Raw genomic sequence first — 141495 nt, 5'->3', positions numbered from 1 at the left:
CAAGCCAAGGCCTTAGCTAGAAGTGTCCCTTTCGTTTGGAGAAGGTGGTTCCCTCTAAGAGAATGGGGGGAGCTTAATGGAAACATGCCAGGAAGGGCCAGCACTCTGTGCTTGGATGGGTGGGTCAGGTAGGCATGGAACTGCCAGACTGCAGCCCTCCAGCAGGGCCCTGCTCCTGGAGAGAAAGGACCCCTCACTGGCTCTTCATTATTTGCATAGTCTGAAGAATCTCCCTGCTTTGCTGCCCAGGAGGGACTGGTTGGCGGAGTTCCAGACCTCCCTGCTTAGCTTCACTCCTTTGGGATAAGCCACGTTTCTTTCCCTGGACTCTGTGTCCCCAGTAACCCTTTCTCTCTCCTTTCCTGGACCCTTCACCTTCGCTCTCTAGGCATTTGCTGCTGAGCAGGCACTTTCCCATCTCAGAGGGTAGGAACACACCAAGGTTAGCCCTGGCTCCTACAGCGGCATGTGCTTATGAGTAATCACTCCCGCACCTGCGCGTAGGTTCCCAACGCGATGTAGAGGTGTGATCAGTCTACTTCTAGCTGACCCCAAGCCACGCGTGCACACACACACACACACACACACACACACACACACATACACACACTGTGGCTCTCAGGTGGCCAGAGGTCCAGGATCACTTAAGGGCTGGTGGCCAGGCCTGGTGGAACTAGCCTGCGGCACAGCAGCAGGAGAAAGGGGGAAGATGTGGGTGCATTTCAGCCTAACCTACTGCCTGCAGGAAGCATCTACTCCTGATGTTCCCAAGGCCCTGTCAGCTGAGGAGGTGGGCTTGGGAGGCAGTCTGAAGTTTGGCTTTGAACTGAAGAAGGTCGCAAAGCTACCTGACAGCCAGCAGGACCCTGATAAGTCAGGAGACTCTGCCATGGAAGACGTTGTCCCAAGGGACCACGGTGATACACACCCTGGATATACTGAATCCCCCTATTGAGACAGGGTCTCTCTACATAGCCCTGGCTGTCCTCAAACTCACAATGTAGACCAGGCTGGCTTTAAACTCAGAGATCGGCCTGCCTCTGCCCTCCCAAATGATGGGACTAAAGGTGTGTGCCACCATACCAAGCTGATCCTTCTTCTTTTTTTTTTTTTTTTTTAAAAAAAAAAAAAAAAAAAGGTATGTGTGTTTAGGCCAGAGACTGATGTCAGGTGTCTGCCCCACTTTTTTTTTTTTATCTTTTCATTTCTTGAGCCAGAGTCTCTTGCTGAGCCTGGAGTCTTAGGCTGACTGGCCAGCCACCTGTCCTGTTTCTGCTGCCTGATAATGGGGTTATAAGCCTACACTGCCGTGTCTGGCTTCTCCATAGATGCTGGAGATTTGAACTCATGTCCTCCCTCTCCCCGCCATCGGCTGAAGTGGCAAGAATGGCCCAGAAGAGGCGATTGACTTGTTCATTCACTGTTTACATGTGCATGTCTTCTGCTGGCCGCTGGTGCGGGCTGAGGCTTGGTATAAAATCCACCCCTGCCGCTCAATGTCTGGTTGCCTTTGGGCAAGGAGTCTGCTCCCTGCAGGCTTCAGCCCCCTGATTCCCAGTGCTTGGTGTGGTTGGGAGGATCACAGTGACGTCATGTCTTGCGTGTGCCTCACCTTCTTGCCTTACCTGATGTCATCACGGAGGGGTGATGGTGCATGGAGTTTCTGGGCCTGCACCTGAGTCTTTCCCGCTAGGGACACAAGGCTCAGTCCCCAAAGTAGGAAGAGAATTCTCTGACAGGATTCCGTCCCTCGCTTTGAACACCTGCTCTATCTTGTTAACACAGGAAGTCCTGAGAACGCTCCGGGGATTTCTGCCTACACACTTCACATCACTCCCTCTTCTGTCTGGGGAGTCCCTTCAGGAACCAAGTCTTCTTTCCCCTGGTACCAGCCACCCAGAAAAGGAGATTCTTGCAGGTGAATAGACCTAGGGCACTTAGCTACCCTTACTATGTACTGGTGGGATGCTCTGCCTGGAAGGGGGTGTGTGGTGGAGGGCAGGGTCCCCAGACTAGGTCCAGCCAGCCAGGGGGTCACAGAGCCTCTCCCTGATCTAACTGCTGCATTTAAGCTGGGTGCCACGTTCTGAGCCGATTCTCTCATAAAGCTTCACCGCCAAGCAAGGCAGACAGAGGGGGCTGCTGGCTTCCTTGACAATGGTACCCAGTAGCTGTGGGGAGCAGAAAGGACATTGAAATCTATGTCACAAGCTGACTTCTGGTCTCAGCTCTGCTCTGTCACTCTGAAGAGCCTTGGACAAATAACTGTCTTGTTTGAGACATAGAAGCACAGGCCAGGGATTTCTACACCCCATCAAGCCCCCATCTTTTGTCAGTGAGCTGTGTTGTGAGGTCCCAGGAGGGTCTCAGCCTTGCGACCCTCCAAACTTCACAGCCCAGAAACTTCTCTCCACTGAAGTCTGGGTACCCAGTCCTTGCCATGGCTCAGAGGGGCAAGGAAACTCGAGGAGGCCTCACCCTCCAGTCAGGTAGGAGGAGAAAAGTATTACCAAGAAGTAGATGCAGGATTCAAATGCTGCGTAGATGCTGGGTAGTCCAGGGCAGGGCTGTGAGCTACGGCCCCTTTCAAATCTCGCCTGCTTTTGAATGCTATGAACTAAGAATAGTTTTGTTTTATTTGTTTATCTTTTGAGTTGGGGTCTTATGTATGCCCTTGCTATCCTGGAACTCACTAAATAGCTGGGGGCAACTTGAAATTCCAGTCCTCCTTTGTCTTGGCCTATGCTACCATTTATAGTTTATGTAGTACAGGGATTGAACCCAGGGCCTCATGCATATTAGGCAATAACTTTGCCCACTGAACTATATCTGTAGGCCCCGTTTTGACTTTTCAAGACAGTGTCTTGCTATGAAGCCCTGGCTGACCTGGAACTTGCTGTGTAGACCAGGTTGGCCTTGAACTTGTGGCAATCCTCCTGTCTCTCATTCATGAGGCATGCACTACCACTCCAGGCCGAAGAGTAGCTTTTATATTTTTTTAAGTGGTTGGGAAAAACTCAAAAGAAGAGAATAATATTTTATGGCATTTAAATCTGTAAAATTGAGATCTTAGTGTCTTTAAGTAAAAGTTTCCTAAAACACAAGACGCTCATCCTTCACAAGGCTGGCATTACAGGGCTGCAGCAGAGAGTGTAAGCCACAAGCCTGTGAATAGTGACTGGCTGACTTTTTACAGGAAAACCTTGCTGACCCTTGCTCAAAGTAATCATACTGTTCTCTTGGCCTTGCACTAAATCATTCTGGAATCTCACGCTAAAAATACTTCTTATTTACAAAGAGGTATTGCTGTTTTCTTACTAGGTAAGCGTTAAGTGTTCAGTATGGAGATGTTAGAAGATGCAGATGAGGAGAAATGAAAACCACCCACAGCTCTAGAACCCAGGTGACCACTGATGGCATTTAGACCAATTGCCTGCTTTACATCTGCTGCGATGGTGTTTATATGTACATGGCGGGGCGGGGGCGGGGGTTGGGGGAGGCGCATCACACAGCTGCCCTATTTACTTGAAAATGCCTCTCAACCTGGACTCATGGGAGACATTCAGCCAGAGGTTCCTGGTAGATAGCCCGCCCTTGCGTGCTGAGGCCCAGGGCTTGGGGGTTCTGGAGCTGTGGGTCTGAGAGTCACCAGCACGGGGGTTGTGGTTTCCACCCCAGGAGAGGATGAGATCACCCAGGAAATCTATTGTAGAGAGGAAGAAGAGCAAAGAGCCAAAGAGGGAACTTGGAGTGTGCTGCCATTCAGGGACAGGTGAGGAAGTGAGTTCACTAGACATGGGGGGAGGGGAGAAGGGAAGAAATGGAGGAGGCCCAGGAGTTGAGGGCATGGGAGAGGGCCTGGAGCCGACCATGTGCTTGTGAGCCCAGGAAGTGGAAGGGAGCCCTTGAGGGGCATGTGCCCTGGATGGTGAGTGATACTGACAGGGATATTTAGAGAACAGTGGAACAGCCAGGGCCACCCAGAGGCTCTCTAGAGGAGGCGTGGAGGAGTGGGAAATGGGGCCCGGGTCAGGGTGGTCACCTGGGCCAGTCCCAGGGGGAGGCTGTGTGGAGTTCAAGAAGGAGAGAGGGTTGGTGTAATTACCCAAAGCCTGGGCTAGGCAGTAGAGCCCAGTGATGTTTGTGGGAGTGTGACACACTGTTGTTTGAGAGCAGCCACTTGATGGGAACAAGGGAGGTTAGAAGACAGGGACCCGTCAGAAGGTGGGTAGGGGTTAGCGTGGGCCAGGCTGGTGGGTGGGGGGCAGAGACTAAATAGAACTGTGGTTGAAAGAAGCCAGGAAGTTCCCATCTACACACACTCCCTGCTCGTGGGACTACGAGGTCCCCCGAGACACGAGTGTTTAAAGGCCCCTGCAGTACACTGTGCTAAAGTTAGGCATGGAGACAAAACGTGAGATGTGATAGGCCACCGAGGAAAACCAAAGGGGCCTGAACTTGACATCCTACGTTTCTGCTGTTTGTTGTGATGATGGTGGTGGTAGTGTCTGCAGATGTGGAAGGAAGGGAAACAGATGCTCCTTTAGGATTTAAAGAAAACCCCAGATAAGGTTGCAGAATCTGGATTTGAAAAAAAAAAAATACACAGATTTATTTTTAGTTGTCTAATAAGAATTACTCATAGTCTGAGGACAGGGTGATGTTTTGTTACATGTATCCGTTGCGTAGTGATCAAATCTGGGTATTATCGTCACTTTGCGGTATGAAGGCTCCTCAGTCTTTTCTAGCTAGTTCTAGCCTCCATCCTGTGCACGACAGCAGATTTACTTACCCTGCTCCAGCCCTGTCCTGCTGGCTCTCCCTTTTCCTACCATCTGTCTGCCCCAGCCCCTGGTCCCCATCGTTCTACTGTCCACTTCTACACGAGCAGCTTGCTGTTTGTGTCTGTGTCTTGTCTTATTGCACTGAAAAAGATCATACCCACTTGGTTCGTCATGGCATAAACAGCAAGGTTTCCTTCTTAACAGTTTCAGAGCAGTCCCGATTTTAAAATCCACGCATGTACCCCGGACTTTCTTGGCTGTCGTATTTCGTGGGCACCGAGAGCAATGTGTCAGTGAAGAGGTTCTTCAGGCAGAGTTCCCTTCCTGTGGGTACATACCCTAACAGCAGGATTGCTGGGTCACAGATTTGGGGAGGCGTCTGGGTGATGACCTTTAGGGTGGGGGGCCAAGAGGAGCAGAAGAGGAGAAAGGGGGTTCTGAGTGGGAGCAGAGGACATAGGAGATGGAGGCCGGGCCTGCCCTGCCCCTGCTCCAGGCTGTGGTGTGGTCATGTACCGGCTGCTTCTCAGGGAAGTGGCACGTTAGTTGAGTTTGGGAGTGGTTTTGCCAAGGGGAAGATTGAGGAAGGCCCTGTCAGCCCAGAGAGATGGTTTGTTCTGCCGAGCAGGCCCAGAGTTGAGAGAGGGAAGGAGGCAGTTTATCCTAACTCATCACCGGGAAACCCAGAACCTCCTGGAAAATGACAGGTGGACCTTAACCAAGTACCCGGCCCATCCCTCTCGCACAAGGAAAAGCTATTAGATCCCGTATGTGCAGAGGTCCCTGAGCTCCAGGAAGCCAAGAGGTACAGAGGGTAGATATCAGGAGGGCTGATACACGGTGTCCACAAGGAGGGCTAGCTAGGGGTGGGGTTGTAGCCAGGCCTGTGCCTCGTGGAGCACCTGCCCTGTGAGCCTCTGGTATACTCTGCCTGTGAGTGATGGGAGTCTAAAAAGAGGCCCAGAACAGCACCAGCCCATAGCACAGCTCTGGAAGCAGCCAGATGCATTTGGTTCTTTTCACTGTCCGCCCACACTGGAACGCCTCCAACTTCGACGCTGTGTGACTTCCTGTGAGACTGTCTACTGGCCAGGAAACTGTCCCTTCTGCCCCATCTTCCCATCCCCACTGCCACAGATGCAGACGAGGAGGGCTAGGGCGTAACGGGAGCCTCGAGCCCAGCCTTTGCATGTTCACCGATGGCTCTGGGCAGACCATGATCATGGGTGGTGTGATGAGGTAGCCCCAGCCCTTGTCTATGCACGGGCAAGCAAGGGAAGTGAGCGGGTTCAGGTGTCCTGCCAGGTGTGCTAAAATGATATGGCTGGGGACCCCCAAGTCCCAGGCTGGAGGAGATGTCAGAGGCACTGTGGGGAGAGGTCATACTTGACGTGCGTCTGGAGGGTGAGTAGCTGGCTCTCCCCTGGTCCCTGGCCCACCCATCACTACAATCCAGTTCCCTCTGAAGCCAAAGAGAGCCAAGGGAGAGAATTCAGTGTTGGGGGGGGGGCTGTATAGCTTGTTCTAGGGTACCCAAGGAGAGAGCAGAGCCAGATGTGCCCTCCTTTGGCCCTACCAAGGGGAAGATAACCCTAGCCACAGGTCTCTGGCTGCCTGAAAGAGGTAGGAAGGACGTCAGTCCCTGACTACACGTGGCAGTGGGTCCTGGAGCTCACAGTTGACCAAGGTGTCATCTTTGTCCTTGAGGAGTCTAGTGCTTGTGTCTATCTAAGAAGAAAGAAGCCTGAAGCTGCTGTGACCTGGGGGCCCAGCGGCCTCCTTAGTCACTTGTTTATTCCTTCTGAGGAGCGGCTGAGTCGAGGCACCGCTGTGGGTAAGGCAATAGGGCCACACAGTGAGTAAGGAGGGCCCTCTCCTTGTCCGGAAGGACATCAAGCCCGGTTCTGAGCACATGCAGGCCGTGCAGATGGCGGCAGGAGAAAGCCTCTCATTTCACCTGGAGGCAGGATTTGCTTGTGTACAGCTTCCCCAGGTGGCAGCACCAAGGCGGGAAATGAGGAAGAACATTCCAGAAGGGTGCTGTGTGCAGAGCAGTGGGGTGTGAGGATGGCGGGGAGTGGTCAACCGAATGGGACCCTCCTGGAAGGGCTAAGAGCAGACCCTCAAGAAGACAAGATGTGGGCGGCGCACACCTTTGATCCCAGCACTCGGGAGGCAGAGGCAGGTGGATCTCTGTGAGTTCGAGGCCAGCCTGGTCTACAGAGTGAGATCCAGGACTACATAGAGAGACCCTGTCTCAAAAACACCACCAAAAGGAAAAGAAGAGGAGGAGAAGGAGGAGGAGGAAGAGGAGGAGGAGAAGGAGGAGGAGAAGGAGGAGGAGGAGGAGGAGGCGGCGGCAAGGGATCCAGACACCAGAGTCCTGTGTGCTGGACCCTGGAGTTTGGGCTTCCTATGAAGGCTGTGCTCACTTGAGGGATTTTCAGCATGTCAGGGCGTCATGTTGGAAGGAAGCATATGGAGGTGGATCATAGGTGTCCGTCACAGTTGGATTAGAGGCTAGGCATTACTTCTGCCAATAGGCAAGACTACGACATGGGGTACCTTCCAGCTCACACTGCCAGGATGTGTACGTTCTCTGACACAGATGAGGAACTTTGGTGAGTGGGGCTCACGGCATGGCTGTCACCATGGGATCTTTCTGATCAGAGTGAGACATTGTGCACATCTGACCGCTGAGCTACATCCCAGCACCGAAGCCGGACAAAAGATGCTGCAGGGCCCAGAGCCCGACACTTGGCCTCCTGACCTGGCTTCCTCTAGGTTTTGCCCAGCTTGGTCACAGAAGGCCTTCTCCTGCTTCCTGCATACCAGAATCTGCAGGAATGTTCTCTGAGTTCAGTCGCTGTCCACAGCATCTGTTCCTTGGCGCAGTGACCGCAGGCCTGTCTGTCCTCCTCAGCTCTGGCCACCCTGAAGGACCCAGGCCCACAGCTCATCCAGCTGGGTTAGGGTGGCAGGGAGGCAAGTTCCGGCTGCTGCCGTTGCCCCCCAGGCAGCCAGGGCAGCCAGCTTCCCTGTGCCTCATCCTCCAGCAGGGTCAGGTGGCGGGCAGAGGATGATGGGATCTGCCAGCTCCCTGAAGTACAGCTCTCCCTGAAGGTGACTGTGTGTTGAGACCCTGCTTATGACGTCTGCAAAGTTGGTCAGCTGTTGCCTGCAGTTCTCGTTCAGTGGCTAGGTGCCTGAGATATGGACAGGGCAGGGGAAGCAGAGTGTTGGGGCGTCCCCAGATGTTGGTCTGCCTTGGGGACTGAGGGTCAGAGCCTCTGGGGCTTCAGAAAGTGGGCAGCCCCTAATTATATCTTTCAGCCTCTGGCTGCAGGCCCAGAGATGGACGCCAACACAAAGCCTCACCCCCAAACGCCGCACACGGAGTAGGTGTCCACACGTGGCTGCTGTCTGGTGCCAGAAAAGCACAGGAACCACAGTGCCCTGGTGTGGGAACAAGTCAGGCCCCACTGGAGGCAGGGCACCCAGCTGTCCTGGGTTGGGGTTGACAAAACTGAAGACCCAAAGCACATGTGTAAAGCCTGCTGGAGGCAGAGCCCTGTGGAGCAGGACTCGTGAGGCGGGAAGCCAGTCAGGAAGGCCCAGATCCCGACAGTGCTTGGTGCAGGCTGGGTAACTGCAGTCCTGTCTAGGGGGAGGCCCCGGAGTGCCTGGAAGGTGTTCACTGAGCGGATTCTCGGGGCTGGCCTCTGAAGTTAAGAAGAGATGCTCACCCCACCCTTGGCTCCTTCCCAGTGCCCTGTGTTCTGTCAACCTCCTCATCCTCCATGTCCTCCTGGCTAGAGTCCCAAGCTCAGGACAGGGGTAGGAGGTATCTGAGGTTGTCCTGGGCCGGGGGACAACAGGCTAAGTGTACCCTCCATCTGGACCATGAGCCTCTACAGCTGGTCTGAGCTACTGCGTGGTGCTTGCTTCCTCTTAAGAGGGGTGTAAGACCCTGTCCTCTGCTTGGCACGGCCCTGTGTGACCTGCAGAGTGGTCTGAGGAGGGGGCCTGCCTCCTCAAACATCCACTCCTCAGTGTACCCGAACTGCTTGTCCCTAGGGCCTGCCCTCTTCCCTGCTGGCGTCTGGGCCAGTGGGGAGACAGTGGGGCTGCGCTGATGTTGCCCAAGTGATGCCCGCTCACCCAGCCTCTCCACTCAGAGGACATCCGATATCAGAAACTTACCTGCTCCATCCAGCTCCTGGTCTTTCCACATAAACCCAAGTTCCCAGGACTCCCACCGCCCCAGGGACTCCTCCCTGCTCTAACTGCTCAGCCACATGTCCTTGACTGCTTTCTTGCCCCACATAAAATCTACCCCCCACCCCCCGTTCCCCCAGCCACTACTTCCCTCCTCCACTGCTGCCGTGCTGGGTCCAGGCCACTGTCTCTCACCTGGGTTTCTGCTGGAGCCGCCTGACAGGACTGCACAGTCTGTTATTAGCATAGCAGCCAGAGGGAGTCCATTCAGACATCAGTGGGATCTTGCCACTCACGCTGAGATTCTCAACACAGTAGCTGCTCTGCACCCCCCCACCCCACCACTCCCTAGTACAGTTGAAAAGGCTAACACTCAGGTCCACCTCAGGACCTTGGCACCTGCCGCGCCCCCTCCCCATTTGCTCCCCTTACATTCTACTCCGAACTACTTCTGAGGCTTCACCTTCTTATGAAGCCCTTCATTTTAATAATTTATTATTCTTATTTTCTGTGCCCTGGTGTTTTGCCTGCATGTGTGTCTATGTGAGGGTGTCGGATCCCCTGGAACTGGAGTTACAGACAGTTGTGGGCTGCCGTGTTGTGAGGTGCTGGGAATCGAACCTGGGACCTCCGGAAGAGCAGCCAGTGTGCTTAACCACCTGAGCCATCTCTCCAGCCCCAGGGAGCCCTTTCTGATCACCCTGTTTAAACTCACGCCTCTTCCGCTACCTCTCCTTCCCACTTGATTTTCCTCGGTTCACTTGTTGCCCGCTACAGCTCTGCCCATTTTCCTGGCTGTTTATCTCTTCACCCCATCAGAAGGCACGAGGCCAGGCTGGAGTGTGGCTAGGCGGTAGGGTGCTTGCCTGACTGTTGACTGGGCTGGGAAGGAACAACCTAGGTCTCAGGGAGGGGACAGGACTGCGGGGGAGACACGACACCTCAGCTAGAGGGGAGGAGTGATGCGGTCACTGTCATGCGCTTGACAACCAGGAAATCACTGCCTCCCTTCCAGCAGGGCAGTCCCTTCTTGCAGTCTGTGGATGCCGACTGAAGCTCTCCCTAAGCACCTGCCCCTTCCTTGCTGGCTCCCGGCTGGCCTGGGGAGTCTGGCCTTTCTCGCGATATGCCGTGGCCCCTAGCAAAGTCTTCCTTTCCTCCAGGCCCGGCTCCTCTTCCCTTCCCCTGCGACACCCTTGTCTCTGGCACCAACAGGAAGTGCTGGCAGCTGGTGTGTGCCTAGGAGACAGAGGCTTACCTGGGCAGGAGGTGGGAGGCGGACTGGCCAGGGTCTGCCTACCCAGCCCACAGCTCCAGAGGGGCCTCTGCTGCGACCTCCCCCATGCCACCCTGCTGGGTGGCACCCCTACACCACACTTCTCTTCCCCTGGCACCAGTTGCACGGGACAGACCCAGATGGCTCTTTGGCCTGGGGACAAAGGCCACACTGTGCCTGGCCCTGGGCGGGCCTGAGGCTGGGTCACACTGGGCCTTTCTGTCCCTAGTTGGGGACGAGGAGCAGACAGCACCAAGGTGACAGGCCCTTTTCCTGTCTCCCTTCCCCCTCGGCCCCCAAACACGAGGAGCTGATTCTCCCAAGGCAAGAGTGACAGAGCGTCTTATGTCTTGAGTCGGGGAACAACAAACCGTTCACTGCCCCGACTGTCCTGTCACACCCAAGACCCTATTGGCTTCAATGCCCCAATTGTCCCTAGCAGAGAGAAGTAGCCACTCTCTGCTGTGGTCACCATTCCTGCTGCCTGCTCCATGTCACCATCAGGAAGTCCATCCTCGCGTCTGACCTCGATTCCTCATGCTGCAGCGACAGCCATTTCCTCTTGGCCTCTTCTCCGGCAGAGAGAACAGCTGGTTGCTGTTGCTATGCAGTAGTCTGACAACACTGCTCAGGTCAAGCCTGGAGCCTAGAGCCTCGGTTCCATTCTGCATTTCCAGCCCTTCCTCCCTCTTCTGCCCTCCACTCCATCTAGGCCAGCTATTGGCTCTTTACTCCCCACTGAACCTAGAAAGAGCAGATGGGATTTCGGCTTGATCCTTGTCTTGAAGAAATTATCTGCCCTGAACAAAAACCAGGGTGTAAGATCCCGAGCCAGCATCCCACCACACCATCCCATAAGCCCACACTGTAGGATGGCCTTATGGGAGAGTTGTTTTTGGACAGGGCTAGTCCATCTTGGTAGAGCTGAAATCATGAATAGCCAAGTGTATGTGTCCCCTGAATCCCTTGAGAGCCTTGGCCATATCCCCTCAGGAAGCTATGGTGGTGCGCGTGCGCACACACACCATTCCCCTTGGCTTGCTCCTGGAGCTTAGGAAGTCTCTATGTGTGGTCCCCAGGCATAGCAGCTCCCCTGTGGGGCTCCTGAAGCTGTGTCTGTCTCCCTCCTGAGTCCTCTGCAGCTCCAGCTCCAAGGGTTCCCCTCCTAGCCCAGATGGTGGATTGGAAGGGTGGGGTGACAGTCAGCCCTCACCTGAACCCGGCATACGGCCAAACTTGTCTTCCCATGCTGATTATTGGAGACCCTGTTTTAAATACATATCTTCTCTGCCTGTCTTGGAAAGACAGGCCTGTAATCCTAGCCCTTGAGAGACTGAGGCAGGAAGATTGGAAATCCAAATCTAGCCAGGGCTGCATCGAAATACCCATGGCCAAAGAAGAACGGGCTGGGACGATGGCTCAGTGGTTAAGAGGGCTTGCTGCTCTTCCAGAGGACCTGAGTTCAGTTCCTAGAGCGCATTTCAGGCAGCTCACAGATGTCTGAAATTTCAACTCCAGAGGACCCAACTCACTCTTCTGCCTTCCCTAGAGGCACGTGCATACATGTGGCATATACATACAACACACACACACACACACACACACACACACACACACACACACACACACACACATTTTTAAAAATCCTGAAGGCTTGCCTACCACTTGCAAGGCCCTGGGTTCAATCCCAAGCACTTTCCCAGGCCCTAGTTCCAGAAGCTGGTAGTTAGAATGTGTCCGATGTCCCTGGTCACCCTAGCATTCAGCTGGACAGCAATGGACGTGTACACAGAGTGATCGCTGCCCTCTAGCCTTGCTGGGAACGAGTTACCAGGCAGGGCGTGTGGCGTGTCTGACCCTTTTTGCCTCTGGAGCCCATCTGTCCTGTCACCATCACAGAGCCTCTGTTGGGTCCCTTCAGCTGGACGCCACACACAAGGGCGTGTAGCAGGGTGGCTATCCTCTGGGAGCTTTCAGAGTTCTGCAGAAGGCAGGCCTGTGACGTCATACAGGCTGAGGCCATGTGGGAATCCAGGGTGGACCCAGGTGGGCAAGGCCATCCTGAACTAACACGGTCTGCAAGCTTCTCAGCAGAGGAGGTCTCAACTGGCAGTGGAGGCCAGAGCCTTCTGTTTGGAAAGGCACAGGCCTGGGTCAGAGAGCCCGAGGGCCCAGCTCCGTAGTGGTAGGGGCAGCCAGGAGCATGGAGTGCCAGGGAGAGGACCTTTTCCAGGCTCACAGAGGAGATGATCGTTAAGCAAAGCAAACATGTTACTGACCCATAATCCTTTAAACCAGGAGGATTCAGGAGGGGCCTGGTTGCCTTGGCAACTAGGTGCTGGCCTGCCACAGGCCTGAGCATCCTCCAGAAGTGGGTTATAAGTAGGCCTAGGGAAGAGTGCAGATGGCCCCTCCCAAACAGGGTTGGTCCTTCTGATGCCTTCCTGGCTAGGGTGGGGAGCTAAGGGGGTTGTGTGGCCTCTGGTGCCTGCAGCCCATTGTAGCTGAAGGCAGTATGGGGCCTAAGAGGATGGCCATGTGGCTGTGCACGGGTGCTTTTGAAGCCTGCGGAGGGTGGGGCCTTCGGGCAAAGCATGGTGGCCCACGCCTTTAATCCCAGCACTCAGGAGGCTGAGGCAGATGGATCTCTGTGAGCTTGAGGTCCGCCTGGTCTATATAACAAGTTCCAGGCCAGGCAGAAATACACAGTGAGACTCTGTCTCAAAATAGAGATAAAGGAGAGAGGGAGGGAAGGAGGGAGGGAAAGAGGGAGGAGGGAGAGAGGGAAAGAGAGAACGGAGCATCCGTCTGTGGGAAGCAGCAGTAACATTCGTGGTGCCATCCGGAGGTCAGAACTTAGAGGGCAATAGAACAGGGCGGCTCCCGCTCCACTGTGTCCTCAGCCCAGGGCACCCAGGCCTGCTCAGAGGACTGAGGCAAGGGAGGGGCCAGCACCTCCGGCTTCCCTTTTCCTGGGCTGCCTGAGTTTCCCACGCTGCTCCTGACTGGCATACTGAAGCCGGAGCCGAAGTTAGGCTGGGACCTGCTCTCCCTTGATCTCCTTCCTGAGGATCCAGGATGAGAGAGGGGGACGTTCTGGGATCCGTATCAGGTGTCATGGAATTTGAAACCTATTGACAAGTGGGCACCAACCAGTTAGGCTCTTTCAGAAAGAGCCAATGGCCTGAGGGCCATCCAGTTCCGGTGTCCTGTCTCAGCGATCTCCAGACACCCCAGCGGAAGGCTGAATGTCTGGAGTGGCGTCTTACAAACCTGTAGCTAGACCCTTGAGGCTGTGATGGCCGGAGAGGAGTATGGACGGAAGAGACACTGGAGGAAGGAACAGGGTTAGATCCTGCCATCATAGAGCTCTGGTCAGGGCGACCGAAAGTGTGCCTGGCTCCCGTGGGTCTAGAGTGGCCACATTGCCTCGTTCTCGCCTCTCTGTCCTAGGACTCACAACGGGCCCCTGCTGACCATGAACAAGGTGAAGAACTTCAAGAGAAGGCTTTCCCTGTCCGTGCCCCGCCCAGAGACCATTGAGGAGTCCCTGGCTGAGTTCACCGAGCAGTTCAACCAGCTCCACACCCAGAGGAATGAGGGTGAGGGTCAGGCCGCCTCGCTCTTTCCCACCCAGACTCCCCGTGAACCCTGCTGACTGGCTGCCCAGTACATGACGGGGTGGTGGGGTGGGGTGCCCTGGGCTGTGGACAGACCGCGGAGTGGGAGGGAAGGGCCGACACCTGTCCTACTCAGACATGCTGCTCAGTCCTGTGGGCTGAAACCAAGCATGCTCTCCCCCACAGATGGCGGGGGACGAGCCCGGGCACCTGTCCCCTGGCATGCAGTATCAACAACGACAGAGTCAGCGCCGCTTCTCCATGGAGGTGAGGGTGCCCCTCAGGTTCCAAGGTCAGGCGCATCCTCAGCGGCAGACATAGCAGGGTGGTTCCTGTAGAGTCAGTCACCAAGGGCTCAAATTGGAGTAGGTTATTGTGGGGATTCCGTGAGAATATACGCCAAGTGCTAGAACATTCCTGGCTAGACATTGACTGTTCTGATGACCCAGTTACCTATGCCAAGTGTAGGAGAAATATGCCTACAGAATTACGTTGTGAGGGTGTGAGACTTATGTTCTACAGTCAGTGCTACTGTGGCCCAGAGAGGGGAAGGAACTTCCTAAAGGTCACACAGTAATCCTTGTAGGTTCACATATGTATACCCTTCAGGTAGCTGTGAGTCTGAGGCCACACAGCCTGTGGCTTGGCCCTGCTCTACAGGGACAGATAAATCCAGGGTGAGAGGCAAGGGCCTCCTGGGACCAACATGGGTGTTCCCCTCCTATCTGCCACCTCAGGACCTCAACAAGAGGCTCTCCCTGCCCATGGATATCCGCCTGCCCCAGGAATTCCTGCAGAAGCTACAGCTGGAGAACCCAGGGCTGCCCAAGCCACTCACCCGAATGTCCCGTCGTGCCTCCCTGGTGAGTCCAAGGAGGGTCAGCGCTGGCTGAGCGGAAAACACCAGTGTGGGTAGCGCACTACCGGCCTTGTTCATCCCAGCTGAGGCCGAGAGTGATTTCCAGAAAGATTCCTGTGGCTTTGGCGCCACCTGCTGGCCGCTGCGGATTCCAGTAAACCGTCTCCTTGAGTCAGTGGTGCTAAGTAGACCCCAGGGTCTCCCAGGTTAAGACCAGGAAACCATTGCTGGGATTCATGTCTGTACTCCCAGCATTCCTTGGGAGGCTGATGCAGAAGGAGTTCCAAGAATTCAAGGCCAGCCTGGGCTACACAGTAAAACCGTGTCTCAAAAAAAACCAAAACCCGGAGGAACCAGATAGGGTTCAGGTTGTGTTTCACTGTGCAGAGACGTGGCTGGCCTCACTGTTGTGGGCATGTGTTTCGTCATCCCCGTGTACACCCCCAAGTTCACTAATGCACTAATGGGAACCAAGACTAGAGAGTTTCCACTTGCACACCAGTGGTCTTTGGTGGAAAGAGATGGGCACGTCTCTGGAGTCAGTCACTACTGTGTGTTCAGGGGCTTGGAGAACATCGATAAGGGAAGCCTTTTCCTGGCTGATGAGAAAAACAAAAAGCTCAGCCATGGTCATCTATTCCTGCTGGAAGGCCCTGCATTCTTTATATAGCACACATATGTTACGGAATGCTTAATAAGAATGAAAGACCTCCCCAATAAAAAAGACCGACCCATCAGATCACCCATCATCACATGCTGTCAGGTTCCAGCTTCCTGTGAGGCGCTCCTGGGAGCCTCTCTGGTGAGTGGGTCTTGGAACTCTGACTTTTTAAGACACGTCCTGTCCTGAGCCAGAAGAGATGAACTGAGGAGAGATGAACCGGGGTGGGGTCTGCAGCTAACTCCACACAGGGGAGGATGACAGGCGCACCCCGGAGGAGTCAGTAACCTATTGAGCAAGAGAAGCCAGGCAGGCGGTGAGGTGGGCCCTGGGAAGGCAGTACGGCTCAGTGTGTCCATCTGTGACTCATGGAGGAAGGAGCCGCCATTGAAGGGGTCCCTCACCTCTCATGAGGAGGAGGGAGAGGAGAAAAAGAAGGCTCTGAAGTTGTCCCTCCTTGGGTCCTCTCTGTACGGTGGATGTGTCACTTCCTCCCTCCTGAGGACGGGGAGGAAACGTGGGCTAGAAAGATCTGCTGGGGCTTTGAGTCTCACGGTCTCCCTCTCTCCTTCCCAGTCAGATATCGGCTTTGGGAAACTGGAAACATACGTGAAACTGGACAAACTGGGGGAGGTAAGGCCGGGGTGGTTCCGTCTGGGCAGCAGATAGGATGGTTTTGACTCTCCTATGCCCCTCACGGCTCCGGACAGAGTCACACTGTCTTGTCCAGGCAGCCTGGCCTTCAGCAGCTGTTGAAAGTGACCCTGATCTTGACGGAGGCCTGGAGGACAGAGCTCTCTGGATAGGACTAGTCTTCTTTCCTCTTTCAAGTAGCTATGGCCTGGATTCGAACCCCAATTCCACCATTTTCTAGCTCCATGACCGTGGCATGTCCCAGGACCTCTCTTTTTGCCTCAGTTTCATTCTCTGTCAAAGGATGAAAGTAATTCTTTTACTGTTGGGGGGATTGTCGAGTCCCAGAGGAAGCTTGTACACACGTTCCTGGTGCCTGGCACACAGCAAGCGCCCTGTGGCTAAATGGCTTATGCATCGCCATGTCAGGCTTCGTGGCCTGGAGTGGGTATAGGTTTGCGAAGAGGAAGAAGGCCCTGTCTTTCAAGAGCCATATGACCATGACCTAAGAGCAAGGCTGAGCTATAACAACAGAGGGGCAGCCGGCATGGGAACAGAGGAATGGGTGGTCCGTTCCAGCCAGGGAGTTGATAGGGAGATGTTAAGGAGAAGCAGACTTTGGGGCCAACAGAATTTGGACAGAGGGAGTAGGGCTTGAATCCTAACTCACGCAGAAACGTAAGGGGTGGAGCTGGGAAGAGAGCAGGAGCCGGCTACTGCTGGGGCTGACGAGGGATGCTCCCTGTCCCAGGGTACCTATGCCACCGTCTTCAAGGGGCGCAGCAAGCTGACGGAGAACCTCGTGGCCCTGAAGGAGATCCGGCTGGAGCATGAGGAAGGGGCACCCTGTACTGCCATTCGAGAGGGTACAATGTCCGGGTCTGCACCCCGGGCCTCTGGGAGGAGGGGCTCAACAACCCACACCTGGTGGGAGCCTGGGTGGAGGGCCATTGCTGGCCCCAGGAAGGGATAGTGGGAGGTATTGGTGGGCCTGGGGACCCAGGTGGGCCTGTCTCCCCAGTGTCTCTGCTGAAGGACCTGAAACACGCCAATATTGTGACCCTGCATGACCTCATTCACACAGATCGGTCCCTCACCCTGGTGTTTGAGTACCTGGTGAGCTGGCCTGGGGCTGGCAGCCTCTTCCCCTGTGGTGGGTGAAGTGGGGTAGGGAAGAAGAGGGAGAGAGGGGCTGGGAGGGATGGGGTGAGGGAAGGACCCAAGCCTTTGTTTGCCAGTTAAATTCCCATGTGGAAGTAAGTGGGCCAAGGGTTCAGAGCTGGGGCCTTGGGCCACCAGCAGGCATGGGTCCAGACTGAAGAGGGGCTTCCTTTCAGCCTGAGTCCAGACCACTGACTGGCCAGGCAGGGGGCAGGACTGACCCTGACTGTCTGTTCCAGGACAGTGACCTGAAACAGTATCTAGACCACTGTGGAAACCTCATGAACATGCACAATGTCAAGGTGAGGGCCTCTAAGGTAGGGACCTCAGCATGGCCAGCCCAGGGCATCATCTGTCATCAGGCCCAGTGTGGGATGCTCCTCTTGGCACCAGCTGCTGAGGTTGCTCAGAGCCTCAAATAATGGAAGGGAAAGAAAGGCCACTCGGCTAGTCTAGAAGCCATCCTGAGCATCCCAGCCAAGAACGGACTTACCCTCCACTTCTGACTAGCTACTGATACAGATCTGTCTCTTAACTCTGAGTATCAAGCATGCATGAGTTACCTGCGAGAGTGAAGGAAGGCTTCTGAGAAGCTAGGAGGATAAATGACCAGCTCTGGTGATTAATAACCAAGCACATACATCCCCACCTATGGGACCCCTACTCACTGTTCTTTCGTACTTCACATCTGGAGACCTCACCAGCCCCCTCACACTCCCTGCCTCCTCTCCATACCTGGCCTCTGCCTCCATATGTGATTCCCTGGTGTGTACAGGTCCCAGGTGGCCTGCAGGGTGGGCAACAGAACCAGGGAGCCTTCCTAGAGACTTGTGCTGATCCTCCATTCCTCTCCAGCCTGAGACAGAGGTGCAGGGTCTCCCACGTGGGACCTAATCCTGCCATACTTCTCGTTTCTCCTCTGTCTCCTCCAGATTTTCATGTTCCAGCTGCTCCGGGGTCTAGCCTACTGCCACCCGCCGCAAGATCCTGCACCGAGACCTGAAGCCCCAGAACCTGCTCATCAATGATAGGGGCGAGCTGAAGCTGGCCGACTTTGGTGAGGCTGATGCCTGGGTCCAGGGGTCAGGGTTGGCAAGTGGGTCTGACCCCTGGGGTACACAGCCTCCTCAGGATGTAGGGATTCTGAGGGGTGCCTGAATACCTGGTTCTTCAGGACCCTTTAGCAGAGGTTCAGTGACTTGTCTGTTCCTAGGCCTGGCCCGGGCCAAATCAGTGCCTACAAAGACGTATTCCAATGAGGTGGTAACCCTCTGGTACAGGCCTCCAGATGTGCTGCTGGGATCCACAGAGTACTCCACCCCCATTGACATGTGGTGAGTGAGCAGAGCAGCAGAGGGGTGTAGGATGGACTGTCCATACCTTTAGACTCTGCCCGGGAAGACCCTGACCTTGCTCAGAGCTCCACTTCTCCCTGCTGCGCTGCCGTTAGTCTGAAATACATCAGGGTCTCCGAGCTTATAGACCCTCTAGTGCTGTGCTTCTGAAATGCTTCCCCAGGGGTAGAGGTCGGAATTGCCAGAGGGTAGATGAGTCTTCCCCCAGAACATCTTGGAAGAGACATGCTATTTTATTGTTAAAATCGACAAATGTATGGTTTGGTGTCAAATGAAAACCATGAAAGCCAGAACCAGGTTTCTGGCCGAGCCCAAGGCTCCCCAGAGTGTGAGAATATGCATCTGTCTTTCTGCCTAGCAGAATTAAGGGGACCCAGGGCTCACAGAGAGGGACTGTAGTGGGGAGTCTGGTCGGTTCTAGGAGCCTTTTTCAAGTCCCAGATGTGACCTCTCAGGCTCGTGTTAGGGTGTCATTGGAGGGGTGGTTGTGCTTCCTGTCCTCACCGTTGCCTTTGCCTCCCCAGGGGCGTGGGCTGCATACTCTATGAGATGGCCACCGGGAAGCCCCTCTTCCCAGGCTCCACCGTCAAGGAGGAATTACACCTCATCTTCCGTCTCCTGGGTTAGTTTCCGTCTGTACCCTCCACCTGGCCACCAGGGGGCGCCAGAACTCTGTCCACCCAGGAGCATGGGGGACTGGGCAGGGTGGGGACCAGCTAGCTTTGGCTACTACTCTTTGCTGTCTCCTTCAATGTTGCACCCTCGCCATATTGGCCTCAGCCCTCCACTCAGACTTCCTACCGGTCCTGTGTCTCCAGGGACTCCTACAGAAGAGACCTGGCCGGGTGTGTGACGTCCCTCTCCGAGTTTCGAGCCTACAACTTCCCCCGGTACCTGCCGCAGCCGCTGCTCAGCCACGCTCCCAGGTAGTCCCTTGCCAGGCCCCTCGCTCCCCATTGGGATCTCCCTCCCAGAGGTTCAGGTCCCCAGCCTGCCCCCGGCTGCGCCTGTGCCAGCGCCTCCTCCTTGCAGGTTGGATATGGACGGCATCAACCTCCTGACCAGCCTCCTCCTGGTGAGTTTCCTCCCATCCTCCCCAGGGAGAGACAACCAAAGACAGCCAGGCCACTAGCTCAGATACCACCTGTGACTCCAAAGTCCCACGGGGACGCTAGTCTCTGTGCTTGGCCCCCCAAGGCCTGGTTGGGCATTTCCTGAGGACGGGAGGCTCAGTTTTCTCAACTGCACGATGACGGAGGATATCAGTTCGTCCTTGAGAAGATGCTGGGGATACACCGAGATTATGGGGAGGGCGCAGCGCCTCCCTGGGAGCAAGCCCAGGATAAAGGGTAGTTGACTGCCAATAGCGCCGATGCTCACTCAGGTGATGGTTGTCATGGCCTTCTCGTGTATGCCCATCCCAAGAGGCAGCCACTCTCCCGTGAAGCCCCATTTCAGGTTTTCTCTGGTGTCTGAACCCTGGTATCCTAACTGAGGCTGCCTGGTTTGGGTCAGATGGCAGCTTCTCCCACCTTGGCTCTCTAACTTAGCACGGGAGTCCCGTGTTCTAGAAGGTTCTCCCGCAGGGCCCAAGAGCCTCCCCTGTGCCTTTCAGTACGAATCCAAGAGTCGCATGTCAGCAGAGGCGGCCCTAAATCACCCCTACTTCCTGTCTCTGGGAGAACGTGTACACCAGCTTGATGACAGTGAGTGTCGGAGGGCTCAGGGCCGGCCAGAACAAGGGGAGGGGGCAGCGGACACGGGTGGGGCTGTAACAGAGGCTGGACCCTCGGGTCCCGGTGAGTGGTCTCAGACACATGGCCTCCCCTTCACAGTTCTCATTTGGAGAACTGAGTCTGGACTAGAGGGTGCCTTGGCTCTGAGGATTTAGTGGAAGTGGGGTACAGGAGCAAGCAGAGTGGCTCCACCCAGGCCTCCCCCACCCTCTTCTCTTGCCCAGCTGCCTCCATCTTCTCCCTGAAAGAGATCCAGCTCCAAAAGGACCCAGGCTATCGTGGCCTGGCCTTCCAGCACCCAGGTAGGGCCACATGCTCTCCCTATACTCTGTTAGAAGTAGCCAAGCAGGCCACTTTTTCCCAGCGGGGGGACACTCCTTTAAGAAAGGGATGGGCCCAGCAGTCTACCCTTGGGATGGGGAGTCAACACCCCCACATACATACCTTATGGGAGGTTCCTCCCTCATCCACCCCGACCCAGATGGAACACTGCCTTTTACAGAAGCCCTGGCAAGGGTGTGCCCTGTGCCTGGTGTGTTCTCTGTGAAGACCCTGAGCTCCTGGCCAGTCCGAACTTTGTCCTTAGCACAGCCAGTGGCCTTGGACTGACAGTGGTTCCCATGCATTGTCTCATACAATCTTTAAAACACCCTGTGGGGCTGGCACTCCAAATGTTCTCCGCTTCGGTAAACTGAGGCCCCTGGAAGTTAAGGCACAGTTCCACACAGCTCACGAGCAACAGAGACGAGACTTGAATCCCAGGGCCTGCCCTTGCTCACTGGATCGGAGCATGTGAAGGGCAAGTGTCCCTCTGATCCCCGTCCCCTTCCCCTGTTCCTTCCTGCCCCCCTCCGTTCTGCAGGGCGAGGGAAGAGCCGGCGGCAGAGCATCTTCTGAGCTACGTCCACCCTGCTGCAACTCACGGGGCGAGAGGCCACACGGAACATGGATTCAGGAAGTATGGGGCCTGTGTGGCCATCCGAGGGCTGAGCAATGAACGCCTGTGGCCAGTCTGGAGGACCACTTGGCAGCCCTGGTGGTAGCGGTTGCTTCCTTTTTCCTTGCTTGCCACACACCTCTGGGATGGCCTCTACCTGGACACCAACCCCTTTGCCGTCCACTCTGGGATGGGGCATGAGCTACTTCCCCAGGAGGAAGGGAGGGGCAAGGAGGGACCTGGGACCCCTTCCCGGCAGAGGTGGGGGGGGAGATCTGGGGAACCTGGGCTTGCCTGGCTCATCAGCTCGACAGACCCCTTTCTTGTCCTCTGGACACTCGCTTTACCTTCTTCTCCTCTGAGAACAAGGAAGAGTCCAGGAACAAGGCACCGGGACCCTGGAATTGTGCCAGTGTGTGTGTGCAAACCCCACCCAAAGGCAGACATCTCTAGAGCATCAAAAAAAAAAAAAAGTATCCCCTCTTATCACCATCCCCAACATGCTATGGTCCCCTCCTGCCAGGAGCCCTGTACCCTCTGGCTTGAACCAAGGCTAAAAAAAGCCCAGCATGCTGCCCATGTCCAGCTGCAGCTGGAGGGGATCTGGGACTCCCAGCTGTACCCCTGCTGCCTCGGCCGTCCCCCTGCCCATCCCCCAGTCTGGAAAGGGTTGCCTTAAGCAGGCAGGTGGTGGAGTGTACACTGTTCTCGGAGCTCCGACCTGGCACCTCTGTCCCTTCCTCCCTAAGCCACTCCCACACACGGGTGTTATCAGCCCCGAGGGATGATAAGCCGACCCCGTCTCAGGGTCCTGAGGCTGGCACCCAGATATGCAAGGTCACCCTGACACTGGTACCAAGGTGGCTTTGACTCTTTGGGGCTGGTGCAGCCTCTCCCCCATGCCCCGCCTCCTTCCTAGACCTGTCTACCTGGCCCTGGCACCAGCCTCCAGAGAGGCTGGTCCCGAGAGAAAGTGTGCTGGCATTACAGCCTAACCTGGAGAAGGCACCCTTCTCCCCAACACTTGGCTGAACTTGAAGGGCAAAAGCCAAGGGGAGGTCAAGCCCGTGTTTCCTCCACAGGCCCCACGCCCATCCCAACCCCTTGGAGCCTGGGTTTCCCCTCCCCACCCCACCCCCCTTCCCCACTGACTGTGAATGTCCTGTGACTCAGAGCAAAGACAGAGAATATATTTAATTCATGTTGTACAGAAAGCGGTGAGCAGTCTCATTCAGAAAAGGTGACTAATAGAACCATACCGAAGACAGAGGAGCTAAAGACTCAAGTGTCTGGGCTTGCCTATGCATACATACAAATCGGTGAAGAGAGTCTGGTCTGGGTACATCTCTGAACCTGCCCTGGGCTGGGGGGAGGGGGGGATTTTGTAGCAGGATTACCTTCCCCGCTACATTTGAGGCCATTTCAACTCTGGTAAAGCCTCCCAAAGGTCATGGGTGAAGCAGAAAATGCATAGGTCTGGGCATCTGTGTTCTGTGTCCTGTCCTTGGCCCAGGCTGTGTCTATGAGGTGGGACCAGTGAGGATAGCCCAGAGAGAACCCTGAGGAAGAGCATGGGGTCTGGCTTCCGTGGATCACTCTGCTTTGCCAACACCACGTGGCTCCTTGGCTTCTTGAGACAGAAGGGCACAAAGATAAAAAGAGAATTGGCCCGGGGGTAGTGATGTACACCTTTAACCCCAGGACTGAGGGAGACAGGTGGCTCTCTCTCTCTCTCTCTCTCTCTCTCTCTCTCTCTCTCTCTCTCTCTCTCTCTCTCTCTCTGTGTGTGTATGTGTGTGTGTGTGTGGAGAGAGAGAGAGAGAGAGAGAGAGAGAGAGAGAGAGAGAGAGAGAGAGAGAGAGAGAGAATGTGTGGTGAGTTGGTATTGAGGTTGCCACGGCCAGGGCAGTGGCAAGCGTAGACCTTACTAGTTCTCGAACCCACTTCCTGCTGTTCTCAAATGCCTCCCTCAGATCTGGCCCTCCTTCCTGTCACACAGATCCTAAGTGCTGAAAACCCAGCTGTTTTCTAATCCACTGCTCAAATCTGCTCCAAGACGATGCAGGATGCCAAGCCCTAAGGCAGGCCTCCTGATCTTCCTGTGTCTTTGAACTTGAAGGGGCTCCTGCTTCCTCGCCAAAGCCATGGAAGTTGGAGTAGGCCAGGACTTGGTCCTTGGCCCCACACCGTTTCCCACACTGGTCCCCATCAGAGCATCAAAGTGCAGAACTTCTCGGGCAATAATTAGCGCTTCCTATAAGGGAAAGGCCAGACAACACACAGGCTGAGATCCAGGGAGATGACCACTAGGACAGCCCATATACGAAGCTGCCTTCCCTGTGCCCACCTCCAATGCTTGGGTCCATCTCACCGAATCTCCACCACAACCTTCCTGATCCCACATGCAAACACTGGAGTTCCCAGGGAGGAAGTGACTGGCCTCAGGTCACATAACAAATTAGAATCCCAAGTCTGTTAGGTCCTGGGGGTGTGGCTCAGAGGCAGAGGCTCCGCCTACCATGTACAAGGTCCCTGCGTTCTAGGGGCCCCAAGTTCCATCCTCAGCACCAGGAAAAACAAGATCGGCAAAAAACGAATTCCAGCACTCCAGGTCTGTGTGCAGCCCAGCCCTCCTTGGTCTTTGAGGAGGGGAGAGGAGAGAGAAAGGGATCATGTAAACAGCGAGACCTGGGAAGCAGGTACAAGGAGGGCCTAGGAAGAAGATGCAGCTTCCTGGAGCAGCACCGTGGAGGCCAACATTTGTCTCCCTGTGGGCCCACCGTGAGCAGAAGCCCCTGCGTCTTCCGGAGCCTTCCTATGCAGCCGTCCCTGTGCTGTGGCTGTGGTTGTGGAGATACAGGGAGAGGTGTCTGGGTCAAGGAACTTTCGCCCTAGAAAGCCGATAATGCTGAGGGATGGGAGCTAGACCCTGCAGGTCAGGCTTACGCCAGGTTTGCACGTACCGGGAGAGATGCTGGCTCTGGAGAGGAAAGCCCGATACAGGAGCGAGGCAAGGCTGAGTGACCAGCCATGAGCTGCCAGGGCTGGTGGGCTCCAGGAGCCAAGGCTAGTCCCCTAGGGACCAAGCTCAGCCCCAGACCCTGGAGCCCTGTTTCCTGGGTATCCAGAAGTCATTTCCTGATGATGTGCAAGTCTCCTAAACAGAAGCCTTGCTGCTGGTGTCCCTGGTGAGTCATTGTCCCCTCTGGCATCACATTTACTGTCCTCATTCCTGGGTCAGGAATGCCCAGAGCCCCATCTGACCTTCTCTCCCCCATGCCCACTTAACAGCTGCCGTCAATGGGTCCCATTTGATGGCTGCTGCAGAGCAGGGTGGCCGCTCCCACTGATGGGACCTAGGGTTGGCTCTCACCGCCCCACTCTTCCAGGTACCACAGGTCTCTCCTTCGGAATCCATCCCTAGACCCTGTCAGCCTTCTAAACCAGCTCCTCGAGTGTATGACTCCTCACAGACTCATGTCTGTGAGACTCATGTCTCACACAGGAAGGTTCTGGAAGATGCCAGGGCTTCTACACCTTGCTCTGAAGCCTGGAGCTGCAGGTCTGGCTGATGCCTGGCAAACCAGCCTTGTTCACTACTCTTGGCCTCTGGCCAGCCACCTGTCAGCACTGTTATGAGACCTGGTCCCCTTCTTCAGTTCCTCGAAGTGGTTGGGCTGCTTGTGGTCCATTTCTTTTCACCTTTGTTTGGACACTTGCTTCTGGTATGAGACTCCACGACACCCTTTGAGTCCTCTGTATGCAAAGCAAATCATCAGTATAGGCATTGGTCACAGCGTCCATGCCCTGGCCCTGGGCTGGGCACCAGGACAGTCACCAGGTGCAAGATACTCCTCCTCGATTCCGATAGCTCAGACCCGCAGGTCAAGCTGGCCTGTCTTCAGACAGATTTCTGTGTGCCAGGCGGTGTGCTTGGCTCCGGGGATAGAGCAGTTGAGCAAGCAGGGAAATGAGCTTTGCCCAGCTGGACACTGGCCAGAAGTCCAACGAGGGAAGCTGGAGCAGCAGCAGCAGCAGCAGCAGCAGCAGCAGCAGCAGCAGGAGATGTGAGGGCTGGCATGCTGGTGAGGTCAAAGGCTTCTGATGGGGGCGGGGCAGGGATGGTAAGGAGGGGAAAGCTGGGTGGACAGCCAGGGAGAATAGTCCAGCAGAAGTCCTGAAGAGCATGTGCTCCAAACTGAGCAAGACACACAGGCCGAAAGCAGAGCCAGCCCAACAGTGGCCAGAAGTCACTGTCCCCTGCTCTATCAAGTGTCCCTACCTTCACCCATCCCTCCCCTGGGTTCCCGGACCCACTGCCTGCCCCTCATCCACGTAAAAGGGCAGCAGGCCCTGTTCCTGTTCCAGCTGCGGTGACACTGGCTGGTGGCACGCACTGCTGGTGGTCAGTGGCTCGCTCCAGATGAGTATGCTGACCTTCCTCCGACGGACAGGCCAGCATGCACTAGCAACGTGACGTGATGCCCCAGCCACTTCCCTCCATATCAGATGCTTGCTCTTGTCCCACCGTGGCTGTCTTTCTCTCTTACTCTGGGCTGCTAGGTCCTACCCATTCAGTGACTGTGTGGCACTCACACCCTGACTTAGTTTCTTCTCCCTTTCCTGTGATAAAATACGCTGACAGAGGGAACTGAGGGGAGAGACAGCTTCAGCTCACGGTTCAGTGACACTGTCCATCATGGCAGGAAGGCCAAGGCAACGGAGCGCGAAGCAGCTGGTCACGTGGCACCCACCCTCAGGAAGCAGAGTGATGAGTGCTTGTGTGTGTCTCGCTTTCTCTTTCTGAGACCGTCCAGCACCCAAGCCCACTTTTAGGGTGGCTCTCCCTCCTGCATTAACCTATCAGTCACTGTCAGGCATGCCTGGAGGCTGAATAATCCATCACAGGTATGTCTGGAGGCTTGTCTCCCATGCGGTTCTAGATCATGCCAGGCTGACACCACCCGCCACAAGCCTCCCCTTTGCCAAGTTGACACAGACACATCACTTAACTCATAACCTTCCATAATCTCATGACTTTTATAATACAAAAAAACCCACCATTTAATTCAACTTCAAAAGACCTCCAGTCTTTAATAATTTTAACACCTTTTAAAAGTCCAAAGTTCAAGTCTCATCTGAGGCTCAAAGCAATCTCTTCCATGTGAGGTCTTATAAAATAAGAAATAAGTTACATACCTCTAACACATAACGGCACAGAGTCAGCATGTCTATCCAGAAAGGGAGGAACCCGGGCACAGCAAGGAATGATCGGAACAGATACCCAAACCCATACACTAAATCCTGTAGCTCCATGTCTGGCACTTGGGGCTCCTAATGAAATCAACGGGACTCCTAAAGGATTGGGTAGCCTTTCACCCCTCCATCTCTCTCTCTTGAGTCAGCCCAACTCTACACATGGGTTTCCTCAGTGGACAGCCCACATTTCACACATTTCCAGGAGCCTGTGATCTCCATAGCAACTCAGGCTTCACTTCACAGTTTCCCACAGTTGACTAGCAGGAACTCTGACTCTGCCACACGTCTCCTGGCCATGGCTGCTCTCTGTAACAATGGAGCAAGATCCCACAGCTCCTCCAATCTTGTACCTTGTACGCAAGGGGCACAGTGAAGAAACTGCCGACGTGACCGTTCCATGATATGGTTAAGACTTTTATTGTAGATTAAAAAAAAAGGGAAGGCGGGGGTATCCAGAGGCATCTGGAGAAACCAGAGCAGAGAAGACATAGACTAAACATGGCCTGCAGACTGGACATGACTGAGAGCTAGGGAAGTGGGAGAGACTAGTGGAGATAGAGCAAGAGATGGAGGCTAGAGCGAAGTGAGAGAATAAGAGAACAAGATAGATGATAGATAGATAGATAGATAGATAGATAGATAGATAGATAGATAGATGATAGATAGATAATAGATAGATAGATAGATAGATAGATAGATAGATAGATAGATAGATAGATAGATAGACAGACAGATAGCAAGAGCAGAGACTAGCAAGGCTATAATGGCTAGGGGTAGAGAAGCCCGTGAGCTGGAGGGAGTTTAGGGCATGGGAGGAGGTGAGAAGGGCTGGGATGCCAGCATGGGCTTTGAAATGTGTAACAGCTGCTTGTGATTCTGAAGGAGCCTGGAGGTCAGCATGAGCTTTGATATTCAGAAAGGAGCCACAGGTAGCCATATGTCCCTTACACCAGGGGTAAGAGAAATGCCTCCTTCTGGCAGATGGGAACTGGTTTCACAAGTGTCTGAGAAATTTTGGCTTTTATCTAACTGCCAGAGATCCTCTGGTCCATCTTGAGCTCCTTTCTGGATATATGGACTGCCTTTTGGAGTTTGCTCTGGAACTGGCACCTTTCATGCCTGCAAAAGCTGTAACATGTGGATAATGCTACTAAGCTCGGCCATCGGCTCAGGATGGGACTTCTGATGGGTGGGTGGGGTCTGCCCTCAGGACACCTTTCTTATTGTCCCAGTGCAGTACAGAAGGCTGCCCTGCAGTGGTGCTGACCTCAATGACAGCTGCTTCCGCAGCACCAGCCCGAGAGATCTTCTACCTTGAGATGTTCTCTGTCAAACAGATTGGTCCATTATCTTTAAATTCAATTTCACCCACATTTTCATGACACAGGTAGAAAGACACCAGATTCTGGGTCTGAATTAAGACACCAGATTCTGGGTCCAAATATTGAATGAGCCTCAGGTATGCTGATACAGTCTTTGTCCCCCCTCAGAAACCACAGGAGCCAGGACTCCATGGCCAGTGTTTCTGGCGCCATTCATGTCTTCCAAGCTCCCACAAGAATGACCCAAAAGCTCCCCTTCCTCCATGCTAGGGCCTTTTAGCTAAACTCTGAGACTGTTCCACATTCCTCCCACAAATCAGTTCCAAAGGCTTAAGAACCACATGGTCAGGCTGGTCACAGCAGTGATAATCGATCTTCTGTTTTAGCTTCCATTGGAGTGATAAGATACACACAAGCACACACACCCATCTCACACACAGGAGTAATAATAATAGTAAATAAATACTTATTTAAAGTACCCTAACAAAGGAAAATCAATGAAGAAAGGATTTATTCCAGCTCATAGTTCAAGGACCAGTCCCACACGGCAGAAGTGACATCTCATCCATCTACAGTCATGAAGCAGAGGGTGATGAAGGCTTTTGCTTGGCTTGCTATCTCCTTTTCATACAGCCCAGGGCCCAAGCTCACTTTTGGTCTGGCTCCTCACACCTCAAACAATCTAATCCCAGGTGTGCCTGGAGGCTTGTCTTCCTCAGTGATTCCATCACAGGGCTTCTCAGCCTTCCTAATGCTGCGACCCTTTAATACAGTTCCTCATGTGGTGGTGACACCCCCCCAGCCATAAAATTATTCTGTTGCTATTCCATAACTGTAATTTTGTTACTGTTATGAATCATAATGTAAACATCTGTGTTTTCTGATGGTCTTAGGCAACCCCTGTGGAAGGTCGGTTGACTCCCAAAGGGGTCGCAACCCACTGATTGAAAACCGCTGTTCTAGAGGGTATCAGTATGACAACATCAGTCATAGCAAATAATGTGACCCGCCTGGGCAGTGGCCCAGGTCACAGTGCCAACTACTTGACATGCAGAGGCAAAATTCAGAGCCTGGACGACACAGAGCTTGTCTCTTAAATAAATAAATAGCCCAACCCAGGTTCTTCCCCAAAGAAGAAGCCAATAGCTACACCTCTCTATCCATGCCACCTCCAATCCTAAGAAACCCCAAATGTATCAACCCTTTCAGCACCCATGTCCACTTCCCAGTGATGTCGGCCCATGACTTAGTAGGTGTGGGCTAGACAGCTAGAGCCAGGCAAGAGGACACCTGCCCCTGCTCCCTGCTGGACTGGAAACTCCACAGACAGTCCTCCTCTTCCCCCAACATCTCCCTAGTTCCCTGATTCTCTATCACCACTCCCAGTTACCTGCCAGGCTGTCCTCAGGACCACGGGTAAACATCACTCTGACTTAGCCCTGCCTACTCTCAAGAACTCTGTCGCCTGTGGCTTTAGGATGTGGTTTTTGCCTCTTCTCGTGAGGTTTCGGTCCTTGAGGGATGAGGAATTGCCCATTAGTCATTGTTTGACAAGTCCCTGGCCCGAATATAGCTCATTGATAGGATAATTGGCAAGCATGTGTAGAGCCCTGGGTTCCATTCCCCCATACCACATAAATAATACAAATAAATTGCCAAAGACTTTCTTCTTTTGATGCAAAAGAAACTTTTGGTAATGCCTGTATGTTCCTTGGAGGAGGACCTACTAGTCCCAGCTTCTGGGGTTCAGAGTTGCAAACGTGGGGTACCACAGCTTCCAACCCCTCTCCTATCCCCAATGCTGGGTCACTGTGGGCATGTCACATGACCGCTCTGTGCCTTCATTTCCTCCTCTGGGAAACAGCTAATGATGGCGCTCTTCACAGTCTTCACAAGGGCCCGGCACACAGAGACCTCCATGCAGTAGTGGCTTTGCTGCCACCGCTCTGCATGGTGCTACCCCCCTCCTTACACCAGGAACTCCAGCTTGCTCTCCTCCCAGGGGATCCCAGTCCAGGAATTAAAACTGAAAATCACATTCATTTTTCTTTCATTCTTCACCCGTGATACGATCTCAGTAAGAATGTGTTAAGTAGAATCTACTTAAAATATCTTGTGAGGGGGCTGAAAAGATGGCTCAGGGGTTAAGAGCACTGGCTGCTCTTCCAGAGGTCCTGAGTTCAATTCCCAACACCCACATGGTGGCTCACAACCATCTGTAATGAGATCTGGTGCCCTCTTCTGGCCTGCAGGGACACGTGCAGGCAGAACACTGTATATGTAGTAAATAAATCTTTAAAAAATATCTTGTGAGGCTTCAAAAGATGACTTTAGGGATGAGCAGTAATGATGCATGCCTTTAATCCTATCGCTGAGAAGGCAGAGGTAGACGGATCTCTGTGAGTTTGAGGCCAGCCTGGTCTATAAGGCAAGTTCCAGGACAGCCAGGGCTACACAGAGAAACCTTGTCTCAAAAGACCAACCACCACCACCCACAACAATAACAACAAAACTAAAAAAGAGATGACCTTATCTGAGTTTTTTAATTTAAATTTTATTTTATGTGTATGAGTGTTTTACCTGCACGTATGTCTGTGCAGCACTTACATGTCAGGTGCTTGTGGAAGCTGGGAGAGGGCAATAGATCCCCTGGAACAGGAGCTGCCACGTAGGTACTAGAAATGGAACCTGGAGCCTATGGAAGGGCAGCCAGTGATCTTAACCACTGAACTATATTGCCAGCTCTGGGTGTTTGTTTATTTGTTTGTTTTGCATTGTTTTCCCAGAGCTTTAAATGTGTCTGAAGTAAACATAGGAAGAGAGTTCATGACAAAAAGCATTGGCTCACAGGTTACTCAGTGCAGCCTGGCTACCTTCTGAGGGCGGGAGTGCTCCATCCCTAAGAGCATTCAAGCCGACTAGGGAACTGGTGAGAAGACTGACAATTTGGGGGACACCACTGACTCCGACAGGTCACAACAGGTTCCTGAGGAAGGCAGCCAGATCCACTTCTGGTCTGATTCTGTCCCCCACTGCCCCCGCTTTGTTTTGAGACAGAGTCTCACCATGTAACCTTGGCTGGCCTTGAACTCATAGAGATCCATCCCTCAGCCTCTTGAGTACTGAGGTCAAAAGTGTGCACCACCAAACCCGGCCTGACCCTGCTCCTTAAACTTCTCCCATTTGCTACACTGGGCAGCCAGGTATAACTGGCTAGTTAGGCAGTTTCTAGGATTTCTCTAGACCCTGGGGAGGAATATGTCTGGGGAGCTTTCTCTGCTTGTGAAAGTCCCTCCTCCCTGGACTTCAGGGTGAAGCCAGCTATTGGCTTTCAACCAGATGCCCTTTGAGGACCACGGATTAATCTGAGGTTCTGGGACTCCTGAAGCCAGAGTGTATGAGAGCAGGAGGCTGCCAAGGAGGAGTGAGAAGGGAGGCAGACCTGCTCTTTCTTCCTGCCTCAGGCAGACATCCTCAAGTGGCCACCTTCAGTCACCTGCCATTGCTGACGGAATCCAGTGGCCAGAGCCCCAGCCAGTCCGGACCTGCCAGCAACAGGCCTGCGCCTCCTAGAATTACGGAGCTCACACACACACATCCACCTGCCTCTGCCGCCTCAGTGCTGGATTAAAGGTGTGTGCCCCAACACCTGCTCAAAATCATTTTTATTAAAACAAAAGTGTTAGAAAAAATTTTTAGAGCCCAGCGTGGTAAAACACTAGAAGTTAAAAAATAAGTACAGGGATCTTTCCTTGTAGTCCGATCAAGGAGACAGCAACTGTTTCAGAAATGACAAGCACGGCTCCAGGTGGGCGTTGCATCTGCGTTTCACGGACTTGAGCAGACATAAACAGGGGGGGGGCCGCTGTTGCAGGAGACTGCAACACTCCCGCGGTAGCCACTGCCGCAGGTGTTTCCAGTCTCCTGAACTCAAAGGTGTCTGAAAGTCTAAATGGATTACCATAAACAGGAAGCATCTGCTATACTGGGAACCTGTTGGAACCCACCTACCCTGCCAGGCCCCACTCCCCAAGCAGCATCCTGAGGCCCACCTACCCTGCCAGGCCCCCCTCTCCGAGCAGCATGCTGGGGCCCCACACGGGAACCCACCTGCTCTGCCAAGCCCCGCCCCCAGGGGCCCCACTCCCTTGAGCTCAGCCTCTTTAGACTTCAATGTGTTTTCTTGTTCCCCGCTCTATGCCCGCAGGTGTTCCTAGTCACAGAGAGGCTCTGGGGAGCTTCAGCACCTGCTGCCGGCTGGCCTGTTAGCATCAGTAAGGGGCTGTGCCCACTCCTCAGCAAGGCACCCTTGTCCTGCTCCCTTTTGCACGCTCTGCGGTCTCACTAATTGATGGCCCACGTACCCGGAAGGGGCCACGTTCCCCAAGCCTTTGCACCTCTCGCCTGGATGCCCTTCCTACCCCTCAGAAGCACCTCTATCCCAGTTGCTACTCAGTGAGCCTTGGTCAGGCCCCTTGCATGTGCTGGGGACTCAGTGCTCCCATCCCTATCATGAAACTGGGCCCTAGATGCCTGATTGTCCCAGAAGTGCTGGGGATGGAACCCATGCATGCTGAGCATGTGCTCTACCACTAACGTACAACCTCGGTTCCTAAAAATGGGTTCTAAATGCCTTCAGAATGCCCTCCCTGTCTTGAATAGCTTGCCAACCTATCCCTACACTGGGCATGAACCCAGGGATTTGCACATGCTAGACAAGTATTCTGCTGCTGAGCTACATTGCCTGCCCCACTTTAATGCTTTTAACTTAATTTTTAATTAGCATGCAAAGTAACAGATTTCCTTATGAGATATTCTTTGTGTGTGTGTGTGTGTGTGTGTGTGTGTGTGTGTGTGTGTGTGTGTGTGTGTGGTGTATGTGTGTACAGGTATTTGTTTGTGTATGGCACACGTGTGTTTACCAGATATCAACATCACCTTTGTCTCAATTGCTCTCACCTTGTTTTTTGAAGCAGGGTCTCTCACTGGATGTGGAGCTCTATGATTGGCTACACTAGCTGGCCAATAAACTAGGGATGAGATTCTGCCTGTGGTTGTGTGTGTCCCTTACCCTGCTGCCCACCCCACCCAGTGCTGATCCTGGCTTTTTACCTGAGTGGGAGAACACAACTCAGGCCTTCATGCTTATGCCACAGGCAGCTTACTGACTGGGCCGCCTCTCAAAAACCGCTACAGCACTTTCTTTTTAAGATTATTTTTGTTTCAAGCATCTGGATGTCTAACATGTGCATGCAGTTCCTGCAGAGACCAGAAGAGGGCATTGGATTCCCCTGGAACTGGAGTTAGAGACAGTTGGGAGCAGCCATGTGGGTGCTGGGAATCAAACTCAGGTCCTCTGGAAGAGCAGCCAGTGCTCTTCACTGCTGAGCCGTCTCTCCACCCCCCCAGTCCCCATGGCATTTTCATACATGATTTGTTTCAGATGCCCCCCTTCACTTCCTCTCTCCACCTCCTGGCTTATACCATTCCACCCCCAGAATCCCCCTTCCCCACTTTTACACCATACATCTTCTATTACTCTCCTAGTACCTATATGGCAGCTCCTGTTCCAGGGGATCTATTGCCCTCTCCCGGCTTCCACAAGCACCTGACATGTAAGTGCTGCACAGACATACGTGCAGGTAAAACACTCATACACATAAAATAAAATTTAAATTAAAAAACTCAGAGAAAGTCATCTCTTTTTTAGTTTTGTTGTTATTGTTGTGGGTGGTGGAGGTTGGTCTTTTGAGACAAGGTTTCTCTGTGTAGCCCTGGCTGTCCTGGAACTTGCCTTATAGACCAGGCTGGCCTCAAACTCACAGAGATCCGTCTACCTCTGCCTTCTCAGCGATAGGATTAAAGGCGTGCATCATTACTGCTCATCCCTAAAGTCATCTTTTGAAGCCTCACAAGATATTTTTTTTAAAGATTTATTTATTACATATACAGTGTTCTGCCTGCACGTGTCCCTGCAGGCCAGAAGAGGGCACCAGATCTCATTATAGATGGTTGTGAGCCACCATGTGGGTGCTGGGAATTGAACTCAGGACCTCTGGAAGAGCAGCCAGTGCTCTTAACCCCTGAGCCATCTTTTCAGCCCCCTCACAAGATATTTTAAGTAGATTCTACTTAACGCATTCTTACTGAGATCCGATCACGGGTGAAGAATGAAAGAAAAATGAATGTGATTTCCAGTTTTAATTCCTGGGCTGGGATCCCCTGGGAGGAGAGCAAGCTGGAGTTCCTGGTGTAAGGAGGGGGTAGCACCATGCAGAGCGGTGGCAGCAAAGCCACTACTGCATGGAGGTCTCTGTGTGCCGGGCCCTTGTGAAGACTGTGAAGAGCGCCATCATTAGCTGTTTCCCAGAGGAGGAAATGAAGGCGCAGAGCGGTCATGTGACATGCCCACAGTGACCCAGCGTTGGGGATAGGAGAGGGGTTGGAAGCTGTGGGACCCCACGTTTGCAACTCTGAACCCCAGAAGGGACACACGGGCATTACCAAAAGTTTCTTTTGCATCAAAAGAAGAAAGTCTTTGGCAATTTATTTGTATTATTTATGTGGTATGGGGGAATGGAACCCAGGGCTCTACACATGCTTGCCAATTATCCTATCAATGAGCTATATTCAGGCCCGGGACTTGTCAAACAATGACTAATGGGCAATTCCTCATCCCTCAAGGACCGAAACCTCACGAGAAGAGGCAAAAACCACATCCTAAAGCCACAGGCAACAGAGTTCTTGAGAGTAGACAGGGCTAAGTCAGAGTGATGTTTACCCGTGGTCCTGAGGACAGCCTGGCAGGTAACTGGGAGTGGTGATAGAGAATCAGGGAACTAGGGAGATGCTGGGGGAAGAGGAGGACTGTCTGTGGAGTTTCCAGTCCAGCAGGGAGCAGGGGCAGGTGTCCTCTTGCCTGGCTCTAGCTGTCTAGCCCACACCTACTAAGTCATGGGCCGACATCACTGGGAAGTGGACATGGGTGCTGAAAGGGTTGATACATTTGGGGTTTCTTAGGATTGGAGGTGGCATGGATAGAGAGGTGTAGCTATTGGCTTCTTCTTTGGGGAAGAACCTGGGTTGGGCTATTTATTTATTTTAGAGACAAGCTCTGTGTCGTCCAGGCTCTGAATTTTGCCTCTGCATGTCAAGTAGTTGGCACTGTGACCTGGGCCACTGCCCAGGCGGGTCACATTATTTGCTATGACTGATGTTGTCATACTGATACCCTCTAGAACAGCGGTTTTCAATCAGTGGGTTGCGACCCCTTTGGGAGTCAACTGACCCTTTCACAGGGGTTGCCTAAGACCATCAGAAAACACAGATGTTTACATTATGATTCATAACAGTAACAAAATTACAGTTATGGAGTAACAACAAAAATAGTTTTATGGTTGGGGGGGGGTCACCACCACATGAGGAACTGTATTAAAGCCTCCCCCTTCAACCCTTCATGGGCCCCTTTCAGTTTCATGACATCTGCTTACACTCCCTTCCACATAAATACGCACATAGAGAAAATTAGAAGAAAACGTGGAACACTTCATGAGTCTGCGTGTCACCCTTTGCGTGGGGGCCGTGGTAATCTTCCCTGTCTCATTCCGTTTTCACTCTATATTCTGCCTAACTGAGCTCTTCAGTGTCTCATGAGCTGTCCCCCCGCCCTCCAGCGCGTCTCCAACTCCCCTCCACCAGGAAGCCCTTCTTGGTGTTACATCCTCCAACAATGCTGACACCAAGGGCCACAGGACTCGCTCACTGTTACAAAGGCCACCCAAATACACACGATTTAAACATCGCAGAACTTAGGGGAGAAATAGCATTGCTAGCCCTGATCTCGAAATTCTGTATCTTGTGTGGTCTGCCCCCGGTCCTCAGGGTTTCAGCGCCTGTTGGTGTTCTCTTGGACTGATCTACCTGTGCTGAAGAGGGCACGCGCTCTACTTGGCTGTGCTCTTCCTCAGGAGAGCCTTTCCCCTGAGGCCTTGGTTAGGGTGGTAATACTACATGAGGACCAAGTAACTCCTTTTAAGTACTGAGGCACTTCATGCACAGTAGCCCAGTTTTGCTTCAAAACCTTTCCAAGGGCGGAGAAGGCAAATGGAATGGCTCCTTTCGATGACTGTGGAAACATCTGGTGCATTAGCTCCCTCCCTGTACATGGTGAATTAAGCACACCCACCTGCTGAGCCCTGATTTCCTCAGTCATGTACTTGGGACTGTTCTGTGTGCCGGCTTAGGTTTTAATCCTGTCCTGTGTTGGGGCTGTGAGCAGTGCTCCCAGGGCTGGCAGGGGAGACAGGATAAACAGATTTGACTTCTAATCTGACTCACACATCTGCTCAGAGTGCTGTCAAGCTGGGAATGTTTAGCTGTGCATCCAGCCTGCTCTGCCCCTGCTGGTTGCCACAGCTGGCCTCTAGCCTCAAGGTGTACCCCTCCCTCCTCTGGGAGCCCCAAGTTGGCCGAGGGGTGAGGGGTATCCCAGGAGGACGGCAGCCTATGGGCAGGCGACAGGCGGATGTTTTCTCTCCTCGACATTGTTCTGACCCCAGTCTGTTGTGTGTGCCAAGAGCAGCCGTCACCAAGTCTCCTGGCAGGCTCTCAGCAGAGTTGGGGAACATTTCCGGAGAGGAGTGGCCCATTATGAACGCTGAGGCTTTCAAAAACTCTGCCATGCCTTTGGGTTGGCTGGGCTGCAAGAGTCTAGAAGGACAACAATGGAGACTCCGGAATCCCTGGAGGCCAGCTTCGAAGTTGAAGGTTCCAAGGACCTTGACAGGCTGAGGGTTTGCCCAGGAGGTCTCCCAGGCTGGGCCTGATGCCCATGGGGGGCTTGGGAATAGGAAGTGGAGGAGATCTGGCAGGGAGTTGGTGGCAGACAGACGCACAGCTGGGGACATCGGGAGAGCCAGAATTGCTTTGTATTTTATTCACAGTTCCTGACCCCTAACCCGAGCTGGCTCCCACCTGAGGATGGGAAAGGACCTGGTCACCTTCAAAAACTCCACTGAATCCATCCCAGAGGAAATGGGAACTCAGAATCGTTTTGGAGCAGCTCAGTGTTTGCCGGAAGATGACCGCTGTAAACTGACTCACAGCTGTTCCCCCAGAGACAGTATTTATGTCTGTGCCTCTCTCTATCAGGGTGTGTGTGTGCATGCGTGTGTGTGTGTGTGTGTGTGTGTGTGTGTGTGAGAGAGAGAGAGAGAGAGAGAGAGAGAGAGAGAGAGAGAGAGAGAGAGAGAGAGAGAGAGAGATTAGTCCCTCTGTGAGGATTAGCTCACAGCAAGACCAAAAAAATCTGGGAAGTACGTATTTCATACAGATGCGGAAATAGAGTCCCACTAAGGTTAAGAATTGACTCAGACCACTTAACTGCTTTGTGGCAGAGCCGGAATTAGAACCCAAGTCTACGACACTCCAAAGTACATGTCCTAAGCAAAGTTACTCAGAGTTCCAGTGCATAAGAGATAATTTGGTGCTGCCACAGCATGCAAGACTTCTGGCTCTGTCCCCTTGCCCTGGGTGAGGGCAGAGATCTCAGCAATGCACTTAATTCACAGGGATGATTCTGAAGTGGTTGCAACCCAGAAACCACTCTGGGGCTCTGCTTTAGGACCTCAGCCAGGAACCACAGCCTGGTCAGAGAACTTGAGAACCCTAGATTGCTGCTAGCCCTCAGGACCTTCGCCTAGAGAGGGCGACCCAGGAGAAGCATTGGTCCTCCAGGCCAATGGTTTTTTTTTTTTTTTTTTTTTTTTTTTTTTTTTTTTTTTTTTTTTTTGTCAATTTGATACAAACCTAGGCATATCTTGAAACCTGAAATCTCAACTGAAGAAATGCCCCCCACACACACATCAGATGGGCTTCCAGGAGATTGATTGACATGGAAGGGTCCAGCCCACTGTGGTGACGCCATGCCCAGGCAGGTTGTCCTGGGGTATATAAGAAAGCAAACTGAGCAAGCCAGTGAGTTTTCTCGCGGTTTCTGCCTTGGCTCCTGCCCTGACTTCCCTCAGTGCTCGCGCATGACCTAAGATGGAATAAAACCCTTTCCTCTCGGAGTTGCTTTCGGTCACACCAGCACAAACCCTAATTCAGACATTCTCAATAGAAAAATGGGACTGACCGTTTCAGCACACACACCCCCAAGAGAGACACCTATACAACGAAATCAAGACTAACGGGTCCTTCACTCGTGGGGAGATTTCTGTTGTACTGACCAACTCCCTGCCATGAGGGAGGGCTTCGGGGCCCTGGGTACAGATTCCTCAGAACCAGGGGGTGCAAGACCCTCCTGCTTCACAGTGTCTGAGGGGTGCGCTGGGAATAGACAGCCCTGGGGTCCACCTCCTGGGGGGGGGGGATGATTCTCCTTTAAGATTTCTCCCCTGCAATCCCAACACAAATGGAAGCTTGAGGAGAAGAAGTGAGAATGGAACAGCTTTGGGGGCCTGAGGAGTGAGTATCTCCACAGACCCCAAAGCTACAGCACCCCGGCGAAGCAGGCAACTGTGGATTTATCAAAAAAGCCAGCGTATGACATGAGAGCTCTGTGTTCGAGTCCTGCTTGGACACTCTGCGGTTTTGGATGACTGCACGTCACTGGGCCCCAGTCCTTTACACCTCTGAGGAGATAAGCTCGCCACTCACCACCATCACTGTGGCACTCTGCAAAGTAGGTGTGCAGTGGTCTCTGAGTGAACTAGAGGGCCTTCTCACGTGCTTCAGGAAACACCACCAGAGGCATCCCAGTGGGGCTCCATATGGTTCATGCCCACCTTATCCTGTTGGGGAGGTGAGAGCTGGGTGTGAAGGGAGTAGTCAGGTCCCAGAGTCATGACCTAGGTGCCACTGAGCAGAGGGTCAAGTGTCAGGTTATGTTTGCAGGACTCTGAAGCAGACACCACAACCCTGACCAGACAAATTCTTGGTTAAGGGCATAGGGCTCATATCCTCACTGGACACCTTACTAAGTGAGCCACCCTGGGCCACTTAAGTCTGCCTCTCTGTACCTCAGTATCCTATGTGTAAAATATAATAAATGTATCCACTTCCTAACCCAGACAAAGCACTCAAGACATGCTTGACACACATTACGGAGTATTAAATATTAGTCATGACTGCCTACTAATGGAAAGATTTTGAATGTAGGGGAGTCTGTAATAGTCTTGAGTTTCTGCTTGTGTCCTCCCCACATCTAAGGTCAGCCCTGGCTGCCCTGGCTGCCCGTGACGATGAAAACAATGCTAAGAATCAAGTTCTCAGGCTGAGCCTTCTTCTCCTCTTGGTAAATCTCCCTGTGACTAAGAGTCAGGACAAGGCAGCACTGGCTGGGTTAGCGGGTATTATCACGAGTGTCTCTTAAGCCAGGCTTCTCCTTCGTTAGGCTCAGCTCCCAGTGCTTAGGGTGGCGCATGGGAAGGGGACAGGCAGGGCAGATTGTGAATCCCTGGATCTTTGCACCTGAGAAACTAGAGAAGGAATGGAATTCTCGGCCAGCTCTGTCCTGCCTGAGTCCAGGGGACAGTAAGTCACCTCCCTCCTCAGAGGAGCTCTACTGGGCTGGGGCCCTACTCAGGCCTTCTTGTCTGCTCTATTACCCACTGAGTAGGGGCTGGGGAGGTTGTCGGGAGGTATATGGAAGTCTCTGGAGCAAACACGACTTAGTCTTCCAGAAGGCCGCGTCCCCCTCTCAGGCAGGCCCGTCATTCTTCGAGAGCCCTCCCCCTCAGCACAGGCCACGGGGAGAAGAGTGGTACCCACTGTAGGTGTGAGGATACCGTCTGCTTAAAGGATGCTGTGAAGGGCTTGGGTGTGGCTCAGCGGAGTGTGAAAGGACCTGCTATTCATGCTCAGAAGAAAGAGGGTGGGAAGGAGGGATGGGTGGAAGAAGGAGAGAAGGCAGGAGAGGGGAAGGGGGGAGAAAGTGGGGAGGGAGAGGGAGGGAGACAAGCAGCTAGGTGTAAGTACATATAATCCTAGTACTTGGGAGGTGGAAGCATGAGGATTGGAGTTCAAGGCCAGCCTAGGCTACAAGAAACCCTGGAGGGAGGAAGGAGGAAGGGAAGGGAAAGAAAAAGGCTTTCTTTGTTAAGTCAGTGTTTATAGGGAGGAGTGGGGTAACTCGTTGTAGAAGACATGCTTCCCATACAAAAAGGTCTTAGGTTCGCTCCCCTCAGCCACTAGGTAGAGAGCCCCAGCAATGGGTGAATACGGGCGGCAGCTGTATCAGGCAGAACACCAAGACTGCACCCGAGACACCATCAGAAAGGAGCCATGGGAGTGATAGGAGGGCCTGAGCTAGCTCCACTGGGCTGACCTCACCCATCTGCCAGGAGATGGAGGAAGCGGCAGGGTCTGGCCCCACGCCCACTGCGGGAACGCTCATCCTCATTCTGAGCCAGGGCCCGGCCCGCCCCTGGCAGCACAGTGACTCATACTACCAGGTCCGCACACCAGAGGAATCCAGACCAGCAGGAAACAGGTGGCTGCCCTGTCACAGGGAGACACTGACTCTTTGGAGGGTGGTAACATTTGAGCCAGACCCCAAAGCTGAGCGCATTTCTGCAGAACCAGGGAGAACCGCCCAAGTCCCAAGAATTGTAAGACCTCCCTTGTGGGGAGCCTAGGAGATGAAAGGGAGGACAGGGGGGCAAGCAGGGGCTCCCACTGCACATGGTAGAGGCCCTGTTAGCAGGACAGGCCGAGGGGGTGTTATCATTACCTACTGACTGTTAGAAGCAATATATGTTTGTCATTTAAAAAAAAAATGGAGCAAAACAGAAGCCTGCAGCTCAGCTGGAAGAGTGACCGGCTACTGAGCATGAAGACCTGGGTTTCACACACACACACGCACACACACACACACACACACACACACACACACACACACACACACGCTGTCACACAAGCTGGCGTGGTGGCAGCTGTGGTCACAGCTTAAGGTGTGGTAGAGGGATGAAGATCAGGCGAGCAAGAACATCCTTCACATGGGAAATACAAGAAAAACCTGGAATACATGAGCCCTTGTCTAAAAAAAGGTTGGGGGGGCAAAGAAGAAAACAAAAATCGCTATTACTCATGTGCAAAATCCCCCTAATTAATTGCTGCCAATAAACACTTGGAGGCTTTGCTTTCAGGCTTTCTTGTAGGTGGTCCTACACCTGTGTACATAAAAACAGCATTAAGTGAACTTAGTGAGTTAAAGAGAAAGAGGAGAGAGAGGGGAGAGAGAGAGAGAGAGAGAGAGAGAGAGAGAGAGAGAGAGAGAGAGAGAGAGAGAGAGGAGAGAAAGGAGGGAGAGAGAAAGAGCACACAGAGTAGTTGGCAGGGAAGAGTGGGGAGGGAGTAGTGAAAGAATTGGAGGGGAGGTAATACGGGTGGATCTGATAAAAACACAGTATATGTGTGTATGAAATTCTCAGTTCCGCAAGTGTACAGGGCCAGGCGGTGGTGGCGCACGCCTTTAATCCCAGCACTCAGGAGGCAGAGCTGGGTGGATCTCTGTGAGTTCGAGGCCAGCCTGGGCTACAAAATGAGATCCAGGACAGGCTCCAAAGCTACACAGAGAAACCCTGTCTCGAAAAAAAACAAAAAAAAAGTGTACAGGGACCGGAGAGATGGCTCAGTGGTTAAGAGCACTTGCTCCTCTTCCCAAAGGAAACAAATTTAGTTCCCAGTACTCACATCAGATGGCTCACAGCCACCTATAACTCTGGGTCCAGGAAAGCTGATAATATTTGGGTACTGCATGCACAGGGTACGCATACATATACTAAGGTACACATACACATAAAATAAACAAATAAAACTTTAAAAATATATACAAAGGGGGATGGAGAGATTTATCAGTCCATAAAACTTGGAGGCCTGAATTTGGATCCCTAGCACCCATGTAGAAGGCCAGCGTAGTGGTACATACTGGGAAAGTCAGCCTTGTTGAATCAGTTAGCTACAGGTTCAAGGAGAGACATGCCTCAAAAACGAAGACAAGGAACAACAGAGGATGACATGCAGTCTTGACCTCTGACCTCCACACGCATGCTTACACAGCATGTCCAAAAGCAGGTGCACACAAACACGAAGACACATACAACACATACACACACAATACATACTGATAAGTGTAATAATGCCAAGCTGGAGACCCAGTGACTCCAGAGGCTGAGAAGGCTGAAACAAAAGTCTCTCAAGTTCCATGTCACCCTATATAACTCAGTGGTATATTTCTTAGCATGTCACAGGCCCTGGGTTTATCCCTAATACCACATGCAAAATTATAGATCATAATATGTACTGTAGGAGGCCAGGGAGATGGCTCCATGGGCAGCAACACCTGCTGTACAAGCATACAGACTTGAGTTCAAAAGGACCCATGTAAGAATACAGGCACGGCTGTGTGTCTATAACCCCAGCAATGGGAAAGAGGACAGGTGGGTCCTGGGAGCTCAGTGGTACCAGCCTACTTGAAAAGGCAAGTTTCCAGTCCAGTAAGAGGCCCTGTCTCAAGGCAATAAGGTCGGGGGCAATAGAGGAAGTCATGGGACATGCTTTTGTAGCCTTTTGATGCATGTGCACAGATTGTGCAGATATGTACATCCACAGACAAAACACACACACACACACACACACACACACACACACACAAACACACACACACACACACCACATACACAGAATTAGAACACTATGTACTGTATGGGCAATATGAATTTTCATTTGTTTTGTTTTGCAGTGCTGGTGATGAACCCAGGACCTCCCACGTGAGAGGCCAGTGCTCTATCACTGAACTGTAACCCCTGATCCTCTAGGCATATTAGTGTAGCAAAATTCATGTTTCACAATCAAGATCATGCTCTACCAGTTGAGCATCCCTAAACTGAAGATGCAAAATACTCCAGAATCTGGACCTTTGGGAGAGCTGGCGGACATCACAAGTAGAGTCCACACTTGCCCTCACGTGCCAGCCAGGTTGCAGTTAAAATGCAAGTGCACTAAATTGTTGTCAAGATTACCTCCAGGCAAGGAATACAGCTCAGTGGTGAGTGTGTGCTCAGCGTGTGCAATGCTTTGGGTTCACTTTCCAGCACGATGATGATGATGATGATGATGATGATGATGATTGATGTCGATAATAGAAAGAAGAAGAGGAGAAACAGCAGCATCCGCTGCCACTGACTTCAGGTCATGTGTGTAAAGTGTACATTAAACATAAGTAAGCTATGACCTCATCCACAAGACATCTCCTTAGATATGTAAGTTGATATTCCAAAGTCTAAAAAAAGCTTAAACTTGAAACTCTTCAGGTTCCAAGCATTACCTCTAAGGCATATTCAACCTTTATTAAAATAGTTTCTGAATTCAGAGCGTATGTAGATTAACACATAAATTGTTTAAAAATAATATACTTAGCAGAATGCTGTGCTTCTAAATAGTAAGTTAGGAGGGGCTGGAGGGGCGGTTCTTGGGTTAAGCGCACTGACTCCTCTTCCAGAAGACCCAGGTTCAGTTCCCGGCACCCACATGGTAACTCACAACTATCTGTAACTCCAGTTCCAGGGGACCTATATTCTCTTCTGGCCTCCTCAGGCACTGCATGCAGATGATGTACAGACGTACATGCAGGCAAAATACTCATGAACACATTAAAAAAAAAAAAAAGAGTCAGCAACTTGGCCTCAGGATTCTCATTAGAAAAGGCCAGAACAATGCCTCCCGCATGTTATGAAAGCAGCTGTTTCAGACCAAAGCATTCAGCTTACCATCCAGTTGGGTATGGCGACACACACCTATCATCAGCACTGTAGAAACTGAGCCAGGAGGATGGAGACTTTGAGGCCAGCCAGGGTCCATGTGGTGTGGATGGTCAGAAATAAAAATTAAATTTAAAAAATTACCATTTAGGTCTGAGGGTAGAGCAACAGCACTTTGAGACAGACTGCCTACCCTGAAGATGGTAGGGAAAGAAAAAAAAAAAGAACAAGGTGAAGAACAGAGAAAAGAAGATGTCACAGAGTATGTGTGTGTCTTTGTGTGTGTGTGGGTCTCAGCCAAAGCAGAGGGCAAAAAAGCACTGAGCCTAAAGGCAAGTAGAAGCGTGGGGCTCTGTGTGACAGACAGGTCAGGAGAGAGGGGCCCTCTCAGAGCTGGGCTTGACTAGGTTTGGCCTCTCAGAAGTCGCTAGGGCTTAGTTCTTGAGGGGATTAATCCAATCATTGAATAATGGATTAAGAGATTATTTTAGTCACAGACACCATGACCAAGGCAACCCTTATGAAAGAAAACATTTGATTGGAGGTTGGCTTACAGTTTCAGTGGTTTAGTCCATTATCATGGCGGGGAGCATGGCGATATGCAGGCCCGTGCTGGAGCGGTAGCTGAGAGCCACATCCTGATTCACAGGCAGAGAGCAAAACTGGCGTGGGCCTTTGAAAACTCAAAGCCCACCGCTAGTGACACACTTCCTCCAAAGGCCACGCCTCCTAATCCTTCTAATCCTATCAACAGCTCCACTCCCTGGTGACTAAACTTTCAAACCTATGAGCCTAGGGGGGCCGTTCTCATTCAGCCCTCCACGGGGATTAACGGGTTAACAGGACATCTGGAGATAAAGTCTCCCATAAAAGCCTGGTCACTTGCTCTTGTCTTACCACATTCTGTACCAAGCTACCTGAGGACTCTGCCAATAGACCACAAACAGATGCAGCCCTGACCTTGGGCCAGAACTATGAGCCAAAGCAATCTCCTCTATTTTATAACTCACCAGCCTGGTAGTCTGTTATTAGAAATAAAATTACTCTAAGACACTGAGGAAATGGCCGAGGTACGTACTAAAAAAGAAGAGAAAGGGACGGGAAAGAATCATGGTTTGAAACTATGACACATTAGGAAAGGGAGTAACAGTCTACTGGGTGGCTCTGCAGTACTCAATATTTACATAAATAGTCACAAAAATGTAAACCATGCACTGGATTTAATCTTCTAGAACTGATCCATTAGCAAAGCATGGAAGACCTGATTATGGTTAGACAATTAAAATACAAATACTATCTTTTAAAAAAAGCACAGGGTAGGTGAGATGGCTCCATGGGTATAGGACTTAGGAACTTGCCATGCAAGCCTGACAGTCTGGACAGATCCCAGTGGGGAGGCAGGAGAATGGCAAGTTTAAGGTCATCCTCAGCTACATGGTGAATCTGAGGCCAGCTTGGGCTATTAGACCCTGTCTCAGAGAGGGGGGTGAGTTCAAGTGTGTTGCTTGAAGTGATAAAGATAATTAACAGATTTATTTTAATTTTATCTAGAGGGACTAAATACAGACAGCTATCTAGTCATATCGGGAGTGGGGGCTGCTGTTTGGATGATACGTATGAGTTCAACCTTCAGTTTTCATAGTCACTAATCAATGCGGGATGCTTAAACATGAGAATCCATGGAACAGCAGCATGGGTATGTTTTGGAGACCTGCAAGTTGTCCCTAGAGCAGAGGTTCTCAATCTTCCTAATGCTGTGACTCTTTAATACAGTTCCTCATGTTCTGGTAACCCCAAACATGAAATTATTTTCATTTCTGCTTCATAACTGGAATTTTGCTACTGTTATGAATCATAATGTAAATATCTGTGTTTTCTGATGGTCACAGGCGACCCCTGTGAAAGAGTCATTTGAGTCTCCCAAGGGGTCCCGACCCACAGGTTGAAAACCACTGCCCTAGAGTAAGTGCTGAGAACTGAGAGCAGTTGGGAAACAGAGGGTGGGCAGGATAGACAGGACTTGCTTTGTGAGCTCTTCTGTTCTGATACATTTTTAACCATGTGCATACACAACGTTGATGTTAAAATGAAGGAACACTAGGAGACAGAAGAGAAGGCGGAGGTGAGAGCTTGGGGCTGTTAGCTGAGCCGGGGGGCTGGGTTCGGATGAATCACACACCACACTCGGGAAAGACCAGGTCAGTCGGAAAGGCGGCTCAGGAGGACACCAGCCAAGCGAACGCTCTGATGAGGACACTGGGTGAGCAAATGCTCTGATTTTTACAGGGAGACAGAAGATATTTCTGGAAACTGTAGTCCAAGTGGCTCAATATAGAATCCTGGCAAAATTCTTGCACAGATTATTAAACAGATGGTTTGGGAGTGTTGGGGGTTTATTTTTATTTATATTCTGCCTCATTCCAAAAGAGGCTTTTGCAGATATGAGATATGCACAGTACAACAAGAGAGAAAAATTAGTGAGCACAGGGTCTCAAAAAAGCTAAACACGTGCCTTCGATGACAACACTGAGGACTTAAGGCAGGAGCATAGCCGTGACTTCGAATGTGGCCTGGGCTACATAGGGAGAACTTGTTCCAGAGAAGAAAGGAAGGAGGGGAGGAAGGAGGGAGGGAGGGAGAAGGGAGGGAGGAAGGAAGGAGGGGAGGAAGGAGGGAGGGAGGGAGAAGGGAGGGAGGAAGGAAGGAGGGGAGGAAGGAGGGAGGGAGGGAGAAGGGAGGGAGGAAGGAAGGAGGGGAGGAAGGAGGGAGGGAGGGAGAAGGGAGGGAGGAAGGAAGGAGGGGAGGAAGGGGGAGGAAGGAAGGGAGGGAGGGAGGAAGGAAGGAGGGGAGGAAGGAAGGAAGGAAGGGAGGGAGGGAGGAAGGAAGGAGGGGAGGAAGGAAGGAAGGAAGGAAGGAAGGAAGAAAGAAAGGAAGGAAGGAAGGGAGGGAGGGAGGAAGGAAGGAGGGGAGGAAGGAAGGAAGGAAGGAAGGAAGGAAGAAAGAAAGGAAGGAAGGAAGGAAGGGAGGGAGGGAGGAAGGAAGGAGGGGAGGAAGGGGGAGGAAGGAAGGGAGGGAGGGAGGAAGGAAGGAGGGGAGGAAGGAAGGAAGGAAGGGAGGGAGGGAGGAAGGAAGGAGGGGAGGAAGGAAGGAAGGAAGGAAGGAAGGAAGGAAGGAAGAAAGAAAGGAAGGAAGGAAGGAAGGGAGGGAGGGAGGAAGGAAGGAGGGGAGGAAGGGAGAAAGAAACAAAGGAAGGAAGGAAAGAAAGAGGGAGGGAGGGAGGAAGGGAGGGAGGAAGGAAGGAGGGAGGGAGGGAGGGAGGAAGAGTGGTCAAGTATGGAGCTGCATGCCTACAACCTGGGTTACACGAGACCCTATTTCCAAAAGAAAAAAAAATGAGGGGTGTAGATTCGTGCTATAACTTGGAGGAAACTTGAAAACATTATGCTGAGCAAGATAAACTGGGCGTTAAAAGCTGCATATTATTCGGTTCCATTTATGTGAAATTCTCAGATCAGGGACTGGGGAGATGGTTCAGTCAGTCAAATGTTTGCACCTCAAGCATGAGGACCTGAGTTCAGATCCCCAGTACTCATGTGAAAGGCCAGAGGCTGTAATGCATACCTGTAATGCCAGCACTGGGGAGGAAGGGCCAGGAGGATCCCTGGGACGTACTGGCCCGCCTAGCTGAATAGGAAACCCCAGGTGTAGCGAGAGGCTCTACCTCAAAAAATAATGTGGTGAGTTACTGAAGAATACACCCAACATCAACCTGTGGTACACACACACACACACACACACACACACACACACACACACACACTCCAAAACCATGCAAATCCATTGAGACAGAAAATAAGGCTAGGCAGTGGTAATGGGTCACACAATCTTGCAAATATAATAAAACTCACTATACTAGACACTTTAAAAGGCGAATTTTGTGGTATGTGAATTATCTGACATCAAAACAAACAAACAAATAAAAATAAACAAATGAACAAACAAATCTACCACTACAATGGAGGAGTGGGGAGGGAAGAAAATAGAGAGAACTAAATTGATATGCAGCACATATATCATAAAATTCTAGGCAAATGATAACGATGGTCCATAACTTTGACCATGAGTAGTTACTACAAGCTTGGAAGATAGCATGAGTTAAGTGATTCCCAGAATCCTTTAGTTAAACACCAACTGGTTGCTCAGGGAACCACAGCTCTCTCTGGTCCTAATGCCCAACAGAAATCTCACTATGTGCTTTCATAAAGAGAAACTGTCCATTAGAGTGACAGCCCTAGAACTCCAGAGGTTACACAGCTCTGTCCTGGGGACACTCAAGTGAGACATAAATTCCCGGGGTAATTCACTGAAGACATTTAAGGAGGGGCCTCAACGGTAGGAGAGCCACAAACAGGCCTCTCGACATAACTGTGTACACGGAACTTAGGTCTCTGACCCTAACAACAGCGTCTCCTACCAGTGGTTCTCAACCTGTGGGTCGTGACCCCTTTGGGGTTGTGTGCCCCTTTCATAAGGGCTGCCTAAGACCATTGGAAATATCAGATATTTACATTACAATTCATAACAGTAGCAAAATCATAGTTATGAAGTGGTAATGAGAATCATTTAATGGTTGGGGGTCACCACAACATGAGAAACTGTATTAAAGGGTTGCAGCATTAGGAAAGTTGAGAACCACTGGATCTAGACAGTGCAAAGGAGCGTTGAAAGGCCCCCAAAGCAACACCCAAGGGGCCTCCACTGCCCTGCACAGTAGAAAGGGAAAGGTGATTTAGGGTCACTTACTCAGTCTTGGTGAAGTCCTGGTGTCATACACAGCAGAGGAGCCACACTGGACCTGAGACACAGTTCTAAAAGCCACACTAGCTGTCGACAAAGGATCTATTCAGAACCGGGAGAACAGCTGACAAATTCCTGCAGCTTTCGGCCACACCTGTGGCTCCTTAACCTGCAGTCACAAGAAGTCCTGATTCTGAGCATCCCCAGCTCCTCCAGAACGGCATCCGACAGGCAGGGTGAGTGTATTGCCATGACGCCATTTTGTTGTACATTCATGTATATAGATCTCTGAGCCAAGATTTGGCTTTTTTTGGGGGGGGGTCTACCTATGGGATAAAATCGCCAATGTCTGTGTTCTAGTCACTAAATGTTGTTTGTTTTGAACTACAGACTATCTGGTGTCCTCTCAAACCTTGTACGCTGGAGTTGCTTAAAGCCAATCACCGTTGTGAAGATCTCTAGGTGCATCAAGTCAAGGCCAGATGCCAGGTCCTGGGCTCCGTAATCAAGGCCCTAGCACAATCCCCAAACAGTCCAATAGCCAGATGGTCTCTCTCTCACACACACGGAGCTTTGTGTAGTTTCCTGTCAGACTGGATACTTGTCTACACTCTGCTCTATGGTTTATAATACTTTTCCTTATTCTAGGATTAATTAAACCTCTGCCCTCTCTTGAAATTGTTGTTTTATATAAACACCAGTGAAGCAATAAAACAAGGAGCCTATAGGCTTTTACGAACACAACTTAACCCCAAGTCAAGAGTAAGCTGCCCCACCCGAGTGCGCTGGAGCCAGAGAGACAATCAGCTCCCCTAGCTGGGCCAGCTTCACCAACTGTAACACTGCAAGCCTCAGCTGAGGTCCGTGAAGGAAATGAATCAACAATGCGATCAGTCACTGGCTGGCCTATGGTTCATGAAGTTCCTTGGCCCATGTCTAATTTCATTGACAAAACAGAGAAGGTCTGTCTGTTCCTTTTAACCTGCACCTGTTATGACTGGCTGAAGACCCCAGGCAAGCAAAGGTTAAAACTAAGGGGAGATCCAGAAGCCAAAAATCAATGTGCAGATAACCAAGATGGATGCCACGGAAGACTTGTTCCAAACATTGTTCAAATTCTCGTTGCTTCCACCACTGTGGGGGCCATTAGTCCCCCTCTCTAACTGTTGTTTAATGGCTCTTATTAGTTTGGTTGGTTTGTTCGTTGTGTGGTGTATGTGTTTGCATGGGTTAGTGTGCACATGTGCATGTGTATGTGTGTGGCGGCGGAGGGGGGGGGCGGGGGAGTGTGTCTGTGTATGTCAGTGTGGAGGCCAGAGGTGTTTCCCTTTTGCCTTTTAAGACAAGGCCTCACACTGCAGTCCAGGCTGGCCTAGAACTCATTGTATAGCCTCAAACTTGTCAATCCCACTGCCTCAGCCTCCTGAGTTGCAGGGATTATGTAAGCCATAACACTCACCCTCTCTGAGGGCTTCAAAGGCTTCTAAGTTTCATGTCTTCCTGACTCCACCAGTTCCAAATTCAACTAATGTTCACTGGGGGTTTGCAACTCACTTCAGACAGAGACCTAATGCCACCAATCTTGTCCCCAGCACATCAAGAAAAAAAAAATTACTGCCTCCAAGGATAGATATGGGCAATATCCATATATTAGTCAGAAACAGCCATAAAAGGCAAGAGACCTTTGCTTCTTTGTATCCTTTAAGATTAAGGAGGAAGATCTCTGAGGTGTGAACGAAGGGACAAAGAGACTGTTCTAGTTTGCATTCTGCTTCTGTGACAAACGCCAGGACCAGAGTCGGTGTGGGGAGGAAAGGGTTTATTACACCTTACGGTTTTAGAGTCCACCACTGAGGGAAACAGAGGCAAGAACTGACGTAGTGACCATGAAGGAATGCTGCTTTCTGGCCTGCTTCCTCTGGCCCGCTCAGCTTGCCTACACAGTCCAGGCCCACCTGCCTAGGTATGGCACCATCCACAGTGTGCTGGGTCCTCCTACATCCATTAGCAATGAAGAAAGTACCCTCCAGACATGCCCATAGCCCAGTCTGATGGAGGCAATTCCTCATTTCCCAGATGGGTAAAGTTGACAACCAAGATTAGCCATCATGGGTACCTCTGAGCTTTTAATTCATGTTCTATGAAAGGAAGATATGTCCCCTCCCTCTCTTGTTGACAGTGTATGTATGAAATATGCCTTTCCGAGACTCCTGCTCTTATCTTGAAGACTAAAGTCTTCCAGAAGCAGGATGATGTCTTTAGGTCCTTAAAGAAAGAGTCGCTGGTCTGCATCTTACACAAGACAATCTTAAAATGTGAGGAAAGAAATGTCTTAAGATGCCATTCTCGGGCTGAAGAGATGACTCAGTGGTTAAGAATACTGGCTGCTCTTCCAGAGGACCCAGGTTCAATTCTAAGCACCTACATGGCAGCTTACAACTGTCTGTAACTCCAGCTCCAAGGGATTTGATAGCCCTCACACAGACATAGATGCAGTCAAATCACCAATGCACACAAAATAAAAGTAAATAGCTGAGCGACAGTGGCACACGCCTTTAATCCCAACACTCAGGAGGATCTCTGTGAGTTCGAGGCCAACCTGGTCTACAGAGTGAGATCCAGGACAGGCACCAAAACTACATGGAGAAACACTGTCTCGAAAAACAAACAAAATAACAATAATAATAACAATAAATTATTTTTTTAAAAGATGCTATTCTCATTATTCATAGAAGATGTGTGGGACTCCAGGCCATCACAGCAGCCTGACAACAGAGCCTGTTATTCCGCTGATGTGGAGCAGTGCTGTGCCCAAACCTCTCATTCACATACACTATAGCCCAGGCTGGCCTAGAACTCACTATGAAGCCCAGACAGGCCTCAGACTTGCAGTGATCCTCCTGTCTCAGCCTTCTGAGCATTGGGCCCCCATGTCAAGCCTCCATTTTCGTTTCTGTTATTACCAAGACAGAAAGTCTCTGTCTCCTTGGGCCACCAAACACCAACACAGGGCCACACCAAGTGACTGTAGCCAAGCTCTTGAGACTCCCAAGTCATAGGCAAATGTAGCTCACCCATTAAATCCTCCCTGATGAAGGTGGGTCCCATCCTCACTCTGTGTTATGGACACATCGACTGGTCATCACATGAAAGGGCCGTGAGGTGATGGAGGGAACGTAGGCAGGCCCCAGTGCAGCCCTAGAGTGAGCTGGGGCTCCCAGTTCTCCCGCATCCTAAAAGTGTGATCAGGACCAGAGCAGAAAGGACCGTGTGCTCTGCTCAGCATTTCCTTACAACTTGGATGAGGAACAGTTACATCCTCCAGGCCCGTGAAGTACCATCCTTATTCCAGAGCAGCTGGAAGGGCATCCACTGGTGTGTGGCTGACTGGCAGGGGAGAGGACCCCTAAGCCAGACAAGGCTGGAGCTGGTGTTAAGTGCTGTGGGATGGTCTGTATGTCAAGTGTGTTGCTGATTGGTCAATAAATAAATCACTGATTGGCCAGTGGCCAGGCAGGAAGTATAGGCGGGACAAGGAGGAGAATAAAGGTGGGAAGTGGAAGGCTGAGTCAGAGAGACACTGCCAGCCGACACGATGAGAAACAGCATGTGAAGATGCCGGTAAGCCACGAGCCATGTGGCAAGGTATAGATTTATAGAAATGGATTAATTTAAACTATAAGACAGTTAACAAGAAGCCTGCCACGGCCATACAGTTTGTAACCAATATAAGTCTCTGTGTTTACTTGGTCGGGTCTGAGCGACTGTGGGACTGGCGGGTGAGAGAGATTTGTCCTGACTGTGGGCCAGGCAGGAAAACTCTAGCTACAGTTAAGGACAGTAGCCAGAAAGCCAGGTGCTTCCAAAGCACATGCTGTCTTGTCATCCCACGTCAACAGCCACAGATGGGCCATTAGACCCCGATGCCAATGTGGCAGCCCAGAGTTGGCACGGCAAGTGTGCGGCCACCCAAACCCAAGCCCACTACTCCACACGGGTCAAGTCCTGCACTTTGATTGAAAACACGGGTTGTACACAGATGAGGCAAGAAGGCTTGATTCCACGGTGACTCCTGAGGAGGATGAGTTAGCGGCAACCACTCAGGGCAGATCTGTAAATTGGGACAGACTGTGAGGCAGACAGGGAAGTATCCAGATTTGGAGACAGAACTGGGCTCGACACACAGCTTCAGTACTATCTAGCTACGCGACTGTGGGCGAAGCACACGGGCTTTCCTTGTCCATGACAGGAACAATAACTGCTACCTCACACAATCACTGTGAGGATTTAAAGATAATATTTGTGCAGTCAACAAGGTATTTGTGATATGTGTGTTCCGGTTAGTTTTAACTGTCAATGTCACAGCCTAGAATCACCTGGCAAGATCCTTAATGAGGCATTATCCAGATCAGGTTGGCCTGTGGGCCATGTCTTCAGAGAACCGTCTTGATTGTTAATTGATGTGGGAAGACCCAGCCCATTGTGGGTGGCACCATTCCCTAGGCAGGGGGTCCTGAACAGTGTAAGAGAGGGGAAAGCTGGCTGAGAGCAAGCAAGCAGCATGCACCGCTCTATTTCTCTCTGTTTGCGACTGTCAGGGTGCAAGTTAGGTTTCTGCTTTGGCTTCCCCACAATGAAGAACTTACAAGCCAAATAAATCCCTTCTCTCCTGAGTTGCCTTTCCTCAGGGTATATTATCATAGAAACAGAAATGAAACTGGAACGTGTCATTGCTCAGAGCAAGAATATATCAAAAACTAAAGTAGATATCAAAGAGACAGGTCCTGTATTAAAGGCAGCATTTAGAGGCGAGGCTTTAGGGAAGGGGCTGGGTCACAAGGGCTTTGCCTTTATCAAGGTATTCGTCAACGGATGGACTCAAGATTGGAACAGACAATGGACAGGTGTTGAACGTGGAAAATGGGTCACTGAGGATGTGCCCTGGACAGACATATCCTGTTTCCAGTCACTTCCTGGCCTTATAAGGTGAGCAGCTTTGCTTCTGCACAACCTTTGGCTATGATGCTCCACTCCACCTTAAAGCCCCAGAGCCAGCTGGTCAGAGATAGAGACCTCCAAAACCATGAGCCAGCTGATCACAGACAGAGACCTCCAAAACTGTGAGCCAGCTGATCACAGACAGAGACCTCCAAAACCGTGAGCCAGCTGATCACAGACAGAGACCTCCAAAACCGTGAGCCAGCTGATCACAGACAGAGACCTCCAAAACCATGAGCAAGCTGATCACAGACAGAGACCTCCAAAACCGTGAGCCAGATGATCACAGACAGAGACCTCCAAAACCGTGAGCCAGATGATCACAGACAGAGACCTCCAAAACCGTGAGCCAGATGATCACAGACAGAGACCTCCAAAACCGTGAGCCAGATGATCACAGACAGAGACCTCCAAAACCGTGAGCCAGCTGATCACAGACAGAGACCTCCAAAACCGTGAGCCAGATGATCACAGACAGAGACCTCCAAAACCGTGAGGCAGATGATCACAGACAGAGACCTCCAAAACCGTGAGCCAGCTGATCACAGACAGAGACCTCCAAAACTGTGAGCCAGATGATCACAGGGACCTCTAAAACCGTGAGCCACCTGATCACAGGGACCTCCGAAACCGTGAGCCAAGAAAAACATTTCCTCCTTTAGATTGTTCCTCTCGGGTGTTTATCACAGCAGCAAAACTGCAACTGACACAAACAGTCTAATTTAAAAACTATGCAAACTGTTTAGCTCAGAATGCCAACACACACTGTAATCTGAGTACTTGGATGAGGCAGGAGGCTCATGAGTTCAAAGCCACTCTGGGGTACATAGCAAAACCCTGCTTTTTATTTGTTTGTTTTAAAAAAAATAAGCAAAATAAATTTCTATAAAAATACCAATGGCATACTTTAGAGATATGAAAAACATTCCTAAAATTCATATAAAACCATGAAGACAACCCCCCCCCCAAAAAAAAGCCAAAGCAATTCTGAGCAAAGAATATAAAGGTAGGATCACAAGCCTGACTTCAAATCATGCAACAGAGGATATGCCTTTAATACCAGTATTTGGAAGCTGAAGGATGATTAGCAAGAACCTCTTTCAAACACCAAACAAACAAACACCACAAACAGAAATCACAAACCCAAACAAGCCGGGCTGTGGTGGCACACGCCTTCAATCCCAGCACTCGGGAGGCAGAGCCAGGTGGATCTCTGTGAGTTTGAGGCCAGCCTGGTCTACAGAGAGATTTCCAGGGGGCCGATGATGCCTCTCCAGCAATGCAAAAAAAAAAGAGCTGATGTTATAGACACTCAGAGCAGGGCCAGCCGAAAGGCTCACGTGGTAAGGACGTGGTTCATTCCCCTAGACTTGCATGGCGGAGCGAGAGAATCGGCTCTGGAAAGCTATGCTCTGACTTCTGCCACAGCACACGCACACCAGCATTCTCCCCAACACACAAGTAAATCAATGTAATATAAAAAGTACTTTTTTTAAAGAAAGGAACAAAATAGAGAGAAAGGGAAGACGGTACAGTAACTCAGCATGGGAGACTGGAGGTGGGAACTGAAGCAGGACCGTATAGACGCTGCTTACTGGTTCGCTCAGCTTGCTTCACTGGCCTGGGCCGGACTGGCCTCAAACTCACCTCTCGATGCCTGCCTCTGTCTCCTAAATGCTAGGGCTAAAGGCACGCATCCCTGTACACAGCCTTCAGCTTTCCATTCAACCCGGGACCCCCTGCCCAGGAGCGGCACCACCCATAGACCGGGCCCTCTCACATCAATCATCAGTCAAGGAAATGTTCCACACACTTGCCCGCAGACCAACCTGCTGGAGGCGTTTTCTCAGCCGAGGCTCCCTTTTCCCAGGTGACCCTAGCTTGTGACAAGTAGGCAAAAACTAGGCAGCACAGCGGGTGTGTATTAAAATATCACAACATGCCGGGCGGTGGTGGCGCACACCTTTAAACCCAGCACTTGGGAGGCAGAGGCAGGTGGATCTCAGTGAGTTCAAGGTCAGCCTGGCCTACAAAGTGAGTTCCAAGACAGCCAGGACTGTTAACACAGAGAAACTCTGTCTCCAAAAACCAAAACCAAAAACCAAAGCCAAACAAACAAAAAAATCACAGCATACCTCATAGCCTCAATATTTAAACAGAAATTGAATTTTTTCACCTGCAAAGAAAAAGTAGGTAGAAATCTTTAATTTCATAAGAGATGTACAAATAGCTAATAAGCATAGAAAGTACTGAACCTTACTGAGCACAAGGGAAATAATAAAACGTCAATAAAAATCCCTGAGATTCCAGTGCCCCCCAACAAAGGAGCTATCATTAACATGTCTCCAGATGACAGATGTTGAGAAGGCTGTGGGACACCGGGAATGCCAGTAAGTCATAACAACCTTCACATTAGTACAGCCGCTCTCAAAAACCATGGCGGCATCTGACTAGGCCGAATATTCTGACCTGGCAACTCCATTTCTGGGCACATAGTCGAAAGAATGAGAGCTGCTGTCCACCGGGAAGACAACACGTGGTGTTCAGAAGAACCCTGTGCCTTGTAGATTCTATTTGGAAACAATCTGAATGTCCACCAAAAGCAGAGAGGTGAGGAACTATGGCAGGTCCAGAGGACAGGCTATTGCCTGGCCATGCAGGGGAACCAGATACTCTCTCACAGAACAGATGTTCTGGCTTGTCTTGGGTGGGCGCTAGAATTGTCCTAGACTTCGTTCTGGCCAGAGGTCACAGGGATGTGTATGCATGTCAAAATTCACCATGTTATTTCTCTTAATACATGCACATTTTAGTATATGTAAGTTTAACTTCATTAAAAAAAACAAAAGACAAACAATATATCATCTGTTTAGAACAGAGCAGGCCTGAGATAATTGTCAGAATTCCCAGAATAAAGGCCAGAGTGATGATATACGCCTGTAATCCTAGTACTCAGGAGACTGCAGCAGGAAGACCTTGAGTTTGAGGTTAGCCTGGGCTACGCTACAAAACTTCATCTCACAAACAGAAAACAAAACCAAAGTCCAGGGCTGGGGATGTAGCTCAGCTGGTAAGCACTGGCTTAGTGTGTGTGTGACCATCCCCAGCGCGGTATGACCAGAGTGTAGTGGCACGTACCTATAACCTCAGCATCGGGATGCAGACCATCTTGTTCAAACAAACAAAATAACAACAATAAAACGCCCCCACACTAGAATTTCCAGAACAAAGGTGACAACAGTCGTTAGGAGCCCTGGGGACATTGTTTTTAAAAGTCGCTGGCCATCGGAGCACTCCTGGATGGCTAGATGATATGAGAACTGCGGGAAATGGGTAGCTGCAGGAAGTGGTAAGGGCTGCCTGGCTAGCAGAGTAGACGGTGTTGCTCTAAAGGGCTGATTCTAAACCTCAGCCACCTCCACACCCCTGGAAGCCTGCTTAGACACAGCTAATCCTGTTTCTAACTCAGCAGGACCTAGAATCTGCATTTCTAGTAAGCTCTTTGGACATGCTTCTGCTGCTAGGCCATGAGTGCACTTTGCTAGTCTTTAGTGTGCCCAACCAGGACATCAGTTTGTGATGCTGTTGAAATAAGAAGAATTCACAGGGATTGCTGGGAATGGAGTCCCAACAGCACAGCGCTAGACTAGCATACACCAAGCCCTGGCTTCACCAGCATTGTTTAAACCAGGTGCGGTGGTGCATGCCTGCAATCCTAGCATTCAGGAGGTGGAGCAGGAAGGCCAGAAGTTCAAGGTCATCCTTGGCTGTGTTAAAAAAAAAAAAAAAAAAATGACAAACTAGAAGGACTGGCTTCTCACAGCAGAGAAAAGATTTCTGTTGCCCAGTGACTTACAAAAAGAATACTTTCCTCATCCCCTCCTTCCAAAAAAGAAAAAGAATTCATAGGGACTGGCTCCCATGCTGCGTACTGTTGACATTTGCTCTCTGTAGGAGTCACAACTCTCCTCATTTTAGAGAGGAGAGCCCTGAGTCTCCACTCTTGCAGATAAGCCCCCTCCGGCTACGATCCTGGGCCTGTTCAAGCTGAGACTGAGTGACTGTCTGCAGGGATGCTAGGGGTGGAATTCCACTTTCCAGCGGGAGATCGCATGAGACAATTTCAGAGTCCTCTGGCCTCTCCAAGCTGGGCTGTCTACAGCCAGTACTTTTAAACACTGACACATACTAAACGCCGACCAAATGCCGGCTCCTGTGCAAAGTCTCTCCAGGGGGTTTTTGACTCTCTATAAAGTGCCACCTTTTCCCATCCCTCCTGTCTTCCTTGACACCTGGGGTGACTACACCCTCCCCTTTCCAGGCAGGCTGGGCGCTGGGACTTCACGTGGATATTTGGTAAAGGAGGCTCTCTGTGCACACACACACCTGCCTCTGCTCCATTCCAGTTCATGCGTGGTAAGATGGCCTATCAAGGTAATGTTCTTGGCACCAAGCTATCTCACCCGCCCCAGGCCAACCCCACACGCAGCCTACGGAAGCCTGTTCCACACCGCTGCCAGCAAGGCAATGACGTGGCGGTGGTTATGACAGTATTCAGGGTGTGGAAGGGGTGACCTCGTGCTCCAGGCTGGCCACAGGAATGGCAGAGTGTGCTGACTGACCTTGAACTGCAGACCTCTTGGTGCTGCTCCAGGCAGGCCTGAGACTCTGCAGGGCTTCAGGGTCACTGAGATGATGCAGCAAAGCATAATGACAGTCCCAAAAGCCCGGTGACATCCCCATAACCTGGGGGCGTCAGACCATTTCGCCTGTTACATTATTTTTACTTTGAAGGTTTTTCCATTCTAATAGAAACGGTAGCAAAACCAAGCTGGGCAGCGTGGATTTGGACACTAAGGAATCTGGCAGCAGGGATGAAGAGAAAGGAAGAGTGGCAAGGGTGCGGTCAGTTTTTCCCCCTCCCGCCAACCCCCCTGCCCACCCCTGTGTAAAAGACTGCAGATTGATGCAGCTTCCCAATTAAGCACAGGATTTCAGTGTGAAGAACTAGGAGACCCAGGCACCCAGCAAGACCCAAACTCCATGTCCTTGTCTTCAAAGAGCAGCCGTGAACAAGCAGTCAGGGTAGGGGTAAGTTACCAGTCCCATGAAGGGACCCAGGAAGGCCAGAGGAGCTTCGGAGCAGGTAGCTTTTGAAGACCAATAGGCTTATCTCCAGCTAGAAACCCTTCATGTCTGCCCACCCTTTCTTCCCAGGTTCTTCACATTTGGTGGCAGGGATTGGGGGAGTGAGTAGTGGTGGTGGTCTGGAATTCCTCCCTAGAGCTTGTGAGGAGGGATGGGGGGCATTTCCCTTAAAAAGAAAGAAATCATAGGCGAGGTCTTCTGTTTTTATGATACTATGGATCAAACCCAGGACCTCACACACATGTCAGGCAATACTCTACCAATGAGCTACATCCCTATCCCTAAGAACAGATTTTTAAATACACAACCCGGAGCTGGTGAGATGGCTCAGCAGGTACGGGCCCTTGCTGACAAGTCTGAAGACCCGAGTCCCATCCCTGGGACCCCCACGCTCCTCAAGATGGATTAAAAAGTCTAAATACACAACATAATGAAAAATACAGTCAGATGCCGTAGCACATGCCTGTAATCCTCATGCTCGGGATGCTGAGGCAGAACGGCTATGGGTTCAAGGGCAGCTATGTGTGTCTCAAAAGTGATCAAGATCTGTCTTATACAAAACAAGAAAGAGAAGGAAAAACAGGACAGCCCCGTCCTTAGGGAACTTGTTTTAGTTGAGAGATAAGGTACAGAAATATAAAACCAAAAGTTGTAAAGAAGTTGTGCAAATAACACCTCCCAGCTGTCCTGTTGGCAGGTGGGGCATCCTGGGAAAGGGGCAGGAAGCTAGAACTTAGGTTACTGCCCTGGGGCCCAAGAACTCAACTGAAGGCTGCCTGTGCGGTGTAGAGGCTGGTAGCAGCTGCAACAGTCCTGAATGAGAGCTGAGTCAGAAGTGAAGGGTGAAGGGAATCGGACAGAATTTATCTGAGGAAGGTTCCTAAAGGAATATAGAGTCAAGAGAAACTTGCCCCAAGACTAGCTGTGGTGGAGATGGGGGACGTGTTCCTTTTATTTGAACTGTGTTTCTATTTCATTTTCACATTTTACGTATTTATTTTAGTGTGTGGACACAGTTCTCGCCTTCCACCACATGGGCCCTGGGGATCGAACCCAGGTCCTCAGGCTTGGCAGCCAGTGCCTTTACCTACTGAGCCGTCTCTCCAGCCCCTCAGTTTGTTTCCTTTTTTAAAAGTCTTTCATTTTTATTTTCTGTGTATGGATATTTTGCCTATATATATATATATGTCTGTGCAACACTTGTGTGCCCATGGCCTGCTGAGGCCAGACGAGGAACTAGAGTCATAGATGGCTGTGAGCTGCCATGCGGATGCTGGGATACAAACCCCTGGTCCTCCAGAGAAGCAGCCAGTGCTCCTAACCACTGAGCCATCTCTCCAGCCCCCAGTCTGGTTTTACTTTAAATACACAATAATGGGCTTCATGACGACATTTTCATATGTGTACATAATGTGCTTTCTTCCCCCTATTACCCTCTCTTGTCCCCCTCCCATCCCCACAGACGCCTTTCCTGTTCCCAACTACTCCTCCTGGTACTTTCGTGTGTGTGTGTGTGTGTGTGTGTGTGTGTGTGTGTGTGTGTGTGTGTGTGTGTTTTGTGCGGTGTGTGTGTTTGTGTGTGTGTGTGCATGTGTGTGTGTGGTGTGTGTGTGTTTGTGTGGTATGTGTGTGTTTTGTGTGGGATGTGTGTATGTGTGTATGTGTGTGGTGTGTGTGTTTGTGTGGTATGTGTGTGTTTTGTGTGGTGTGTGTGTGTGTGTGTGTGTGTGTTGATCCAATGAATTTAAATTAGGGTTACTTACAGGACCCCAAGAGGGGCGTTATTTATAGGAACATGAGTGACTTACCAGAAGCCACATCACTCAAAATAATATCTCTTCCACTTCCAGCAACTACTAACTACATAAAGATCCTCAAGGAAGGATGGGGTCTTGTGAGCCTCCCCTCCACATAAAAACCAACCTTTGAGGAGATTTTAAAATAAAATTGGAGCTATAAGCTGGATATGGTGGCACACACCTTTAATCCCAGCACTTGGGAGGCAGAGGCAGGTGGATCTCTGAGTTTTGAGGCCAGCCTGGTCTACAGAGCGAGTTCTAGGACAGCCAGGACTACACAGAGAAACCTTGTCTCAAAAAAACCCAAAAATAAATAAAAAATAAAATGGAGTTGGGGGGACTTTAAGGAACTACTGATCTATGCAGACATTAGGCTGCTGTACAGGGATTTACTGTTTGTTTTTTTTGAGGCAGGGTTTCATGCAGCCTAACCAACTCTCTGTATAGATAGCTAGGTGACCAGGAACTCCTCCTCCTACCTTTCAAGTGCTGGGCATATAGGCACGTAGCCTCCTGGCAAGGGAGACAGACTTCTTAAATTGGCCATGACAATGACTTGGGAATGAGAACTTTGAGCTGGACCAAGGCCTTGGAAGGTATTAATGTCTTTTATTGGATACAGCAGGCTCACAAACGACTAACGAACTTTTTACCCGTGCAGACAGCTCAACCAATGGGGTGCAGCCAGGACCAGTAGCCGGGGCGGGTGAGAGGTGTGTCTCTCTGACAGTGACCCTCCTCCCATGTAACTGTGGCTCTCCCTCTGGACTTAAAGTCTGTGATGAATCACTGTGAAGCACTCCCTCGTAACTGTCCCATCTGTATTTTGCCCAGCTGCAGTTCTTAGACCTCGGATAAAGTCGTCTGGCTTTCACGGCGTCTGAGCTGGACTTCCTCAGAAGGAAGTGGAGAATGTGTGAGGCTGGGGACAGAAGTTAGGAGAGAAAGGGGATGATGAGTCTGACCTAGCTGTCCCCGGCTCATCTTCTAGATCCTCTTCCATCACCTCTTCCGTATCGTCTTCCCAGGCAGAAGCTCCTCTGGCCTCTCAAGCAATCGCTTTTGGGAGTCCACCTCCCGGCTGCCCGTCTCTCCTCATCCGATGTCTCCACCCAAAGCCTCACACAGTAGAGCGTGCAACAGCCTTCTGCCTGTGAGGAGGCTGTGTCCAGATTCACAGTGCAGGGGTGTTCACCTCATTCCTGCTTACTTTCTTGTATTACTGTCTTAATATAGTACAGATTACATACGATAAAATGCCCTCTTCTTAAGAGTGCAGCCCAGTAAGCTTTCACAGATGTTTCTAATTGGGTAGTGTGGGGGTAAAGGAAGATTTCCTTCTGTCCTTTGAAAGTTTGCCAAAACAAACTGAGGAATATTAACTAGGATAAAAAGTTAAACCCCTATACTGGAGAACTCACAGGGGTGCGATTACCTACCCAACCAACGTCACTTGGAGGCTTAGGTGTCTCTTTTTCTATAGGGGAGGAGAGAATAGACACATTTAGACAATTTTATCAGAAAGTGCCTGGTTCTGGAGGCAGTCTCTTGGAGTCCAAATGAGCACAGGGACAGTTGTTAGCTTACACAGAAGTACGATCAGGTGTGTCCTGGTCCCCAGTCATTCTTTCTGAGATGGACAATGGTCTCCATTTGTAATCTGGCCTCAGTGCTGAGAAGGGATTTCCACAGAGCTCTCTCTCCATGCTTAGGGGAGCCGGGCAGGGAAGGGTTCAGGGAAGGCTGAGGGTCTAGCTCAGTGACAGAACATGCATGTAGTATGGAATGGATAATGCTCTGAGTGTGGTTCTTAGCACCTAATGGGGAAATAGGCAGACAGACAAAAACAAAAGGTGTAAAGGGAAAGGAAAAAAAGAAGAGGGGGGTGAAGAGGGGAAGAGGGGGGAAAGGGAAGGGGAGGGGTGGGGAGGGGAAGAGAGAGGAAAGTACAGGTTACAGGTCTTGATTTTAAACACGTTTAGCCTTTTACTTTTTATTTAGCTCAAGTTGCTCAGCTTGCCAAAAAATGCAGTATATTGGAGCTGTCCTCTAAAAGTCAACAAGAGTAGCTTCTATTCAGGTCAAACTATAAAATATTTATATCATCCCAGACCCCGGGCTGCCTCACTGTCACCAGGGTCATTGCCAATGTAGCAGAGAAGCCAGCCAGCAGGGCAATGTAGCTGGGATGCATCATCTGGAAGAATCATGAAGAGTTCCAGGTACTCGGACTGGAGATCGAGTGAAATCCCTGCATCCAGATCACGTGTCGGAAAGACTAACCGGTTCAGAGCAGGAGGGTCGTTCTGTGTGAGGCCTCGGGGAACAGTTACCGGAGGAACATTCCAGCTCAGTGGAAGACATCTTCCCCAGAGCTGACTCATAGTGGAAGCAAGCCTCTAGCAAATAACAAGCGGGGGCTGGAGAGATGGCTCAGCGGTTAGAGCACTGGCTGCTCTTCCAGAGGACACAGGTTGGATTCCCAACACCCACTGGGAATGGTGGCTAACAACTGTCTGTAACTCCAGCTCCAGGTAATCTGACACCCTCTTCTGACCTCCTCCGGCACCAGGCATGCACGTGGTGCACAGACATTCATGCAGGCAAATCATACATAAAGTAAATAAACCTAAATCAATTAAAAATGAGAAGAAAACCGCACAGTGCTGGCACACACCTTTAATCCCAGCACTCAGGAGGCAAAGACAAGCAGATCTCTGTGAGTTCAAGGCCAGCCTGGTCTACAGAGCGAGCTCCAGGACAGCCAAGGCTACACAGAGAAACCCTGTCTTGGAAAACAAAAAAAATAAATAAACAAAAAAAATGAGAAGAAAATGACAAGCAAATTCTCCATCAGTAGAAATGGCAGTCGGGGACAACGAGATCCAGCTATCACTGGGACATGGGGGAGGAGGTAGGGCTCTGAACCCAAGGTCACCCTTCCCATCTCTGAGCTCCCATTGGTCTAGAATCTTATAGCAGTGGCTGAGAGGACTCAAAAGTAGTGGTTACGAGTTGTTGTTGTTGTTGTTGGTTTGTTTGTTTGTTTTCCAAATGATGACTTTGTACTGTATTCCAAGTCCTGTAAAGCCCACCCTTACCCCCATTAAGTTAATCCTCGCCAGCACCCACAGAGTGACTGAGACAGAGGGACACTTACTGGAGGCTTCCTCTGATGAATACAGTCCAGGACAGGACAGGTCCAGGACGGGATGAAACAGGTATGGGGTAGCGCTTTGAGGTGGCCTGGCTGCAAGAGAAGTTGATTGTCTCCACTTCATACCAAGTTGTCATGGGGGTCACTTAGCCAAACACTTTCTGGGAACTTTCAATCCTGGTACCCCTGGATACATGTGGGCACCAATGTCACAACCTCCACCACTATTGGAACATGTGGCAAAGGAGACACTTGAGGGCTTTACTGCTCTGCTCCAGGTTCTGGTACAGGCACCACAACCTAGCTCCCTGAGGAGCAGGAACACACACACACACACACACACACACACACACACACACACACACACAATCATCCAGGGCCACTTGGGTCTGCAGCAGGGTCCAGGGGTGTAAACAAGCACCTCCACCCCGTGCAGACCTTTTCAAGTGGAAAGAGAACTCTCTCTGGAGGGTTACCTCAGAATTACTCCAGGAGTCCTAGGGTTTCTGCCCTCCCTCACTGCACTGGGAAGAAACAGAGTCTCGATCAGAACCTGGTTTTTCTGCATGCCACCTGTGACAGGACAGGTGCGGGTGTTGCCCTCCTATCCCCAAGTTTGGAGTGGAGAAGACCTAAGTTTCTAAGGACTGGGGATACTTGCCTACCATGCTGTAGGCCTTGGGATCAATCCCAGAACCTAAAAGCAGCGAAAGGAAGACCCAAGTTTGGGGGAGTGGGGGGGGGCGGCGGTTTGTTCCCAAAGGACAATATGCTGAGCCCCTTGAGGTTCCAAACGAAGCCACAAAAAAAAAACAATGTTCACATGAGACTTTGTCTCCCGTGGTGGTGGGGGGGGCAGGGATGGGGATAGAGGGCGGCGCTGGCGGACTCTCCAAGTCCACCTGCAGCATCCCCAGGATCAAGCGATGAGGATTCAGGTCGCCAAGAGGAAAAGGCTGCCCTGTAGGGCTCGCGGAGCGTTTGGCACGCGAGCCGGCGGGTCCTGCTCCTCCGTAGGCTCCAGTCCGGGGGGGCCCCGGGGACGCGAGGTGAGGCGGGGCTGTCCCCGCGGCGGGACACGTGCGTCCACGGCGCCCCCGACCGCCAGGCGTCCCCGCGCTGGCCGAGGGCGGGGCAGCTGCGCGGCGCTCCCCTCCTCTTCTCTTCTCCTCCTCCTCCTCCTCCCGCCCGGCCTCCGGTCGACCGGCGCACTCGGCCCTGGGCGAGCTGCGAGCTGCCGGCCGAGTCATGGGCTGCGACGGCCGGGTGTCGGGGCTGCTCCGCCGCAACCTGCAGCCCACGCTCACCTACTGGAGCGTCTTCTTCAGCTTCGGCCTGTGCATCGCCTTCCTGGGGCCCACGCTGTTGGACCTGCGCTGCCAAACGCACAGCTCGCTGCCCCAGATCTCCTGGGTCTTCTTCTCGCAGCAGCTCTGCCTCCTGCTGGGCAGCGCCCTCGGGGGCGTCTTCAAGAGGACGTGAGTGTCGCGCCCGCGCTCCCCTCCACATCCCCGCAGCTGCGACCACCTGCCCTTCTGGGCCGGTTCTTAGCCCAGGGGCTGCCTCCCTCCCCCACCACAAGCTCTCCCGGAAAACTCTCCCGGGACTGAAGGTGACTTCTGGGCTATGTATTTGTCTTCACTCACCCCCAAGAGAGCTCAAAACCGGTCCACCCTCGCTCACCAAGCCCACCAGCCAAGGAGTGATGGAATGTGCCGAGATGCTTAGGACCCTTATCTCGCTGCTCCTCTTAAGATTCTGTAGCCCCGGCACCGGGATTGGCACTGAGGTGGGAAGACAGTGAGTTGGTGGTGCCAGCTCAGGGGGGGCAGTTCTCCGTGACTGGGCTGGCCTTTGGTTTGAACAGGAGCCCATGTTGGCTCCACTAAGAGTAGCTCCTCATCAATTGACACAGGTGATCCCTTTTACCTAGGTGGTGGGGCCCCTGGGGTGCTCCTGAGGGTGCCAGGCAAGGCTGGTAGCGCTGGCCTGCGGAGGCTGAGCCCTTGGGAATCTGAGACGCGCATAACGAGGGCCAGATAGAAAAGCATAGAGCCTTTCATCCATCGTCTACCTCTGGTACCCAGGGTCCCCCTCTGTACCCCGCCGCCTTGCTACTCCTCCCTGGCCTCTGCCAGGACAGAGCTCTGATCTCTCTCTGGCACTCGGAATGACACCCTTTGGGTGCCACGCAGAGCACCATCCTCCTGGCTGATTGTGTAGGAGCCCCTCTTTTAGAAAGGCGGCAGGCAGCCTTCGCTCTCTGTTCAGTTGGGAGCAGAGACCTAGAGCTGAGATGCCAACGGCTTGCAGACCAGAGGCTGCTGTGTGGTCTTCCAAACTCCACCTGGACTCCACGGCTGGGAGGTCTATCACAAGACAAATGATTTAAAAACCGTGTATAGGGGCCATTCCGGGTCACAGGGTGCTAGGGCTCAGTCCTCCGGGTGTGCAGCTGTGGGAAGATGCGGTGCAGAGGTCAACATAAAGAGGACCCCAGTCTAAGCCACCCAGAGCCTGCCACCCCTCAGCACCTGGAGAGTGACGAATTTCGTTCCCCCCACATTCTCTTGCAAAGGCAAGAATTCTCTTAGAAGCAAGTCTTGTGCCTATCAGTGTTTCTGTGGGTTTGGGATAGGATCCAATATGCAGGGATTCCAAAGACCTGTTCAGCCTTAAAAAAAATTAAGGAGAAGGAAGAGGGAATATCTCTGACTGTCAGAGGAGGGGGTCTGTTCTTGTTTGGGGGTGCTGGGCTTGGAACCCGGGGATGCATGTGTACCAGGCAAGCTCCCCGTCGCTGGGCCACGCTCCTAACCCTCAGAGATGTTCTGTCGTGTCCTGCCAACTTGGAGAAGCTCTCCTTCCTAGCACTTTTTAGGAACGTAGGTAGCATAAACAGGAAGAAGAATGAGGATCATTCCGAGTGACAGGTTGGCAAGCCGGCTTTTCTGAAATGGGAAGAAATACACACCCAACTGGGCCGTCTCTCCCTGGCTGTGTTCCTCTCTCCAGGTTCCTTATCCACCAGGGCTCTGAATAGGAGACAGTGCAGGAGGAAACCACAGCAATAGCAACAGCAGTTCCTGAACCACCGTGCAAAGGGCCTGTGCCAGGGCTGTTCTCAGTTCTTCTACCAACCCACTTAATTTCACCACAGCCCTGTAGAGTGGTACTATCTATTGTTTCTGTTTTATACCCGAGGAAGCAGAGACACACAGCGCGGTTAAGAAATTCACCCAGGTGTGGTAATCCCAGATCTCTGGAGGCTGAGTCAGGAGAATCTTGAGTTAGTGGCCAGCCTGGGCTACATAGCAAGACCCTGTCTCAAGCAGCCAAAAAGAAAAAAGAAAAAGAAAGACAGACAGACAGACAGAAAGAAAGAAAGAAAGACAGACAGAAAGAAAGAAAGAAAGAAGGAAAGAAAGAAAGAAAGAAAGAAAGAAAGAAAGAAAGAAAGAAAGAAAGAAGAGAGGACGGACTTTGTCCCACATCACACGGCTCCAGGGTTTGAATGTGGGCGTTTGTCGGCAGTCCCATGTGCCTTGGAAACGGCTCCTGCCTTATGTGTGTCAACGGCTGCCCTGTAGCTAAGGTTTGTGCTGGAGATGGATAGATACCCTGTCGGTCTTCATGGGCTGAGTTTTCTTGAGCTCTGACTGTGCCTGGCAAGGCCATGTAGGCCTCTGGGTTTCCAGCTGAGATCTTTCAGAGCCAGGTAGGCTCTGGGGTTGGGCTTTCAATTCTGAGTTTCAGCCTCCACAGCTTTAAGACAAAATGTCACCAAGAACCGTTTACTTTGACACATAGCAAAGCAGGGCTCTGATGGGAAAGGGGAAGATCCTGAGTGTCAGCAATGATGTCCCCCAACGGGCTAACTCTGAGCAGTCTCCCCCTTCACACCCCTGAAGTGAACTGAACAGAAGCCCCACCAGTCCAGACATGGCCTCTAACGTGTGGAGCACAGCCTCGCCTGTCTGTTGAAATGCTAATGTCCCTGCAAGGAAATGCTTTGCAGTGTAAGTGATTACCAGTCAGTGTGCCAGGCTGGCACTCGGAATGGGGGATTGCCTTAACAAATCTCCAGGGCCAGCTGTAGAGAGGGTGTGGGGGAGACTGATACACCAGATGCTTTGCTTTAGGGTTCTGCTTAGGGCCTATCTACTGCCTAATGGGAGGGCTCTGGGCCACAGGGAGCCTTCTAGATGCCTAGCGCAGGCATTGGAATGGGTCCTCAGGGCAACACCAGCCTTCCTCCCTGACCTTAGCAGAGACAAAGAGCTTGGCCTTTGAAGGAGGCCATCTGCAGGGCCAGCAGAGGAAGAGCGGCCACCAGAAGCTGCACTGGAGCCTCCCTAGGAAAATCTGGTTTAGCACACAGAGGAAATCTAGAGAAGAGACATGGGAAGCCACCTGGCTGGCAGGGTGACTAGGCATGTGATTTGACGGGACAGGTAAGGAGTATTTACACAAAGGGTTAGGGTTTTGTTTTTTGTTGGTTTTTTTTTTCCCCTGGTTTTGTGGGACCTGTCTAACCACCCCGGGCAGTTGGGAAACCCCCTTATCTCAGGGCATCAGTAGATTGATGATTTGAGATCTCCAACATCTCCCAGCCTCCCCACGGCTTCTCTGCACTAAGCTGAGGGCTTGATATCTACATATGCCAATTGACACCTTTCTTATCTTTTAAATCTAATCCTCTCTTACCTTCAAGTCCCATGCTGCTTAGTCCCAGCTAAGAACCCTTCCTAGAAACCTTGGTAGCAAACGGAATCTTCACATCTTCCTCATAGCCAGCTGGACGTCCACTTGGGTCTCAAGTCACTAGCCCCTTGTAGTCCCTGGAACACAGTACCATCAGTTCCCCTCTCTGGGCTGGGCTCTGACTGGCCTCACTTCTAGAAAGCCTCTGTTTGCCCCTTCAACAGCTTGTCCACCTTTCAGCATGTCACAAACCTACGCCAGAGTCCTGCTGGGAGAGCACCAGAGAGGCTCTCGTTTAAAAACATCTGAAAACCAGGCGTAGCGGTGTAAAGCTGTAGTCCCAGGCCTTGGGAGATAGAGACAGGAGGATCAGGACTCATAGTTAGCCTTCACTACATAAGATGTTTGAGGCCAGCCTGGCCTACTTGAGAACTTGTCTCACACAAAACAAAACAGCAGCAGAAATTCAACAGGGAGTTACCATGGATCCCACAGTTCTACTCCTCAGTATATGCCCAAGAGAAGTGAAAACGTTTGTCCACGCCAAAATGGATGTTCACAACACCATTCCATAATAAGTAAGTGGAAATAAACTAGATTTTCATAAGTGTGGGGCAGGCAAGCCTATGGCGCCATCCTTACGAGGGTGTCTCATGCAGCCAAAGTGCTCGTCATGAGATGGCGAGTCGTGAAAGACCACACAGGGTATGAGACCATTCACAGGGGCTGTCCAGCACAGAGGGTCTGGAGTGACAGGAAGCCCAGGAGTAAGAGGTAAGACTCTTACTTAGACTCTCACTGAGGCTGGGGATGGGTGTGGGGAAGCACAGGGGTGACTGCTCATGGACACAGGATTTCTCTCTGAAGTGACAGAAATATTTTAAATTTAAGCTAGACACAGCAATGTATGCCCATAATCCCAGCATTTGGGAGGGGGTGGTGGTTAGGTGGGATGGGAGTGGGGATGCTGAGGCAAGAGGATTTCGAGTTCTAGGAAAACTTTGGCTGTATAGTGAAACCCTATCTCACAAACACAATAAACAAACCTCAAAATTTAAACTATGGTAATGGGTTCACTACACACAATATGAAAAACAAACAAACAAACAAACAAACATTGAGTTATACACTTAAATGGTTGAACTTTATAGTATAGAAACCATATTTCAAAGTTTTAATTAAAAAAAAATCACAGAACTCCGCCAGGTGATGGTGGTGCACACCTTTAATCCCAGCACTCGGGAGGCAGAGCCAGGCGGATCTCTGTGAGTTTGAGGCCAGCCTGGTCTACAGAGTGAGTTCCAGGAAAGGCGCAAAGCTACACAGAGAAACCTTGTCTCAAAACAACAACAACAAAAATCTCAGAACTCATCCCATGAATTAATTCATTCATCAGCAAATGCTTCTCGAACCCCACTCTGTTTCAGGAGCGAGGGTTCCCGACAAGGTCCCTGCTCTTCCTAAATATCCATTCTGGAAGAAGGCAGAGTGTGATAGTGGAATGGGGTGGGGCTAGGGAGCGGCAGAGTTGAGTTGTGGGCTGCTCTCGCTAGGTGCTCAGGGTAGGCCACTTTGGGGAGGTGACATTAAGAACTGGCTCCTGCCGGGCGGTGGTGGCGCACGCCTTTAATCCCAGCACTCGGGAGGCAGAGCCAGGCGGATCTCTGTGAGTTCGAGGCCAGCCTGGTCTCCAAAGCGAGTACCAGGAAAGGCGCAAAGCTACACAGAGAAACCCTGTCTCGAAAAACCAAAAAAAAAAAAAAAAAAAAAGAACTGGCTCCTGAGGAACAGGTCAGGTATGTCAGGAACTGGGGGAGAGGTGTCCTACACAGACAGACCTGAGGTTTGGCTCTGGTCTAAGGTACTTTGCACATGTTCAGCACCCAGTGAGCCACTGAGGACAGGGTGCAGCCACAGCCTGGGTCAGATAGGGCAGTCCTGCCTCCCCAACATGGGACCATGAACAGACTGAAACATCAGTGTGGAGGCTTGAGGTGACTGAGGCGTAGGGGACCCTTCTTGCCCCCATCAGCCTGGCTTGAGAGAAAATTGCTAACTGATCCTAGCTCCTGGAAGGAGGGGCTTCCTGCCCCTGGAGGCTGATGAGTGCTGCTTCTGCGGTGACGTCACCATTCTGGCCTCCATCCCTTCCCATGGGTCTTCTATGAAAAGAGATGGTCCATTGGGGTGGGGTCCTGAGCATCCCCGCCATGGAGAGGGAGTTCCTGAGGAGAACAGCGGTATCCCAGACCCTGGGACAACTCCAGGCAGCATGGAATCAGGCCTCAGCAGACTTCTTCCCCAGCTGGGAACAGAGAACGGGAGTGGGCCCTGCCTGTGTAGAGCCATGAAGTCTCGCCTCTTTTCACAGCACCAGGAAGCCAAGAACAGGTGCCCGAGGCAGGGACACACCAAGGTGGTCACATGTATACCTGGCAACCAGTGCTGAGAGGGGGTTAGCAGCCTACTCAAGGTCACATAGCCCAAGTGGCCCAGCAGGCAATGCCACCATAGTCACAGCCAACCCCAGAGAGGATGCTGGCCCCTCCTTCTCGCCGCTCCCACTTACAGCTTCACGTGGAGCCATTAATAAGTAACTTGACCATTTATCAGGCTTCCTGGCATAGGTTTCTTAGGCCTTGGAGGATCTTTAACACTCACGTCTGAGTTCCAGCAGAGGGCAGCTTAATGGCACTCCGCTGGATGTTTGTCTCCATTGGGAGTCAAGACCCTGGGCTCCGTTCGGTGCTACTCTTCCCGTCTAGACCTCAGTTTCCCGATCTTTAAAGTGAGACGCTCTCTCAGGTGCTAGCTGAGCTGCTCTAGGTTACTGTGTGGAGCCAGGAAGTGGGCTCCTGGGATATTCCTGGATCAGTCTCCCGGGATCACTCATGAGAAAGGTGGGAAGAAGCCTAGCCTGGGCGCTGGTCCTTCTTCCTGATGGCACATATCCTGGGCTCCGAATTGATGTTGACGAAGCCCAGGGCGGCAAGGAGGGGTGAGCACTGGGGAGGGAGCTGCCTGAGGCCTTGAGATGGAGCACTTGCTATCCCCAATTAGAGTGGGGGGAAACTGAGGCTCAAGAGGGGCTAGGTAGTAGTGGCTTGCCACAGGACACACATTGGGCAGTATCAGAGGTGAGCCTCGAACCAAGTGTTTTGACCACACAGTCCATTGCATCTTTGATGTCAAAATCTCTTTAACATTATTACCCTGCAATCTTTGGTTACCCACATTCCTGAAAGGGGCTATTACCTCAGCTATTTAAAATGGGCAATGCATAAACTTTAGTCTGGCCCTGGGAACAACGTATCATTCTAAGGATTTCTGGAATGTCCACACATAGCCCTATAGCACCTGGAAGAGTGAGCTGCTGGCCTACTCTTTGGCCCAAGAACCCAGAACAAATGTGGGGTCAGCCTTCCAGACTTGGGTGGCTTAGACTCCAACCACAGCCCAAGTTCTGGCAGGAGACACAGGGAAGGGATTATCCATGCCTGCTTCCTCCTAGCCTGGGTTCACTCGTGGGGCAAATGGGCACAAGCATGAAGCCCATCTCACAGTATTCTCACGTGTACTAAAAGTCTGTACCACTGTGAATGGATTTCAGTGGCTTTCGCGCACACGGTAACGCCAGGCATTACCCAGTCCTTCCCTTTCCGATCTCTCTGTGGTTTCTTCTGTCACAGCTTATTGGTCTTAGGTCCCATCCCCTCAGGATTTTGCTACAAGCCTGAGTGCTGTATTGAACCACTCCATACAAGCCACACCTCCAGGATAGCCAATAGACACCCACTAGGCGCACACCACTGAGCCATTCTCCCAGCTCTCGACAACTGTTTGGTTTCTTTTGGATTTTTGATAAATGGTCTTGCCATGTAGCCCAGGCTGTGCTGAACTCTCCATCTTCCTCCTTCTACCTCAGAGTGCTAGGGTGGCCGGCATCTTCCTCAGAGTGCTAGGGTGGCAGGCATCTACCTCAGAGTGCTAGGGTGGCCGGCATCTTCCTCAGAGCGCTAGCATGGCCGGCATCCGTAATGCGCTAATTCTTCAGAGTATTTGTACCTGACTTGGTGAGTGAGGTAGTGGTAATGGGTGCAGGTACACACAGAAGTAACTCTTGCTGTCCCTGAAGCTGGTCTGCAAGACGCCGCCTGCCTGTCTTATACAAGGAAAGGAAGCGTGGGAGGAGAGAGAGCGTGGAAAGGAAAGGTCTACGGTTTTCATCAAGCCTTGCGTGCATAGGCATCCCCTCTGTACTGGGTCCAGAGGAAGAGGCAAATGAGACGTGGTATGACACAGCAGGACGCAGAAACACAAGCAAACACCCAAGTAGGGCAGCTGGGTGGTCAGGGCTGGGGACGGTCAGAGCGGGGACCAAGGGAGAGCTGCCAGACTGCATCCTGAACAGACCACCCACCTTGCAGCCACCCTCCCCCCCATCCTCTTCAGCCCGGCCTTGAAGCACGTCTACCCCCAGGTTCTGAGTGGGAACAGACAGGGGTCATGAACAGTAATCTCAACAGATCAGCCTGGAAATGAGAAAATAACAAAATAACGAACAGCTGCTATCACAGAAGTCTTCTGATAAAGGCTCTAATCAGATACAAGCAGATGAGGTGGCTGATGCCAGGGGGATCAGAGGCAAGTGCTGGAAAAGACAATCCGCTCCACCTCTGAGGATCCCCTCTGCCCTCCCAGTGCTCCGGAACCTCAGAGGTGGTCTTGACCCACCTCTCCCTTTTCGTAATCTGAGGACGTTCTTTCACAACCTCCAGAACCTTCTTGCTGCCCAAGTTCTTCCCACAACACAGCACATTAGCCTGTAGAGTGGTCCTAAACACACCAGCCTTTGGTTATCAGGCAGAATTCACTGCCAAAAGGACCGTGACATCGATCTCTCATGGGGACAGCCCTCCGAATGCGGAGGGCTGTTCTGATGTCTGTCTGAACTGGGAGCTGCTCGGACTGGTCTCAGTAGGGATAGCCCCTGACCTCTGTCCGTGAAGAGAGGTCACTACATTAACCAAATTCTGCTATGGCTTTGCTCCTGGCAGCTTGGCTCTGCCCGGAAACACAGCTCTTGTCAACTCCTGTGTGAAGGGCACATGTACCTGCCCCTATTCTTGTCCAGCTGAGGACTTCCAGACTCAGGTTCATCCTGGGTCCCCAGCCCTTATCCGTAGATATATGGATGGCGATGTTCCCTTGAAGACGCTCAAAGTAGCCTCCCTGAGAGGGACAGGAATATTGTTTCATAGAGAATTACTTAGAGTGAATAATTTAAGGTTTTAGCAGCATAAAATGATAGTTGAGCTTTGTGAGCACCAATGTGACATCGGGTGTCCTCGTGGCAGCCATGAGAAGCCATTAGGACACTCATCCACCTGCCTGTGACCCACAGCTTGTGAGCGGTTCCCTTCCTGCTGGTAGCAGAGCAAAGGCAAGGAGGAGGGGCCTTCCAGGAAGGCTCTGGGCTCCTCTGCTGACTCCAGCTCTCCCCTGCCCAGCCTGGCCCAGTCGTTATGGGCCCTCTTCACCTCTACCCTGGCCATCTCCCTGGTATTTGCTGTCATCCCTTTCTGCCATGATGTGAAGGTGTTGGCCTCGGTCATAGCGCTGGCGGGCCTAGCCATGGGCTGCATCGACACCGTGGCCAACATGCAGCTGGTGAGGATATACCAAAAGGACTCAGCCTTCTTCCTTCAGGTGAGCTGCACAGGGGGAGGCCGGGGAGTGGGCAGAGTGCCGGGAGCTCCCCAGGCCCTCCCCAGGGATGGTGGTGGCTCAGCCTGTCCTGATCACTTACTAGCTGGACCACAGCATCACCAGTCACCTAACACCTGGGTTCGGCTTTCTTCATCTCTCCAGGGGTGGTCTCTGCCTGCCTTGTTGGCCTCTCCCAGGAACCCCACTGGTAACAGAAGTTCTCTAACTAGGGAAGGCAGTGTTACTGAGGGCTTGAGGTCCGCTCTCCCATCTCTCTCCTCCTCCTCTCCTCTCTCCTTCTAGTCGCCCAGCATATGTGGCTGTTACCAAGTACCCAATGAAGCAAGTTAAGAGAAGAGAGTTAATTTGGGCTCGCGGTTCAGGGGGATGCAGTCCGTGATGGTGGGGAAGGAACGGTGTCAGGAGCTGCACCGTCCTGGGCACCAGTTAGCAAACAGAGGGGAATGCCAGGGCTTGGATGGTTCCTTTCCCTTTTCACTCAGTCTCAGACCCCAGCTGATGGGATGGTGTCACCCATATTTGGGTGGGTCTTCCCTCATTAGCCTCCCTGGAAATGCCTTCACAGATATCCGCAGAGGGATATTTTCCTAGTGCCCTCCGGGTGTCTTAATCCAGTCAAGTTGATGAAACTGACCACCATGACAGGCACAGCACCAATGGGAACAGGATGGGGAAGTGAGAGGGAAAGGAAGGATTGGCTCCTGTCACAGGGCTACCCCAGGCATCAAGCCTGGTGCCAGGGGGCTTTTCTCAGCAGCCTTCCTTCTCCCTCCTGCTTCCTGGGTCTTCCTCCCAACCGTAGGGCCAGGCAGCGGCACAAGGTAAAGGTGAAGGGAGGTTGCACCCTGTGGATGCAAGTCCTGAACCAGGCTGAGCGGTGCCCACCCCCCACCCAGGTCCTCCATTTCTTCGTGGGCTTTGGTGCTCTGCTGAGCCCCCTGATTGCTGATCCCTTCCTGTCAGAGGCCAACTGCTTTCCTGCTAACAGCACAGCCAATGCCTCCTCCAGAAGCCACCTGTTCCATGCATCCAGGGTCCTGGGCCAGCATCAGGCAGCAACCCAGCCTTGGTCAAACCAGACGATCCCCGGGCCATCCCCAAAGGATTCGACAGAGAACCACGTATCCTATGCCTTCTGGATCATGGCTCTCATCAACGTAAGTGTCACTGGTACAGGTGGGGTAGGGAGCTGGGGGGAACAGTGCATGCCTCCCAGTCCAGCTTCCCAGTGCAGAATCTTCAAACCCAAGAAACATGCCAGGGACCGTGGTGTGCAGCCAAAAGGGAGAAGTGACCTGTAGGAATCATCTCCAGGGTCCTTCACTGTGACACTGTGTTGGCAGTTCTCAAGAGAGAAAGGCCGTGGGTATGTTTACACAGTGAAAATCAGGGTCAACTTCCAAGTTCTCTGAGGCCTTGTCGAAAACCTTATCGGTTCCTCCATGACCAAGAGGCCATGCAGATAGTGACTTCTTCTCTGGAATTCTTCATCACTGATGGGGATCTCTCTCCTCGGCCCTGCTCCTTGGGTTCCGGCTTCCTTGGAGTGATAGGCCTGTCAGCTGTGGTAGAAATGGCAGAGAGACTATCCCAGTTTGGTTCTGTAACTGTGATAAAACACCAAAAATAACGCGGGAGAAAAGGACTTATTTTGGCTTACACTTTCTAATCCACCATGGAGGGAAGTCAGGGCAGGAACCAGTAGGCAGGAACTGAAGCAGAAGCCCTGGAGGAACCTGCCTGATGCCTTACTCCCCATGGCTTAGTCAGCTTGCTTTTTTTTGTTTTTTTAAAGTAATTTATTTTATGTTCCTCGGTCTTTTACCTGCATATATATCTGTGTGAGGGTGTCAGAAACTCTGGAACTGGGGTTACAGACATGTGTGAGCTGCCATGTGGTTGCTGGGAATTGAACCTGGGTCCTCTGGAAGAGCAGCCAGTGCTCCCAACCACTGAGCCATCCTCTCTACAGGCCCCTCAGCTTTCTTTCTTAAACAACCCAGGACTATCTGCTCAGGGGCAACACTACCCACGTCAACCATAAATCAAGAAAATGCCCCACAGATATGACCTCCGGCCAATCTGATGGGGGCATTTTCTCAATTTAGGTCAAGTTAACAAGGAACTAAACAGCATAGAGACCACTGACCCCGACCAGCTTAGCCACTCAGGCCCCTTTTGTGCACCTGGCCAAGTCAGCATTGATTCTGGCTTCTACTTAGAAACCTCCAGAGCTCAACAACTCAAGAGGATCCCCTGTTAACCCAGGGGAGATTGGGGTCCCCCTACCCACCAGGCTTAGGAGTAACTGCTCAAGCCGCCTTAGTTACCAGGCCTCCCGGTTCTGACCCATCATAGACTGGAAGTGAGAATATTCCAGGTGGCCAATAGTCTGGCTGTGTGGGGGATAGAGTTCCTGTGTGGGGCATCTCGCTTTGGCCCGGGGCCTCTCTGCAGTAGGCCTACCCGGTCCTCCAGAGGCAGTTGGCTTCAGAGGAATGCCTGCATGTGACACGGAAAGGTCCCTAAGCCCCCATCACAGTAGTCCTGGGCATGCAGAAGGGTGTCTGTCCCACCTCACGGGCCTAAGGTCCTGATAGGGAGCTAGAAAGAGACCTAGAGACTGCTCCTAAACAGCCTTCCTTTCCCTGGGCTGAAGTCAGTGAGTCCCTCAGCAAGGCACCACGTTCCCTCTGTTCTGTCCCTTTTATGCCCATGGCCGCTATTTTGGATAAAGGCAGCTTTGAACCTGTGTCCTCCAAGGGGTCCCTGCTTAGGGAAGGATTCTTGCTATGACTCTGCATGCAGGAAACCCTGCACAGGCCCAGGGTCTGTTCTTCTCATGAAGGTGCAGACTGGAGAGGCTACCATGTGGGAGCTGGGAATTGAACCTGGGTCCTCTTGCTACAAGATTTCTGGGAATTACCCTATTTGTTTGTGTCTGAACATAAATAGCCACCACCGAAGGAATACAGCAGTGAATGGACTGGCTTCCTTATGCACACACACACACACACACACACACACACACACACACACACCTGCCTGGCATTGGCTGGTTTTCAAAGTGGCACTGGCGTCCCTGAATGGAATTCCTGTAAAAGCGAGGTATGTTCCTGCCAGCATGCCAGCCAATCTGTTGTGAAGCCTTTCCCTTCACCCATCTCTCTAGAAAGGCCACCTAAGCGCCAGGCCTTGAGTCCAGCTGCTTCCCCTTGGCCTTTTCTCAGGTGTTCTGCTGCCGAAGCCTCCACGTGGGCTTCCTGTTTCCCCAGTTACTGGAGGGCGGGCTGAGTCTCCCCAGCACAGGGACACAGGTCTCTTGCCGTGCAGGCCCCCTTGTGTGGCTTCATAGCTTGGCTGTTTGAACTTGACCCTGTGTTTGCAGATTGTGGGTTGGGGTTACACTTGTGTTGCCCAGGCTGATCTTAAACTCCTGCCTCGTGAGTGGCTGAGCCTCCAGGTGTGTGGCACCACACCTAACCGTGACCTTGGCTGGCTTTTGAGTGTTGAAATAGGCTCTCAAGATCACCCTAGGGAGATGTCAGCATGGGATTGGGTGTTTTTTTTTCTCTTCAGGCCGGTGGGAGCCACTCTTGGGGGGGGGGTGCAAGGGGCTCCCTAAGAGCAGGGCACTGCCAGGTTGGGTGTCTGCTTGGCTTCCACGGCTGCCTGGCCTAGCGCTGGCTACATTGAAACACTTCTGGAACTTTTCAGTGTCTCCTTCCTAAGAAAAGGACCCAGCCTACAGCCACAGCAGGAGGAAGGATAGCCGTTAGACTCGATAAAGAACTTCCTGGTAGTGAAGGTGATTGGACCTGGGCAGGGACACCTGCGGGAGCCAGTGGCTGCTTCTCCAGGCAACCTCAGAAGTAGGAGGAGTTTCCTGTTGGACTAGTGAGCACCCTTGGGACTAAGTGGCACAGTGTGAGGAGCAGAGAGCCGGGCAGGGGGAGGGGGAGCAGGCACTTACCTGTGCCTGTGTTTTCTAGCTTAGTCATCAAGCTCCTAGCAGAGCTCAGTACCCTCCAAGGATGTACCATCCCTCCAGCAGCCCAGAGGTAGGAAGATGCAGGCCAGAATCAGAATGCCAGTGCCAGGCGTGTGGTGGGAATGCTGCACTCTGTGTCTAGTCGACCCCCCCTCACACACACACACACCCCGGGTCTCTTCCGGTCCTAACAGTATGTGGCTGTATAATAACTTTGAACCTCCTTTGTCCCATCTGGAAAACGTGATAAAAAAATCTTTTCAACACATTTTTTCCCCACCTCTCGATAGTACCAGAGTTAGAACCCGGGGCCCTTGCGCTTGGTAGACAGGCCCCTGTCCACTGAGCCACGTCCTCTGCCCCCTAATTGCATTTTCAAAAATTATATGATGTGTATGAGTATTCTGCCCGCGTGGACGTGTGCCTTGTGTGTGTCTGGTGACCGCGGAGGGCAGAAAAGGGTGTCGCGTCCCGGGAACTAGAATTACAGACAGTTGTGAAGCACCATGTGGGTACTGGGAGCTAAATCTAAGTTGTCTGCAAGAACAGTAAGTGCTCTTAACTGCTGAGCCATCTTTCCAGACTCCCACCCCCAGTCACACTTTATAGAGCTGTGACACACAGAAACAAGAGGCACTGTGCTGTAGCAGTATCGGGAATAAGGGTGTTGGGAATAACACCCAGCACCCGGCCTAAGGAGCAGAGGACCCTTGTAAGCCCAGGCTTTGGAAGGCTTCCTCCCCTGTCTCCTGTGAGAAATGGGTGTGGCCAAGGCCAGCAGTGCTCACACCAAGCCCAGGTGGTATCCAGGTGCCTGGCTCATGGGCTCGCAGAGGCTCTTTGGTGAGGTGGGCACCTTGGACTGTGAGCCTGCCGCCTGGGCCAAACGCAGCAGGCCAGGCCCTCCTGACCCTCTGCTGCCCTCAGCTCCCAGTGCCCCTGGCGGTTCTGTTCCTGCTGTCCAAGGAGCGGCTGCTGACCTGCCCCCAGCGGACGCCACTGCTCCTGTCTGCGGACGAGCTTGCACTGGAGACCCGGCCTGCTGAGAAGGAAGACACCTCCTCACTGGCCCCCAAGTTTCAGTCACACCCAGGTGCGGGCTCTTGTCCTCTATTCTGGCTGTCCTAGTAACCCCACACCCGGAAGATGACCCTAGACCCCAGTGCTAACGGTCAGAAACAGTCTTTGGTCCTGGTAGTCCCGTAAGGTAAGTGATGGAGCCGTCTGGCGGAAAGAATGAAAAAGGCAGACGGTCTCCATCCTCCCCGGTCTCTCCTGGGTTACCTTAGGGGAGTTAGTGGACCTCTGTGAGCCTTAGTTCCACCAGGAGTGGGCAAAGAACAGCGGCTGCTCCTCACAGGTGCCTGAAAGCTAGAAGAAGTGGAGGCGGCAAGCAGCCCCAGCCTTAACTGGGTGAGCAGAGGGGAGGGAGCAGAGGTGGACTCAGCCCTGCCCTCCTGTGCCTCCTCCAGGGCAGGAGGACCTGTTCAGCTGCTGCCAGAGGAAGAACTTCCGGGGAGCCCCATGCTCTTTCTTCGCCATCCACATCACAGCGGCTCTGGTCCTGTTCATGACAGATGGGATGATGGTGAGTCTTCCTCCGAAGGTATCTCTACTGAGAGGCCTCTACCCTGATCCCCGAGTCTGGACTGGCAAGAGGAGAGAGAAGCCCATGGAGGTTCTGCAGGACTTCACCTACAGTGCAGTGAACCAGTGTCCTGCCCGTCTCCCACAGTGCCCACAATGCCACAGCCCCTCAGCACCAGGACTCTGTTCTGTTCCTGACAATCGTTTTTATTTTGTGCATTCTAGAAAGGGGCCCGTCTGTTCTACTTCCACTTTTATGTGGTCCGAGGTTTTTCAGTTTTAGCTGCTTTGTTTTGGCCAAGATCAAATGTAGCCTAGGCTGGCTTTGAACTCTTGGTCCTTCTCCCAAATGCACCATCCCCAGCTGTGACCCACATTTTTTGAAAGCTCACAGCCCTGCTGCCCTGTGAGAGGCCACACTATACGAACTCGGGTGCACTCGGCTTCTTGGCATGAGCCACAAATGGGGCTTCGCAAGCTAATATCCATTCAGTGGGTGACCTCTGTTACTCTGTTTAGTGCCCTTTCCAGAACTCTTCTCTGTGAGGGGAGTCTTGAATGGCTGAGTGATTGACTGCTGTGGGAGGGACACTCCTAAGGGAAGGCCCTCTTCACATGCGGCAGCCCACAGCAGACCTGCCCGACTTGTACCACTCTAGGGTGGATGTGGACCTGTCTCCTCTCTTTTGTAAAGTAAGAGGTTAAGAAGCCCTTTTCCGTCTAGCCATGCCTGTCTGCCCACACCCTGTGGAGATTCTCCATGGGGACCCAGTGACATCTCAGGTGCTGCTGTGGCACCCATTCTGTCCTGGGCTTGTGTGTGAGTGTCCCATGTGATTTTGGCTCCCAGGGCATCTTGGGCTGAACCACTAGGGACAAGACCAGTTGGCCTCTGCCGCCTTGCCCAGCCTGTCCCAGCTGAGGCATTGGCGCCCTGAGTGGGGCTTGCTCTCTCCTCTCTCCACAGGGCGCTTATTCTGCCTTTGTGTACAGCTATGCCGTGGAGAAGCCCCTGTCTGTTGGACACAAGATGGCTGGTTACCTCCCCAGCCTCTTCTGGGGCTTCATCACCCTGGGCCGACTCATCTCCATCCCTGTCTCCTCAAGAATGAGGCCAGCCACCATGGTGTTCATCAACGTGGTAAGTGGCCAAGTGGCCTGCCTCCTTTCCCTTATTAGAAACACAGAATGTGTTTATTCCTGGCCTTACCACTGCCCAAGATATTTGTTCAGGACTGTATTCTGCTGGAATAGTAGGGAGGTAGGAATGGAGGAGAGATACTGGCAAGGGATGGAGATGAAGGAAGAGGAGCCTACTGTGTAGCCTTGGAAAAGTCCCCTCTCCTATCTGGGCCTCTGATTTTACATCCTTAGAAGCATCAGTAGAAGAGACTGTGGGTGATTACTGTGGAGTGGACAGCTGATGTCGCCTGAGGGATGCAGGTCTCAGCCTTGGGCCTCCTGAACTTCTCACAGTGCCCGGCTGTTTGGAGCCCTCTAGGCAGTGGGGCAAGGCTTTGGGGTCCATGCTTCTGCTCTGACTTGGGATTTGCCTTTGGCAGCTCTCTAGGAGGTTCTTAGATGGCCAGACTAGCATGTAGCCAGGCAAAGAACCGGTTTGGCTGGGAACGGGGTCTGGACCAAGCAACAGATAAAGATTTGTGTCCTGATGTATGTCCATGTCACCATCTATGACAAAGGACTCCAGATTACAGAACCCCTAGGGTACATCTAGGCCAAATTTCCACTAAGGCTTGGACCACTTCTGTGACATCCCCGCCAGTCTCTGTTTAAATACCTCCAGGGATTGGGAACCCACTACTTTTCTAGGAAATCCACTATAAGAGAGCACTTCCCAAGCTGAAGAGATGGCTGCTCTTCCAGAGGACCTAGGTTCGATTTCTAGTACTCATATGACAGCTAACAACCGTCTGTAAATCCAGTTCCAGGGGATCTGACGCCCTCTTCTGTCCTCCTCGGGCATTGCACACATGTGGTGCACAGACATGCAGGCAAAACACCCATACACATAAAATTAAAAAAAAAAAACTTAAAAAAGAAAGGAAGATCTCCCAGATAGATGTGGCGGTGCACCCCTACAGTCCCAGCGCTTGGGGGAATACAGAAGGATTGAGTTCAAGGTCAGCCTGGGCTACATAGGGGGAACGTGTCTCTAAATAAACAAACTGCATCTGGCTGTAGTCAGGGAGATGCTTACTCTTGCAGAATAGTTGAGGAAGGGAGGGAGGGAGGGTTTGGGTGCGGGCAGGACTGGGCAGGAAGGTTCCCTGATGTTTCGTGGGGCAGAGTGGACAGGACTTCTCTGAGTGGAGGAGGCAGGGAACAGGGATCAAGGACAGGCCTAGAGCGACCACAAGGATGGGGCCCTCCATCACTACAGTGACATGCTTAAGGTAACTATAAAGAGAAAGGGGTTAGCTTGGCTCTCTTGGGGTGTCCTGGTCTATGATCCAGTCTAGAGTAGGGCTGGGCATATTGTTAACGCCATGACCCAGCTTTGGAGAGTTGGTTTTCTCTTTCCACCTTTATGTGGAGTTCCGGGGTTTTGTGTGGGGGTGCTTTGCCTGAATGAAGGTCTGAGTGCCCCTTGAATGTCTGGTGCCCACAGAGGCCAGAAGAGGACATCAGGCTCCCTGGAACTGGAGTTATAATGACTGTGAGCCGCCATGCAGGTGCTGGGAATCAAACTCAGGTCCTCAGAAAGAGCACCCAGTGCTCTTTAACTGTTGAGTGGTCTCAGCTCCTGCTTCTCTGTTTCTGTTTGGTTTATTTGAGACAAGGTCTTACTGTGTAGCTCAGGCTGCTTCTAACTCAGAATCCTCCTGCCTCGGACTCCTAAGCTCTGGGATTACAAGCCCGTGCCACAACAGCCCACTGCCTTTGTGTTTTTACCACATGAAAGATGGTCTTCAAGTTGTCTCCCCGTGGGGAGGGAGGACATGTTCATCTTCAGCCTGTTTCTTGATGAGTAGTTTCTCTAGGGCAGGAAGGGTGAGCCTGAGTGTGATTCGAGAACACCTCACTTCTGAGAGATCTTGAGGCAGAGCTAATGGGGTTCGTGTGCTGGGGTCACTAGCCTCCCTCTTCCAGGGGGAGCAAAATCCCCCGAGGTCTGCTGAGACCCTCCGAAGGTCTCTTCCTTTCAACCTGTCCAGTCCTTCATCTGTGAATGGAGGAGTGGGTTCGGGACTAGTTGTGATTTTTTGCATGATTTTGTAGGTCTGTGTATTTATTTTCCTAGAAATAGATATATAGACCCTTCCTGGGACACTATGTGTTTTGTGGTGCTGAGGACCAAACCCAGGGCCTTGGGCACCCAGGGCAAGTGCTCTAACACTGATCTACATGCACAGCCCCAAACCTAGGGACATTTCCCCATCAAAGCTAGGACTTGGTACAGAACATGAAGCTTCTTTAGAGCACAGAGCTGGGGCTGCAGCTTAGCGGTGGAGTACTTGGCAATGAACATGAAGCTTCTTCAGAGCACAGAGCTGGGGCTGCAGCTTAGCAGTGGAGTACTTGGCAAGCATGCTCCAAGTCCTGGGGTTGTCTCCCAGCATCTGGGGTGGGTGGGGAAACCACCCAGAAATACCAGAGAAATAGAACATTTGCTGGAAGCTCAGCACTTTCAGCTCATGCCATTTCACCACTGGCCCCTTGCCAACTGCTGCTGTAAAGATGGCGGATCTAGGGCTCCTGGAGAGAGCTACTTCCGGGCTCCGCACTGGGACGCACTCAGCGTGGACCTGCACCTCGGGCTTCAGACTCCCAGCCTTGTTCTGCTCCGCTCTCTTCCCAGATGGATTTTGCAGAGGAATCACTCAACGTTTACATAAAAACATTTTTAAAGAGCATAGAAACTGGGTGATTTTAGCAAAACTCTGCCTGTGGGGCACAGACCTGGCTGAGTCACAAGGATTTCTGAGCATGCAATCTGAGCTACCCAGTTGTTAGCTCCAGCCATGGGATTTAAGTGAAATCTAGGAGGCACCGAGCTGGTTTCCACAACTCTTGATCCTCCTGGGTCCTTGTGTTGGATTCCCAGAGGGTAGGGACGCAATGTCCATCACCCATCCTGCTAGCTCATGGCTTTCCTCACTCTGGACCCTGGAACTCGGGTGTCAGGGAAAGAGAAGGACACTTCACAGAGCGGGGCGTTAGCAGGAGGGGGAGTGTTGATGACCTGGGTTCATGGAAGACCCTGGGGGCCAGCAGTGCCTGTTCCCTGTGTTCCCCGGGTGCTGGGGGTGGTTGCAGTCCGGCTCACCTCCCTGTGTAGATCCTGAATTAGGAATGGTGCAGGTATCAGTGAGACCACAGGGTGGCGCATGGGCCACACCATTCTCCTGGGGCCAGCGTGAATGCTCCTGCCTGAACGATCTATCCCTTCCTCCAAGATGCCCAGCCTTGTGCCCTCTCTAATTGCATCTGCCTCTGCTGTACAGGTGGGCGTGGTGGTGACATTCCTGCTCCTGCTTATTTTCTCCTACAATGTCATCTTCCTGTTCGTGGGGACCGCAAGCCTCGGACTGTTTCTGAGTAGCACCTTCCCCAGCATGCTGGCCTACACGGAGGACATCCTCCAGTACAAAGGTGAGTGGCAGAGGAACACAGAAGCATGCTCCCTGCAGCCGGTGGCCACCTCCTCTCCTGCTCCCAGCCTGCTGTGGCATTCTAGGCCTGGACTTGCACCAGGAAAATCAAAACACCCGCTGGCACGTGAGGGCAGGCGTGTTTGGTCATGGGTGTCCTGTCCGTGGCTTTCTGTGTGTTCTGCGTGTGTCCTCTCAGGCCACAGGGAAGTCCTGCAGCATGCGTCTATGTCCTTCTTCCTAATAACGGCATGGTCCTCTTCATGGATCTACAGCTGACATTGTGGCTGGCACAGTGCCCTGTCCATGTTTGACTTAGAAGAAAAACAATTCATGTGATAGGGTGACTCAAAGAATCAAGTGTCTTTGAGTTTCTGACTTCTGGATCCTCTAAGTGGGGTTTGACACATGGCTGAGACATATCTCAAATCAGGGAAAGTTCTTTTGTACTGTGATTCCAAAGCAGCCCTGGTCCCGATGGAGCCGAGGGCAGAAACAACATCAGCTAGTGTTGGTGCCCATCCTTCGGACACGCCTGTGTGCTACTGAGGACATCATGAAGAACAGGGGGCCATGCCTAGGAGACACAGTCCCTTCCCCCAGCTCATCCTGGCAGCAGGGGAGGCGACTCCCTGGGGGACCAAAGGACTCAGACTCTAAACTCAAGAGAGTCCATTAAGGGGTGACACAATGTCCCTATGTCAGTTTTCAGAGATGAACTGACATTCCGGCATGACGCATCTGCGGAATGACCACTCGGCTCCATCTTCCGGTCACTTCCTGCGGGCTGGGCTGAATTTCAGCCTTTCTCGTCACTTACTCGCTCGGCAGATTTAACGGTGCTGCCCTTTGCCATCACCTCCTCTGCCTTCGTAGGTCTGGGCTTGTCTGGTTGCCCTTCGGTCCTGCCCCCCTCGGACCCACTGGCTCAGCTTTGGGATCCCCTGGAGTTCTACACTGCAACCAGGGCCCAGGCTCCTCTGAGTGGGATGTCAGAGTGGAGAGGTGGCTTGTTCTGACAGCATCTAGGTGTGGGACTGTCACAAGGCCACTCTGTGCCGCTGCAGAGGGTCCTCTGAGTGGCAGGCCTGCAGTCGAGGCGCACTAACTCCTTGGAGTTCCTTTGATGACATGGCAATTACTTTGAGCCGCCATGCTTTGACCATAACCACACTTGGTCTGGACTGCCTCCATCAACTCCCCCACCCCCACCCTGTGCCCTTCCAGGACGTATCTCTGATCTCCATGGAAAGGGGTGCCTCCCTCCTTTGTGCCCCACTGACTCAGGCCTGTCCCTGCAGTGTGACCCATCTCACGACTTCTGTACCTAAGCTGTGTCCTCTCCAACACAGTCCCAGAAAGGGACAAGAGAAAGTGTAGGCTTTGAGGACATTGCAGACACAGTCCCACCTCTATATTCACAGGTCTGTGACCTCGAGTGACCTCATTTCTTCTCAGTGAGCCTCCGTTTTCCTGTCTGTCATATGGTGGCTCACTCCTGTAATCCTAACCCTTGGGAAGCAGAGGCAGGCAGATCTCTGTAAGTCCTAGGCCAGCCAGGGCTACATAGTGAGACCTGATCTCAGAAAAAAGGAGGAGGAAGAAGATGAAGGAGGAGGAAGGAGAAAGGGGGGGGGGGAGGAAGAGAAGGCAGGAAAAGGCAGCAGCAGCAGCAGCAGCAGCAGCAGCAGCCTACCTCTGCTGGGCTGCTTGTACCTCAATGGCAGAGCACTTGCCTTGCATGTGGAAGGCTCTGGGTGAGCTCCCCGGTACCACAAAAACAACCCAGAGACAAATGTTGGTCCCGTAGAAATGCTCTGCCTGGGAGAGGATGCAAAGCTCTTGATGGATTGGCATCCCTGGCAGCTCACAGGGCTCCCTACCTGCAAGTCTGTAGCACGATTGCTGATGTGCAGAAGGGCCTCAGGGTGTTTCAAAAGAACGCATGGGACAGTTGGGAGCCCTTGGGATTCAGAGACGGGAGTGAGCAGTGTTCAGTGTCGAAATCTGACGGGATGTGAGCTGCCCTGCACGGAGGAAAGGGTGGGGAAAAGGAGAGTTAGGTGCGGAGGAAGGATGTGCAAGCTCGGGCGGGGCAGGGATTGGCTGGAGGGAGACAGAGCTGGGAGGAGGTGGAGCCTGGCGCACGCCTTTAATCCCAGCACTCGGGAGGCGGAGCCAGGCGGATCTCTGTGAGTTCGAGGCCAGCCTGGGCTACCAAGTGAGTTCCAGGAAAGGCGCAAAGCTACACGGAGAAACCCTGTCTCAAAAAACCAAAAAAAAAAAAAAAGAGAGAGAGAGAGATGTGCCAACGTAGGCTGCAGTGCTACGGATAAGCTCTGGCATGTGTCAGGGAACCAGAGAGGCGGTCACCCTCCTGGAAAAGTGTCTGGTGGGGGAGGAAGACCGTCAGCTAGGGGGTCAGAATGTGCCGGAAACAGGCAGGGGCAGTCAGGGCTAGGGGAGAAGCTGCCATCCTAGGCATAGGGACTGTGGGAGATGTTCTCAAAGGACATCTAAACTCAGGCACAACACATGAACTGGCGGAGGGAGGGAAATCTTCAGCGGGCCAGTAAAGGGCCGCATCCGAGACAGGCAGCAACACAGGTCATAATGCCAGTTTATCCTGGCTGAAGGGTGGCTCGGGAGCCAGCAGGGTGAGAGATGGCCTTGAAAAACTGCATAAAGCATCTTGACTCATCCTGAAGGGTGAGGGACCTGCCTTCAAGTGTCTGTCCTGGGCCAGCACTCTGCAGAAGCCACACAACTTGTTGAAGGGCACATGGCAAGGGGTGTTATAACTGGCCTTAGACTCCAAGTCTGATGCTAAGTTTGAGCTCTGAAGGTCTCGGATCTCTCTGGAAAGGCAGGCAGTGGCCAGGCTGAGAAGAGTCCTGAATGCCAGGTTACACAACTGTGAATGATTGAAGGTCTGAGAACAAGAAAGAGACAGGTGAATAGCAGGAGAGAAACATTCCTGAGGCAGTCACAGATCAAAGTCCTAGTCGGAACCCACAACGATCTCTGACACCTTCCAGAGGCATCCCAGAATGCTCTGGGTTCTGATCGCTCACGTCTGCATCCTCAGCTTGCTCTCACCCCACCTTCTCTTCTCTTTTGATTTAGGCTGTGCGACTACAGTGCTGGTGACTGGGGCAGGAATTGGCGAGATGGTCCTGCAGATGCTGGTTGGTTTGGTAGGTGGGGTCCTCCCTGGGGGGTGGGGGGTTGGGGAGCACTCCCCCAAGCAGGTGAGAAGATTCAGCCAGCCACCTTTAAGTGCAAGCTATCACCTCCCGAATCCCACATAGCCTGCAGGAATCCACCAGCTGGAGCTAACTGTTTCTGTCTCCAAGCCAGCCAGACTCAAAAGCCAGGCCTCTGAGTGTGGGCTGTGGAGACCTTAATGACTGAATCCATGAATCCAAAGCAAACAGGGCTGTCTGGGCCTGGGGCCAGGGGGCCCCGTGAGACTGCTGTTGGCCCTCAGAGCCTGGATGGTGAGCTCTGCTTCTGGCAGTGTTCTTTATCCATCCTGCCCAGGTCCATGTCTCCCAGTCTGTGGCCATGCTAACTAGGACCCTCTGCTCATGTCCAGCACCCGCCCTGACCACCCCCTACCTGTCCTTCAACATGCCCATGTTACATTTGTTTCCCAGGAAATCAAAAATCAAAATCCACATTACTTTCCTTGATGACCATAACAGAGACGCCAGTCTTTTTTCAGCACAGGATCCTGAAACATAAATAACCGAGCAGCTTGCCCTAGGTCTGCTGGCTTTTAGTAATGGCCAGCAGTGCTGCGGAGCCTAGGTGGTATACCCTCCAGAATCCCCTCCAGCCACTGGAGACTCCTTTCTCCTCCCTCCAACCCGATGAAGGGGAAGAGTTACGTTTTGGATGCCCTCTGCATCGAAATGCCACGTCTGGAGTCTGAGTTGGTGTGGTTTCTTTCTTCCTTTTCCTTTTTTTTTAAAAATTTTAAACAGTTTCTCTATATAGTCCTGGAACTTGCTATGTAGACCAGGCTAGCCTTGAACTCACAGAGATCCACCTGCCTCTGCCTCCTGAGTGCTGGGATTAAAGACATGAGCTACCATACTGGACATGGTATGGTTTCTTAAGTTGGTGGTCTATGAAAGTTCTATTTGCTACTTAGACATGCTCTAAATTTTCATAAGTTAAAAGTACACACATACACACACACACATACACACACACAGACCTTCTGCAAAGTTTCAGTTAGACCTATGGGTATAGAAACATCTCATGTGTTTGGAATTTCAGTGAGCATATGGAGTTTTCCAGAAAGTTCTAGAACATGGAACTGAAAGAGTATATGGGGTATAGACAGGTCCAACCCTAGCTTTAGGGCAGGACTTCTGTCTTCACCAGACCTCTAACCTTGGGAAGACCTCCCCTACATTCCTATGTCCGGTAGGAATGCCCCAAGGGACTGGGAAGCCTACAAGGGCCCAAGGCAGCCATTTTTCCGGTACACCGTCACATGGGAATTCAATGGCCACTCTGTGTTCCTCTCTGGCAGATCTTCCAGGCCCAGGGCAGTTACAGTTTCCTGGTCTGCGGTGTGATCTTTGGCTGCCTGGCTTTTATCTTCTACACCGTGCTCCTGTTTTTCCACAGGATACACCCTGAACTCTCATCAGGTAAGGAGAAAATGTGTTTCTCCACAGAGAGGGGAAACGGAGCGGGGGAGGGCAGTGTGATTTTAACAATCCGAAGAGCTGTTCTGTTCCCAGTGAAATGCAAGGAAGTGTTTATTTTTCTACCGTTTCCCCTGCCCTTCTCCCTGCTTTCCTGGATTGGCCACACTGGAGTGGGAAAGCAAGAGAGGGTAGAGCAGGCTGACTCACCGCTTCTCCGTTAGCAGAGGGGCACGGACTGTGAACCTGTCTTCCTGCAACTCCTTTTACAGTGGATCCTAGGGCCAAAAGTCGAGAGCAGGAGAGGCCAGAGCTTGCCTCCCCGGCTGGAGCTTGGCCCGGTGGCCTAACTGGCTGGCCACTTCCTTGCAGTCTGGGGTTCTGACTCTTCTCCAAAGTGCTTCTTAAAAAAAAAAAAAAAAAAAAAAAAACAAAGAAATCTTTTTGGCCAAATGGCAGGGAAGAGTTCCTTTGGGACAGAGACCCAAAGGAGACCCCAGGCCAGGGTAGTACCAAGGCTATTTTTGTAACTCAGCATGTCCCTTGCCCAGTGACTACAGCCATGCATTGGGTTGTCTTAGCAGAAGGTGCCCAAGCAAAGCCAGTGTTCTCTCAGTGAAAACAAATCACATACACATACACATACACACACACATACACACACACACACACACACACACACACACACACACACACACACACACACACACACACTGAAGAACTACCGCCCTCTCTTGCTAAGTAGCTATGTCCACTCTATATATTAAGTACAGAGCTGGACATGGTGGCACACGCCTTTAATCCCAGCACTGGGGAGGTAGAGGCAGGTGGATCTATGACTTTGAGGCCAGCCTGGTCTACATAGTGAGTTCCAGGTCAGACCGGACTACATAGTGAGGCCCTGTCTCAATAAAACAAAACAAAATAACAACAACAACACAAATTTTAACTATAGAGGCCCAGCAGGAGGGAGGACACCCCATCCCCAGAACAGCCTCTGAGATGGCAGGTAGTAGCTACTGACCAGCCCAGCCTTCTACATAGAACTTCACGTAACATATGTAGTCAAGATGGCTCAGCAAGGTAAGGGTGCCTGCCACCAGGGCTGGTACTTTCGAGTTCACTCCCGGGGACCCACATGGTAGAAGGAGAGAACTGACTCCTGTAAGCAGTCCTCCGACCTCCATACAAATATTGTGGCACACAGACCCCCCAACACACATACACACACACACACACACACACACACACACACACACACACACACACACACACAAAGACTGGGCCAAAGAAGAAGGAGGAGGAGGAGGAGGAGGAGGAGGAGGAGGAGGAGGAGGAGGAGGAGGAGGAGAAGAAGAAGAAGAAGAAGAAGAAGAAGAAGAAGAAGAAGAAGAAGAAGAAGAAGAAGAAGAAGAGGCACACCATTATGTCAAATATCAAATGACTGATGGTCTCTGTGTTTTTCCCCCAGCCCTAGACACTAGTCCCAGCTAACTGCCTCTATCAGCACTTCACCAGAACTTGGTCTGACTTCCCACCATACCGTGTGTGTGTGTGTGTGTGTGTGTGTGTGTGTGTGTACCCTAATGAGCCCCAGAACAGCAGAGAAACAAAAAACTTGTTCACTCTCTAGAGTGACCTGTTGCAGAGCAAGCCAGGGCCATCCGCATCTGCTACCTGTGCTCTCTATGTGTTCTTTCGTAGTTCTTACCCAAGACAAACCCCTTGGCGTGGAGAACTCTGAGAGCTACCAGAGGTGAAGACCTCAGCCTCCTGAGCGCCAGGGTGATCAAACTGCCACAGGAGGCCGAGGGTCACGGAGGAAGCTTCTCCTGCCACCTTGCTTACGTCGTTTCCTTTCATACTTAGGCAGGAAGTTGAGTCCTGGTCCCTGAGTGCTCCCTGAACAAATCAAGCACCTGCCTAGCACTTTAGTATCGTCTTCTCTGGTTCAGACTTGGTAGTCCCTGGTAACCAGATGGGAGGGACCAAAGACAGCTCACATCTCTCCACTCATCACCCTGTGCATGGGCTAAACGCTGGGCTTGAGATCACTTTTAGTTGAGGTTTGAAAAAAAAATGCTGAAATCATAAAGCTTAATCATTGCTAGATGTAGATATATTTAGATATATTTTAAATTAATCACAACCCTCTAGCATGTTGAAAAGGATTTATGTGTTCTTCCCTTACCCATGATCCTAAGTCCCTAACATTCCTCCTGTAGAAATCAGGAGTTCCCTTGTGTCCTAAGACAGCAAAGGAAATGCTGAATCTTTTTTTGAGACCCCCAGGTCAGTGGCACACTAGGCTAACCCAGACCAGCTTTAGAAAAGCTGACTGTTAAATTTTCATTTTGAAAGTCGTGCAGCCATGATTTCAAGTTAAATTAACCTGTAACTAAACCAAGGCACTACTCAAAATACTTTCTCATTTTACATGCCTGATGCTCCTGAGGTCACTGTGTCTGTGGCACAAAGGTGGTGGCATTTCTATGTAACGGAATGCTGCCGGGCTCCTCTCAGCTGCTCAGTGACAGCCCGCTGGTAGTCCGAGGTCAGCCATGGTACAGAAATGGTAAAAGCTACACATCATGGCTGCGCTCTCCCCGTCCCCCAGAACAGATGGTTTTACCGGCCTCTCACTGCTAATGAGCAATGTTAATTGGTTCAGAAAGCACAAGGAGAATGAGATGGACCTCCTATTTTTCTTTACTGACATCCACAAGGTGCAGAGGCAGCACTGAGAATTTAAAAAAAAAAAAAAAAAGCTCATTGAAGTTTTGTGCCTTTTACAGAGGAAAATTTTATACTGTGTCAAGGTCTTTTTTCCCCATAGAAATCGAGGACTCCTGAATAATTCAAGCCATGCAGTATACAGAGAGCAGTGTCAGTATGCAGAAATCGATGTCTGTCAGGAGTTCCCAGTTCTATGCAGAACACAGAGGGTTAGTAATACAGAGAATTCGAGAATACAGGCTCTCCAGCCTGGACAAGGCTGAGCGCAAGATCTCTGGAATCACTGCCATGGCTGTTACAGTGACTTCTGGAAGGAATGAAATGTCCCATTACAGTCCAGGGTTTATCTGTGCATTCTCTGTGCATATACATGTGTTCTTGTGAAAGCTGAGTGGACTGTAGTCCCAAGGGCTGTCGTTCACACACCACACACCAACAGAGCAGTACCAGCCTCACCTTCTAGCTGTGACCCTGGACCCCAACCTGGCCCCACCCCACCCCCCTCCCACCCACCCACCCACCAGTCCCACCCCCCTGCCCCACGCCCAGGCATTTCTAGCCTCGCTTGTTTTTACCACTATGGTGGCATTTCTAAAAGCACCCTACCTCACAGGAATTCTGAGAGAATTAAGTGTATATAGAGTATTTGCTACATGCCCAACATGGGAACTGCCTTCCGAATGCTCAAGTTTTTAACCTTTATTACAAGCCTCATAAGCAGCTTAGACGCCACTCACGTTTGGTACAAACTGTAATGCAAACAAACTCCACTTTGAAACGCTGATGGCCTAAGCAAATCCTTTTAACTATATTTATGAATACTTTCAAAAGCACCCAATGCTAGGCAAACTGAAATGTGCAATCTAACTGTAGTAAGTGACCTGGGTGAAGAGAAAAGCGGCTGTATTTTTCTTGTAGTTTTTCAAGAAAACATCCTTTTTATACAGATTTAAAAAGAAGAATCACTGGTTATATCTACATGGGTGACGATTGATGTGTTAATAGAGAAAATAAATTAAAACAAATCAAATAATTTCCTAAAATAAAATATTTTAAGCTTAGTAAGTGTGTCATCCATCATGAAGGGCAGTTGACCCTTTATACATAAGCTCAAACGGTCTAATGCTTCCCAGAGACAGGTCTCTCTTATAGGGTCTACATGGTGCACACACACATCTCACATCTGTGATACACACATTTGGGGGTTTGGGGCAGTGCTAGGGAGTTCCATGTACTCTAGGCAAGCACTTACCACAGAGCCACACTTCTAGCTCTCAAACCTTTGGTCATTTCAGACTGTTGTGAAGTCTCCCTGTTCCCAGATTCCTTCTGCAGACATGGGAATCTAACCCCCAGCACACCTAAAGGCAGGCACAGTAACATAAAGGGTTTTTTTTTAATTTCTTTCATATATTATATGCATCTTTTTTCTTTCACATATATTTTTCTTTCCATATATATATGGATAATACACACACATACATACACATATATACACACACACACACACGTATATATATACATATATATATTCAAAATGTGTTTCTTGGGATGGTTCCCACTTATCTTGAGTCACGTGTTTTCAGTGCTGCTTCCTCCTGAAGAGCATCCTTCCATCAGGCTTGCTTTTCAAGCACTGACAGAGGACAGTGGAGCAGCCGACACACAAGACTGCCTTTTGTGCATGGCTAAAGACCGTGGTGATTTTACAGCACCCTGGGCATTTCCCATCTGTAAACTAGGAATTGGGGCTCTGCACCAGGTGCTTTTTCTTGTGTTTCCTCTTTCGTCTTCAGGAGAGGGATGAAGGGGATCCTTTGCGAGAGGCGTGTTCTCATAGGGAGATCGTCCCCGCTGGAACTTAAAGCGGGTCTTCTGTAGACCAAGATAGACTAGATATTACTATGTAGTTCAAATTATCTTGAACTCCTGATTTTCTTATTTCTACATCCCAAGTGCTAGGATTACAGGCGTGCCTCCCCACAGCCAGGTTATGTGGGTCTGGGAAGCAAACTCTGAGCACACAGGGGAGGCAGGCATCTACCAACGGAGCTCCAGCCCCGGTTCACAGAGGTTTACTCATTAAAAAAAAAAAAAAAAAAAAAAAAAAGACTAAGCGCTCACCACGTTCAAAGCAGACACCTAGGTGCAGTGTCAGCAGTGAATGAGAAGTCCCTGCCTCTCAAGGACTGCAAGGTCAAAACCACAGAAACAGCAAATAAATATATAACATGTTGTAGGATGGTGGAGTACTGTAAGGAAAAAGCAGGGAAGGGGTAGGCATGGGAATGCCGAGAGATGCTCCGGCTGTCTTACCACGAGGACAGCATTTGTGCTACAGGGGCAAGCTAGCTGGGTACCTGGGAATATCCTGCCAGGCAGAGGCTACAGCGAGGGAAAGGTTTGTGAACTGGAATGTGCTTCAGAGAACCTGAGAAGCAGCTGGCAGGCTGGTGTGGACCAACTGCAAAGAAGACGGGCAGGCAGGAAACAGGGTGGGTGATATGCTAGCTGGGGCCCAGATCACACACATCAGGGTAGGAACACAGGTTTTTCTGGGGGACATGAGGTTACTGACAGAGTGTGACATAGCATGGTTTCCTCATTTAAAATGGTCACTCTGGCTGTTTGAAGACTGTGTGGCTGAGTTGACAAGATCAGCTCAGGCACAGCTGTAGGGCTAGAGAAGTGAGTGACCTGGGCCACGTCGGTAGCAGTGGGAGTGATGAGAGCGGATTCAATGTGAAGGTCAAACTGGCGGGATTTGCTGATGGATTGAGTGTGTCTGAGAGAAAGTTGGCAGTCCCAGATAAGTCCAAGGCGTCTGACCTGTGCCGAGGTATGAGGCCATTTTGAGGCAGGCATGCATAGGGAAGACTCCTCTTAGCTTGACTATACACACCACACTTAACCAGGGGGACTCTGCCAACATGGAGCTGCACGCCACTCCCTAAAGTAACTGGTAACGCTGACCTGGAGCTTCCTAGCAACCCTTAGCAACTCCCCTTTTATGGCCAAGGACACCCTGCAATGTATCTGGGAATGTGAGGCACAAGGAGAATGAAATGGGCATCCTATTTTTCTTTACTGAAATCTACAAGGTACAGAAGCAGCACTGAGAATTTAAAAAAAAAATAGCTCATTGAAGTTTTGTACCTTTCATAGAGGAAAATTTTTTAGTGTGTCAAGGTCTTTTTTCCCCATAGAAATCGAGGACTTCTAAATAATTCAAGCCATGCAGTATACAGAGAACAGTGTCAGTATGCAGAAATCAGTGTGAGGCAGTGGGTCCATCTGGCCTGGACTGGTTTAGTGCATGTACAACAAGGCAAACTATGCCCAAAATGAACTTTTCGGAAAAATCCCTATTTACCATCATGCCTGTGCATGATTGAATGAATGTAAGAGATCAAAATCAGACGCATCATGAGAAAGGACATGTGCAGTGCACACCTCCATACCATGCCTGTAGAGGTCAGAACACAACCCCCAGGTGCTGGTCCCTGCCTTTCCATCTTGTCTGAGAAGGGAGGGCTCTTTGCTGCTGCTGCTGCATAAGCCAAGCTTTCTGGCCCAAAGCTTCTAGTGGATTCTCTGGCCTTAGCCTTCCATCTCCGGGTACAGCAGTGGTTCTCAACCTGGGGGGGATCACACCCTTTTTGGGGTGGCCTATGATCATTGGAAAATACATATTTCCGATGGCCTTAGGAACTGAGACACGGCATCTCTCTCCTGGCAGGTCTACCCTCATGCAGCCACGCCCACATGCAAGAATCTGGAAATGTATTAAAGGGTCGCAGCAATAGGAAGGTTGAGGCCCACTGGGGTAGAGGGAGCTAGGATTATACATTTGGCTTTGCCTTGCATTCCGGGGATCTGAACTCAAGCTGTCAGGCTTGTGCAGGAAGCCCCTTGACGCATGAGCCATCTCCCTGGCTCGGTCTGTCTACTCTGCTCTCGCTTTGCTCCTCAACAAGCTCTCACTGCTTTACTACCGTTTCTTGAATTCTCTGAAGGATGCCATGAACCTAGAAACACGCAGTCCAGACAGGGACGGCTGGCAACAGTCTCAACCCTGGAAATCCAGGAATACTCAAGAGCTGTGTTGGGGCCAGAGAGACGCCGCCTCAGCAGTTAAGAGCACTTGCTGTTCCAGAGGACTCAGGTTCAGTTCCCAGCACAACTCATAGCCAGCTCTAACTCCAGTTCCAGGGGATGTGACACTTTCTACTAGTCTCTCAGGCACCAGGCACCTACGTGCTACACTCATACATTTGCAGGCAAAACACTCATACACATAAAAAGATGAAAATATACGTATTTAAAGAATGCCTGCCAAAAATAAGATTGGCTGATCTGTGTGGTGGTACACGCCTTTAATGCCAACACTCAGGAGTCAGAGGTAGGCAGATCTCCTGTGTGTTTGAAGCCAGCTTGGTTTACATAGCTCAGGCCAGCCAGAGATACACAGTGAGGCCATGTCTTTTTAAAAAGTTTTTTGCACATCAGTTTATGATGTTTATAACTTACATAAAAGTTATGTAACTTACAGTGTTTAAAGCCAAGGGACCAAATGATATCGTCTAGGTAATAGTTGTAGGGACTGGGAGAGTTTGAACCCCGGAAGTTCCTCCAAAACTAGAGGTTTGGGAAAGGAACTGATGCAGTAGGGTGAAAATGAGAGGCCAGAGGTAGGGACAAATTCAGGGTCAGAGTGGTTTCCTGGGAGGTATTCGAAAAGCATCTCAAGGAGAGGTCATTCACAGGACAGAAGCACCACTGGGCCAGATGAGAGAGGCACTTGGGTTAACGACAGCAGTGTGTTCAAAACACATGGGATCAACACACTTAAACCCAGTAGCATCCCCAGCATCTGCCCGGAGCCACTGCTGTTCAAATTTCCACTCCTGTGCTAGTCTTTCTCTATGACACACCACAGTACTTCTGAGAGACTCCCAATGAAGTCACTTCATGATCCCTTTCGTGGCAGGTATACCCTGGTCTGTGTATCACTGGGTAGTCATGGTCAGTGTGTGATCCTGTGACTCTCAAGTATTGTCTCCATGGTGGTTTGAAAGAAAATGGTCCCCAAAGAAGGTGGCACTATTAGGAGGTGTGGCCTTGTTGGAGTAGGTGTGGTCTTGTTGGAGGAAGTGTGTCACTGTGGAGGTGGGCTTTGAGGGTTCATATATGCTAAAGCCATGCCCAGTCAGACAGACCACTTCCTGTTTCCTGTAAGTCCAAATGCAGGACACTCAGCTCCTTCTCCAGCATCATGTCTGCCTGAGTATCACCACATCCCACCATAATGGACTGAACCTCTGAAACCGTAAGCCACCCCAATGAAATGTTTTCCTTTGTAAGAATTGCCGTGGTCACGGTGCCTCTTCACAGCAATAGAAACCCTAAGACAGTCTCTCACCTAATAGAGCCAATCCCAAAGAGCCCCAGTGTGAGGATATTTGTTATTAGATACCCCTGAAAACACAGGTGGTACTTGCAGTGAGCAGGCGTCTCCAAAGTGGTGTCAACAGTTGGGAGGCCCAGATCAGAAATGGTGGCTTCCTCGGGCTTTTCCACTGGAGCACTTGGAACTCTGGGCGCTCTAAAAGTAAGACGGTGAGCTTGGGGGACCATAGACCACTCTGGATAGCACATTCGAGAAAGGTAGGGAGGAGAGCCTTTCAGTGCGTCAACTGTGTGGTCAAGCACTGCCTGAGGAGACATCTCCCGAGGGCCTGTGCCTACCCACCAGCCGTCTGATAGGTTGTTACCTTCATCAGATGTGAACCTGCCCTCTCTGACATGATCTTGTCACCTATTTATTAAGCCCGCTTTCCCCACGGTGTTTCAAGCCAATTCTATTTTGGCTTAATTTCACTGCTGAATGAACTGGTCTCCAATTTCCTCCTCACAGGCCATACAAGGGAAGGGGCTAGGGAGGCCAAGCATTGGAGTGCATATCTGTAACCTCAGATGGCTGAGGCAGGAGGACCACAGTTCAGGGTTAGCAAGGTCTACATAGGAAGTTCCAGACCAGCCAAAGCTACATGAGACCCTGTCTCAAAACAAAAAAGGGTGTGAGAGTGTAAATAAGCAAGGACTGCTCGTTCCAAAGGCCGAAATAAATGCATCTCATTAGAGTTCTACATTCCAAAAACATTGAAGTTGTAAAACACACACACACACACACACACACACACACACACACACACACACACACACACACACTCTTCAGGGTCCGAAAGATGGCTCAGAGAATAAAGGAGATGCCACCAAACCTTTGACCTGAGTCTGATCCCCAGGACACACACAACAGAAGACAAAAACTGATCCCCAAAGCTGTCCTCCGACTGTGGCACACTTGTACCCCTGTACACACATACCCAGACACAAAGTAAATCATTGTAATACAATTTTTAAAGATTTCACATGACAAGCTGGGCATGGTGGCACACGCCTTTAATCCCAGCACTCAGGGAGGCAGAGGCAGGCGGATCTCTGTAGATCAAGGCCAGCCTGGGCTACAAAGTGAGTTTCAGGACAGCTAGGGGTGTTACACAGAGAAACCTTGTCTTAAAAAACAAAACAAAAACAAAAAAATTTCACATGACAAAGTGTTTCCAGCCCATCTGTTCTCTCAGTTTCTTCTACGCCAGCAATCATTTTACAATCACCCCTCTTCACTACCTCTTCTGACCTGGGCTTTATATGTTTCCATGGAGACACATCAAGCAGCTGAAGACCAGGTTTCAACAACACCCACTGAATTCATTCCTTACCCAGTTAGTGTGGGTGAAAATACCAGTGACTATGATGGGGGCGGGGGGAATAATCAAGTCAAGTCATTTGTTAAAAATATTTATTTTAAAAAAATACAATTGTCCATATCTAGTTGCACATATATCTATAAACAGATCTCCATAGCTCTGGACTTGTAGTAAACATGCCAGAGTGCTTTCTTAAAGCCAGCTTCCCACATACAAGCAAATCCCTCTGTCAGTTCTTACATAAAAGTTTTTTTAAAATGTATCATTTTCTTAAAATACACATGATCTCTATGGAAGTTAACAAAGCTTTTGCAGAAAGCTTAGAAGCAACAGAAGGAGGACCCCTGCCCGACTGGCTACCCAGGGCGGTCCCTGCAGTGCCTGGGGATGCACCCGGTGGCCCACCGCCTTTCCTCGGAACAGCGGTGCATGAGAAAGCCCTCACAGTGCACATTCGTCCTTTGCCCCATCTCCCTAAACTCCTGACTCCACACCGGCTTCACCAGCCTTAAAACAACACCCCATCGTCTCTACAGTTAAGTGCTCCTGTGTAGACAGATGAGATGACACGTTCTGTCCAGCTGTAAGAACAACTAATGTTAATTTTAAGGACTGTTAGCAGTTACCGTTTCAATTGCTTTTTCAGAAAAGAACAAAAGGTGATTGTAATACTTTGCAGGTCTCCTTAACATAAACTAAACTAAACTAAGACATGTAATTAGTATCGCCAGCTGACAGCTCTTCTTCTGGGCAGGTGTTGCTTACACCCATCTACAGATCTACTTATACAAAGGGGTGACACTGAGTAATATGAGATATAGATTTCAGTAAAATAAGCAAGGAGGGGTGGACACACAGGCAATAGTTCCTGAGGAGCGGAGTACCCTGTCAAGTCCTTTTCATCATCCATCCCAACTCACACACACAGGAACTCCCCCGCCCCATCCTGTGCTGTGTACACACTGGTGTATATACACTACACTCACTCCATGGCAGAACACAGGAACTCCCCCCACCCCATCCTGTGTACACACCGGTGTATATACACTGCACTCACTCCATGGCAGAACACAGGAACTCCCCCCGCCATCCTGTGTACACACCGGTGTATATACACTGCACTCACTCCATGGCAGAACATAGGAACTCCCCCGACCCCATCCTGTGTACACACTGGTGTATATACACTGCACTCACTCCATGGCAGAACACAGGAACTCCCCCGACCCCATCCTGTGTACACACCGGTGTATATACACTGCACTCACTCCATAGCAGAACACACGCTTTTCACTAAACTGTAGATGAACTGAATGAAAAGTAAGAGTTTGTTACTTAATGTCGTTTACCTTTTAAATCATGCTCACACCTTACAGTGGCACCAACTGCCAGGTTCACTGTGACTCAACCACCTAGCACACACAATGTAAAATAACCCATGGCTAGTTCCCATTAATCACAAGGGTCTTGCACCTTAGGTTGGTCCTGAACTTGCCACTTGACCCTCTACATTCCTAGTGCTGGGATGACAGGCTTGCACCTCCACTCCCAGTTTGTGACGTGATGGGGATCAAACCGTGGGCTAGCATGCTTGGAGGTCACTCTACCAATGGAGCTGAAGCTCCAGCTAGGGTCTTTTTAAAAGTTCTAGCAGGACTCATGGGAAATTATAAGGTTGTTCTTAAATGCAGATTTAAGCCAGATGTGGTAGCATGCACCTGTAGCCCCAGCTACTCAGGAGGTGATACTTGAAGAGACTGTTGCTAACATCAGTCTAAGCAAAACAAGATCCAGCTCATAAAAACAAAACCTAACTTACTTTAAAAAAAAAAAAAGTCAGGGCTGGAGAGATGGCTCAGAGGTTAAGAGCACTGGCTGCTCTTCCAGAGGTCCTGAGTTCAACTCCCAGCAACCACATGGTGGCTCACAACCATCTATGAGATCTGGTGCCCTCTTCAGGCCTGCAGGCAACATGCAGGCAGAACATCCTAGACATAATAAAATAAAAAAAAAAAAAGTCAATTTAATTATTTGGTGAATAAAGGACATAATTCTCAGAAACTCACTTTAACCCAAAATTTTATGTTTAGAACCAAACTAATTAGTATCAAAATGAACTAAGACTTCTTTAAAAAAAAAAAAAAAGTGGTATGTTTTTGTTCAATATGTGTACAGATGCCCACAGAGGCCAGAAGAGGGTGTCAGATCCTCTAGTGCTGGAGCTACAAGCAGTTTTGAGCCACCTGCCATGGGTGCTCTGAACCACTCAACTCCCACCCCTTTTTAAACAATGTATTTTTAGGCAGACTCTCACGTAGCTCAGGCTGGCCTCAAAATCACTATGTAGCCAAGGATGACCCTGAACTCTATAATCCTTCCTGCACCTCCCAAGCAACAGGATTACAACAACAGGATTAGGCATGTACTACCAGTCCCAGACAGAGTTTTATATTTAAAGAAAACTGCTAGAAGCAAAGGGAAGAGCCTCAGGGCCACACCTGTAAGCAGGCCTCCAGGAACTCAAAGCTCCTCTGTGAGTTTTCTGCCTAAGTAGCATTGTAGCGGATCCCAGTGACGCTCGCTCACCAGGGAAGACTGAAACATGCTGTTCTAACACACGTGCCAGCAACGGCAGCCTCAGATGCTGTCCAACAGAGGCCGCTGGTAAGGCTGTCCTCAAGCAAACAATGAAATGTCTCAGAAGGGACTGTGTCCCCGACGTAACAGAAATAAACAAGGAAGGAGAGCAACACCTAAAACCCCTTGCAATTGTATACTTTTCAAATGTACAGTGCAATCTACCAATGCAAGTCATCTTTAAAATCATACATGTCGAAAAAGCACAATATTACAAGCTTGTGAGTCATTTACATTCTAGCTGAAAGAGGCTGCCTTACCGAGCCTGGAAGGAAGGCTCATCAGGTAATCCATTCCTTCCTTCTCCAGATGTGCCTAAGTTCCCACATTTCCCTGACCCTCAATATCCTGAACTGAAGTCAAGCAAAATAATCATTAACTGCTTCCAGTTATTAAAAACAAAAACAGCTGGGCATGGTGGTGCATGCCTTTAATCCCAGCACTTAGGGGCAGAGGCAGGAGGATCTATGTGAGTTCAAGGCCAGCCTGGTCCACACAGCAAGTTTCTCAGAGCTACACAGTGAGACACTGTCTCAAAAAAAACAACCAACAAAAAACAACAAACAAGCAAACAGTGCTAATACAGATCCCAAGAAAGTGCCAAGTGATTTAATAGCAGTGCACAGAATTCCCCCGCCCCTGAGAGCTGGCCGGGTGAATGATTCTATTGGCAGGACTGTGGGCCAGCTGCCAGGCACCCCATCTCCCTCTCACCTTATCAACAAGATTCCAGGCTATATGAGCACAGCTCACAATCCCCAGAGGGATGAGAATCAGTGGGCCTTACTACGATGGGAGCAAGGCAAAGCTGAGACCATTCAGCCTGACCCCTCTGAGGTTTCTGCTAATGCTACTAACATAGGGCTTAAAGGGGACATGATGCCGACAAGCCAGGAGGCCTCCCTCCACTTACACCCTAGACACCTCCTGAGAAACCTCCCAGGCAACCTAGGAGCCATCTTACATGAAAGCAAACAGAAATTCAAAGAGCTTTGGGAAAGATGTCCTTCCACTTGCTGCATGGACAGACATCTGCAGGGTAAGACTGTTGGGAGTGGTCTAAGCATCGGGCCCCTAACACACTGGCAATGGTCTGTAAGGCCTATGATTCCATGCATTTAAAAATGAACCGAGGCCGGGCGGCGGTGGCGCACGCCTTTAATCCCAGCACTAGGGAGGCAGAGGCAGGCGGATCTCTGTGAGTTCGAGGCCAGCCTGGGCTACAGAGCGAGATCCAGGACAGGCACCAAAACTACACAGAGAAAACCTGTCTCGAAAAAACAAAACAAAAACTGAACCAAACAAGGCACTGTCCTTAAAAGGTGACACCTGTAGGTGCAGCAGTGAGGGGGTTTCCTTTATTAGGTTTAGAACAAATAGTCATCCTAGGGGATACATGTGCCACTCACGGAAAAAGAGTCACATGCCCTGGGTCAACATGGCAGTATATATAGAGAGATGTACTCAGCCAGTACCTCCGGAGGACTTAGAAATGTGCTCGATTCCCAGGTAAGTACTTCAAAGACAAGTTAACTTCATAAAACTTCCCCATGTGCATTACACTTAATATTCAAGAGACTGTCTGTGATCCCCAGGAATTTCCTGGTGAAAGCTGTCATTTAGTTATGGAGGAGGTGTTGCTAACAATGTAGTCCAGCAGTGCTCACTTATTTAGCATGCACGAGGGTCCTGGTTCTGTCCCCAGCACCACAGAATCACGTCAAATCATGTGAGCAGACTGTTACTCTCCTACAAGCCACTCTGCCTTTCACAAGGGCTAACTACAGACAGCAGTACCTAAGAAATGGCTTCTTTCTGGCAAGCTAGCCACGTGTCACATTCTGTTTCAGCAACAGCAAAGCAGCTTGAAGGACTGTCAGCTTCAGATGGAGCACTCGCTGGACCCTCGTACCACGATGACAACTGACCTCTCCCATCTGCTGTTCACAGGTGAAGACATGATTCTGATAGCAACAAGTTCCACGGAACACAAGACGCACCATCACCCGTAAGCACCCTGCTCAGAGATGGAGACTGTGCCTTCAGTAAGTAGTTCTGATACTGTAAGAGAAGGATGGGGCAGCGCCAGCACTGGGAACAGCAGACCTAGATGAAAACTAACAAAGCGCTTTCCACAGAAGCCAGCATCTGGGCGTGTCTGCCGGAGATAGATCATGTGTCTGTCCCTTCCCAGCGCCCTGTGTCAAAGAACAGTTAGCCGTTCAAATCCACTTGAGACCCCCCACCCCGCTCCCCCATCCCCTCCATTCCCACCCTCACCCCAGACCACAGCATCAACACTCTCAGTCTTGTGGGTTTGGAAATTCATTCCCAGCCCCAGGTTTCTGCTCAGGCCCGCACTTGTCTCCACGCCTTTCCAAGCCAAAGCATGGCACCGTGGCATGACTCCCAGTTTTTGGCACAGGCGAATGACACATATGTAGTAAATAAGTGATAAACAGGACAAGCCACTGAGTAAACTGTTCCTTCAGCTGCTTAAGTGTCCCAAATTGAAAAAAAAAAAAAAAAAAAAAAAAAGAAAGAAAAACCACAACAAAAACAGCATTTTACAATCCAGCAAGAAGGCTGAAGCTGGCATATACTTTAGCGTCAAGTAACCTGATGTAGTTGTGAAGCTGTTGGTAAAATATAACATAAAGTCAAAGAAGTCTGTAAGAAGACCATAAAAATAAAACTGTCAGTCGTGCGTAACACAGAGATGAAAAGGAACAGCTGTCAGGACGTGCAGGGAATCCAGAAGGCATTTGGGAATGAATCCCATGAGAAAGAATTAATGGGAAATTGGAAAAAGCTATGACAAAGCTCCAGAAAATTTCAAGTTAGAATTTTCCACGTTAAAAAAAACAATCTGTATTTGAGAATCAAACAGCAACTTCATGTTGAGTCAGTGATTTAGGACAGTGTTTGATTCTAGAGTCATCTGCTGGGGTGCGGGAAGGACTCAGCAGGTCTGGATGCTATACAGAATTTATTTCTTATGCTAAACCCTCACTGTGTATGTTACAGTGTGAATGTCATTTTAATAGAGTGAATCTTTGGGAGAAATTTCTATGTTGAAAAACGTCTACTGTGCCGAACAATAGCTTACAGTCATAATCTCAGTACTTGGGATACCAAGGCAGGAGGATTGCCAAGAGTTTGAGGCCAGCCTAGACTAAAGACTAAGACCCAGTCTCAAAAATCAAAAAAGAAAACCTTTTCCTAATCAAGGTGTGTTCCAGAAGACTGCCAACCTGCTCTTCTACAATTCTACTGAGGGTCTCAATGGTGCTTAAGACATTACCATATAAAGCTGCCTTTCAGAATGTTAAAATCACAGGCCACGGTAAAACAGTCCTAGACCTCACATAGCACAAGGCCAAGGTGAACAAAAGACTGTGTTAACATCAACAGCTGGCATTACGCCATGAAGGCCAAGCCTCTGGTATACCTGCCAGCCACTCCTGGCTTTTTTGATCTCTAGTACAGAATACAAATCTGAAAGGAATTTTCCAGTTTAAGAAGAAAAGTCCAGTACTCTATCCAAGTTCATGGCCTTGCTTTTTCCACCAAAACTTGAAAAAACAGTCAGACCTGGTGGTGTACACTTGTAAATGCCTGCATTTGGGATTCAGTTCACAGCCAGCCTGGGTGACATAGAAAGATCCTATCTCAAAAACAAAAACCACAGTGAAAAAAAAAATTACACTTACATTTTAACTGTTAAAACGTAAGGGAAAATAAACTTACATTTTAACTCAAGGAAGCTTAATGATGGCCTTATGAGGGCTTTTAGATTCAATTATATATTATATACTTTTTTAATCAGTGGAAATGTCTACTCTTATTCAAACATACTGACTACAAGGACTGTAACATCACAATAATATTATGAGAAATCATTAAAAGATTACTTAAGTTAGACCTGACATTTTAATTTTGTATTTAAAAAAATCAGCACAAGTAAGAGAAAAGTACAGATCAAGTGAAAACGCACCTAGGGAAGTATACACAGGGGTCTGTGGCACTACACTGAGCCACAGAAAACCAAGGAAATCAGCAGACTCTCCAAACCCAGGCCTTCCCAGGACCCTGAAACCTTTACACCTTCAGTCACTGAGCTGAGCAGAGATGGTCCAGAGCAGAATAAAAGCCAAGAGGCCTCAGAAGACATCTCAAACCCTGACAACCTGCTCATCTCCCCTGCCTCAGTCTACTGATGCCCAGCACCATTTGCCCTGGCAAGATGACTGGGGGTGGACGCCAGATGTGAGCTGAAGGTACAGAATCTCTCCTGAATACTGATCTGTTGACACTAAGAATTCTATGGCTATTCAAACCATACAAAGCTCAGACTTTTTCAGGAAGGAGGTAGTCTACAGGAAATGTCTGCCGCACACATACAGCAAGGTTATAAACACACACACACACACACACACACACACACACACACGAGCAAGCACATGCTTCCTGGAACTCACTCATTTCAAGAAGAAAGCAGGTCCCTCTATTGCCCAAGGCCTCACGGTTTCTTACAAAGTTGCTCTGGGTTTTTTGCTTCTGTTTTTTTTTTGTTTTGTTTTTGTTTTTTTTTTTGAGACAGGGTCTCATGTAATCCAAGCTAGTCTCAAACTCACTATGTAGCTGAGGCTATCCCTGATTCTTGATCCTCCAGCTTCCACTTCCCATGTGCTGGGATCACAGACCTGTGCTACCACACCTAGCCTGAGTTTCAATGGTGCCCTTGGATCCATGGCACTTCTGTGCTAAAAACAGTAAGTTATCAAATATATCATCTGTGAAAATAAACCAATGGCTTTTCTCCTTTAACTCAGGAAGATAAAACTTTTTTATGTTTTCTAGAATTTCAAACACCTAGGTAGGTCAACTCTCAATATTTACTTAGTACACACTATATTAACCCACTAAATTACTACAAAGTGCTGCTGAGGGTAATTCCAAATATGCATGCAAACTAAACAATCTACCATGGGAAGAAAGTCCGTTATAGTGCCTGTTCCCTTCCCTCTGAACACGACCTTTCAACCCTACTATTGCACATCATGAGAACAGAACATGTAGACAAGCACAAAGGAACCAGTAACAGGTCTCCAACTGCCCCACGAAACGGGAGCTCACTGTCGCCGTTCACTACCCAGCCAGCACACACTTCTATACTTAAGCATCTCTGCACTGGACAGCCAATGCTGTGCACCTGAAAGATGCCACTCTGTATCCATGTCATTCTGAGCTTCCCAGCCCCACATCATTCCACTCAGGTCATGTCTAGGGTTTAATGGGTGGAGGGTGGGGCATGTAATTTAATTTAGTTCTGGACTTTAGAGTCAAAATGTTCAAGATTCCACTGTGAGACTGCTCTCAATTCAATCTGAGAGATCAATGTTCCTGTGTACATCTGGCTCTGACTCACCACACAGTATTTCATAAATGTGACAATATGAGAAGGTGGCCGTAGTAATGAGAAGTAGGTTCTCATTACTAATTTAACAATCATATTCCTATGTATGAGAATGGCCAAATGCAATCTGATCTTCCATAATTTAAAACATTTTTGGAAAGAAATGAGCACACCTGCATCTCCTGACTGACGGGAAAGTTTCACTTTCCAGTCCACTTTCCTGATAACACCCTAACACTGCTTCCTCCTCTGACCTCAGATGTAAAAGGATGCATGGTGAGTGCACAGCAGAAGTGGATAAAATAAGCAAGAAGAAAAGGGGGCTGTCACTCTGGGTGTCTTCTGGCTGGGAAATGCCCCACCTTGTGTCTCAGGGTATTCAACTGAACCTTTCTGCTTGCTTCCAATATTCAGTTTTCAAATCCTACTCTATTCTCCTAAAAATCATCATTTTCTGAGATGTGCTGCACAGATAATACAGAACCACACCACTCAGAGAGCAGACAAGAGGTCTGTGCCTGAAGTGGGGGTCCTGTATTTTCATGGAATGCTCCAAAACCCACCTTAAAACTGAGCTTTCAGAGCCTGAGTGTTAAAAAACTCGGGGCCTGTTGACAGGTTCAGACGAGATCACAGGTATAGTACAGAGATCCCACCCAGGATGAGTGCAAACCAGATGCTTTTCTATGGAGCTATCACGTCAGAGCCCACAGCAAAACAGAGGCTCCCCAAACACTCTATACTCCTAAGACTAGGAATGATTCTTTCTCCCACTGTTCATGAGCGGCTCCCTTTTAGTCATTCAACAGAGAATACTTACTACTAAATATACTACCAATTTTGTTTAAGCAGTATTTTTATCCTTTTGAGACAGTCTCACTATATATATATATATGGCCTAGGCTGGCCCTCAACTCTTGGTGTTCTCCTGCCTCAGCTTCCCAAGTGTTGGGATCACAGAGGTGGGCCATCATACACAGCTAACAAATATTTTCTTTAAATAACAGATTCTAAGCTTTTTCCCCCTGGCCAAAGAGTCCTAACATCTAGGACCCGTAACTTTGTTCTCGAACTTTCTTGCAAAACAAAGCTGCTAAACCCCAACAGACCAATGTTTTTTTGCACAAAGCTTAAGAAAATAAACAAAAAACAGCAATAACAACAACCTTTTAAAAAAGAAGTGAGGTGGAGTTTGGACTCCAATTAAGGCATTTTTATACTTTCCAACTTCGGAGAATCCTGAAAAGGCTTTCAACAGGCAATGGGAAAATTACAACAGTCTGTATGAGCACTGCAGAATTTGCCCTCATTTCAAACCAAATCATGTTGGACATCTCTGTTTCTTAGTTCCTTGGTCTCTTAGTCCACAACTGCATGGGTTATGTCTTCTGTAGGTCTGGAGAAAATGGGCCAGGAGTGGAAGGTCCGTCCAGGCTAGACAGAGTGAATGGTCCATGACTGTTGAGCACGGAAGGAAACTGAGGAGACAAAAGCAGATCAGCATCCTATTACACCTCTTCTCCACTCTCCGTCCCTCCTATTCCCCGGGGCAGAACACAAGACACATCCTCAGGACAAAGGCAATGACAGTGTATCACAGACGACCACGATGGAGTTCCATGTTTTGTTTAAATTGATCACGTGTGGGGTAGGGTGGGGTGGTGCACACACAGGCACCACAGCTACGTGTGAGGTCAGAGAACTCTGTGAGGGCCCTTCTCTCCTTCCACGTCTGTAGGCTCCAGGGACCAGACAGGCTGGCAGGCTTGCACAGTGAGTTCTTCACCCACTGAGATATCTCGCAGGCCCAAAAGATGGTTACAGCAAAAACATACAATCAAAAATTTCTTTGTCCTCCAAGAAGCTACTTGCAATCAATAGCCCCACTGGCAAAGGGAAAATCAGTTTTCTCCATGAACTGTCCCTGGGTGTATCAACCAGACTCCAGGGCAGGCCCCATGTCAAGGAGTAGTTGGCCAACACAAAACAGACTCCCTGGGTTTTGTTGCTGTGTTTTTTTTTTTGTCTTACTGATTTATTTTTAGTTTGTTTATTTGACTTTTTGTTTTCCTGTTGGGTTTTTTGTTTGTTTGTTTTCAAGACAGAATTTCTCTGTGTAATAGCCCTGGCTGTCCTAGAACTCACTCTGTAGACCAGGCTGGCCTTGAACACACAAAGATCCACCTGCCTCTGCCTCCCAAGTGCTGGGATTAAAGGTATGTACCACCACCGCCCAGCTTTCTGTTGGCTTTAAGAGATAAACAGACCCTCTGTTTATTAGACACAGAGAGAGAACGTGAAGTTGAGTGGGTAAGGAAGTGAGAAGGACCTGGGAAGACATGGGGGAGGAGAAAGAATATGAACCAACTATATTGTATAAAACATGTTTTTAATAAAAATTTTTTTTAAAAAAAATGTGTTTGTCCTAACAATGTATAGACTAACTCTTTCTAATCTACCTCAAAGGAATGACAACATTTACTCTAATGACATCCTGGTATACACCCTTACACAACGTCAAAGGGTTAGGAAATGTGTGTATGGGCGTTAGGATGTGCAGAGAGGCACAGTGGTTACCAGAGCCTCATCCGAGAGAACAGCTGTGACATTCTGAGAGCATCTGCACAGCGGTCAACTCCAGGCTGACCCTAGGGACAGCATCGGGAAGAGCTTAAGGGCTCAGATCACTCTCCACTCCATTTCTTCTGGGGAGAACCACTCCCCACATGCAGAAAAGTAAAAATGTAACATAGAAAAACGTCTCGATGCTCTTCCCATGTAATAACATTCAATAATTTAGGAATTGGGGTGAAAAGCAGAGGACAGCAGTGGTGTATATTCCACAAGCATGCAAAGCCCCAAATTCAATCCCCAGTTATCACTAATACCAAAAACAAACAAACAAACCAATCGGGCAGAGACAGAACGGCCTCGGGGTGGAAGCTGGTGCTGGGGCCAGAGCCAGAGCCTTACTACCACTGAGCTACTCAGACCCCAGTCCCTAAGATGTTTGTTTTCTTTTCTTTTCTTTTTTAGAATCCAGTGTCTCACTCTGTAGCCTAGTGTAGACTGGGGTTCAACATCTCTCTACAGCCCTCTCAAGTGCTGGGACCACAGGTCTGTGCCATCACGCTCAGCTCTCCTTTCTTATTTTTATTTTTTGCAGTACTAGGGATTGCATCCAAGACCCGACATGTGCCAGGCAAGGACTCTATCACTGAGCTATATATCCACATCTTTCCTTTATAAATTGTAAGATAAAGGCTCACAAATTTGCCCAGGCTGGCCCTTAACTGTCTGCCTTTGGAGTAACTGGGATTACAGGCAGGTGGCAGCAGACTTAGCCTTATTTTATTTTTGAAAGAATAGACGATTAAATTATAAAATGTAAGAAAATTCCCCAGGGCCAGTCACCGCAGAACAAGCAAATAAACCAGATAGAAGAATAACTGCAGTTTAGAGTCTAAATGCCTGGGGCAGGATAAAGGTGACATCAGATTATTCAATGTTATTGAATGAGAAAGGCATTAAGTTTTTCTGTATTTTATTTTTACTTTTTTGTATGTGAGGAGTGGTTCTCCCCAGGAAAAAAAAAAATGGAGTGATAAGAGTGATTGAAACCTCAATATAAGACCTTTCCTAATATCTTAGGTGGGGAGATAATACAAAATTCATTTCCTAAACTCTGTATTTAAAATGCTGATATAGGCTGACGAGATGGCTCAGCAGAAAAATGCTGATATGTATCAATTTTGAGAGGTAAATGATATAACATTCTCAAGACTTTCCTCTTTAAAAAAAAAGGCTGGAGAGATGGCTCAGTGGTTAAAAATACTGGCTGCTCTTCCAGAGGACCCGGGTTCAATTCCTATCACTCAAATGGCAGCTCACAACTGTAACTCCAGTTCCAGGGGATCCGACACTCACACAGACATACATGCACGCAAAACACTAATACACATAAAAATAAAAATAATCATTTAAAAATTTTTTTAAAGAAAGTTTTTAAAAAATGTAATTAAAAGCGGGAAACTACAAACAAACAATTAAATTTTAAAGAGAGAAAACCTATCTGCCCCCTAGCGCGCCTGCACCAGAGTCAGGCAGTACACATCTCTGTCCCGGGTCCTGTAAGATTATGAAGCTGAAACTGTCTATCAACCTGTAACATTATAACTATCCTAGAGTCTTAGTGCCACACACTCCCCAGGTGTTGGTGTCAACAATCTACTGCGGTGTACTCGTAGGAAAGTACGAGTGCAGCACATGGAGTTGTGAAGAGTGCCCTACACTCAGGAATGAGAACGTCACTGGTTCATGTATTTGCCATGTGCCATTATGATTTTCTGTCCTCTTACCACCAGCAGCCTTAGACACACATCTCCCGTTGCCACTCTGTGTTTAGACAGGATCACACTGTAACTTAGGCTGGCCTGCAACTGTGTAGCTCAAACTCACAGTGATTCTCCTCCCCAGTCTCCCAAGTGCTGGGATTACAGATGTGAGGTGCATCTCCACGCTGCATGAATCCTAAGTGGTCTTATAATAAACACAGAGCCAGATATCGGGTGAAGCTAAAGATCAGAGGAAACAAGCCACAGCCACTTCTCACCTCGCCAACTCCTCAAATCCTCTGACTGAATGCCTCTGAGTCCTCAGCCGAAAGGCCTAGCTCCTGTCTCCTCAGGCCTCATATGCCTTTCTCTGCCCAGCCATTTCACTTCCTGTCTTAACCTTCCTAGTGCTGGGATTGATGGCGTGTGTGCTGCCCTAATACTGGGGTTAAAGGTGTGTGCCACCTCTGCCTGGCTGTTTCTCTCCTAGATTGAGTCAATCTCATGTAGTCCAGTGTGGCCTTGAACTCACAGAGATCCAGACAGATCTCTGCCTCCTGAGTGCCAGGATGTGTTGCACAGAATTTTCTCATCTTGTACCTCACATACACACACGGCACAGTAGGATTATATAAGTATAACATGGTGGCACGGAACAAAAATCACCGCATGATTCCCTTCTCAAAACATGTCCCCATCAACAGTAGAACACGTGTGCTACTGGGGGAGGGCCACTGAGAATGGAAAAGCTTAAGCACTGGGAAGGAAGGAGGCGGAGAAAGAAGGGAGAGGGAGATTAACCAAAACTAAGTATTTTAAAATTCTTAATGGAAATCTACTACTTTGTAAGCTAACTAAAGAATGTGATTAAAAAAAAAAAAAGCAGTTTGAATGAAGATACCTTGCATGAGTGAATAATGTTGTTCCCAGAAGTCAAGTCATGGGCTATTAAATAAATTCCAGTGCCAAGTCTGGGATACTTCCTTATGAGTATCATGGAGTCCTCAGAGGCCCTCAAGACAATGTAGACTCTTCTACTGCTCTTGGTTGCCCAGCAGCTGCTAAGACCTATTGCTAAAGACACCTCACACTTTGGTTGCAGGTCAGAGAAATCAAGCTGGAACGGACCTAGAAACTTCCTCCCCGATGGCTAGCTTTCACAGTGCTGGAACACGGCCCTGGAAGAGAAAAGCCACCAGTACTATGACCTGGCGGTGGATCTCACACGCTGAATACTGACCTGCCAGGCAACCTGTAGCCACCAACGATCTAACATCAATATTACGGGAGTAACCAACCACTTTTTAATTAGACTGAAAGCCAGCTCCACGGGTGCAAGTCCATGCCCAGGACTGTAACCCTGGTCAAAGGCGACAACTGGGGTGCTCACAGGCCTTAAGGGGACCTACTGTTATTGTTTTACTAAATGGACATGTTGTCAAATAGCCTTCTAAATATAACTTTTATCGCAAGAGATGAATGCAGCTCTCAACTCTCATCAGAGCTTTTTTTTTTTTTTTTTTTTTTTTTTTGGTTTTTCGAGACAGGGTTTCTCTGTGTAGCTTTGCGCCTTTCCTGGGACTCACTTGGTAGCCCAGGCTGGCCTCGAACTCACAGAGATCCGCCTGGCTCTGCCTCCCAAGTGCTGGGATTAAAGGCGTGCGCCACCACCGCCCGGCCTCATCAGAGCTTTTTAAAAAAAAAAAAAAAAAAAAAAAAATTAGCCGGGCGGTGGTGGCGCACACCTTTAATCCCAGCACTCGGGAGGCAGAGGCAGGCGGATCTCTGTGAGTTCCAGGCCAGCCTGGTCTCCAAAGCGAGTTACAAGAAAGGCGCAAAGCTACACAGAGAAACCCTGTCTCGAAAAAACCAAAAAAAAAAAAAAAATTATGTGTCTCTGTATGTGGGTTTGTACATGTGAGTTCAGGTGTCCAAAAAGGGTGCTGGGAACTGAACTCTGGTCCTCTGCAAGGGCAGTGCACACTTTTTTTTTTTTTTTTTTTTTGGTTTTTCGAGACAGGGTTTCTCTGTGTAGCTTTGCGCCTTTCCTGGAACTCACTTGGTAGTCCAGGCTGGCCTCGAACTCACAGAGATCCGCCTGGCTCTGCCTCCCGAGTGCTGGGATTAAAGGCGTGCGCCACCACCGCCCGGCTGCAGTGCACACTTTTAACCGGTGAGCCGCTTCTCCAGCTCCTTTTTGCAGTAAATGATGGTTAATATTGAGATTCACACTGGTCAAAGTGCAGCGAACAAGTGTCTGTGGCGAGCTCAGCCATGAATGGGGCGTCTATAGTACACATGCACGCACACCCCCCAAGACTCAGGGAACACTGTGGAAGAGGGGCAGAGAGAATTTAGGAGCCAGAGGATGGGGAACAGTGCTGTGATCCTGTCTTCCTAATATGACACGGCGTTGTACTCCTCAACCCACAGCAGCTGGGGTTACTCAAGATCAAGCAAAATCAAGCAAGTCAACATTCCAGCAAGGCTAGTGGAGGAGCGCCTGAGGCCCATCCTAGCTGAGGAGCTGTAGTTAGGAGCTGCTGGCTGAGGAGGATTCATTTTCTTCAGGGGTGTAGCCCCAGATCCAGTAAATAAGCCCATATCTACTCATGCATAGACAAGTAACCCTAACCCCCCCCAAAAAAAGAGAGAGACATGAACACGGGAGGAGGAAGTGTTGTGAAGAGGGGGGAAGAAGGATCCCAAAGGAAGCAGAAGGGGTGTAGGCAAGGGGACTGGGTTGTCTATGTGTGTAGGTATGTAATTCTGATCGAAATGCATTAAATGTATCCTCATCATGGCTGTGTGTGTACACACATTAGTGTATGTACACAGACTGTCTGACTTAGAGTGGTTTAACTTAACACAGCACAAAAACATGCCGTATGCATTCAATAGGAACTATGCCTTGAACACCAGTATTTTCCTGGGCTAGCAATATGCACTAGGAAAGTTTCTTGCTATGCTGGGTAGCAACTGAGAGTCACAGCCCCCAGTCACACACTGCATCACAAGGAAAGGCAACCAGTGCTCTGCAGTGGTGTGTGACAATGACACTGAGCAGTGGGACACCTCTGCCCACTTCTGCAGTTAACGTTCCCCGATCACAGAAGGCACACTGGGTAATTTACCTGGAAAAGCGTATTAGCACCTTGCAGTCTGGCGGGGCTCAGGGGAGCAAACGGGCTGAGAGTACTCCAAAAGTGGATACTGGAGAGCAAGGGGCTCGGAGTCAGCAAGATGGGCGTCTGCAATACACAAGAAGATGGCTCAAGGGCTTGCCAGGATTGTGCCCTAGCATTCCAAAGACACAAACAGAATCCACACACTATGCTCTTCTCCTCCCCAAACATCTCTAAGCCCAAAACTTTCTCATGATGAAAAGCTCAGAAATCATTATATATTTATAACCTAGGAAAGACAAAGGTCACCACAATCACTTTAGAACCTAACTTTTATAGGGTCTTTGTAACCTAGAAAGCAAACCTAAATTTGGGTACAAAGGGCAACAGCTGAGTACCTATAATATCAGACCAGCTGGGGTGATCTTATTCAAAAGCTCTCCGAGGGGAGCAAGATAATAATGTATAGGTGAGCTGACGACAAAGCCCCACCATTCCTTCTCTCAAGGTTCTCAGTCACTTGTGTTTTCTCTCTCCTAAGACAGCAACAGTTTTAAGGGAGCCCCTGAAGTTGCTTTCTTTAGGAGGAGGTAGAAAACCTTGCAAATCAATGACTTCTGCTTTACTTAGAGAGGGTCTCATGTAGCCCAGGATGGTCCCAAACTGGCTATGTAGCCGAGGATGATCTTCAACTTCTGATCTTCCGCCTCTACCTCCTGAGTACTGGGATTCCAGGTATGCGGCCCCACGCCTGGTTTATTCAATGCTGGGGATGAAACCCAGGGATTTGTGCATGCTAGGCAAGCCCTCTAACATCTGAGCTACATCCTCAGCCCAAGAACAATGAATTTTAAAAGATGAAATGTCAAATCACTTTTGTTTTGCAGATTCTAGTTAAGGTAAGGAAATGAGTCTCACAGGTTTACACATAACCTTTCTAAGACAGCCCTACTTAGCAGCTATTTAATTGTGCAGGTATAAGCTCTGGATACAGTTTAAAAGATGAATAAACGCATTCACGCTTGAGAGGACGAGAGCAAGCTACCTGTGAAAAAAGGGCTGGTGTAAGAGACGCTGTTGGGAGGGACGGACTTAGGATCCCCAGGGGGCTGGGGTCACTGCCTGTGACCACAAGGGCGGGCGTCAGTTCCAACCCTTTGGGCTTCTTGGATCTTGAGGAGTTATTTGTTTTGTCCTTTTCTGGCAAAGCTGAATCCTCATTTTTAGGCTCCAGTGACAAGTTCTCTGGAAGTTCCATTGGCTGAGAAGCCACTGAGTCAATGTCTGTGTCGATGTCTGGGTTAGAACTCAGTGGTGGAGAAGGCGTCCTAGGAGGCTCCTTTGGAGGGAGGGGTGCGGAGGGGACTGGAGAGGCGGGGTTAAAAGCAGTAGCCAGAATGGATGCAGAGGCCGGGGCTTCCAGAGCGGGTAGTGTGGGAGAAACCAGCGTCTCCAAAGCTTGGATAGTTTCTTCAGAAGACGGAGAAATACTCGGGCTTGTTGAAAAGGTAACGGCAACAGGTTCGATGGGTGGCTTTTTGGCGGGTGTGGTTACAAATCTGATGACAGAGGCTGCTGGCTCCTGAGGTTTTTTCTCTGCCAGTTTCTCAGCTGGATTCTCTATCTTTATTGACTTGAAAAGCTTCTGGTTGGAGGTGTTCAGAGAGTTGAGAGTAAATGAAGAATACAAACCAGAGTGTATGTAGTCGTTGCGACTAGATGTCTTGGCTGCAGGCTGGGGCGCCCGCTCCTTTCCCCCACTCTCAGCATCTTTGGAACCACTGGCTTCAATGGAATTTAGAGTTTCACAGTCTCCCTCGATCCTGCCTACCGTCAGAGGATCCATTTTCAAAATCTCCGGATAAGAGACGAACTTATACACAAACTTCTGACCATTCACTTTTTTAATGATGTTCTGTAGACAGAGAAGACAAGCATTCTTTAACTTTCTTATAAAGTTACATCTCATAGTGCATGCAAAAGGGAACCCAGTGAAGCGCTCTATTTGAGAACTAGGCATAGCTTTTAAAAAAGCTTCAAAAGCATCTACACTCTTCTCCCCAGGCCAAACACAGTCCTGCTAAAGCAGTTCAAGGCCTCCTCAGCAACTGGACTAAGATAAGATAGCACATAGGAAGGAGCCGAGGCTGGGACTGTCTGGCCCTCTCCATCCAACACCTGTATGAAGTCAGAACTCACTGAACTCCAGTCTCCAAACAGTCCCAGTGGTGTGAGCCGTAAGCACTCAGAGGAAGCTAAGGGGTCTCAGCACGCGACAGCTGTGAGCTCCCTACTTCAGCTGGGAAGGTCAACCACTGAAAGGTGGAGGAAGACAGCTCAGACTCTGACTCTAAGTCTATTCTTCAGAGGTGTGTATTTTTCTCCAGTGCCCAAGAAAATATTCCAAAGTCACAAGGTATTAGAAGTTATAATTTTGGGCTAGAGAGATGGCTCAGTGGTTAAGAGCACTGGCTGTTCTTCCAGAGGTCCTGAGTTCAATTCCCAGCAACCACATGGTGGCTCACAACCATCTGTAATAGGATCTGATGCCCTCTTCTGGCCTGCAGATATACATGCAGGGCACTCATACATAAAATATAAATTAATTAATAATAAAATTTTGGGTTGAGGAGATGGCTTGGCAGGGAAGGGTATTTATTATCTATGCAAGCCTGTGCCTCAAGTCTGGCCCCCAGAATGTAAAAAGCTGGTGTGGTAGTATGGCCATGCAATCCCAGCACTCCTACAGAGACAAGGAGCAAGGACAGAACTGCCTGGAAACTTGTAGGCCAGAGAGCCTGGAATATGCAGCTCAGCAGACGACAAGAGACTCAGTTTCAACAAGTACCACAGAAAGTGAGAACAGACCCTCAAAGCTTATCCTCTGGGAAGACCGAGGAGAAAGCTAAAGCTGGGTGCAGTGATACAAGGTGGCACACGCCTTTAGTCCCAGCACTCGGGAAGCAGAGGCAGGTGGATCTCTAAGTTTGAGGCCAACCTGGTCTACAGAGATATCCAGGACAGCCAGGGCTAGAGACCCTGCCTCTAAATAAATAGGCAGGCAGGCAGGCAGGTAAGTAAGTAAATAGGCAGGCTCTGGCCTCCTTGGGTACCAGGCACACAAGTGGTACACAGACATGCATACAGGCAACACACTCATACACATAAAATAAATCTTTAAAAAAACAAAAAACAGGACTGGAGAGATGGCTCAGCGGTTAAGAGCACTGGCTGTTTTTACAGAGGTCCTGAGTTCAGTTCCCAGCACCCACATGGTGGCTCCCAACCATCTGTAATTAAAACTGGCGCCCTCTTCTGGCATGCAGGCAGAACACTGTATATAAAATAAATAATTAAAAAAAAACCAAAAAACAAAAAACAAAAACAAAAAATCTTGTCCTTGACCTCCACAGACATGCTATGGCCCCCTCTCTCCCTCACACACACATAAAATAAACTTTAAAAAATTTTAAGTGTAATTGAAACTAAGAAATCAACTCTATTTTAAATAGCTACTCTTGCTGATCTAGAATCCATGGTAATCCTCTTGCCTCAGCCTCTTGTGTGCTAAGTTACAGGTGAGCCACCATACCTGGAGCAAAAGCTATTCTTTTTTTTTTTCTCAAGACAGGGTTTCTCTGTGTAGACCTGGCTGTCCTGGAACTCATAAACCAGGCTGGCCTTGAACTCACAGAGGTCCACCTGCCTCTGCCTCCCGAGTGCTGGGATTTAAAGGCGTGCGCCACCACCACGCCAGCAGGCTGGCAATAGCTCTTCTTTAAGGTATTAAGGAACTGTGGAGACGGCTCAGCTGGTAAAGCGTTGGTAATGTGAGTGTGGTGACCAGAGTCTGCTGCCCTGAACCCACGTAAAAAAGCCAGCTATGGAGCACCTACCAGTGCTGGGTGGCAGAGACGGGGATCTCTGGGACCTGCTAGGCAGTCTAGACAAATCAGCAAGATCCAGGTTCAGTGAGAGACCTTGTCTCAAAAAATCACCCCCCAACAAAAAACCCAAAGCAACTGAGAACAACACCTGTTGTTGACTTTTAGCCCCCACGCACACATACATACATGCATACACAGGTGCACACGTACCTTCACACATGGGAACACCACGTACATTCATGCACACACAAAAATTTCATCCTACTTAAATTGGACTAAGTAAACCACATTCGTACTCAGCATCTCAACAGAGACAAAGGATGCATTCTTGTTTTGAGGATCTCTCTATAGCGTCAGGGTTGGAGAAGGTATTTACCTTTACATAGTAGTATCTCAGGGCTCTGCTGAGCTTGTCGTAATTCATATTGGGCTTGTTCTTGCGAATGCCCCAGAGACGCGCCACCTCCTCGGCCTGCAGAAGCTTGAACTCGCCATTGTTAGACGTCCAGCAGATCATGTGCTCATTCTGAGGCTCCTGCAGGAGCTGAAGAAGGAACTGCCACAGAGTGATGGCACTGTCCATAGCAAGGGGCTGAAAGAGCATACGGACAGGTGAGACAGTCACTTCCTGCCAGCAAGCACCGTTGCTAAGTGTCTAAGTATCCTGCACACTCCTGCAGGATACATACTACTCCTATTACCACCATTTCACCTATCAGAAGGAGATTAACAGAGGGCTGAGTATCAAATGCTAACACTAAAACTGGAATCCACATTCTTACATATGCTATACTACTTAGGTTTTGATTTTACGGTGTCGCCTGTGTGGCCTCGGCTGGCCTTGAACTCACAGTTTTTCTGCCTCAGCCAGCCAAGTACTGGGGTTAAAGCGTGTGCCACCGCCGCCCAGCAAGGAATCTTTTTTTTTAATATTTTATTTTTATTTTGAATTATGTGTATATTTGTGTCTGTGTGTGCATTTGTGGACATGACAGAGGTGCCCACAGGGGCCAAAAGGGTGTCAGATCCCCTGGAGCTGGAGTGCTTGACATGAGTGTTGGGAACCCATCTCACATCCCCAAAAGCAGTACATACTCTTAACAGCTGAGCCAGCTCTCCAGCCCCTGGCTTCAGAAGGCTTAAGCACAGCTGGGTATGGCTCAGCAGCAATCCCTGTGCATGCAGGAGGCCCTGGGTTCCATCTCCAGCATGACAGCAGAAAAATGTTACCTTAAAAACAAGCAGCTTCCAAGGAAAACAAAGCCAGCCCCATAAGTGATAGGAGCGAGCTAAAGACTAGAAGTCAACAGAAGGTCAGTTCTTCACTTTTACCTTTAAAGTCCTATTGCCGCATTCTCTCAGAAGACCACTTCAGTGTCTAGCTAAATGAGCCCACTGTGTTTATCTGACAAGACGTGTGTCTCAGGGTGCCTAGGAGGCTGAGGTGGAGGGAACAATTTGTTCCTAGTCCAACTGGTATTTCTCCTCCAAATAGTAAGCATCATGGCAGGATAGTTTACATACAAATTGACAACACTGAGAATTCAAAAGAATGTTCCACAATTCAATCTGCAAGTTCTGTTGCTGTTCACAGCCTGAAGAGTTTCTTCTTTTATTTAATTAGTGATCAGGACAAGAACAGAAGAAAAAGTCTTCAATATTGGGGTCTTCCATTTTGGGTCAGTTCTCAATTCCAGCAAGCCTGCCGCTGGAGCTGGCTAATCCTGTGCTGTGGGACTGTCCAGCACACTGCAGCTGGTTCAACAGCACCCTGGCTTCCGCCCACTAAACACTAGTACCCTGGCCACTGAGACCGTCTCTACAGTCAAATGATCCCAGCTGGCCACCACTCTCCCAGACAGCACGCACGCAGCAAGGTAGTGCTCTCACAGGGACATTTTCCTCATAGAACTTCATGGGAAGAACTCCTTACACAGCAGCTCTGACCAGATCAACATAAGTTTATTTATATGTGACAAAGTGACTGAACATCTTCTAAAAAAATAAAAAATAAAATCAGAAAAACTCTCTCTTCTCTAGGAATGAAATCCCAGCAGGTCAGAAGAGGGTTTGAAGACAATCAATTCTATTGAAACACCACAAAGACAGGCAAATTGGACTACACAGAAATTGTAGACTGCGCTGTGAGTACCAGCAAGCCCAGAACAATCCCCCGGTAAGCTTTAACCCCCAAACCCTCTCACAAATCATGTGTCATAAAAGGAATTTGCACCCGAGTAGGTAAACAACTCTTATGGCATAAAAAGAAAAGCCAGGCACAGGAGTCTCTCCAGAGAAAAGCTCAAAATAGCCAATAAGCACACAGAAAGATCTCCCCATCACTAACAATAGGGACTGGAACTCAAAAACAAGCAAAAACCACCACATGCCCATTATACCCAGAAAGAGCAACAAGAAGCCAACACAGACAGAAACTGAAACTCACACGTTGCTGGTAGAAATTTTAAATGCAATGCTTCTACAGCTAAGTTTACCATGTGATCCATACACACCTAGATAACGGAAACCTATGTCCACAGAAGAACTTTAATGCCAGCTTACCGGGGGATTGTTCTGGGCTTGCTGGTACTCACAGCAAGGAGGCAGAAGCAGGCAGATTTCTATGAGCTCAATGCCAGCCTGGCCAACATAGCAAGTTCTAAGCCAGTCAGAAATGCATTGCAAATCTCTGCTTCAAAACAAAAAACAAAACCAGAAATGTTCATAATAGAATTATTCATAAATCCTAAGAATAGAATCAATTCAAATGTCCATCCAACTTATGAATGGAATGATAAAATATAGTACATTCATATGTTGGAATATTATTCAGCCATTAAAAGGAATCAAGAGGGGTGGAATGCTGGACAAGCAATGAGGGCCTCGTTCGAATCCCCAGAATCTACATAAAGCTGTAGTGAACATCTGTAACCCCAGTGCTCCAAGGAAATGTGAGTGGGCAAGAGAATCCCTTCAAGCCTGGAGCCAGCTGGCCGCAGTACATGGTGGCAGAAGTCTCATACAAGGCAGAAGGGGAGAGCTAACACCTGAGGCTGTCCCGGTACATTATGCTACACACACACACACACACACACACACACACACAAAGATAAAAATACCATTAAGTTTAAAGCAGGGGGAGGGGGACGACTCTGGATAACAGTACTTGCTGTACAAATGTGATGTCTTAGGGTTTCTATTGCTGTGAAGAGATACCATGACCACGGCAACTCTTATAAAGGAAAACATTTAATTGGGGTGGCTGGCTTACATTTTCAGAAGTTTAGTCCATTATCATCAGGACGGAGAGCATGGTGGTGTGCAGGCCTATGCGGTGCTGGTAGCTGAGAGTCCCACATCTTGCAGGCAGCAGGAAGTCAACTGACTCACTGGGAGCTATCCTAAGCATAGGAGACCTCAAAACCCGCCCCCCAACAGTGACACACTTCCTCCAATAAGGCCACACCCACTCCAACAAAGCCACACCAACTGACAGTGCTGCTCCCTATGAGATTATGGGGGGCCAATGACATTCAAACTACCAGGCCTGACAACCCGAGTTTGTTGTCAAGAACCCACAATGGAAGGAAGGAATTGATTCCTCACATTTGTGTACACACACGCACACACACACACGCACACACACACACTTTTTTCAAAAAAAAAAAAGAAAGATACCAAGTACTGACAGCACGGATGAGCCTTGAAAACCTGACAGATGTGCAAAGCACCAGCCACAAAGGGCCGGTGGATGGCTCCAATGAGATGAAGTGTTCAGACCAGACCACTCCACAGACAAAAGGAGATCACTGTGGCTGAGCCGCTGAGGTAGATGGAGAAGCATGGGGTGGAAGGAGCAGTGAGTGGGGAGAAAACTGGAGAAGGAAAGCAGATGACCACAAGGCTTCTTTTAGGGTGCTGAAAACGTTCTCAACTAAGATTGCAGTGACTCCACTCAGTGTGCATTAAAAAGGACTCAACTGTGTGCTCTCGGCAGGTGATGGTACTCCCATGAAGACGTTAAAACAAACAAACCTAACGCAGCCAGCATTACAAAATTCAGGCATGAGAAGACTAAGCCTAATAACACATGACTCAGAGGACAGATTAGAGCACCAGCCAGGAAAATGTCTGGGTTTCTAGAATTGCTCTCCAGCATGAAAATGCCCTCCGTTCGTCTTTAGTTACCAGTTCTGATGCTGTCTGTACAGATACTGAATCCAAAAGCAGAGACAGTAAAATGAGAAAGGAGATGTGGCCCACAATCAGAGTGGATGGTGAAAGGGAGACAGGAATCCCAGGCTCCCTCATCGCCATGCTCTCCTCCACTCCTGAGAGAAGCCTCTTCTCCATCCAGCAAGAGCATTGCTAGCATTAAACACCAGAGACCGCAATACCAATCCACAAAGAGCCCGTTCAACATCTTCCCTACAGCTTCACTTAAGCAGAGTTAAAACAGTGGCTACCATTTCCATTGTGGCAGGGGAGGAAGTGATCCCTGTCATTGTTTTGAGTTTTCCAAATAGACTTTTTTTTTTTGATGATGTCTATTCTTATGGCAATTCTTATATCTATTCTTATTCTTTTTATTAGTAGTTTTCCAATTTTGGCAATTACATCATAGTCCAGCCTGTTAAAACTACTCATAAATAGGAGTGTAAGGGAAGAACACATTTCAGACACCACCTTCATGTCAAGAATGTCTGCAGGGCCTTGCCTGGTGGCACATGCCTTTAATTCCAGCACACAGGAAGCAGAGGCAGGTAGATCTCTGAGTTCACAGCCAGCATGTTCCAGGACAGCTGGTCTGTTACAATAAACTCAGCTCTTGGGAAGCAGAGAATCAAGAGATCAAGGCCACCCTGACCTATAAGAGACCATGGCTCAAAACAGCAAAAACAACACTAAAAATCTGTAGTGCTGGGGATCAAACCCAAGGTTTCACACAGTAAACATGGCCTCTACTACTGAGCTACAACCCTCAACCCATGAGTCAATTTTGGTGTCAGGCTGTTCTTTCAATGAACTCCTAGATAGACAGTAGAAATTCTTCACTTTAGCTCCTAAATGTGATATGAATTATGAACTTCAATGATTTCCTCAACTACAATAGAGAACTGGGCTTGGCATGGTGGTGCACACCTTTAATCCCAGCACTCTGAGGCCAAGGCAGTTGGACCTCTCTGAGTTCTTGGTCAGCACAGTCTATATAGTGAGTTCCAGGCCAGTTCTACATGAGATGCTGTCTCAAAAACAAAACAAAACAAAACCAGAAGACAAGTAGAAGAGAAACAGGCCAGGTGCGTGCCTATAATCCTGGCTATCCTGATGAGGAAGCATGGAGGGCTGATGAAGCCAGCCTGGCTACATACTGACAGACAGGAACAGAAACATACATGGACAGAGACTTGTCTAATTAACAACAGTTACAGCTTCGAAGGTTTTTTGTTTTGGTTTTTAGTTTTGTTGTTGTTGTTTTTCGAGACAGGGTTTCTGTGTATAACAGCCCTGGCTGTCCTGGAACTCTGAGAGACCTGCCAATAAAGGTGTGTGCCACCACCACCTGGCCAAAAGGTTTTTAGAAATATAACAAAGGCAGACTTCAATGGATCCAAGTGAAGGAATATGATCGTTGACGGGTTAAATGCTGGCAAAGGTTTAACACTCAAAGACCGATCTCTAAACCACACTGAAAGAGGGTGGTAGGGGGGTGGGAGAGCGGCTCAGTGGTGGAGTGCTCCTCTAGCACACTGGCGTTAGATGGCGAGCACTGCAGCTAGGTAATGAAAACAGCTGCTACCTTCCGCAAGGAGTGCAAGGGAGAAAGAACAGGGGAGCCTGGGATGCAGATCAGCTGATGAACACAAGCTGCAGACCCTGGTTTTGATACCCAGCACAAGAAGGAAGGGAGGGAGGGAGCAAAGATGAGCCACAGAATCCTACACAAAGGGGATCTTTGATGTATACCTTTTTTCCTCTTTTTTTTTGTCCTGGTGAGAGTATCATTCAGTACATCCCCAACCTCAAATATATAATGGTATCCCAAAACTTAAAAAAGTATTTCCCCAAAATATAATGAACTCCATGTAAGCAGTTTCCAGTTTTAAATAAAACCAAGGATCAAAGAACAAAGAGCTCCTACGGGGGGAAAAAGTTGAATCATACTGTTTTAACAACAACACCACTGCCAGCCGGAAATACAGAAGCTTCAAGTTCTGTGCGCAGGGAGAAGGGAGAAGAAATCTGACCCTAGAACGGCACACAGGCACCCGTTCTGTAGAAAAAAAATCTTACTTAAATGACCTAACCTTCAAATATGCAACGGCTCGAGAAAAAGTCAACTGTGTCTTCTGACTTCACCCAACAAATTCCCCTTATTTCCTGCGGACGCTTGTTAAAGGATTCCTCGCCCAAAACATGTTTCCAAATGCTTTTCGGAGGAAAAGCTTGCCACGGCTGTACAGTAAGCGAGGAGGGCGGCTGAAAAGGAGAGAAAGAAAAACCCGTGGCGGGATAGACAGCGAGGCTGGGGAAGGGAAGAATGCGGCGTGAAGCCGCACACCCCGAGATCAAAGTGAGGGGAGACGCAAACCTCCGGCCCGTGGGCGAGCCATGAAAGCACTTTCACTTTCCAACTTCCTGCCAATGCAACAAGTTAAAACTGTTCCCCTCCGCCCCACCCAGGCAACAACAACAACCAACAAAAAAAACCGCTGCCACCTTCCGCCTAAGGGACTTCTCACGACCCACCGTGGTGCGGGCAGTGCGGAGGGGGCGCTCGGCGAGCACCTGGGCGCCGCGGGACAGCTCCCTAGGAGAGCGCGCCAGCAGGCCCCGCCCACCCACCGCCAGGCCCCGCCCTCCTCCCCACCGCCCGGCCCCGCCCCCGCCGCCGCCGCCGCCGCCGCCGCCGGGCGCACTTCCTGCCGCGCCCGCAGCCCCCGCCCGGCCCGCGCCGAAGCAGGCTGCGGGCGCGGCGGGGCGAGACCCCGACGGACGGGGCGTGGGTGTGCCGCTCACCAGGCCGTACGCGGGAACCCTTCTCGGCCTTGAACGCGGTGCTCGTCTCCGACCGCTCCTCACGCTAGGAGCTCAAGGACGGCGCGGCAGCCAAGGCGACCCCCGCGCCGGGGCCCGAGAAGGCGGCGGCGGCGGCGGCCGAGCCGAGCCAGCCGCGTGCCTGCAGCCGCCCGCATCTCCTGCCGCCGCAGGTCTCGAGCCCCGCCCTCCGCCCCCGCACACGCGGCTGGGGCGGCGAGGTGGCCAGTCGGGTTGCCACTCGCCAGACGCGCGCTCTGCGTTCTCCACACCACGGCCCGGCTCGCCCGTCGCTCCGCGGCCGCCGCCACTCTCAAACCCCCCCCCGCGGCACTGTCGGGGCCCTTCCTCGACGCCGTAGCCTCGCGTCACTTCCGGGGGCGGGGCCGAGCCCCGAAGCCAGTGTTTTGTTTCTGGCCCCCGGGCTTGTGTTTGTTCCCTATTAAGCCGTCCGGTGCACTCGCTCCGGGGCGTCCCGCTTCGAGGGACTTTCGTCCTTCCCCGCAGGACCAAAGTCGGGCCTGGGGCTCCGCGGGTAGCTGCTTGGGGCGAGCGCGGGGCCAGCGGAATTGACGTGTGAGGGTGACGCCCTCCGGGGAGCCTCCACGGTCTCTTGATTATTATGGTTGACAAACAGCCTTTCTGGTGGTGTGGGAAAAGCTTTCCAGTTTACCAACTTTGCTAGTTCCAGGACTTTAATTGTTTGTTTGTTTGTTTATTTTTGTTTGTTTGTTTATTTTTGAGACAGCGTTTCAACGTGTAGCTCTTGCTAGCCTGAACTCCCAGGAAATCCGCCTGCCTCTACCTCCCGAGTGCTAGGATTACAGATGGGCGCCACCAAGCCTGGCCTAAGTGACTTCCCTTAAGAATCTAAGGCCCGGCGGCGGCGGTGGTGCATGCCTTTAAAACCAGCACTCAGGAGGCAGAGGCAGGTGATTCTCAGAGTTCAAGATCAGCCTGGTCTACAGAGTGAGTTCCAGGACAGCCAAGGCCACACAGAAAAAACCTCGAAAAACGAAAAAAAAAAATCTAAAACACCAGTGAATCGTCTGTAAAGTGACTGATAGAACCCAATGTTAAAATTGTAGCTACTAAAGAAGGGGTGCAAAAATCACCGCCAAATTCACAAGTTTGCAATATGGTTCTCAGGATTTTCGAATTCTAAAGGCTGAGGCTGTCAAGAGTTTCAGGCTAGCCCCGGCTGCACACTGAGACTGTGTCTCCCCAACCTACCAAACAAATGAGTGTGTTTATTATCTATTTGGGCTTTTTGAGACAGAGCTTCTGTAGTTCAAACTGCCATGAAATTGACTGTGCAGCTCGGGTTAGCCTTGAACTCTCAGCGGCGCTGTGTCTGCATCTCTAGTGCTAGAATGGTAAGCGTAAGCTACCAAGTTCGTACAAATTTGCTTTGTTTGTGGAAACAGGTTTCATAAAGTCTAACCCGAGGTTGACTTTGAACTCCTGACCCTGTTTCCACCACCTCCCAAGTGATGAAATTACAACCTTTCAACACCATGCCCAGCTTCATACGTATAATTTTTTAAAATATGTCGATGTAATTTTTATGACATTTTTATTCTTTGAGAGTTTCACACGCATATACAATATATTTCAATCATATTCACCCTCCCTCTCCTCCCAGATGCCCCATGTGCCCATCTCAACTTGATGTCCTCTTTTTCCTGTTTGTTAAATAACCCACCGAATCCAGTTAGTGTTGCCCGTGTATGCATGGGTGTGAGGCCATCCATAGTCATCTACCAGGGATGCATCCCGAAAGAAAACTGACTCATTCTCCTAGCAGCCATCAGGAGCCAATAGCTCTTCAGCTGGAGGTGGGGCTTCTGTTGCTGTTCATACTGGACTGTTGACGGCTTGCTCCTGTACGGATCTTTAACAGGCAGCCATGGCTGCTGTGAATTCCTAAGTGCGAGTGGTCATGTCCAGAAGATTACAAGCATCCCAGATCTCTGGCTTACAACCATTTCCACCGCCTCTTTCTCAACGTTCCTTGAGCCTTGGGTGGTGGTGGTGACCTGATAGAGATGCCCCGTTTGTGGCTGAGCACTCCACAGACATTATTAGTTCTTTGCACTTTGGCCAGTTGTGACTCTGTATAATCTTGGTCTGCATGGCAAAAAGAAGCTTCTCTGATGATGGCTGAGAGTTGCACTGTTGGTTTAATGGTAAGTAGTTACAAGGCAGTCTGATACTATGTCTGTTTAGCAAAATTGACTTCGAAGCAGATTCACTTCGAAGCCTATGAGCTCCCCAGCTGCTGGATCTTGGTCAAATTTACAGTATCGGGCTGCTGAGTTACCTCCTGTGGAGTGGAACTTAAACCCAACCAGAAAGTAGTTGGTTGCTTCCATAATATTCATGGCACGATTGCACCCAGTGGTATGTCTTGCCAATCCAGTTGTTACTGCTGCTCACAGGGTTCACCGCTGGGTAAAACTGTTGATTACTTGTCTTCCCCAGAAGCCTGCATAGCACCTTCTGGTATTATGAAAACTAGTCAACAAGGAGGAAACTTCCTGGTCAGTACCTGCCTAGGGAAGCCAAAAGAGGGTGTCAGATTCCAGATCCCCTAGAGCTGGAGTTACAGGCAGTTGTGAGCCACCCACATGGGTGCTAAGAACCCAGCTAGGTCCACTGGAAGAGCAACGTGCACTCTTAACCACTGGGCCATCTCTCCAGCACCCATAGCTATAATTCTCAAGGAACCAAAGTCACACTTGGTGCAGGAAAGCACTTGAAACAGCAGCCAGAGGGATGTAGGGCCATTAATAAACTGTGGCTGCTGAAAAACAACTCTGAAGAAATAGATTGCGATCTCATATTTAACAGGTTGCCGGACAGGTCAGTGTCTGCGTGACTGGTTTTCCTGGCTGTTTGCTAGCTGTGTTGCTTTCAATAAGCTGCTCAACCTCTCAGATCTTTTTAGTTCATACATTTTATCAAAAGATGAGAATATGCAGCATCACTGAAATGATTATATGAAGAACATGATTTCTGGATAGTACAAAGTACACACTCCATAATTAGTGATGTCATTTCTCTCTACCAGTTACTTCTTTCCTACAATTGAACACACTGCGTGACTGCACTTGTACCATCCCTTTGTAAGTTTTTAGAAGATAACCATTACTTCCTGTGTCTCCAACCTTCCCCATAACACCTGGTAACTAAAATACACAGAGGAAACTAAGCCTGTAAGACCTACTTAAGAAGGAAAAGCTTTAGTTTTTCAAAACTAATTTTGGAGCTGAGTGTGGTGACACCTGCCTGTGAGCCCAGCACCCAGGAGGCAGAGGCAGGAGAATCACAGATTGGAGACCAGCCTGTTCTGCATAATGAGGTCCAGACCCGCCAGGGTCATACAGGGAATCCCTGTCTCAAAACAATCAAGGGCTGGAGAGATGGTTCAGAGGTTAAGAATGCTGACTGCTCTTCCAGAGGTCCTGGGTTCAACTCCCAGCACCCACATGGCAGCTCACAACTCTTAAGTCCAGTTTCAGGTTACCTGAAACTTCCTAGGGTAAAACACTAATGCATATAAAATTAAAAAACAAAACAAACCCAAAGCCTACTTTGGGCATGCTAGGTGTGATGGTGCATGCCTGTAACCCCAGAGGCACAGGACTGCAGGACTGAGGCAAGCCTGGGCTTCAGAGAGAGTTCTGGGCCACTCTGGGCTACAGCAAGACTTGCCTAAACAGACCTAAAAATGAAAAAAAAAATGTTTTCCCAAAGGATGTAAAGATATTTTAATTCAAAAATATGTTTTTAAGTCTAGTGTGGTGGTACACAGTCATAAGGTCAACTACTTGGGAACCTGAGGCAGGAGGATAACAATTTAAGAGGTTTGCCTAGGAGATTCAGTTGAGACACCATCTCAAAATAAATTTTCCCCAAAGGGAATATAACTCAATGGTAGAGTACATGTTTAATGTGAGTGAAGTCCTGAGTTCTTTCCCTGGTATTTGTGTGAGTGAGTGTGTGTGTGTGTGTGTGTGTGTGTGTGTGTGTGTGTGTGTGTGTGTGTGTAAGAAACATGCAATATCTGAAAAACACTAGCCATCTTGACCTCTAATTTTTTTTCTTGTAGCAACTTCTTAGAAACTAAAAGGAAAGCTGGAAATTATGAAGGTAGACGGTTTGAATATACCCATTGGAAAGATCCACTTACAGAGAAGTTTGATTTAAGACGTTTAAAGCACCGTAGCAGGAGCAGTGGAAGGAGTGTGGAGCCCTGCAGATGTTCCTGCTGCTCCTGAACCAACCAACAGGAAACATCTGGCCCAGCCTGGGGCCAGAAACTGTGTCACAGCCCTTTTATACCGGGCTTATAGTGCTATCAATTACAATGTATTTTTGGAAAAAGCCTGCTCTGGGAGTTCTGACATTAGTCATAGCAAGCCTGTCTGCTTTTAAATTGACTTTTTTTTTTTTCAAATGCTGCACATGTTGACAGAAACTGGGGGAAAGTGAATTTCCAATCAGAGAACTAGACTCTAGGGGACTCAGTAATGCGCCTGGTTTTCCCCCTCAGGAGTCTGCAAAGAGGGACTCTCCACAGTTCCTTACAAGGCACATGGGTCTGCTTTTGCTAAACCTCATGGTGATTGGTCAACCAAACACACTGCTGTTTTGTTATCTGTTACCTGTCATTTTCCACTGTAGATGTACATCCAGTCTTAGCCTTGTTTTCTCAGGGCCACCCCAGTTCAAATGAATGAATGTTACTGGAACATAAAATGTTTTGCCCCATTCCTCAGGGGTTTCCATTGCACTCATCTCAGCCCAGGGACCACCAATGACTTACCTTTCCTATCCCCGAAACACGTCAGGAGCGTTCTTCTCAAGATGGTGTCCTTCCTTCGTTCCTATTTCTCTGCCCTGTCATTACCCCCACTTAGTTTCCTTCTTTTCTGAAGAACTGTCTCCTTGATTCTGGCTGACAAAAAGTAAACAGGGGGGCTGGGTGTGGTGGCACACTCCTTTAATCCCAGCACTCAGGAGGCAGAAGCAGGTGAATCTCTTGTGAGTTCAAGGGCAGCCTAGTCTACCAAGAGCTCCAGGCCATCCAGGGCTGCACAGTGAGACCTTGTCTCCAAAACCAAACAACACAATAGTCATCTAGTCCCCTGCAAAGTCTTTAAATCAGAGGAAGTACCAACACCAGAGGAGAGAAGCTTAAAGCAGATTAATTTCAGCATGAGCCACACCTAAGAATAAAAACCAGAGATTGCTAGTTCATGCCCCTGGGGCTCCCTAAACTCAGAACTTGATCCTCCCGAGAGAATGCTTGTGATGGCCTTTCTGGACATCGCTTTCTACTTCTTTAAAAAATAAGAGGCTCAGAACTGGGCGTGGTGGTTCACAACTATAATGACAGCACTTGGGAGATAGAGGAAGGAGGATCAAGGCCAGCCTCAGCTACATAGTGAGGTCGAGGCCAGCCTAGGCATCATGAGATCCTGAAGGAAGGGACAGGGAGGAAGGAGAGGCCCACACCTTTCACTTCTTGGTTGTGATAGAGTGAAAGGTAAAGTTTTAGTCAAACTGTGCTTTGAGCCCTTATTACATGACCTTATAGATAGATACCATATTGTGTGAACTAAAATCTTCTAAGAAAAGTTATTGTTAAAAATAAATGCTGAGTGGTTGTAAATTGAACCTGGTGGGTGGCATCTGTAAACTCCATAGCCAGGTCCAAAAATTACCAAGTAAAACTAATGATGTTTAGCGATATCTTTCACCAACAACATTACTCTGGGCAAAGAAGTTTTCTCCATGTTAAGATAATTCAGAAAGTATTCAGAGCTCATGGAAAATCCGCATAGAAAGGTTCTTTAACAAGGTACTGTGGCCTCTAGACTATGAGGTAAGCTCAGACACCATCTTCCAGCCCACAGTATGCATCATTTGAGGACTTGACAAGACATGAATTACCACAGTTACATGCCTGGGGCATAGCCATGACCTAAGACTAATTGCTTCACAAACAGCCAGGAATAGAACATCATATGATCTGAATCTTGGTCTCTACACCCAATCTGCTTGCCTCTTCCTCCACCAATACTTTTGATGAAAAATAATTGTGTTAGTCTGATAAATGCACTTATCTGGGCTAATAAAAACTGAAGTGGCAAAGGGGAATTACTACTCTGTTTCTGATTGTACCTTGGAAAAATGCTCCTCAATTGACAAAAACTCTTGAATTGCAATCTTGGGTCACTGTGGAAACTTGCAGGGTTTGTATTCCTCTGAATTTTAAGCTAGAAGGGTTTCTCCTCTGTGAATCTTTTTTAAAAGATTTATTTATTTTATATGTATTAGTGTGTTGCCTGCATGTATGTCCATGTACCATGTGCAATGACTGGTACTCAAGGAAGCCAAAAGAAGGTATTGGATCCCCTGGGAAGAGCTACCATGGGGGTGCTGGGAATTGAACCAAGGCCCTCTGTGAAATCAGCCAATGCTCTTAACCACTGAGTCAGCTCTCCAGCTCCCATCTTGTATGTCTTAAAGCATTGAGTGTAAAGTCTTTCTTCTTCGATTAGAATTAATTTGAGGGGCTGAAGAGATGGCTCAGTAGTTAAGAGCAACTGCTTCTCTTCCAGGGGATTACAGACTCAAGCCCCCAGGCTCAGCTCGTTCTGTATAATTTGTTTTTAAACAGAGTCTCACTGTGTTGCCCTGGATGGCCTGGAACTTACTCTGTAGACCAGGCTGGCCTCGCACTCAAAAAGATCCGCCTGCCTCTGCCTCTTGAGTGCTGGGATCAAAGGCGTGCGCCACCACCGCCCGGCCCAAAGTGTTATTTTTAAAAGGAGGCAGATGCTAATGAAGTCTATTTTCAGAAATTTTCTGACTTAAGCCTGGAGTCAGCTATAGCCATTCACTCGCGGAGATGTGTACAGTTTAATTTCCCAGGGACTGCAGGAATACAAGCCGGAGGCCCACAGAGAAGGAGGTGAGGTCATGGTTTGCTCGGCTCCTCCCTAGCTGCTGTCTCAGGAGCCTCTTCCCTTCCTTTTTTGAGGAAGCACCATGCTGTGTGGAGTCTGCTTGTGCTCCTTGTGAACCCCCCTGCAGGGATGACTGCGAAGACGGGGTCTACCACGCCGTTTCCCCCACCGCGTGCTTTTCCTCGCCCGAGTGGCTCTTTATTGCTGGAGGTGCAGCTCAATGGGAGAGAATTTGTCTGACGTGTGTGAGGTTTGGAGTTCAGTGCTCAGAACTGAAAATAAAAAAATTAGATGGGGAAACATTTCATCCAGTTGTTTTAAGTTTCCACAAAAAGCCACGCCAGCACATTATTTTCCCAGGAATTCTGATATTCAACGTCTTTTTTAAAAAAATTATGTGTGTATGTGCATCTGAGTGCAGGTGCCTGAGGAGGCAAGAAGATGGTGTCAGATCCCCTAGAGCTGGAGGTCCAGGTGGTTGGGAGCCACCTCTATGGGTGCTGGGAACGGAACTCAGTCCCGTGCACCAGTAGCAAGCACTCTGAACTACCGAGCCATCGCTGCAGCCCCTGCGCTTACAGTCTTGTTTCTGAGTACGCTCTCCAAGTAAAGTAAGAGGTAAGACTGGTTCCGGGGCACCTGCAATCGAGTGAGATTCGTCTCTAGCTTTAGCATCCAAGAGTTCACAGCTTACTTGGTGTTGGTAAATACAGGAGGGGTTCTTACCCCAGCCCTGTGTTTCCTACACAGCTCTGCCACAAAAGCAGGGCTCTCGGGGGTGGGGAGGGTGGGGGGGGTGCATAGAGAGTTGCATATATGCTGGTTGTGGTGCACATGTCTCTTATTCCACAGCACCGCCATTTCCAGGCCCAATGGTTACATAGTGAAATAATGTCTCAACACCACCAGGAAGAAGGAAGAGAGGGAAGAAGAGAGGGAGGAAACCTACAATAAAGAATCCAGCCGGGCGGTGGTGGCGCACGCCTTTAATCCCAGCACTCGGGAGGCAGAGCCAGGCGGATCTCTGTGAATTCGAAGCCAGCCTGGGCTACAGCGCGAGATCCAGGAAAGGCGCAAAGCTACACAGAGAAACCCTGTCTTGAAAAACCAAAAAAAAAAAAAAAAAAAAAGAATCCGGGAGAGGGGAGAGATGGCTCAGGGATGAGAACCTTTGCTGCTTTTTCAGGAAACTCAGGTTTATTTGCCATTATCCATACAGCAGCCACACCCAACTGTAACTTCATTTCCAATGGATCTGGTGCCCTCTTCTGGCCTTCTTGGGCACTGCATGCATTTAGTACACATACATACAGGCAAAACACTCAAAACACCTAAAACAAAAATAAATAATTTTTTAATTTTTTGAATAATTTAAAAATAATTTTAATTTTAAATAGAAGGAATTGGGTCATTAGGAATCTGGGAAGATGGTTTAGTTGTTGAAATGCCTGCTGTGCAAGCATAAAGACCTGACTGAGTTCAGACACCTCAGAGCAGATCAAATCAGGGTGTAGCAAGGCACATCTCTCATTCTAACACTGTAGAGCAGGGTCTGGGTAGAGACGGGCAGATCCCTGGAACTCAATGGCCATCTAGTCTGGCCAAACCAAGGAATTTCGGTCTCAATGAGATAGGCTTTCTCCAAAAACCAAAAATAAGTTGGAGAACAGTAGATAATAAAGACACTCGTGTTGACCTCTGTCCATTTCATGAACACAGGTACACACAAACACATGGACAGACACACACAAACGCAGGGTCTCTCACTAAACCTGAAGCTCACCATCTAGGCTTGGCTGGCTGGCCAGGGAGTTCTTGTAATCTGCCTATCTGTGCCTCCCAGTGCTGGGGTTACAGGCATGTGCAGCCATGCCTGGCTGTTACATGGGTGCCTGGAATTCACACCCAGGTCATCACACTTATAGAGCACGTGCTCTTACTCACTGAGTTACACACACACACCCCAACTCACCAGCATATTCTTAGAGGCAGGTGACAATCATTTATGAAATCCTGCTTGTGAACAGGACACTTCCAGGTGGGTTCCTGGGACTATGGATACAAAGTCAAGGCTATCTCTGTTATCCCGCTGACTTCTCCCAGCCCCTGCCCAACTTTTAATGTTTTCTTTTGTACTCCTTTTTCCCTCCAAGACAGGGTTTCTCACCATGTAGCTCTGGCTGTCCTAGAATTTGCACTATAGACCAGGCTGACCTCAAACTCACAAAGATCCACCTGCCTCTGCCTCCCGAGTGCTGGAATTTAAGTCATGCACCGCCCGGCAAAAGATGGTGTTACTCTTTGGGGGGGGGTGGCTTTTTGTATTAAGAAAAACACAAGGTAGTTTCAGGAAAACATTACTCATACTCCTTGGTACTTCTAAAAATAAGCAGTTCTTGCTATAGTACACCAAAACAAAAGCCACAAAAATGTTTTTCAAAAATGTGAAACCACTTATCACTCCCACAGTACAATGGTTCCCCCTTCTTCCTGGTTTCACTTTCTGTGGGTTTTTTTTTTTACCCACAACTCTAAAAACATGAATGGAAAATTCTAGAAGCAGACAATTCATAAGAGTTTGATCTGCTTTTCTGATGAGTGTGAAGAGGTCTGTGTTACCTTGCTCCATCTCACCTGCGACACAAGCCATTGTCCAGAGTTTCCACAAAGTATATGCTACCTGCCTACGGGAGCTGAGACCACATCCACACAGCTTTTATTATAGGATATGTATTTTATTAGTTACTTTTGTTAATGTCACTGTGCCTAACTTAGGAATAAAACTTTTCATATAGTATATCTGTATCCTATTACACTGTACTGGCTGAGTACTATCTGTGGTTTCAGGAATGCACTGGGGCTTTAGAATGCATCTATTGCAAATAAGGCAGCTGTTGTATTACTGAACTCAGTCCAAAGGTCAGGAAAACCCACAATAAACTCTGTGCCATGCAAAGGCCAAGGCAGCCTCAGCGTTAGTCTGGGTGGCTAATAGGGGTGTCAGGCTGAGGTTGCCTTCTTGCTCAGCATTTTACTCATCCATTGTGTTTACTCAATGGTGCATTTATCCAAGCACATACATATGAAGAGCCCCCTGCATGTAAATACTGAGCGGGACATGGAGCAACACAGCCATGTCTAAGATGCAGGCTTCTCACTGGAAGAGCTTGGTAGGGAGCAGATGGCAGATTCCTGCTTGGGCTCCCGCTCTTATCTTAGCGTTACCTCCCCCGGGAGCTCGTCCTGGTCCCCACAGCCCCATCTCAGGCTGGTCTAAGGACCCTCTACCCACTCAGCCAATCCTGTGCCATTGGCACACCACCATATATCACTCATTCTGCAACGGTGTCTGTGAACACCCTGAGCTGCAGAGATCCAAGAAAGCAGGGACTGTATCCCCGTCTCCAACCTGTCACATGGTGGTGGCTTAGAAAATCTTTGTATTGAAGGTAGATGATTATGTCAGACAAGTTGCTGCCTAATGTTCATGAGTACCACAGTAGTACCTGGTACAGGCAGACAAAGGAGAGAGTGAACTTCTCCAGGGGGCCGTAAAAGGAGAAGGTCCAGTTGCGAGTTGGAGAATAAACGCAACCTCTGGGGGCAGAGACAAGGCAGAGGATATCCCACGGAAGGAACGTAGCAAGCGCAAAGGCACAGAGACTCAGAGGCTCCAAGGAGCAAAATTTGCTTGAGTGGCAGGAAACAGCTCATTGTGGTTAGGGCAGGGTTTGAGTGGGGGGACACAGGATTAGTGTGTGAAAGCCGTGGATGGAGCCATATGAGAAGCATCTGGCTTGTGTGCTGTGTGCAGAAGCCTGAGTCTCTAGCCAGGCATGAGGGTGTATGCCTGTGATCCTAGCACTAGAAAGGTAGAGGCAGGAGGGTTACAACTCCAAGGTCACCTTTGGTTGCATATTGAACTTGGGGCCAGCCTGGGATAGATGAGAGATGCTGTCTCAAAAGGATGCAGAGGAAGAGAAGGAGGGAGGGGAGGAACAGGAGTAGCAAGAAGTCTCTGAAGAGTCCTTGACTCATCATGGTCAACCAACCATAAGACAATCCACATGAGGGATATTGGGATGTAGAATTGAGGTCTTGCTATGTAGCCCAGGCCGGCCTGGTAGTTTTTAATTTAATTTTATGTGTATGAATATTCTGCGTGCATACATGTCTGTGCATGATGTGTATGACTGGTGCCTATGGAAGCCAGGAAAGGGCATCAGATGCCCTGGAACTGAAGTTACAGACTGTTGTGAGCCACTTTGTGTGTGCTGAGATCAAACCTGTGTCCTCTGGAAGAGCAGCCAGTGCTTTTAACCTCTGGGCCCTCTCTCCAGCCCTATCAGTCTGGTAGTTTTACTAATGCGTGAAGGCTGAGTGAACATACATACTATCAAGCGAAGCATTCACATCTTTCATAGTTTATTAAGTGGTGAAAAAAACAACAACTCTAAACTAGTTTTCTAAGGGGAAATTACTTTTTTGTTGTTATTGTTGTTTTTCCAAGACAGGGTTTCTCTGTGTAGCCCTGGCTGTCCTGGAACTTGCTCTGTAAACCAGGCTGGCCTCAAACTCACAGAGATCCACCTGCCTCTGCCTCCCGAGTGCTGGGATTAAAGGCATGCATCACCACTGCTTGGCTGAGAAATGACTTTTATCTGGGCTTCTTTGTTAGTTTGTTGGGCGGGTGTTTTGCTTGGTATCCCAACTGCCTCTGGAGTTCAGTCCCCTGCCTCAGCCCACTCTGCACTGGGACTCACAGGTATGCACACAGATCTTTATTCCTGTTTTAAAACATCTTCCTGAATCAGTGGTGTCGCCACTCTTGTCAAATCCATGGTTGCATTGCCTGCCTGTGAGAAACAAGTTCACTGGACATGTTTTGCTTTTCCCTTGGGAAGACTGAGATCATGACAGGAACACTTCAGAGTCTATATTAAAAGAGCACGTGTGAAGGCTGGAGCGATGGCTCACCAGTTAAGAGCACTGACTGCTCTTCCAGAGGACACAGGTTCAACTCTCAGCACCAACATGGCAGCTCACAACTGTTTGTAACTCCAGTTCCATGGGATCTGATGCTCTCTTCTGGCATCCATGGGCACCAGCCCTGTACATGGTACATGGGCATACATGCAGGCAGAACATCCATACACATAATTTACAAAAAAAAAAAAAAATTCACATACATGTACTTCACTCTGCAGAAAGGAACCTACAGGCACACGATGCTCATTGCTTGTTCTGGGTTAACCTTCAGTCTAGATGGCATCCAAACATTGGGCTCAGGAGAAATGCAAGACTCGGAGGCCTTGATATATGTCAGCCCTTCCCTGCTACAAAGAGAGAGGGTATGGTAGGGAGTACACTATGGTGATGGTTTGAATAGGTATGGCCCCCATAGACTCATGTGTTTGAATGCTTGGCCCATAGACAGTGGCACTATTAGGAGTTGTGGCCTTGTCGGAGGAAGTGTGTTGCTGTGGAGGTGGACTTTTAAGTCTCAAATGCTCAAGCCATGCCCAGTGTGGCACACAGTGTCCTGCTGCCTGCGGAGCAAGATGTAGAACTCTCAGCTCCTTCTCTAGCACCACGTCTGCCTGAATGCTGACATGCTTCCCACCATGATGACAATGGACTGAACCTCTGAACATGTAAGCCAGCCCCAATAAAGTGTTTTCCTTTATAAGAGTTGCTATGGTCATGGTGTCTCTTCACAGCAATAGAAACCCTCACTAAGACAACCACAAATCTCAGAGACAAAACTGGCCACCTGACGGGACAAGACTAAATTTTGGAATGGCTGACGGCCTGATCACCCTCCCCATACAATCTGCTAGCTAAGGATGAGGTGGAAGACAGACCTCTCAGGTGCCAATCCACGGTCTTCTTGGATCGTAGCCCTGACATGGGTGCACAGACGGTTAGAATCACAGAGCAGGAACAGCATCTTATGCTGCCCCACAATGCTTTGCATCTTAGAGGCCACTAGGTCCTCAGGGAGCAGTGATGGCTGACCTACCACACTGCAGTCAGGCAGGAGGACTTTTTAAAGGTCCTACTCACTTTTCTTTTTCAAAACAACCTTCTAAATTTTTAATATTAGATCTGTAGAAAAGGTCTAAGACCCTCTGCATGTGGGTGACAATTGTGTAGCTCAATCTGTTTGTGGGGCCCCTAGCAGCGGGACCAGGATCTGTCCCTGGCGCTTGAGCTGACTTTTTGGAACCTATTCCCTGTGGTGGGATGCCTCACTCAGCCTGGATGCAGGGGGGAAGGGCTTAGTCCTGCCTCAACTTCATATGCCATGCATTGTTGACGCCCATGGGAGGCCTTACCCTTTCTGAGGAGTGGATATGGGGGTAGAAAGGAGGTGGGAGGAGGGAACAGGAAGAGAGGAGGGAGAGGAAACTGTGGTTGGTATGTAAAATAAATTTAAAAATTAATAATAAAAAAGAAAAAAAGTATAAGATAATGCAGCGGCTTTCTCACATATCATCTCTGCTTGAAGCCCTGACTGACCTGGAGCTCTCTCTCCTGTGTCTACCTTCCAAGTGCTAGGATTCCAGGCACATGTCTTGTGCCTGGCTTGTGGAGCCTCTAACCCCATTCAGGATTTTACCCTCATGACTCTTCATGGCTGATTCACCTCCTAAAGGCCCACCTCCAATGCACTGGACCTAGATTACAACATACCTCCCTAAGCCGTCCACTCTAGTCGTATATCACTGCAATAAAATGCCGAGAAGTCTGTAGCCTGTGGTTTGTGAGATACCCTTCACAGGATCCAGATGCCTCCATGACCGGATAGTTGCCACGGACCAGGCCAGGGACCACAGAGCATCCAGCACATAGGAAGCAATAACTATAATTTAAAGACAGCATTATGTGGGGGCTGCAAATTTGCTAAAGGCTACAGAGATAAAGTTGAGCTAATCAGTGCCCCATGTACACACACACATGGCCATCTGTCCAAGGCCAAGTTCCAGCAAGAGCAGACTTGAGGTCAAGCAATATTGTTCTGGGTCATATCAAGCTGCCTCTAAATATTCAGGGCGATCTGGTAACAGTATTGTATGTCTGAAAGTCACAGCTCCAAACAGCCCTTCAGCCAACAGTGACAAGACTACCAGGCTACTATAATCAACCTTTACCCTGGAAACCAATGTTTTTGGTTTGTTTCCCCCACAGTGGTACAGGAGTAACCTCAGGTTCTACAGAGAGGGCCAGAGGGCCAAAAGGCCTAGAGAATTTGGAAGATGAGACATCACACACCCAGCCCTATCCAACCCCTTCTCTACTTCCCCAGGTCACTCTGTCCCTTATCTGAAACATAGTTGGGCCGAGCACCAGCAGGAAGGGGAAGTGTCTTAGTCAGGGTTTCTATTGCTGTGAAGAGAAACCATGACCACAGCAACTCTTATATAGGAAAATATTTATTTGTTATTGGCTTACAGTTCAAAGGTTCAGTCCATTACCATCATGGTGGGACATGGCGGCATGCAGGCAGACATGGTGCTGGAGAAGGAGCTGAGAATTCTACATCTTTGATCTGCAGGGAACAGGAAGTGAACTGAGACACTGGGCATGGCTTGAACATATATTAGACCTCAAAGCCCGCCTCCACAGTGACACACTTTCTCCAACAAGGCCACACCCACTCCAACCTCCTAATAGTGCCGCTCCCTGTGAGCTTATGGGGGCCAATTACAGGCAAACTACCACAGGAAACTATAGCAGTCTGGACTCTCCTCCTCCATCCACGAGAAACCCCATTCTCCCCTTCTCTAAACTCAGTCTGCATTTGCTACTCACCCACTGTCCGACACATCTCTGCATTAGAGTCATCCTGGCTTTTTCCTCTCTGCCCCCATGAAATGCACTCTCAGGGTCCAGGCTGCCCTGGGCTGCAAGTCACAGTGAGAGGTCCTGTTAGCTCATGTATGAGCCCACATCCTCCCCACTTGTCCATAGCCCCTTCCTTGCCCTTGCCCTACCGATTTCTCAGTAAATCCAGAGTTAGTGCATGTTACATGAGGAATGTGGTTCAAATCTACAGAAGACCTCAGTCACCTTTGGGGATGGTAATGTGTCCCAGTTACTCAGAACTTGTGCTGAAATGCTACTCTGTGCCTAAGCTTCCTGCTCCCTAAGGATCCATCCTTTGTAAACTCTGTGGAGAAGGGAGGACTCCAGAGAGAATTATCATTGGCTCTAGGTTCTGAGCTGCTGGCCAGCCATGGTGATAACTGACAATGGTTCTTTTCTTACACAGACACACACACACACACACACACACACACACACACACACACACACACACTCATACATGTGCTCTGGTCCAGGCCTTCAGTTCTGTGTCATTGTGGAAAAACATGTGTAAATGAAAGCTATTGTCTTGAATCAGACAGCCCTGATATATTTATGTTTAATCAATTGTTCCTAAGGGGTTGGGATATACCTCCAGGGATAGAGTGATTGCCTGGCATGTGAAAGGCCCTGGGTGAGTTCAATCCCCAATGCTATCAAAAACATTTAAAAAAAAATATAAGGGGCTGAAGAGAGAGCTCAACAGGTAAGAGCACTGGCTGCTCTTCCAGAGGACCCAGGTTTGATTCCCAGAACCTACAGAATGGTTCACAATTAACTGTAACTCCAGTTCCAAGAGATCTGATGCCATCTTCTGACCCCTGCTGGGTCAGAAGTACAGTAGGCACATAGTGGACAGACAGACATGCAAGCAAAACATCTAAGTCTTTGTCTGTTTGTTTGTTTTGTGATAGGGTTTTTTTGTATAGCCCTAGCTGTCTTGGAATTCACTCAGTACACCAGGCTGGCCTCAAATTCAGAGATCCGCCTGCCTCTGCCTCCCGAGTGCTAGGATTAAAGGTGTGCACCACCACGCCCTGCTGACACATACATCTTAAAAATAAAGTTAATGGTGGCTCCCACCTATATTCCCAGAACTTAGGACGTGGAGGCAGGAAGATCAGGAGTTCAAGATCAGCCTTGAATAAATAGTTCGACCCTGTCTCAAACAAACAAAACCATTTTTAGCTTTGTCCACTGAAAAGATCCTAAACCGAAGACCAGTTTAGTCATAGCAAACATCCCCCAGTGCCTGTGGTGGTATTTATGGTCCCTGTGGCAACTACAATTACCATTTCCATGAAAAGAAGAATTAGCTCATTCCAGGTCTGCAAGATGAGCCTGAATGCCAGTGTGTGCTCGAATGCAAATAAACGTCCAAAGCTTGGGACTATGTCTCAAGGGCTGTGACACCAATTTGAAGAGGCTCCTACTAGCCTAGATAGAGACAACTTGTACTTGAGTAAGGATCAAAATACAACAAACTGGTTTAAACTCTTGGAAAGAAAAATACTTGTCATCTGTAGGGGATGCTAGGTAATCTGGTTTTTTGTTTGTTTGGGGGTTTTCTTTTTTTGTTTTAAATAACAAAACAGTAGACACAGGAAGGAGCCAGGGACTTGAAGAAAGGACAGGTGATTCCCCCTTTTATGGGCTAGGTATGCCTGAACTAAAAGATTTCAGTTACCCAGATACAAAACTGAGTGCTGACACAACACCACGCCATGCTCACAATGAAAATATGATCTAAAATGACCTCAAGGAACATAGGAAACAAAGACATTTTGTGTTTAGTTAGGTCTGAGTCCCATCTCTTAGATACTTCATTTTATACATCCAAATATTTTAAAATCTAAAAGAAAAAGAAAGGAGAAATTAGAAACACTTGTGGTCCCCAGCATGCCCGATAAAGGGCACTCAGACTACAGTA

The 141495-nt window shown here is 49.8% G+C and overlaps 3 protein-coding genes, 2 long non-coding RNA genes and 1 other non-coding gene across 16 annotated transcripts in view; 3 read left to right on the top strand and 3 right to left on the bottom strand.

Moving 5' to 3' along the window:
- The window catches only part of Cdk18 (cyclin dependent kinase 18), a 24128-nt gene extending 2382 nt beyond the window's left edge, over positions 1-21746 (top strand). Inside the window, 17 exon segments of the mRNA XM_052736885.1 lie at positions 13732-13880; positions 14035-14165; positions 14636-14761; positions 15995-16051; positions 16803-16917; positions 17073-17167; positions 17452-17514; positions 18145-18186; positions 18188-18269; positions 18426-18546; positions 19092-19189; positions 19386-19414; positions 19417-19493; positions 19600-19642; positions 20183-20273; positions 20528-20605; positions 21166-21746. Of these exon segments, the coding sequence (XP_052592845.1) occupies positions 13757-13880; positions 14035-14165; positions 14636-14761; positions 15995-16051; positions 16803-16917; positions 17073-17167; positions 17452-17514; positions 18145-18186; positions 18188-18269; positions 18426-18546; positions 19092-19189; positions 19386-19414; positions 19417-19493; positions 19600-19642; positions 20183-20273; positions 20528-20605; positions 21166-21200 (1407 nt within the window). The 5' untranslated portion in view covers positions 13732-13756 and the 3' untranslated portion in view covers positions 21201-21746.
- Positions 21747-35351: 13605 nt separating this feature from the next.
- LOC128110242 (U6 spliceosomal RNA) lies at positions 35352-35457 on the bottom strand. The gene has a single exon (XR_008218189.1). It is a non-coding gene; the product is annotated as a U6 spliceosomal RNA (small nuclear RNA).
- Positions 35458-60913: 25456 nt separating this feature from the next.
- Positions 60914-64068, bottom strand: LOC128109669 (uncharacterized). Of its 4 annotated transcripts, none has more exons than XR_008217884.1 (3): positions 63958-64068; positions 63485-63574; positions 60914-62141 (listed from the first exon to the last, which is right to left on the bottom strand). It is a non-coding gene; the product is annotated as an uncharacterized LOC128109669 (long non-coding RNA). The 4 variants fall into 4 exon arrangements; XR_008217883.1 differs by lacking the exon at positions 63958-64068 and having other exon boundaries at positions 60914-61801; positions 61912-62141; positions 63485-63596; XR_008217882.1 differs by lacking the exon at positions 63958-64068 and adding an exon at positions 63002-63113 and having other exon boundaries at positions 63485-63584.
- A 214-nt stretch (positions 64069-64282) lies between these two features.
- On the top strand, positions 64283-112093 carry Mfsd4a (major facilitator superfamily domain containing 4A). Of its 5 annotated transcripts, none has more exons than XM_052736877.1 (10): positions 64283-64959; positions 74812-75072; positions 78834-78999; positions 79379-79494; positions 80461-80634; positions 83960-84107; positions 87233-87303; positions 88653-88773; positions 102864-102958; positions 111769-112093. In XM_052736877.1, exons 1-9 carry the CDS (start codon positions 64408-64410, stop codon positions 102923-102925), a joined length of 1671 nt encoding a protein of 556 aa, XP_052592837.1. In that variant the 5' UTR covers positions 64283-64407; the 3' UTR covers positions 102926-102958; positions 111769-112093. The 5 variants fall into 5 exon arrangements, with proteins under 5 accessions (XP_052592837.1, XP_052592836.1, XP_052592838.1 ...); XM_052736876.1 differs by lacking the exon at positions 111769-112093 and adding an exon at positions 107727-108719; XM_052736879.1 differs by lacking the exon at positions 111769-112093 and adding an exon at positions 73696-73894 and having other exon boundaries at positions 64622-64959.
- Elk4 (ETS transcription factor ELK4) lies at positions 98352-126888 on the bottom strand. 4 transcript variants are annotated; one of them, XR_008217880.1, is made up of 6 exons: positions 124699-126888; positions 118055-118270; positions 114837-115706; positions 113801-113917; positions 102711-107810; positions 98352-100264 (listed from the first exon to the last, which is right to left on the bottom strand). XR_008217880.1 is itself a non-coding variant. In XM_052736883.1 (5 exons), exons 2-5 carry the CDS (start codon positions 118259-118261, stop codon positions 107712-107714), a joined length of 1293 nt encoding a protein of 430 aa, XP_052592843.1. In that variant the 5' UTR covers positions 118262-118270; positions 124429-124450; the 3' UTR covers positions 104828-107711. The 4 variants fall into 4 exon arrangements, 3 of the variants coding, with proteins under 3 accessions (XP_052592843.1, XP_052592842.1, XP_052592841.1); XM_052736883.1 differs by lacking the exons at positions 98352-100264; positions 124699-126888 and adding an exon at positions 124429-124450 and having other exon boundaries at positions 104828-107810; XM_052736882.1 differs by lacking the exons at positions 98352-100264; positions 124699-126888 and adding an exon at positions 123987-124363 and having other exon boundaries at positions 104828-107810.
- LOC128109670 (uncharacterized) lies at positions 126791-130884 on the top strand. The gene is made up of 2 exons (XR_008217885.1): positions 126791-126905; positions 128831-130884. It is a non-coding gene; the product is annotated as an uncharacterized LOC128109670 (long non-coding RNA).
- The last annotated feature ends 10611 nt before the right edge of the window (positions 130885-141495 follow it).

Source organism: Peromyscus californicus, unplaced genomic scaffold (genome assembly GCF_007827085.1).
Source record: "Peromyscus californicus insignis strain IS unplaced genomic scaffold, ASM782708v3 Scaffold_14__1_contigs__length_90479793_seg_2, whole genome shotgun sequence".
NCBI classification, from domain to species: domain Eukaryota; kingdom Metazoa; phylum Chordata; class Mammalia; order Rodentia; family Cricetidae; genus Peromyscus; species Peromyscus californicus.
The sequence above is the reverse complement of the archived record's forward strand: the minus strand, read 5'-3'. Positions and strand labels throughout refer to the sequence as shown.

Excerpts from the sequence above, each read along its gene's own strand:
- Elk4 (XM_052736883.1), bottom strand. The coding sequence starts at position 118,261 with ATGGACAGTGCCATCACTCTGTGGCAGTTCCTTCTTCAGCTCCTGCAG. Across the intron at positions 115,707-118,054 it reads TGAGATACTACTATGTAAAG|AACATCATTAAAAAAGTGAA; the intron begins GTAAATACCTTC and ends CTCTGTCTACAG. Across the intron at positions 107,811-113,800 it reads GTGCTAATACGCTTTTCCAG|TTTCCTTCCGTGCTCAACAG; the intron begins GTAAATTACCCA and ends TTGTCTCCTCAG.
- Mfsd4a (XM_052736877.1), top strand. The coding sequence starts at position 64,408 with ATGAGGATTCAGGTCGCCAAGAGGAAAAGGCTGCCCTGTAGGGCTCGC. Across the intron at positions 64,960-74,811 it reads GGGGGCGTCTTCAAGAGGAC|GTCCTCCATTTCTTCGTGGG; the intron begins GTGAGTGTCGCG and ends CCCCCCACCCAG. Across the intron at positions 75,073-78,833 it reads GGATCATGGCTCTCATCAAC|CTCCCAGTGCCCCTGGCGGT; the intron begins GTAAGTGTCACT and ends TGCTGCCCTCAG.